General features: G+C 46.5%; 4 protein-coding genes and 1 long non-coding RNA gene across 8 annotated transcripts in view; 4 read left to right on the top strand and 1 right to left on the bottom strand.

The window, feature by feature from the left end:
* Tuba8 (tubulin alpha 8) overlaps positions 1-10,660 on the top strand; it is a 15,683-nt gene extending 5,023 nt beyond the window's left edge. Inside the window, exons 1-5 of one of the 2 annotated variants that reach the window (XM_027429341.2) lie at positions 2,852-4,251; positions 4,751-4,973; positions 5,959-6,107; positions 7,545-8,225; positions 10,343-10,660. In XM_027429341.2, the coding sequence (XP_027285142.1) occupies positions 4,946-4,973; positions 5,959-6,107; positions 7,545-8,225; positions 10,343-10,636 (1,152 nt within the window). In that variant the 5' untranslated portion in view covers positions 2,852-4,251; positions 4,751-4,945 and the 3' untranslated portion in view covers positions 10,637-10,660. Of the gene's footprint in view, positions 1-2,851; positions 4,252-4,750; positions 4,974-5,958; positions 6,108-7,544; positions 8,226-10,342 lie in introns of those variants that run through there. The other variant, XM_027429340.2, reaches the window with a different exon arrangement.
* An 11,397-nt stretch (positions 10,661-22,057) lies between these two features.
* Positions 22,058-27,691, bottom strand: LOC103162264. Its single transcript, XR_003487654.2, has 4 exons — positions 27,279-27,691; positions 27,103-27,183; positions 24,803-24,918; positions 22,058-23,765 (listed from the first exon to the last, which is right to left on the bottom strand). It is a non-coding gene; the product is annotated as an uncharacterized LOC103162264 (long non-coding RNA).
* Positions 27,692-27,788: 97 nt separating this feature from the next.
* On the top strand, positions 27,789-43,117 carry Usp18 (ubiquitin specific peptidase 18). Its single transcript, XM_027429342.2, has 11 exons — positions 27,789-27,941; positions 33,957-34,210; positions 34,973-35,069; positions 36,135-36,280; positions 37,336-37,415; positions 37,666-37,812; positions 38,837-38,932; positions 39,390-39,557; positions 40,869-41,000; positions 41,433-41,482; positions 42,676-43,117. The coding sequence occupies exons 2-11, from the start codon at positions 34,063-34,065 to the stop codon at positions 42,719-42,721; spliced, it is 1,110 nt and encodes a 369-aa protein (XP_027285143.1). The 5' UTR covers positions 27,789-27,941; positions 33,957-34,062; the 3' UTR covers positions 42,722-43,117.
* Positions 43,118-79,701: 36,584 nt separating this feature from the next.
* Slc6a13 (solute carrier family 6 member 13) lies at positions 79,702-113,539 on the top strand. Of its 2 annotated transcripts, XM_035448759.1 has the most exons (14): positions 79,702-79,903; positions 93,901-94,035; positions 97,204-97,344; positions 100,290-100,374; positions 100,996-101,128; positions 101,845-101,979; positions 107,928-108,031; positions 108,893-109,017; positions 109,974-110,086; positions 110,350-110,487; positions 111,120-111,222; positions 111,567-111,667; positions 112,777-112,947; positions 113,258-113,539. In XM_035448759.1, exons 1-14 carry the CDS (start codon positions 79,702-79,704, stop codon positions 113,378-113,380), a joined length of 1,809 nt encoding a protein of 602 aa, XP_035304650.1. In that variant the 3' UTR covers positions 113,381-113,539. The 2 variants fall into 2 exon arrangements, with proteins under 2 accessions (XP_035304650.1, XP_035304651.1); XM_035448760.1 differs by lacking the exons at positions 93,901-94,035; positions 97,204-97,344.
* Positions 113,540-119,156: 5,617 nt separating this feature from the next.
* Slc6a12 (solute carrier family 6 member 12) lies at positions 119,157-141,215 on the top strand. Of its 2 annotated transcripts, none has more exons than XM_035448781.1 (15): positions 119,157-119,182; positions 122,968-123,185; positions 127,358-127,492; positions 128,767-128,907; positions 129,676-129,763; positions 130,916-131,048; positions 132,900-133,034; positions 134,474-134,577; positions 134,901-135,025; positions 136,215-136,327; positions 136,817-136,954; positions 137,652-137,754; positions 139,322-139,422; positions 139,792-139,962; positions 141,072-141,215. In XM_035448781.1, the coding sequence occupies exons 1-15, from the start codon at positions 119,157-119,159 to the stop codon at positions 141,213-141,215; spliced, it is 1,875 nt and encodes a 624-aa protein (XP_035304672.1). The 2 variants fall into 2 exon arrangements, with proteins under 2 accessions (XP_035304672.1, XP_027285147.1); XM_027429346.2 differs by lacking the exon at positions 119,157-119,182 and adding an exon at positions 122,794-122,819.
* Positions 141,216-142,149: the final 934 nt, after the last annotated feature.

The following is a 142,149-nucleotide window of genomic DNA, read 5'->3' as shown; positions in this document are numbered from 1 at the left end:
GGCTCTGGCAGCATGCAGAGCCTTCCCTTACAGGGACCCAGGAGAACAGAGTTCCACAGGCCCAGATTCAAAATAGAATCAAGAGGGGGAGGGGACAGGAACTCTGGCTACCAAGGGGAACCTGAGATATGAGTTTGGAGCAGCATATGACTGAAATACCCTTGCTAACTCAGCTTACCTTTGCCCCGAATCCTTGGCTGCACAGCTTATCCTGAGGAACAGACTCTTGGTAGAGGCAGAGGAAGATGAGTCACTTTAAAAGGGACTGGCTCCCGATGCTCTCCCAGCATTTCTGTGCAGAGAGCATTTCCCATTAGGAGTGTTGCATGGTTAGGTTGGTATTGACGTCACTACCAGGCTAGCACTGAGGGACATGCAGCTGCACCCCAAGGCCCTAGAAATTCAGGGTAAGGGTGAGTTAGGAGGTTGTAGTGACAAAGGCCAGAGCTCAGGCTGGACTCGGGAAAGCCCTGGGTTTTAGGCCAGGCATTCTTGCTGCACTGCTGTGCATTTTCAGTCTAACCTTGGTTTTCTAAGCCTCTCTGTGCCTCAGTCTAACCTACCTGAGATGGAGAAGGAATCATTAGGTCATCCATGGGGCCAGTCCACCTATGTGCTGAGTGTTGGGAGCTTACATCTCATCCTCACCATGGCAGATGGATGACCTTTCCTGGGTGTGGGGACTGGCTTCCCAAGAGTGTCACACTGGTCTCCAGTGCTCAACCCTGTGGAACTTCAGGCAGAAGGAGGGATGGCTGAGCAGACAATGTAGAGAAGCTGCCCCTGTGCCAGCTTCTGCCAGGGCAACAAACCCTGAGGTTAGGTACTTATGAATTGAAGGGTTTATTTTGGCTCGGTTTTGGAGGTTTTGGTGTGTGCTTGGTTGTCCCTATTGGGACATGGTGGAAGCAAGTGACAAACTATGTACTTGATGGCTAAGGAGCAAAAGAAAAAAAGAGGGAGAGCCTGGGGTTCCACAGTCCCATGAGGGTATGCCCCTGAGAACCGAAACACATACTGCTGGACTCTACCTCTCGGCCTCCTCTACTTTCCAATAGTGCCAGAGGCTGAGGGTCAGGCCTTTAACACGTGACCCTTTGGAAGGCATTCCAGGTGCAAACTGTAGTACCCTACTATGAGCAAATCATCCCCTGGAATTCTGAGGATGTTCATAGACCACAGGATTCCCAGAAACTGTGTATAAGTTGTAATCTACTTGCATCTAAACTTTACCCTTTGCACCCCAACCTCTTGCCTCCCTCTTGGTCTGAACTTTTGGTGCCTTGGGGTAGATGGTGGCTGCATCTACCTGGTAGTGGACATCAATACCAAGCTAGCCATGAAAAATCCCAAACAGGAAACCGAGGTGAAGCCCAGGACCTGGATTGTGGAGGCAAGCTCTCCTTATGTAGCGTTGTAATTTTCACTTAGCCTCACAGGATGGGCCCTTAGCAAATGTCATTTGAGTAAGTGGCTGTGAGAGACGAGAAGAACCAGGCTAACATGATGGAGTCTCTAACTCCTACTTTTCATCTATTTCTTTTATTATTAGTTATAGTGTTTTATTATTATCTTCACTTTTACTACGAAAAAATTTAAACCTCCAGAAAAGTAGATGAGTATAATGCCACCCATCTGTTTATTGCTTAGGTGTAATAATTATCATTTAAGGCCATATCTACTTCTCTCGTGTTTATTAATGTGTTTTTAAAGGTAGGAGTAGCTCACTTGGCTAACATTTGAAGGCCCTGGGTTTCATCTCTGATACTGTTAAAAATTTAAAAAATAGTACTTTAAATACAGATATATTTTATTGCTAGGTGCTTCAGATACTAATTCTAGACAGTAAAAGCATTTTCATACCTAACCTTATTTTTATTATACTTAATTAAAATTAGTGCATTTTTCTATTTTGATTTGTTCAAGTTATAATTCAAAGTCTGCATAGTTTATGTAGCTGTTCTGCTTCTAACATGGTTTTGGTATGGTATAGAGTTCTTGCCACCACTCTCATTTCTGATGAATTGAGACAGAGAGTGTGTCTCAGTAGTGAATTGCTTGTCTAGTTTGCCAGAGAGAGAGAGAGAGTGAGAGAGAGAATATATAAGGAGGAAGAGGGGAGAAAGAGGAGGAAGAGGAGGAGGAGGAGGAGGAGGAGGAAGAGGAGGAGGAAGAGAGAGAATATGTAAGGAGGAAGTATGACAGGGCACTGTTACTCCATCATTTGGCTCATAGGTGTTTAGTGGGCATGAAAAGAACTCTCTGTGGAGTAGCTCAGTGATAGAATGAAAAGTACAGCTTGAGACGACAGCACAAATGTGTTTTTCTCAGGATGTTTTCCTTTTGTTGGGTTTTTACTCTAGAAGAGAGAGAAGAGGGAAGGGGCTAAAAGAGAGGCTCTTTGTAAAGATATTTATTTATTCATATAAGATTGAGGTGGTGGTGGGGGGATGCTGGAGATATAGCTCAGTGGTTAAGAGCACTAGCTGGTCTTCCAGAGGTCCTGAGTTCAATTCCCAGCAACCACATGGTGGCTCATGGCCATCTATAATGAGATCTAGTGCCCTCTTCTGGCCTTCATGCAGGCAGAACACTGTGTACATAAGAAATACATGGAGAGAGAGAGAGAGAGAGAGAGAGAGAGAGAGAGAGAGAGAGCCGGGTGCTGGTGGAACACACCTTTAATTCCAGGACTCAGGTGGCAGAGGCAGGTGGATCTTAGTGAGTTCAAGGCCAGCCTGGTCTACAAGCGAGTTCCAGGACAGCCAGGACTATTTATTACACAGAGAAAGCCTGTCTCGAGAAACCAAACCTTCACACCCGCCCCCGCCCCCATCCCCAGAAAAGGGAAGGGCATCAAAGAGATCAAAAAACTGGATCATGTGTTGCTGGCTGCAGGTCACTACTATCTTATGCTCTTCACCTCATGAACTTTTTTTTCTTTCTTCAATAACCCTTCATCTTCCCTGGAAAGGCCTAGAGTGTTCCAGAAGGAAGCCAGCAGACTGGAAACCATACAGCACCCTCAATAAGCCAGGGGTGGTTGGTATACGATGGTGACCTGAAGAGATAAATCTCAGAAAGCTGAAATTTGGGGCTACAGATGAGACTATAATTTGGAGGAGGAGATACAGGATCAGGTTCCATGCAGGCCGACACCCACAGTGTCAGGTGCCTTCCTGAGAAGCCATGGCTTCTTACTGAATGCGTGCTGTAGCTTTGTGTCATTAATAACATGCTTAGTGTGGGACCACCACTCGGTGTAGGGTGTGCTTTCCTTAGCCCTAAAATGGCAGTAGAAAACAGGCTCTCAACAAAGGGAGTAAGAATGGGAGCCTTTAAGCTCTGACTCCTCACCTGTGCTCCCCGAGAGTGGAGGAGGAGCTAGAAGATTGTGCCTTATGGTGACAATGGTAAAGCCAATGACAGACATGGCTAAAAGCTTATTTTCAGATGAGGAGAGGTTAAGTGACGCAGCCAAGGTCATACAGCTCAACAAATGTATGTCTTGAGATGTCTACCCGTGAACCCAGGTGTGGGCAAGCTGTGAGTGAAACCCTTCCCTGGGCATTGTGGGTAAGCTGTGAGTGAAACCCTTCACTGGGCACTGGGAAGCACTGCTGGGCTGTAGTCTGCAGCTCTGTGCTCCAGATGGATGGCTTCGAATGCCTGCACACTTTCCTTCTAGTGGCAAGGGCTAGCAGAGGGATGGGGAGAGTAGGGACTCAGCTGCAAAACCCAACCAGGGAGTGATGGGTCCTAAAAGCTCTGGTCCTTGGAGATGCTCAGGGCATCTGCTCCTCTCCTGTGCCTGGAGAGGCTTCTGAATTCCCAGGAGTCTGAACTTGGATGTGGACACTGCTGGACCAGCCATGCCCTCCAGCCATGCTCTCCGGAGGCTTTGCTCCTGGCTTGGGTTACCCAGAGCTGGAAAGTGCCACATCAGGTCATGGATAAGAATAGAAACCTCTAGACCAGGCACACGCTTCCCTGCTGGGCTCTGGCAGGTATCACAGTTCAGAGTCACCCTGTGTGGGCCACTGCTTCCCCACAGGCTGGAAAGGGGTGGAGGATGAGTCCATTTTTCCTGCACATCTGGTTTGGAAGGGTTCACAATACACACACACACACACACACACACACACACACACACACACACACACACACACACTTTATCCTCATGTGATGATTAATGCTGGGATCAACTGGACACTTGAAGCTTTTAATCAGCAATAGAAGGACACTCAAAAGGTGAGTTTTACTTAATACTTGGTCTGATCTAAGCAATGAGGTAGTTAAAGGTAGCTCCAAAAGTGTTTCTAATTTCTCACCATTCACTGGCCTTGATGGTATATAGTGCGTTTATTATTTCTACATTTGTAGCCATAACCCTGACTGTGTCAATGGTGGCTGCCTGTGATAGTCCCAGGCTCTGTATGCACCCCCGTGTGTGTGTGACGTTTCAGAAGATCAGTGTTTAGGAAGTAGTGTGAACACCGACACCATGTGTTGTAAAGCTAAGGTTAGTCTGTAGCTGTCTTTGACTTCTTTGGGCCCTTGTCTTGTGCCAGATGTAGTGGTGCCAGGCACCTGGAAACCTAGACACATCCCTGTTGTGGAATGGTGAGGCTGTAGGCTTGAGCACCCTGCTGGCGAAAGTGAGGGAGAGAGAGACAGTCTTTAGATGTGGTGCCTCAGCTCGTGTACAGCGACTTGGGTTCTCTGACTTGGATGCACCCTGTTTCCCCAGCGGGAATGCATATCAGTCCACGTGGGTCAAGCTGGAGTTCAGATTGGCAATGCCTGCTGGGAGCTCTTCTGTTTGGAACATGGCATCCAGGCAGATGGAACCTTCGGCACTCAGGCCAGCAAGGTCAACGACGATGACTCCTTCACCACCTTTTTCAGTGAGACTGGAAATGGAAAGCATGTGCCCCGGGCTGTCATGGTTGACTTGGAACCTACTGTAGTAGGTGAGTACTGGCCAAGGCGGCTCCACTGAAACAGCAAAGTGCAGGGGTGTTGACTTCTGAGTTGAAAGGTGTGAGTGAGCCAACTAGAACTCACCCTCCATGTGACTTCCCTCAGCTCCTTGGGGAGTTTGTTGTAGGGGTCAAAAGGCTCAGCTCTGCAGAACAAAATGCTTCTTCAACCTGCAGTGACAGATAGAAATGGCCGAACTTGTTACTGATAGTAGGGGGTTAAAAATCAAAAAGCTTTAGAAACTATTAGAAACCTCTCATCCAGGTAGTGGTGGCACACACCTTTAATTTCAGTATTTGGGAGGCAGAGAAAGGTGGATCTCTGTGAGTTCCAGACCAGCTTGGTCTACAGAGCAAGTTCCAGGACAGTCAGGGCTGTTACACAGAGAAACCCTGTCTCAAAAAACCTCTCAAACAGTCCATTTCCCAAAGAGTAGGTTTCTGACTACAGTTGCAGGCTGGCCTCAGGGGTCTGATTCTAACCTTGCAGTACTTCACAGTCAAGGTGGGGTGAGAGTAGCCACAAGTAGAGGTGCTGCATTTTCGGGACACTGCGACTCCTTATTTAGAAACACACAGGTGGATTCCGGCTTTCTCAGAACAGGGTTCCTTGGGCTTCTCGGAGAGTGTCCTGGAGGATCCAGATCCAGGTGGAGGGAAGGAAAGAAGGGGAGGAAATGGCTTTGGTGTTAGATGAGTGGAATCTGCTTCTCCTTGTATTTTTGGTTGTGAGCCTAGCCTTTAATGGCTGAGCCATCTCTCCAGCCCCGGAATCTGCTTCTTCAAGTTTTCTCCTCCACTCTAGCTTGGCTCAGGGGCCCCGGGTTTGGTTAGTGCCCTTGTCACTCAGTGTCTTCAGCCATTTAGACTTGTTCTAGGGTAGACTGGCTTCACTCCAGTGCAGTCTTATACTCAGATGATCTGGGTAGAGCATTTCTCCTGGAAACCAGCACCTGAGGCTCTTGTCTCTTGACAGATGAGGTCCGGGCAGGAACCTACCGCCAGCTCTTCCATCCTGAGCAGCTGATCACAGGGAAGGAGGATGCTGCTAACAATTACGCCCGTGGGCACTATACAGTGGGCAAGGAAAGTATTGACCTGGTGCTGGACCGAATCCGTAAGCTGGTAAGCACAACAGCGCAGGGCAGAGCCCGTCTGCTCAGGCTTGGTGTCCGGTGGGAAGAGGTTATGTGTCAGCTGGCTGCAGGTATAGGTCCTAGAGTTCTTGGGAATGTTTGTTTGTTTGTTGGTGCTGAGGATCAAATCCAGGGCCTTGTCATGTCATACACATGCTGTTCTACAGGCTGTACCACTAGGCCTCTGCTCATTTTCAGAAGGAACACTCCCAGGAATAAGATACCTCCGTCTGTCTGGGTACACTGGCCTACCCTACAGACCAAGGTTAAAGCTAGAAACATGGGTTAGTAAAGCATTTGTTTGGAAGAATCGAGGAAGAGATTTGTTTACACATTTGAGTACTGATATATACACTACAAGTTCTGATTACACACATTCTTTTGCTCTCTAATAAACAAACAAGAGAGGTATTTCCGTTGTAACAGGCAGATACAGGAGTTTTGGGCTGGGGTCACACTTGGGTCATGCGAGTTAAGTGTGCTAGAGGGTGCAGAGTTAGGGTGTGAATCAGGCTCTTGACTACAAAGCTGCATTGTGGGTTACATCACTTTTGTCTTTTTAAAGCTCTCTGTTTCCATGTGGTGGGGAAAAATTGACAGACTTGTGGTGCTCAAAAGCTCAGAAGCACTGGATGGAATGATCATAGCTCACATCCTCTGGGAAAATTCTAAGAGTCTATGAATTCTCTTAGTTCTGCCAGGAGTCCACATGGAGTGCTCCCTGCACATCAGGTGCTTGCTGAAAACATGATGCTAACTCACTGGCCATCCCAGAGCCTTCCAAGACGAGGGTGTAGCCAAGCGGGAGGGAGGCCTTTGGAAAGGTTAATAACAGGCTGAAGAGTTTACAAGTTGGGAATTCATTGACATGTTGCTTGTCTCGATGTGGTCATTCCACGATGCACACAAAAGCCACACAGCAGCACACTGTGCCCCCGTAAATATACACAGCTGTGATTTGTCAACCTAAAAACACCTTCTTAAATCTCAGAATTTCAAAATCTTACGAGAAAAAAAAAACATAGCTCCTTTTATCTCCCTCCCTGAGCCCTTTTCAAGTTTGAGATGTGCATGTCAGCCATGCCCATAAAATTATACGTCAAGGACAGGTGTAGCAGGCAAGGTTCGAGCTCTCAGAAGGCAAGGCCTACCACTCTGGCAACTCTGAGAGTTCCTACTCCTGCTTTGGCCAGCTCCAGGTCAGAGCTTTTTGTATCAAGGTATAGTTTGTCAGTTTAGACAGTAACCATACCTCCCAAGATCAAAACAACCTCTTTTGTGCCTTATCCCTTATAGGCCATTATGATTTTCCTGACGTAAATATATTGAGGATGGGGTATGGCAGACAGCGGAGTTTGTCTGCATTTGTCTCCATGTGGGGGTCTCAGGACTCTTGTGATTTCTCCTTGTTTCTGGCTCTCCCCAGACAGATGCCTGTTCCGGCTTGCAGGGCTTCCTCATCTTCCACAGCTTTGGAGGGGGCACAGGCTCTGGCTTCACTTCTCTGCTGATGGAACGTCTTTCCCTTGACTATGGCAAGAAGTCCAAGCTGGAATTTGCCATCTACCCAGCACCACAGGTGTCCACAGCGGTGGTGGAGCCCTACAACTCCATCCTGACCACGCACACGACGCTAGAACACTCAGACTGTGCTTTCATGGTGGACAACGAAGCCATCTATGACATCTGCCGCAGGAACCTAGACATCGAGCGCCCCACCTATACCAACCTCAACCGCCTCATCAGCCAGATTGTGTCCTCAATCACTGCCTCTCTCCGCTTTGATGGAGCCCTCAATGTGGATCTCACCGAGTTCCAAACCAACCTGGTACCCTATCCCAGAATTCACTTCCCGTTGGTCACTTACGCACCCATCATTTCTGCTGAGAAAGCCTACCATGAGCAGCTATCTGTGGCAGAGATCACCAGTTCCTGTTTTGAGCCCAACAGCCAGATGGTGAAGTGTGACCCACGTCATGGCAAATACATGGCTTGCTGCATGCTCTATCGAGGTGACGTGGTACCCAAGGATGTCAATGTCGCCATTGCTGCCATCAAGACTAAGAGAACCATCCAGTTCGTTGACTGGTGTCCCACAGGCTTCAAGGTGAGAACTGATGACTTGGGGTGGGCAGAGTACTGGGTGCAGAGGGGATTATGGGGGAGAACAAATCTTGGAGCTTCTGGTCTTTATGATAACGCTGAAGATGACTTAAACCAATGAAACACTGACTTCATTCAACTTTGATTGCGACATTCAGCTCTTGAAGGCTGGTCTCCTTAAGCCATTTTAGAAAAGTGCACGAGATTGCTGCTATTTAAGATTAGTTAACCATCTTTGACTTTTTCTTTTTTTAAACTGAGGGACCTGAATCACAATGCCTTGAGGACTTGCAATTCATTTCAATTTGCAGAAAAGAAAATTTAATTTAAGGGATATTTTACCCTTCTAGGTACATTTTAATTTTAGAGTCAACTAAACGATTCAAATTGCTAGGGAGGCATAATCCTTTTCTCCCCCCCCCAAAAAAAGAAGATGTGCTTTAGTTAACTGTTTACCCTATATGCCTTATTCAGCTTAGAGTAAGACTGAGGGAGGGCCCAGTCTTTGTGTGACTGAATCCATTTGTCATGAAGTCTCACTTTTGTCCCTCCCTCCTACAGAGCAAGGGCACATAGCCTTCCTGCTCACCCCGCCACTACTTGTGACACTCATCACCTTCCCTTCCTAGATACTACCTATTTTTATGTGTCAGTTTGGTCATTCTGGCCAAGGCAGTCAAGGTCATCCAAAAACTGGAGTTCTCTTTTTTGACTGAAATAATTACATGAGCTACAAAGGGAGTTAATGGGAAAGAAAGGAAAATGAAAGACATGTGGGGATAGTGGAGTGATGAACACAGAGGGGTTCCCCTGCCTCCGTTTTAAGCTTTCTCTGAAGTCCCATATGGAAAGATGAGTAAGGCAGTGTTAGCACTGACAGTTGTTTTTCAGAAAGGTTCCTGCCTGCAGAATGCATATTGCTAAGCCTCACCAGTTGACATTCTCCTCGGGAGAATGTCCCCAGTTTGACTCAGGTCTACAGTGTCACTGTTGAGAAGGGAAGAGAGGCCTGTGTTGGCTAGAGCCACACCAGCAAGATACAAGATGTGGCAAAATGTCTATCGCTTTCACATCTGTGGCTGGCTGCTTGTTTAGCGGCCATGTGCCTTGCGGCTTGTGCTATCTGAAGATGTATGCTTTAAAGCAATGGATCCCAGAGGTTGGCAGCTTAAGCACAATGGCCTGGTAATGTATGTTAGTTTGGGGCAGTGCCATGGTTCTCAGTGTCCTACAGATGACACCATGGTTTGCCATCTTCATGCCTTCCAGTTTCCTATAATTCTTGGTCTGCTTTGGTTTGGGGCCTTTGTGGGGAGATTTCTAGGGTACAAGCCCCACTGGGAGGCTGCCCCTCTCAGGGTACTAACAGCTCTTGGGAGGCTGGCTTGCTTGTATGTGACCTTTGACTTCTGGGGTTGCTCTTTATGCTTTTCTTCTAAGAATCCTGTTTACTAGAGACCAGGCCTTGTGAGTAGTAACACTGTCCCCAGGGACCTTTTTAATTTATTGCTCTGGATTCTCCCTGTGACCTCCTTAACAGCCCTTCACCCCTGACAGAGAAACTTCCTTAAATTTATTGCAAAAACAAAAAACAAAAACAAACCCCCCAAAAAATCTAAGAGGAGCATCAGATAAATGTCTAGAAAAATAATAAACTTTGACAGTAATGTCAGTTCTAGAAATTGATGTGCCTCTAACAGAGAGGGGATTTCCTGCACCTTGCTCTCTGGGTAAACAGTCCAGGTGCCGCCTTTTATGCCAAAATTTCATTTACTACACTCATCAACTTGGTCATTTCCTCTTTTACCAGCCTGTCTATTTCTCCTCCAGCCTTTAGTTTCTAAGCTCCTGTGATCCTCCTGCCTCAGACTTCATGGTACTGGAATTCTGGGCATGTGCCGCCATGACCCTTCCTTTTGCTTTTATTTTCTCCCCAGCACACACCCTCTGGACCTGCCCATGTTCCCAACTTCCTTGTTCCTTCGGCCCCGTCGTATAGTTCCACCCCACACCCATGCCTAGAGCTTGCCAGTGGAGCTTGTTACCAACAGATTGCCCATCGTTGTCTTTGGCCAACTTGCATGTCATTCTGTTGCCTGTCTTCTTTCTCTGTTCCCCCAGGTGGGCATCAACTATCAGCCCCCCACGGTTGTTCCAGGAGGGGACCTGGCTAAAGTCCAGCGAGCCGTTTGCATGCTGAGCAACACCACAGCAATTGCAGAGGCCTGGGCCCGCCTGGACCATAAATTTGATCTCATGTACGCAAAGCGGGCCTTTGTACATTGGTATGTCGGAGAGGGAATGGAGGAAGGAGAGTTTTCCGAGGCCAGGGAGGACCTGGCTGCCCTGGAGAAGGATTATGAAGAAGTGGGGACTGATTCATTTGAAGAGGAGAATGAGGGGGAGGAATTTTAAATATACACCTGCCCCATGACTGTGTCTCTTTGTCTGTGTCACTCCACTTTAAGCATGCTAGGGGTCACCTCCTAGCACTTTACACAGACAGACAGACAGACAGACAGACAGACAGACAGACAGACAGACCAGCAGCTGTGCCTGCTCACTCCCCGTTTCTCTTCTTAGTATGCTGTGCTTACTGTTCTATGGGAAGAGGAAACCACAGAAAGAGAAAGTGACAGGCTGGCCTCTCAGCCCCAGCCCAGTTCCTGTCCTACATTAGAAGGAGGGCTCCTGACCAGCCGCATGGGTAGTGAGCACACAGGGAATGAGAATAGCTTCATTCCTAAAGAATGAGAGTGATGCTGAACAGGTCACAAACACAGGGTGGGGTGAGGAGGCACACCGGGAATCTTTTTTCTAGGTAGGTTAGGCTGATGACCCCCCAAGTCAGGGTCGGCTGGCGGAGGAATGGTAAAATCTCTGAAGATGCCGTGGAGAGACAGCAAACAGGAGCTCAGGAAAACGGATCTGCAGCACAGCCCCAAGCTCGTCTGGATCAATCACACCCATTCCTCAAGTGTTTAAATAACTTCATCCCTTTTCCCATCAGGGGTGTATCCCAAGACCCCCATTAGGTATTGACAACCACCATGAGTCCTGGCCCTGTATGTGTGTGTGCATTTTCCATACTTACATGATGAAATATAATTTATTTATCAGCACAGTGAGAGATGAGCAGTCACCATCAATGACATATAACAACTACAACAAAACACTGTTAATAAAAATTACGAAAGGACTTGGGGTGTAGTTCCACAGTGAGCAGGCACTTAGCCTGTGTGAAACCCTGGGTTAATTTTCAACTGCTGTACTCAGACAGACAGATGACAGACACAGAGAAGCTGATACACCTGTTTGCTCCTGTTTTCTTATCTGAGGATGCTGTTACCCCCTCTTCTATGGGAAAAGGAAACCACAGGAAATGAAAGCGAAATAGTGATGCTTACGGTCTACGCTCTGACAAACGCGGCACTATCCCAAGAGCAAGAGAGTTAGAAATATGACTCTATACATTGTAAAAAAAAAAAAAAAACCGAGGTCATTTTAGATGGTGTTTAGAGATTTCAAACAGCAATGACAGTATCTGGAGTGTCGTTGTGGACTAGTGGGGGCCAGATAAGAAGAGTCAGAGACACTGGGCACACGAAACAGCAAGATGTAAATGGAAGGGAGAAAGTGTGGGTCTGACAGCAAGAGAGGAGCTTGCTAGGAGGGCGGGAAGTCAGGTAGGCGCTGGAGTTTGCCCATCCTCAGAGAGCGTCATGGATGCTGAGATGTCTCCTAAGTGAAACATAAGCACTTGAAGGCTTGAAGAAGGCTTCTACTGCATCTTATCTTTTATGTACACCTTCTCCAGTGCTCTCAACACTCAAGATGGAGTTTTGGTCATTCTGTTAGAGACCCTGAGGTATGGAGAATCAACGGCTAGAGATAGCAAGGTGGAGTTCAGCCAGGTCCCAACACCAGACCCCTCTCCACTGTTTCTGACTCTTGTGCTTCTGGGTTCCTCATGAAATAGTACACAACAGAAACACATCTCCATTTGCCAAGGAGACACAGTGCCTGCCTGCAGCGGGATTTCAGGAACGATCAGAAGGCTGTTATTGTTTACTTACCTCTAGGGTGGAGCCCCATTATGCTATGGGTCCTTGTGCATCAAATGCATAGCTCTTCAAGTCTGTGTTCCCAGAAGGTGTCGAATCTGTTCCTTGGAAGCCCTGAGAGAAGTAGAATGTCCTTGTCTGAGAAAAGATGTAATGCCAGGCGTCTTCAGGGAGTCTGCTCTCTTGCCCTTCTATGCAGGAGAGCATGGTACTGAAAGAACAGGTCCAGCTCTGCTGTCTGAGGTGGTGTCTGGCAAGAAGAACAGCACAGAGCATGCCCTTCACAGAGATGGGCTTTCCAGTTTCCACAGCTGTCTGTGGTAGGGAGCCTAGAGCCACTGTCAGGAAGGGTCGTTTTCTCTACTGACAGAAGTGAGAGATTGAGTCACTGATAGATTCATACCAACCCGACGTGTGCAGTCACAACAGCGATGCCTCAGAGGCGTGTGCAAAGGGAGTGGGGATTCAGGGGAGTCAGGAAGCACCCTTAGGGGCTTTTGAATGAAACTTTTTCCTCTCCCATCTTCCCTCAATTGTTTGGGCCCTTGTCCTACCATGAGCTTGGGTACCTCCAGGCCAGCTCCACTTTCATGGCTAGCTCAGGAGGTGGAAGGAGTGTTGTTTTAGAGCTGGAGATGAGTGTCCCCATGAGCGGATGGATAGGGGAATAGGTACCTGCCATTTCCCGGGGCAGGTAGCTTGTGAATCTTAGCCTATCACAGATCATCTTGCGTCTTCTTAGGAAGGTGAAGTAGGGCTGGAGAGATGGCTCAGTTAATACTTCCTGAGCTGGGATTGACATGTAAAACGAGCTTGTTTCTAATTTAAATAAAAAACATGGAAGAGAAAAAAAATAAAGAATACTTCCTGAGATGGCCAAGAATATTTCCTGCTCTTCTGGAGGACCTGGGTTTGGTTCACAGGACCCACGGTTGACAGCTCACAGCCTGTAACTACAGCTCCCGAGCAGCTGACATGCTCTTTTGGCACCTGTATACATGGTAGGTATGTCCATACGTGTGTGTGTGTGTGTGTGTGTGTGTGTGTGTGTGTGCATACATATACATATACACACACGCACCACATACCACACTCCATACCACCCCACTACACACCCACACACACCCTCAGAGAGAGTAAGGGGAGGGGCGGGTAAAACAAGTTCTGCACACACCAGCTAAGGCCCAGATTAGAAGGACAGTCATGCAGCAGCCTTTTGGGATGTTCCTTGTTTAGCTCCCTTGGTTCTTGTGAGCTCCACTGGAGATGCCTTAGGAATTGTTGTATTTTAGACTAGGATTTAAAAGAATCTATGGCTAACATAGTTTTCTTCCCTAGTTTATTGAATGGATTTCCAGGTTCCTTTGGGTGAAAGTGCAGCTATGTATGCTTTCCCTACCCCACATTTGCAGTGATGTCTTGAATTCACAACAAGAAATACAGGCTTCCAGCCTGAGGGCAGAAGTCGGCCTAGGTTCCAAAATGAATCTATGAGGGGAAGGTGGCATGTCCATTTTCTCTGAACTTGCTGATTCTGTAATCAATTTGATGAGTCCTTGTACTGGTCAGGGTTCTCTAGAGGAACAGAAACTTACATGATGAATATACTTGGGATTTATTAGAGTGGCTTACAGGCTGTGTGTGGTCCAGCTAGTCCAACAATGGCTGTCTACCAATGGAAAGTCCAAGAATCCAGTAGTTGTTCTGTCCACAAAGCTGGAGTCTCAGCTGGTCTTCGGTATATGCCAGAATTTCAAAGAAGGAGGTTCTAAAGCCAGTGAAGGAATGGACTTGCCAAGGAAAGTGACTAATTTAGGCAGGTGCCAAGACCTGCACAGGTTTGGATTTGACCTAATCGAGGCAATGAAGAAACAAGAGATACACGTGCAGAAAAGCTGGGATCCAGTGGACGGTGCACTCCAATGGAGATGTAGCAGTCTGCACACTCGAATGATATTATATACAGCGGGAAGGAAGGGCAGGTTAGCTGATCTTGGTAGTGGGTCTCTAGGGGAGGAGCCTCAGGCTGCTGGCACCCCAACCTGGGAGAGGAAGCCAGTCTATACAGGAAGCTGTGGTCTCTACTCTTACACACACTGTCAACACCTGTACTCAAAACTAGGGAAGATCTCGCCGTTCCCATGGGTCTGAGGCTTTGGCATCTTTGACCATGCATCTTTGGCCATGCTCATGTCAACGGCACACATTCACATAGGACTCTATTCCCTCTCAGGATCTGTTAATAGCTAATAGTTTAACTGTAAGAGGTGGGCCAGATGAGACACCCCATCATTTCATGATGGACTGTTGACAGGTCCAGTCCTGTCAGACAGTGCAGAGGACTGTGGTTGCTGTGAGTTCAGGTTTGTAAGTGTTGTGCCTAGTTGAGAGGAACTCATTTCACAGTCCTTCACCTTATATTCTCTTATATACTTTTTGTTCCTTTCTGCAGGGCTTCTTGTGCCTCAGTGGGGTCTTGTTGAGGGTTGAGCCCTCACTTTCCACTTGTTCCCAGAGTCCTGGGCAGCCTGGAGTCTCTGAATGCATGGACGTTCACTGCAAAGAAAGAGGTTTCTCTGGTTAAGATTGAGAGTAGCGTTTGTCTGTGGGAGAAACAGATTTAGAAGGCAGTTGCTGCTATGTCTTCTTAGTTAAACAACAATAGTAAGTGCTCTGTGGCACAAATTCTAATTGTTCTTAATAATAAAAACTCAGAGTCAGACATTGGGGTTAAGCTGAAGATCAGAGAAGCAAAGCAGCCAACCACTAGAGAGTTCTTACCTCCACCAAGGCTCAGACCAGAGGGGCGATCCTGACTTCAGACTGCTGCCTTAGACTACTTAGACTGCACTGCTCCTCAGACTGCAACTCTCTCGTCTCCTCCCACTTTATAATTCTCTCTCAGCCCAGCCATATCACTCCTATCTCCACCTCCTTAGTGTTGGGATTAAAGGTATGTCACTCCAAGTTCTGGGCTCACCTTTGTGTGAGCTCTATTTCTTTTTTAAACTGATCAATTTTGTGTATCCCAGGATGGCCTTGAACTAACAAAGATCCATCTGCCTGTCTCCTGAGTGCTGGGATTAAAGTATGTACCACCACTGTCTGGCTTCTATGGCTAACTAGTGTGGCTAGCTTTGCACTCTGATATTCAGGCAAGCTTTATTTGTTAGATAATAAACAAAATCACCACAGTGTCCTACTTGACCTATGATCTCCCGGGTGAGGGTTGTTAACTAGGCTTTCAGTACCAGCTTCTGCTCATGAACGCACCTCAGATACAATCAGAGGGTGGCTGGTTGCCTCTACAACAGTTGTGCCTGCTTTCTCTATATATATTGAAAGAAGATATTTGGTGTAATAGGGTCTTATCTTCTGGTCTTGGTGGATAACAAAAAGGACTGATGGTACCTGGGTGGTGGTGATGCATCCCTTTAATCCCAGCACTTGGGAGGTAGAGGCAGGTGGATCTCTGTGAGTTGGAGGCCAGCCTGGTCTACAGAGTGACTTCCAGGATGGCCAGGGCTATACAGAGAAACTCTGTCTCAAACAAAACAAAACAAATAAATGGAACCAAATTAATAGTGAAAAACAGAAAATGATTTATTCAAGGTGGACCCATTGAGAAGAGGGACACAGAGAGTCAGAGCTCCCCCAAGAACCCAAGTCCATCTTTTAGGTCTTAACATGAGAGATAGAGTTTAAATAGAAGTCAAGAGAACCACATACTTAAGTAGTCCTGGTCAATTGTGGCTCCATCACAGACCTGTGTCTCCTTTTGTCTCTCCCGTTGGTGATTGGACATGTTGCACTGTGTGAAGCCCCTCCCCTCCTCTTTTCTGGCTGGCACCAGGCTCCAGCCTTTTCCTTCTCTAGTGTGGGAGGCCTGGGGTGGGGGGAATTACAATTCTCTAGGGTCCTTTGTTTCAAGATGTCAGCCAACCAGAGAGAAAGTCTCCATAGGACATCCTCATTCCTTCAGGCATGCCAGTTTCGGTGTTTAATAGAAATGCAGAAGTCTGGGGCTTGACACTGACCCCCAGAGAAAAGACACAAAAGGGTTCAATTCTCTGTCTGTTAGAGGAATAGATCTGGGGACAATGAACTTCTGCCAGTTTTGAAATGGGTGGGAATTATCTGCTTCAAAAAGTCAGTTCTCTTTGCTTTCAAAATGGTGGATTTCAAAGACTCTATTTTCTTCTTCCTGGACTTATATAAAAAGCTGTCTTAAATCTGGGACCTAAGGTCCCATTCCTCAGAAGCAAGGAGCAATTCATCTTTGTGATAGTTGAGTGTTCATCCATTGTAGCCATTGTCTCACAGTTTTCTATAAATGGAGTGAAGATCACAGGCAAGCGCAGGAGAGAAAGAGATTTCTTCCACCACTTTGCCCTAACTATAAATAAGTGTGTGTTCATGTTTATGCAGGGGTATGTGTATGCATTTGGGGATCCTGTACCCTTGTCTTGGGTATATATGTTCTCTCTCCTCCATTCATCCTATTTCTTCCTCCCTCCCTCCCTCCCTCCCTTCCTCCCTCCCTCCCTTCCTCCCTTCCTCCCTCCCTCCCTTCCTCCCTCCCTCCCTCCCTCCTTCCCTCCCTTCCTCCCTTCCTCCCTCCCTCCTTCCCTCCCTCCGTCCCTCCCTTCTTCCCCCCTCTCTTCATTTCTTTGTCTTTCTTACATGTTGTGAGACAGGATCTCATGTAGCCCAGGCTAGCCTTGAAATTGCTTTGGTTTTTGAAGGGACTCTGGCCAGCTCGAGCATGGTGGACATGGCTTTGGCAGGCCTTGCCCTTCTCCCCAATTCCCTCTGCCTTGCTAAACTGTTACATTTCATTCCTAAAGCTAGCCACTAAGATCTATTCCCTTATTTGACTATTAAGGTCCAGCTATCAAAGTATTAAAGTCCAGCAATAAAAATCCCCCTTTGGCTCACCTAATTAACGAGCCCAGTTAAAAATTAAACACCTCATTCTAACACTGGGTTTCTCCTTGTACCTTTATAAACTGCCATTTTCTTATGTGCCACATCTGTCTCCTCTCTATTAGGAGGCAGTCCTTTGTCCCCTGGGACAAATACCTCTCTCCCTTCTCCCTTGCCCCCTTTTCCTCCTCTCCTTTGTTCCCTTCTTCTCCCTCATCCTCTACTTCCTGTCTTATCTCTGCCCACTGTCTCTCTGGGGCAAATAACTCTCCTTTGACTTGGTCTGAATACTTGGTCTTGGGGGTCCTGAGCCAATACTTTTCCTTTCAGTTTTGAGATAGGGTCTTATGTAGTTTAGGCTGGCCTTGAACTTGCTTTACAACTGAGGCTGATAAGGAATTCATGATCAGTTTACATCTTTATGCCTAATCTCTCCAGTGTTAGGATTAAGACATGCACTACCATGCCTAGCTATATGTTAATCCCAGAGATGGGAAGACAAAAACCACGGACCTAAATCATCACAGCCAAATTAATTAAAGCAAGATTTTTTAATTTGTGTACAGGGGCTGCCTCCCCCTAAGGCAGGGTTCTAGAGGTCAGCATTGGATGTGAGGAATACAAGGTTTTTATAAAGCTCAAGGGTAGTGGGTTTCCAAATGGGGGATTTGACAGGCAAAGTAGTCAGGGCTACAGGAGCAGAACACAAGCATAGCAAGTTAGGCCTAAAGACCTCTGAAACAAAGGCATGGTCGCCAAGTGGGTGTAACAGCATGTAGTCATAACAAGGCTGTCACAGGTGGTCGGATAACCTTTTGAAACAATGATACCATGCAAGATGGTTATGGATGTTTTGAAACAAAGATATGGTTGTCATTTCCTGGAACAGACAGTACAGAACCATTTGTAGTTAAGGTCACATAGCTTAATCCTTGAGAAACAGGTTTAATCACAAATAAAAATGAGCCTTCTTTGTCTTTGCTATAAGATGGCCTTTGGGCCCAAGATGGAGGCAGGCTGGCTCTGCCCTGTACTGTTCCTTTCTTAACAATCTTTCTAAATACTCATGCTTACTAGGATCACGTACTATCTCTTAATTCTGTTTGATAAATTCACCCATGGGGTGGTGGGAAGGGTCTGGGTAGGAAGGGGGAAGGAAAAAAAAAAAGCAAAGCAAAACAAAACAAAACAAGCAAAACCCCAACAAAAACAGATGGGGGTGGTGGTGAACACCTTTAATGCCAGCACTTGGGAGGTAGAGGCAGGTGGATCTCTGAGATCAAAGCCAGCCTGGTCTGCCGAGGGAGTTCCAGGACAGCCAGGACTACACGGAGAAAACCTGTCTTGAGAAACAAACACAAACAAACAACCCCCACCTCCCCCCAAAAAACCCCAACAAAATCCAAAACGTCACTGACCTTGCTCTCCTGTGACTTGTCCTGGAACTCGTTTCTGTACCTGGCTTTACCTGACAGAAGTCCCTAAGTGGTGACCACCTCAGGTTACTCGGAGAGAGGGGCACTTGGTGCTTCTTGCTGACCTGTAACTCCGATGGACTTTAAGCTCACCTCACATTGAAAATGAACCCTTGTAATTCACTTCTTGCGTCTTCTTACAATTTTCAGAAAACGAGGGTGGTTTCACAGTAATAGGCCAGGCTCTCTGATTCTCAGGCAGGAGGCAGGGCGGAGGTGAAGAGCAGGATGTGCCCACCAATTTCCATTTTGATGTGTACCCACTTTCCATGTGAGAAGTCCTAGACTTGGCAGTCGGTCAGCTGAGAATCACCGATGATGTCTGGGCAGGGAGTCTGTCCTGTCCGAGAGAGGGAGGGGCTGCTTCAGGTATGGTGGCCTGAGCAGCAGCCGAGATTGTAACACTACTTACTTACTTTCTTTTTTTTTTCTTTAATCAACCCCTTTTTTAACTTTTGAAAAATTTTTATTAAAAAAAGAGTGAAAGAAACACAAAACAGACTTTTTTTTTCAGTTAAGTATGTGGCCTGTTGCATTTTCCAGTCTGTTCAATGCTTCAAAGGTCAAGGATGCCTCTCTTTGAATTGTACACTGGCCTGAAGCATCCTGGCTTTTGGCAGGCAGATAGGAGACTCAACAGTAACAACAAAATAATCAAAATAGGAACAAAGCACTAAATGCAGGGTGCATCTATAAACATTATACATTTGAAAATTACAATATCAAAAAAGTGATACAGTTTACAGGTGAAATGAAACTCTCTGAAACTGGCCTGCCACAAGTTTCTGGACCTGGACTGATACAATAAGTTATTATATATATTCTTATACATATCCTGGTCCTGGGCCAGATGAACCAGAACATAGTTTGCCTGGGAAGACACCATCTTACCAGTGAATTCTAAGCCACTCGTTGCCGTAGAAACACTTACGGTGCTTCTGAGATAAATTAGCCCTGGGCTGGCACCCAGGGAGATAATGTCTTTAATGAGCACATTTTAGGTTCCAAAACACATTTAGCCGGCCAGTTCTTTGCTGGATAAGGTTCTTATCTTCTCTCTATAGAAACTGAGACTTTCCAGTTGATACCTCACCCCTTCCTGCTTCTGCAGGAACTGACTGACTGCCTTCTGTAACGTTTGCAATTGCATACACAAAGCACGTGGACGGCCACTCTCTGGAAGCCATCTTATGACAATGTGTCTGCAGCTTCCCCAAATTTCTAAAGAGGTACCTAAGGAAATTAAGTATCCAGGGTTTTCCTAGTTCTCCTTTTCCTTTTAGATACATAACTGAACACAAGATCCTCAACATAAAACTTAAGGAAACAAAGCAAGACCACAAGATTAGCCAAGTTGGCCCAAACACCGTGAATATCATGGTCTTTTAGCTCTGTGTTAGTCTGTGGTCTGTGTTCGTAACAAGTATTGGTTTCTCATGGTTGTTTATGTGCTATTCTGTCTGTTGGTTTAGCTGTCAACCTGTGCCAATGAGTTGGCATTCTTGTTTTGTGTGTGAGACTGTAATATGGAGGTTTTTCTCTCTTTCTTCTTTCCTCTCAGCCTAACTACTTGGTTCCCTGCCCTTCTGTGACTCTCTAAGAAAACTGGCTATTTGCTGGGTGTGGTGGTGCATGTCTTTAATCCCATCGCTAGCAGGTAGATTTCTGAGTTTGAGGCCAGGCTAGTCTACAGAGTGAGTTCCAGGACCGCTTCAGAGCTACACAGCCAGAGAAACCCTGTATTGAAAAAAAGAAAGGAAGGAAGAAAGAAAGAAAAGGAAAACTTGCTAGTCAATGTTGATCCAATCCTAGCTAAATCTGGACATACAAGGATTGGGACCAAGAATTTAGAAGGCAGAGGCAGGAGCATCACAAGGTAAAGGTCATCCTCAGTTACCTAGTGACTTTTGAGGTCACCCTGGGCTGTGTGAGACCGCGTGTCAAGCAGCAGTCACCTCAGCCACAGAATGAGACAGCCATAGCAAAAAGCTTTAGAGGAAAAATTAAGGTGACAGAGAAAGGCAGAGCAGTTCCTCGTACTGGGAGCCAGTTTGCATTTCTCTCTGGCTGAGTCAGAAATGCAACCAACACAACTAACACTGAGCTCAGAGATGATGCATGTTTTCTGCAAGAACTTTCAACCATGGCTGTTCACAAGAGAAAAGGAACTGCGCTCCCTCAGGGCCTTGACCATGGCTGCATCACCATTCCTTTCTTGTCTCTAACAATGTTTCTCTTATAGAATCACTTTAAAATTGCATTTATAGAGGAGATTCTTCAAGAAAAGTGAAGCAGCTGATGGTTAAACTTGAATTTCACCTTGCTTAGTCTTTAAATCTTGTGAGTTACAGCCTTTGAGCAGAGTAACCTGAGAAGATGTTATGATTCTATAACCATGCGCCAGCCATTGCTGAGACAACCGAGAGGGGTCGGCTCTCTCTTGAGAAGCTTGTACCCATCGTGTCTTATATGCAAATTTTCTCTTGGTTACCCTTTCCCTCCTTTCTTTCCCCCTCCTTCTCTTTCTCTTTCTCCATGTTTAAATCTAGAAATGTGCACTGTCCCCTATTAACTTTTTTTTTTAAATATTTATTTTTATTTTATGTGCATTGATTTACCTGAATGTCTGTGTGAGGGTGTTGGATCCCCTGGAACGGAAGGTACAGACAGTTGTGAGCCACCATGTGGGTGCTGGGAATTGAACCTGGGTCCTCTAGAAGAACAGCCCGTACTCTTAAACACTGAGCCATCTGTTCAACTCCCCTGCCCCACCATTAACTTCTTAATAAGCTAGCTAGCTTGTGTCACTTTGTCTTGTCCTGAAAGTAGTCAAGGACCTGGCTTTATCTGAATGGAGGTCCCTAACTCCTCAGGCTACTGGCAACAGTGCTGGGCTTCATCTGTCAACTACTGTGGACACTATCAGAATGGTTAAACTAAGAAACAGTGACATTGAAAAATCCTGGAAGGATGCTGGTGGACCAGACCGCATATCCATGGCTACTGGGAATGTAAAATGGTTTTGTCAAGTGTGGCAAAGAATTAGACACTTCTGGAAAAATTAGGCAGGTAGTCACATACCACATAGCAAATTGTACTCTAGGCATCTATCCTAGAGAAAAATAAATCCATGCAGAAAATGACATCATTTCCAATAGTAGTTTTATTTGTAATCAATAAAAAATTAAAATAACTCAAGAGATGGCTAAACAAATACATTAGTCCTATGGAATACTACTCAGCAATAAAAAGGAACAAACTATTGATTTTACTCAACAATCATAATAACCCTCTGGAGATTTATACTAGTGTTTGTGATGGAGCTAATATCCACTTACATAACACGTTGGCACACAAAAAAAACACAAATCTAGCAGCAAAGGGAATAAAAGTTTATTCTGGAGCCAAATTTGAGTGACCATGGCACAGGAAACACAGAGCTAAGTTACCCCAGGTCCCATGTTCCCACACAAAAACAGTTTCATAGTCGCAGAACCAACAAAGCCATAAGTCAAGGCAATTTTAAAATACTGTGTTGAGTACGTCAGAGAAGTGGTTAAAGCAAGATGGGGGAATCTCTCCTATAGGTCTCAGATTCTATCTGATGACAATCTCAGCTTTTGGGTTGGTGGAAGCTAGTGGTCTCTTAAGTTAATATGTTCCCAAAGTTTTATCTGTCAATGCCAGGACTTACAGTCCTACATAGAGGTAGGCAAGGAAATGATTATTGGGGGGGGGGCTAAAGTTAGCCCAAATAAGGTATAATTGGGCTCTGGACCTGCAGCATGTCTGCCTCTCCACATCACTGCAGTTCCAATCTGTTAGACGGTCCCTGCAGCATCTTTCTAGGAAATCTTGTTCACAGACATGTTTGAATGACAAAATTATAGATATGGAAATCAGATGGATGGGCGTCAAGACTTAGGGAAGGAGTGAAGGAGCAAGACCTATGGGGCATTCTTCTGTGAGGAGATGTGCTATGCTGGGACTGAAATTTGTACAATAGTTTTGTAAAAACGTTGTCCTGGGAACATAAGATGTTTCCAGCATCTTTATTTTTCTTATAACTGAACACATGAGTCTATAAAGGTCTCTAAATAATGATGAAAAATCTAAATTAATGAGATTATTCATTTTAGCCAAATCTAAATAGTGACTAGATTTTAGAAAGTTTCCAAATTTGATGATAATTTTATGTAATAACTTATCTTTGCTTCTAGGAAATACACAGTGAATTATTCAGAACTGAAGAATCCTGACTGCAATTCACCACTAAATAGTCCGCTAAAAAGAAAAAATATATATATATAGATTTATGTGTTGTGGTGTGTTTGGTATGTGTTATGTTCAAGGCTGATAAACAATTAGATAGTTGTACACAAAATAATGCTGAGTGAATATCACATTGGAATCATTTTAATATTTCTGTTTTCCCTTATGTGTAAAATCTGTTTTCTAAAATAAGACATTTAGTAATAAGTTTGAAGGGCCCTCCAGTGAGGCAATACATTGTCAGAGGACAGAGAATGACTGGGCAGGTAATAGACACTTTCCTTTCTTTGTAGTCTCTGTTACTTGGTCTTGTGAGCCTTCAGCTGGGAAAGTGAAACTTAACATTCTATGTGCCTGCTTCAAGCCAGCACCACCCTCCTTCTCAGGGGGATGACTCTGTTGCGGGAGATTCAATTCACAGCCTTAAAAAGGTTACTATCTATTCTTGACTAAATGCAGAATACAGAGAAATTTAGTTACAAAAACATCAAGATGCAGAGGAAACTAGTGAGCAGCTGTGGAGATTTAGTCACACCAGACAACATATATTGGGGTAGAAATGAGCATGGTAGGGAATTACTGAAACTTTATTAGCCATTGCTTTCTTTAAAACAATAAACTTTCTTACTCCAGGCTGCACAGTCTACCCTTCCTGTGAGCATTGCTGTCCTGGCCTCTGACATGACTTGTTCTTGAAGTAAGTAACTTTGCTCCATCAGGGAGGGCACTTCTTCAGACAACCACTTCTTCTGTGACCAAGTTTTTGAGTGAGGTGGTTAGTCACAGCCTCTTGTTTCATAATTCAACCTAAAAAACAAAAACAAAAACAAAAACAAACCAGCAAACAGTAAGATATTCTGCCAATGAGAATGCTTTAACACTGAAATTACCTCAAGTAGGAGAACTGGACAAGCCACAGGAAAAGCCCCTGGGGGCCCACACTCACTTTTGGAACAAGTATTACACAGTTTGAACTTAAATTCTTTCCTGCCTGGTATTGAAAAAGCATCTATAAAGCACAATTTTATTAGCAGTCTTCAGAAAAAGATATACTACCCCATAGTTTTGTTTTTTATTTAAAGATATGAAACAATATAAAGCCTATAGAAAACTGTAGTACAAAGACCACACAGACACACAGACACACACATACACACACAGACACACACACACACACACACAGACACACACATACACACAGACACACACACACAGACACACACAGACACACACACAGACACACACACACAGACACAGACACACACAGACACACACACACAGACACACACACACACACACACAGACACACACAGACACACACACAGACACACACACAGACACACACACAGACACACACACACACACACACACACACACAGACACACACACACACAGACACAGACACACACACACACATACACACACACACACACACACACACACACACATTTTGTACCACATAAGGGTAAATTATCTGTCTCCCTTTCCTTTCTTATTTTTCTTATCCTTTCTTTCTTTCTTTCTTTCTTTCTTTCTTTCTTTCTTTCTTTTTTTTTTTTTTGAGGCAAAGCCTGACTCTGTAGACCAGGCTGGCCTTTAACTCGAAGCAATCCTCCTGCCTCTGCTTCCCAGGTGTTGGGATTACAGATGTATGCCACCAACCCAGCAAGAGTATGCTTTCCATACAATGTTTCTTCCCCGTTAATGCCTTAGTGTGAAATTATTACCACTCTGATTTTATCAGTTGTCCCAGTAACATCCTTCAAAGTAGACAGACCCAGCTCAGGGTCTGTGGCTTCTCTTTGTTACTGTGGTCCCTGACAGTCTGGGACTGTTCCTCTCACCTTTGATTTCCATGGCCTCAATGAAGGTCATGTCTTTAATGAAGACAGCTGATTTGCAGAACATCTGTCACTCTGGATCACTCCAATGTTTCTTTGGGAGCAGTCAGGCCACAGGTCTGTGACAAGAGAATCACAGAGGGGAGCTGAGTTCCTTCTGTTTGTTACATCCTGCTACACTCCGTTACTTGGTGTGATTGCAATGGCACAGACTCCAGTCAAATCCCCTGCTGCTGGAAGGATACTTCTTTCTGACCACTTAGTGTTTCCATTCATTATATTATTCACAGTTACAAAGTAACATTACACGTAGAGTATTACCAGTAACTGGCATGTATTTTGAGGGAAAGCACTTTGACGTTGTGCAAATATCCAAGCCACATCTCACTTTCAGTTTACTCTGTTATTCACGTCTATTGGTACCAACCACAGTTTTCTGCTAATTTTAGCGGTTCCAATGTTATAACCATATCTATTTCCAAGTTGAGTTTGTTTCAGACCCGGCCAGTGGGAGGAGCCACTCCTCTTGTGCTTTTCTTTGCCCCAATTCTGGAAGCACCGTTTTTTCTAAGCATCTCCGCTTTCTGCTTGAGAAGAACAACTAACAAGAGGCCAGCATTGGTGTGCTAGATATTCCTCTGAAGTGTCACCAATCCTTGCCCTGGCAGTGGGCCAAGCTAGGGAATCTACACACACACACACACACACACACACACACACACACACACACACCTCCCTAACTGCTCATCAAAAAACAAGGGTCCATGCAGACTCGAAGCTGCAGGGCTTGGCCCCCATTCTTCGGGCATTTTCAAGCTTGTTGTCAGTTATAAACAGTTGTGGATTTGCTCATTGGATTCTGCTTCTGGGGATAACTAGTGTTTCACCTCTACCAGCATCTGCTTTTCTTCCCCCATTTTTTTTTTTTTTTTTTTTTTTTTTTTTTTTGGTTTTTCGAGACAGGATTTCTCTGTATTGCTTTGGCGGCTGTCCTGGAACTTGCTCTGTAGACCAGGCTGGCCTTGAACTCACAGAGATTGGCTTGCCTCTGCCTCCTGAGTGCTGGGATTAAAGGCGTGCGCCACCAACGCCTGACTCACAGGCGTCTTCTTACATGGACATATTCCTTACCCTGCCTGTGCCTTCTCATCACACAGAACTCTACTGTAGTCCTCTAGACTCCGAGGCCCAGGCACGCTGCACCCGTTCCTCAACTAGAGTAGATTCTGACACTGGTGGTGGGCAGCCCTCCTGTGTTGACACTCTCTGACACCCTGCCCTGGGCCACTGTGCAGTTCAGCTGCAGGGATGCTTACCTAGCTCAGTCTACTCCTTGTTCTAGCCCTGAACTGTGCTGGAAGGTAAGGAGAGAACAAGGAGGGGAGGGGAAGCGCCCCAATAGGAATCGTAGTGAGTTCTTACATTATCTCCTGCCCATGACCGACCCTAGGTCATTCCGTACTGGTTACACAGGGCGATCACTTGTTTCATTGAACAACAACAACAACAAAATCACTTGGCTATAAGGAGCTGTTTATTTATTTTTATTTTTATTTTTTTAAGATTTATTTATTATGTATACAGTCTTCTGCCTACATGCCAGCAGAGGGCACCAGATCTCATTCAAGGTGGTTGTGAGCCACCATGTGGTTGCCGGGAATTGAACTCAGGACCTCTGAAAGAGCAGTCAGTGCTCTTAACTGCTGAGTCATCTCTCCAGCCCCTAAGGAGCTGTTTATTAATCGCCACTGGGGAAAAATACAATTTGTTCCCTAGAACTCTTCAGGTATAATATATTGATCAAACTATCAAATTTTGCAACATCCTCTTTTCATTCCCCACCAGTTTTTGATGTTCCTGTTTTTGGACACAACTGAACAGATAAAAGAAGCTAGTTACATAACTGATTGGTTTGAAAATGTATTGGGGGCTTAATATATTAGTCCATGATGTGTGCAAATGCCATGTTGATTACCTCAACCACTGATCAAGAGACAAAGTGCTGCCCCGGGCACCATACTGTTTTCTATTTTCAAACATGAAAATCCTGTTTATTATTAACATCTGTGTATAGTTCCTCTCTCTCTCTCTCTCTCTCTCTCTCTCTCTCTCTCTCTCTCTCTCACACACACACACACACACACACACACACACTATAGACAGACATATTTGGGTATCCTTAGATTGTAACTACAACAACAAAACAGAATACAGACTCTACCAGAACTCATAAAATCCTTTGGGTTAGGGGTATCTCTCTGCCATCTTTGTCCTGTGCTTGGGGGTGGGAGGCTCACTCTCACCTGTGGAAACTTCCTTTTGATCTCGTGCACATCTCGTCCAGCCAGCCCAGCAGCTGACAGATCACCCTTTGCCGCCTCTGCCTGCATAATGAAATACATTTGTAGAGACCTAGTAAACATTTCATGCCTGTATCCCGGATCCTTCAAACCGGGCTGGGTTTAGGCTGTGCCTGTACCTTCTTGGCCTCCTGGTGTGCTAATAACAATGGTCTGTTATTTTCCACAGAGGGGTGAGATTGGTCAGAGGTCCGGTTAGTTGAAACTTAACATTTTATCCTATAAAATTGGGATTAAACATAGAGGCACAGAAGACCATTGTGTAGATTGCAGTAAATGTTAGCGCTAACTGGGTCTTATCCTCCTTGGGGCTAGACTCGGCGAGGGAGTCCTCTGCTGCCGGCTCCCAGAGCAGAAGTCACAGCAACTGTGGGCATTTCCATCTTAAAATTGCACATAAAAAAGACCGAGTATTCAGGAGTCACTGGGCCAGGTCGGACAAGGATGCTGAGATGCCTGTGCAGGAGACCGCGGGTTTCTGGGGCGCGGGCACACGCGCTCCTCGCGCCCGCCCGCCAGCCCCGCTGCCTGAGTTTCGCTTTCCTTTGGATCCAGAGGAAACCGAAAGCTTGGCTGTGAGGGGGGCGTGGCCGGGCGTGCAGAGGGCTTGGCCAGGGCGGGGTAGGAGGGTGGCTGTGCCTCAGGGACTTCAGATGTTCCTGAGCCTCCAGCGAGGCTAGCAGGCTGCTTGTTGCTGCTCCACTCCGCTGTGCCACGTCCGGAGCTCGCCGCCGATCCTGTCCTCTGTCTTCGAGTTGGAGGCTTGACGCGAGGTGCTAGAGGCAAGTTTGTGGCTAACTTTGGAAGTTTTCCTTCATCTACCAGAGCTTTGCTCAGAATTTACGTGGGCTCTGCGAGTAGAGGCAGAATGCATTTTTGGCATGCATCTACTGGGGCAATTGGTTTGCTTCCCAAACAGATAAATTTATTTGGACTTTAGCCATGATTTGTGCTTAATTTGAAAAAAAAATTACAAAAGTGGATTGTTAAAAATCCAGACGCAGACAGATGTGTAGAGATGTTTCGCTTAGTTATTAACGCAGTATCATTTTCCTGTACACTTTATCAGAAACATTTCTATGCCTATCTTTACCATCGTTCTGTAACTTGCTTCTTGTTCTTCTCGTTTCCATGCTAGCATTTTAACCGATATGTCATATGAGAAGTTCGTATTTATTTAACTAACTCATGGACATTTAGGTTATGCCATATTTTTACTGGTATAGGTGATTTTCATCAACAAATCTCATTTTTTTGTGTATGCCCTCGTGCAAATACACAAACACACTTGTGAAAAACTTCTAAAAATGGAGTCAGTGGACTGAGAACTGGAAAGATTTTTGTCCAATCTCATAAATCAGTGTTCTAACCTTGTTCCCTGGCTTGCTTTTCATCTTCGGTGAAGAAAGCTGGATATTTATCTTTAAATATAAAGGACCCCTGGAAGTCCAAGTTTACAGTGTTTCAAAATTACGACTTAATTTGATACCGAACATTGAGATAGTTTATACTTTGAAATTAGTTCAGAAACTGAGGTAAACATTTCAGAGCCTCTCCTGTGAAGTGTCTTTTGGGAGCTTTGATACCCGTTACCTCCTGTGTTCAGAAGAGTAAGCTGAGCAGAAAGTGGTCGGGGCGAGGTTTACTGCTCTCTCATGGTTCACCATGCACTGGCAGAGGACTTTTTAAAAAGGGGGGCTTTTTGCTTGTTTGTTTTCTCTTTTTTTTTCACTCTGGAAAACTATGCTTCGTGGTCCTGGCACTTTTGCGCAATGTTAGGTTTATAAGGTTTACAATGGAGCGTATCATGTGATTGGACTGTGGCCAGAGCTCCGGTTGGCACTGGAGGGTGCATCAGCATTTCCCGGCTGAGGACATGTCTAAGGCTATGCTAAGGGGAACATCAATTCTTATCATCCCACACGGGCTGGAGGAGCCCCAAGATGCTCTGTTAGTTTGGGTTTCCTTTGGAGAGACCTCATCTTGTCCATCATATTCTCATTGTTCACAAAATGGGAGCAGGCCATTAAGACTGAGGTCAAAGCCCAGAGTAGTGGTTCCAGCCTTTAGTAAACACTGCCGATCTCAGCCCTGGGCAGGCTGAGTGAGGAGGGAGTACCAAGAGTTTGGATGCAATGGCTCAACTCATACCTGGAATCACAGCACTGGAGAGGCCCAGGAAGGATTTTGTTGAGAATTTGAGGCCCGCCCGGGCTACATAGTGAGACTATATCTAATGCATTTATGCAGAAAAGTTTGAGGTCAGTGGACTACATTACTAGACTTTGTCTCAAAAGTTTTGAAGATGAAGCTACTTTGATATTGCTGATAATACTGATTTTGTTCCTTTCCGGGCATTTTTAGCTGCCTCCCACCCCTTGTGAGTGGACTGCCAAGGAGGGACTCACCACCCAGAATTCCCATATCATGTCCCTGGCTCTCTAGCTCTTTCCCTCAAGACCCTTACGGATTCTGCGGCCACGTCAGTGGGTTGCCGGTGGTGGTTAGTTCTGTCATTGCCCCTCATTCGAAGGGGACATGCTTCAGGAAGGGTGGAGAGAGGTTTCTGCTTGGAGCCAGTGCATTTTGAATCAGGGGTTGAGCATGGGGATGCAGCTTCCTCTGTTCTGGCAGATGTATGTCACCCTGCCTCAGTTGCATCCTCTCTGCCCTCTTGCCACCTCTTCGTTTCCCCTGTTTCCATTTCCTTCCCCGTGATGCTCTGCTACCAGACTAACAGTCCTGACTGTCCTGACTGTCCCAGAACTCACTCTAGACCAGGCTAGCCTCAAATTCACCTACCTCTGCCTTCTGAGTGCTAGGATTAAAGGTCAGCTTGAACTTTTAAAGATTCCCCGTATCAGTCAAACAAAGCTTTGTAGACTTGGCCTCCCTGTGAGCTCCGTCTCTGCCTCCCAAGCTTTGTTGTGCTTTGAGCAGCGAGAGGGCTTCCTTCCAGAGGTCCAAGCGAGACTGTGTCTGCTTCTGCCAGTCCATTAGCCTTAACTCCAGCTTACCGTTAATGAACTGATTAGTAATAAAATAAGCCTCACATCCTTGTTCTGCTGCCAAAGCTGATTGTCCCAAGTAACACTTGACCCCCCTCAAGCTTCATGCCCTTGCCTCCCGTCAAAACAATTGCCTAAACTTGATTTTCATTTTCTATTTAGAAATTTTTGTCACATGCATGTATTGATGCCCACATAATACAGTTCTCCATTGACTTCAAGTTTGAATCTATAGCAAGAAATTGTATAATGTTTCCTGAAGTTTTCTTGGTGGTGTGTGCGTGCGTGTCTGTCTGTCAGTCATTGTGGATGTATGCATGAAGGCCAGAGGTCACTCTCAATGTAGTTGCTCAGGAGTCATCTACCTTGTCTTTTGAGACAGGGTCTCTTATTCTGGAGACTACAGATGGGTACATCTGGCTTGTTTATACTAGTCCTCATGCTCGTTGAGCAAGCACTTTAAAGACTGAGCCATCCCTGCAGTCCTAAGATTGCTATTTTGAGTAACAGCAAAATAAACAAACAAAATGACGACAACAAAAAACCCAAAACAGTGAAAGAAGAAGACTGACTGCAACAAATTGTTCCCTGACTTCCTTTTGTGTGCTGTGGCAATTCATGTCCACATGATACACAATAAGATAAATTAACACAGTAAGAAACTTTAATCTTAAAAAAAATCAAAACATGTTTAGGTCTAACAAGATGGCTCAGAAGGTAGAGGTGTTTGTCGCACAAGTGGGGGGCCTGGGTTCAATTCCCAGACAGAACCGACTCAGCTGAGGTGTCTTCTGAGTTCTGCATGTGTGCTGTGGCGCGCGTGCACGCGCGCGCGCGCGCGCGCACACACACACACACACACACACACACACACACACACACACACACACACTCTGCTCATATTTGAAAAGAAGAAATCTAGCCACGAGGTGGTGGCAAACACCTTTAGTCCCAGCACTCTGGAGGAAGAGGCAGGCAGATCTCTGAGTTTGAGGCCAGCCTGGTCTACACAGTGAGTTTCAGAGTAGCCAGGGCTGCACAGAGAAACCCTGTCACCAAAGTTTTTTTGTTTTGTTTTGTTTTGTTTTGAATCTTATTTACCCACACCTCCTCCAATGCTTGGCTCAATAAAAATTTAAATATATGTTGTTTTTAATTGACACATAGGAATTATACAGATTTTACTGGGTGTGGTGGCATTGCTGCCTGTCATTTTGAAACTCAGGAGGCTGAGGCAAGGGGATTGAGTTTGAGACCAGTCTTGGCTATGAGTAAGCATCTTGTCTCAAAAAGCAACCAAATGGGGGCTGGAGAAATGACTCAGTGGTTAAGAGACTGGCTGGTCTTCAGAGAGCCTGAGTTCAATTCCCAGCACCCACTTGGTTCCTGACAGGCAGCTATAGTGGGATCTGATGCCCTCTTCTGGCCTGCAGGCATACATGCAGATAGAGTACTCAAACATAAAATAAATAAATAAATAAATCTTAAAAAACAAAACAAAGGCAAAGCCAAAACAACCAAACACCCCTCTTTCCCAGCTACACATTTATAATAGAAGCATCATGAATGGTTTTTCACTCCAGCACATTGGTGGTGTGCGATGATCAGATTCTGTCAGAATTGCTGACTCTTCCCAGATGGAAAGTGTAAAAGGATGTCTTATTATGGTCTTGATTTGGGTTTCCATGACTGTTAGCTTACCAGTTAGTAAATTTCTAGACTGTACTTCCTTCCGTTTTGAGTTTGAATTTCCTTATGCAAATCTTCTTAAAGTACTCTGCATAAACTTACCCACATCCCCTTTCTCCAAACACCAAACTTTTGCACACCGCCCATATTACCTTTCTTGCATCAAGATTCAGATTCTTGTTCTCTCAGTAGGGTCTCATTCTGTCGTCCAGGCTGGTCTCAAACTTGTTATTCCCTTTCCTGAGCCTCACCAGTGCTAGAATTACTGGTGTTTAGCAGCATATCTGGTTTAACAGCCTTAACACTCACACCCTTCTGCTCTTTTGTCTTTAATAACCACAGTTACAGACCGACTTCTTCCATGAAATATCCTCTTATACTCACAACCAGATTTAGGCCACTCCTTTAGCCACTGAGTTCTGACTGGCTCTCTCCATTGGCCAGACTATCAACTGGAACAAGACAAGGTGGCTTAGCCGTTGAGAGTGCACATTGCTCTTGCAGAGGATCCGAGTTTTGTTGCCAAACAGTTTGGGCAGCTCACAGCAGCCTATAGCTCAAGGGGGAATCTGACACCCTCTTCTGGTCTTCAAGGGCAACTGCACTCATGAGCGTAAATCTACACAGACTGGAAAATAGATAAATAATTAAAGAAATCTTACCTTTTGGCTGCGAAAATAACTCATTAGGTAAAATGTTGGCTGTGTGAATGTGAGGCCAGGGCTTGGGATCCCTATACCTGTGTAGATGCCAGCTGGGCATGGTGGTCTCCCTGCAATTCTAATGCTTGAGAGGTGGGGGCAGGGAATCCATGGAGTAAGCTGATAGCTAGATCGGACTATATTGGCCAGCCCTGGGTCACCTGAGAGACCCTGCCTCAATGAATTAGATGGAGGGCAATCGAGGAAGACTCCCAACACCAGCTTGTCTCGAAAAGACTGTAAGTGAGAGGGCCCTCACTGAACCCAGCTGATTCAGTGTTTCATAGCCAATGGGCTCTCAGGCCTCTCCACTTACTTGCCCATGGGGAAAGAGAAACACAGAGGAACTCTGGGGTTGTGCATCTGCCTTGGCTAGAGAGGAGGAGACACAGAGAACGAGGCGCTCCAGCTTAGGCTTGTGGACAGGATGAGGAGTAGAAGGAAGCTGCAGGCAGAAGTTGAAGCCTTTCAGAAGGAACTGGGGGATTCAAAGGGCACACGCCCCTGAGGATAGCTGGGTGGTTTCCACTTTCGCATCATTCCTAGTTGAAGATGCCAGAGTGCTCTTTAAGGCTGGCCTCTGTGCCTGGCAGTGCCTTGCAGGACCCAGGCTCAATGGAGAGACGCAGGTGAGGCCTGGCACAGCAGTTTCGACTTTTGTTCTGAATCACATGCGAGACCTCCCGGGGAATCCCAAAGAATTTTTGGGAGGAGGGTTTACAGGTGGATGAGGCCTGTGATGTCAGGAGGAAGTAAGAACGAGGATTGGCCGATCATAGTACATTTCCTCATCTATACTACAATCTTGTGCTTCTGAGTCTTTGGTTTGGGTGAAAGGAATACAGTTGTCCTATGGGTCTGGGAAGGGCTGACTGCTGAAGGGGGAGCCTGAGCTGCGAGTCACCAATTCCACACCACATAGAGACACATAGTCCTCACATCAGAATTTGAATAACTTTGTGCCCAAAGCACTTAAAGCATAGGCGGCCACAGAGCCTTCCCGAGGACCTAGGACAAGCTTCCCAGAGGAAGGATCTTGGATGTCTGAAGGCATGTCCCACGGGGTCAAGAATGTGCAGAGCAAGGGGTTTGCTTGTGGGCAGTCTCTAGCTAGTGGTATCGACACCTTTTTCATCTATAATGGATTGAGAGTCAGGGGCAAGGAGACCCTTGGTTTTTGTTCTAGACCATTTACTGAGAAGGGGAACCCAGGAAGAGGGCCAGCGTTAGGACAATGACAGTCCATGCTGAGGAATGGAAAGTTAGAAGAAGGGTTGGGGATGTCCAGCTTGTCATTAATTCCTGTTTCAGAGCTAAGCCAGGCTGCCTCTAGCAGTTGGAGCTGATGACATGGGTGTGTCCCCATCTCACTGTCATCTGCTGCTTTGTGTTCCCACAGAGGTTCCTTTGTGTCTGGCTTGTGTGGACCCTTCCAGGAAGTGAAGTCGTGGAATCCCGAGCCTTAGTCAGGCAGTCCCAGACTCGGGGTTTGGGCGTGATCACTAATGGGCAAAGGGTTTGGGCTCCTGAGGAAAACCTGCCAGTTAGAGGTGGCTGAGCCTCAGTGCCCCTCAGAACTGGAGAAAGAGAAGAGCATGACGAGGAAGAGGGGGCTGTCTAGAGAACACTGTGGTGCTTGGGACCGCCCTCATGGTGAGTAGAGCCTCCTCTCTCTCTTACCCACTCTGTTTTGGAAGTGGCACACCCCACATTAGTTTTGTGCTAGTGACTTTCGTCTGCTGACTTGTCAGCTGAAACCTGTTGCCCCTGGAGTTTTCATTTGCCTTGTCCTGTCTCAGAAGCTCTTTGTCCAGGACTCTGAGATGTGGGGTACTCTCTTGTTCTTCAACCTCTCTCCTTCCGGGGTCAGCTGAACCTGTGGTTGGGGTGGAACAGGAGATTGGTAGTTGGCGTGTCTAGAAATGCTCTTCTTGGTTTTCCCATGTTCTTGAACATTGCCTGGCTTTCCATCTTTTGAGATAAACTTAGGGCTGGTGGGTCTCCCCACAGCCTCCTTCAGTGTCCTCCATTTCTGTGGAGAGGACTGAAGCCAGTGTGGACCAGGTGGACCCTGTGATTCCTCCCGAGACACGCTGATGTCCGTTCTAACTCAGCTGTGTAGAAGCAGAGTGAGGGGTCCGAGTAGCTCTCCAGGCCCTTCTCAGTGGTTCTTTGCTTTTCCTCCTCTAACAACCACCGTGCTGCTCGTTGTCAACGCGTGATGTCTCTCTTCTCTAGTGTGTTATTACTGCTTGTTCTGTCATCTACTCTTTCAAAGCCTAATGCTTGATAGAGCCTTCCCAGATTGTTTGCAGGGTCCCTGGTGAGATCGCTGTGTCTGTGAGAGGTTTCTCAGGATTTCATGTCCTTGTTATGTCTTGCCTTCAGTATTTTTCTCCCCTCTTTATCTTTCAGGCCTGGTTGGTTTACACAACATCGGACAGACCTGTTGCCTTAATTCCTTGATTCAGGTGCTGATGATGAATGAGGACTTCCGGAAAATACTGAAGAGGTACAACTATGGTTCTGGCTGGGAACGAGCATACATTTACGTTTCAGGGTATCCATTTATTCACAGTGATTCCAGAGATGCCCGAGAAAAGACCTTTCTTGCACATTTTGTACTGCAGGTTAGCATCACTTTCAGAGTTTAAAAATACACACATGCTCACCCTGACTCCATTTGGTTTCAGGTGGTGTGGGCCATTAGTGCTTTCAAAATTGTTTATTGTTTTACATATGTGAGTATTTTGCCTGCATGCATCTCTGCGCACCACATGGGTCTCTGTGGAAGCTAGAGGAGGTCCACTGGAGCCCACGGAACTGGAGTTAACAAATAGTTGTGGGCTGCCATGTAGATGCTGGGAATTGAGCATGGGTCCGGTGGAAGAGAAGCCAGTGCTCCTAACGGCTGAGCCACCTCTCCAGCTCCCATTAGAGCTTTTTAAAAAATCTTCTTTCTTTCTTTCTTTCTTTCTTTCTTTCTTTCTTTCTTTCTTTCTTTCTTTCTTTCTAAAGACTCCTCAGATACTTCTGAAATACAACCAAGTGTGACAGTTACTGGTCTGGAGTTAGGAGCAGACCAACATTAGAAAAAGTCAGTGACCAGATGCAGATGTTTAATCAGTGATTCTCTCTGGCCCAGTGGTCTCTTCTTTTGCTCATCCACAAAGCAAGTGAAAATTGCCTATAGCTAAATGAACCAGTGTCAAAACACTGTCAATCGGTCATATCGCCCTTTATTCCCCGGACCTAACTCTGTATTTGCCTTTGCAGTACAAACTACCTCAGGCTGGACACTGACCTGCTCACTCAAGTGTGGGCTCAGAATGTGGTGCTGCTGTCCCTCCTTAATGTGATGGCAGAGTGTGGTTGGGGTGGGCCTGTGCAGATCCCCCTCTTAATAAGGTATCCTGTACACCCCAGTCCCTAAAGCACTTGAGTATATGCATAAATATACCCATTCCCATAACTCTAACCTAATCCGGAGAATGGCACAGACATGCGGGGTGATTTCAGCATGCCCCTGGCCTGCAGAACTGTGGGTATGAGTTGCCTGGCTGTTCTTATTTGACAGGATAACGGTGCCTCGGGGACCAGAAGAGCAGAAGAGGAGTGTCCCTTTTCAGTTGCTTTTATTGCTGGAAAAGATGCAGGACAGTCGGCAGAAAGCAGTGCTGCCCATGGAGCTGGCTTACTGCCTCCAGAAGTACAACGTGTCCTGTAAGAGCCCTCTCTGCTCTGGCTGCTGCCCACTGATACAGTGTCGGGTAGGGAGGGGGCCTGAGGGAAAGAGCAAGGGAGAGGGCTGATGGGCCGGGAAAGAACAGGGAGACTCTAGACCCCTTTTATCAGAGGTACTGGTGCAACTGGTAATACACATGTCTTTACTTCTGAAAGAAAAAGTTTCATGTATGAATGTTTTTTGTGACGATTATCGGAGTACTGCCTTGTGGCTTTAGAAAAAGTTAGCATGACATCTGCCTATTTTCAGGGTGTAGTGTGTCGATTTGATTCATTTATGCAATGTGTAATGACCAGATTAGGGCAATTAGCTTATCTTTCTCTTTAAACACTCATTCCTTTGTGTTGCCTATAGCCTAGTGTATCTTTGCCAAAACATACTGTTATTCTCCCTGTTGTCCTCCCAGAGGACAACAAATCTGGATGAAGGAGTCCCTGATTTGTTTGGGCTGTGCTGCAGAGAGCAGCAGAAGCAGTAGGCTGCTCACCCTCTCTCTTCCTCTTTCTGATATGGACTCAAACACCCTGAAAACACTGATTAACTTTTAACTGTCAACATAGTCACCTGATCAGTGAGTTTCTATTGAGGGACTGCCCAGATCAGACGGGTGTGTAGGTGTGTCTGTGGGCGATTGATTGTCTCTGCCAGGATCATCTAACACGGATGATCTAACATCTAACATCTAACTTTTCTCTTTCCTCCTTTGCTCTGGCAATCCTGGTTGGATTGGGCTCAGCTTTTAAGGAAGTGAATAAAATGACCACCAGGGGGCGGAGGAGACCAGGCATAGTAACTGTTCAGTAGAAAGATGGGAGGAACTAGTTAGCTTATAGAGGTAGACAGTGAGAGAAAGTGATGGGACTATGACCTTAGTTCTAAGAGAAACTCTTAAAAAAATCAACGCCAGGCTTACTTGAGGGAAGGCTAGGAAAGGATAAAGGAGTCAGTGTTTATGTGTTCCTGTGGGTGGGGTCCTGGTGCTTCTGCAGGGGCAGGAGATGTCTCCTTAAATATTGTGCTTTCCTCTGACCAGTGTATGTCCAGCATGACGCCGCTCATCTCTACCTTATAATTTGGAACCTGACTAAGGACCAGATCACTGACGTGGACTTGGTAAGAACCGGGATCTGGAGAAGTCGGAGATGTGAGATGTTGCTTTTGGGACTGGCGCCACTACTGTGTGCACTATTAGTGGCGAGAAATGAGTCCCTGCTTGGCGTGGCTCCCTGGTGTGGTTACCTCTATGTGCAGGAAAGCAAAACTCGGTGTCAGTCATTTCTAGAGCTTCTGTCTAAAAAAATCACTTGTCCCGACCTAACGAGACTTCTTGGTCATCTTACCTCCTTGCTTTCTCTACTTGCAGGCAGAGCGGCTGCAGGCTCTGTTCACAATCTGGACGAAGGAGTCCCTGATTTGTTTGGACTGTGCTGCAGAGAGCAGCAGAAGCAGTAGGCTGCTCACCCTCTCTCTTCCTCTTTTTGATATGGACTCAAAGCCCCTGAAAACACTGGTGAGAGACTTCTCGTCAGCGACTTTGTACACCCTGAGGTGGCCAGTTTCCTTTTGCTTCTGTCACTACCCTTGGGTTTTTAAAAGTAATCTGTGGGTTGGCCAGATGGCTTAGCATGTGAAGGTGCTTGTTGCCAAGCATCATGACCTGAGTTCGATCCCTGCTTCCTACACAGTGGAAGAAGAGAACCAGAAAACCGGTTCCTGCATTCCACACATGTGTCTTGGCATGTGTATGCCCCCCACCACGATAAACAAAAACAAAAATGTAATGTAATTTTCCCCTATTTTTTATTTGAATTAGAAACAAGATTGTTTTACATGTCAATCCCAGTTACCTCTCCCTCCCTTCCTCCCCTCCCATCTCCCCCAACTAAAACCCTACCTATCCCATACCCTTTCTGCTCCCCCTGGATGGTGAGGCCTTCCATAGGGTGTCTTTAGAGTCTGTCATATCCTTTGGGATAGGGCCTAAGCCCATGCCCGTGTGTCTAGGCTCAGGGAGTATTGAATGGGCTCCCAAAGTCCACACCTATGTTAGGAATAAGTACTGAACTACTACAGGAGGTCCTGTAGATTTCCGAGGTCTCCTCACGGACACCCACGTTCCTGAGTCTGGATCAGTTCCTTGCTGGTTTCCCAGCTATCAGTCTGGGGACCAAGAGCTCCCCATTGTTCAGGGCAGCTTTTTCTGTGATGCAATTTTTAAAAAGTGACTTTGTGTTTCACTTGTATACCCTGGGCCAGTCTCCTTTGACCTGGGGGAGGATGACCTGGGGGAGGATACTTCTTTCCCTCCTGCGTTCCTCACATTTTCCCCTGGGCAAGTCCTCTTCAGTTTTATTCCTCTTACCACTGGGCACTTTCTGAAATTGTGCCCTGCGTGTCACATGTGTCCACTTAGGGGGATGGGGACTAAAGGATAGTAAAGCTTGGGCTTCCACTAGCACGGGGAGAGGGCTGATTTTGAGATGTGGAACACAAATGCTGCCCTTTGCTTATGCTTGTTCTCCTGGGTGGGGCAGGAGGATGCCCTGCGCTGTTTCTTCCAGACCAAAGAGTTAGCGAGCCCAGACAAGTGCTTCTGTGACAACTGTGGGGAGAAGACACCCAGGAAACAGGTACTCTTTAAGCCCAAATTCTTCCCTGGAGTGGAGTTGCCCATGGGGTTTACTGACAGGTCTTTGCAGACCCCTTAAGGGCATCTCTAAATGGCTGACATTGGGAGCTGGGTAGAGCCAGTGCCTGGGATCCCAGGGCGTCTCATTTGCATAACTTCAGACTTGGCATCTCAGAACATATCACTGAGGGAGACAGGAAGTACCTTTTAGGGACAAAGAGGAGAAGGTTCAAGAGCAGTGGGTAGTATTTTCCCCTTAGGGTTTGGCTAGAGTCCTAGAGTAGATGCAGGAGCAGAGGCCTTCTGTGGAGATGTGTGGTGAGTGACGCTCAGTCATGGGAGTCGTGAAGGTGCCCTGTGAGCCCCTTGTGGGAAAGAGCACATCACCAGACACTGCTGTGAACCTGCCCATCTCAGGAGCCCAATACTTCATCGTCAGGCTGGTTTTGCTTTCTCAGGTTTTGAAGCTGACTCATCTGCCCCAAACCCTGACCATACACCTCATGAGATTCTCCACCAGGAACTCACGGACAGAAAAGATCTGCCACTCAGTGTATTTCCCTCAGTGCTTGGATTTCAGTCAGGTTCTGGCAACTGAGGAAGAACTCGGTGATACCAAGGAACAGGTGAGGCTTGCCATCCGTCCTTCAGTCATTTCAGCAGACTCTGTCCTTCTGGGGTAGCTGTCCAGCAGATCCTCTGTGTCCGTCTGAGGTAGCTGTCCAGCAGATCCTCTGTGTCCTTCTGAGGTAGCCCTCCAGCAGACTTTCTGTTTTTCTGAGGTAGCTGTCCATTCCCATTAACTTCTGAACACCACTCACTCATAAGCGCTCTTATTATAAGTACCAAGTCTATGACAGCAGACTGTGAGGGGACATGGACCAGCACCATGTGGGCCAAACACTTCCTGGGTCCAGCTCTCATCCAGGGACCCAGGCCCCTGTGGGCCACACTTGGCATATACATCAGTGAAGAACCAACTGCAGTTTGGTATGACTCACAAAAGCACATGTTTACTCAGGACTTCTTCTTTCTGTTTTCCTTCTTTTTTTAAAAAAATTAAAGATATTGGCACTTATTTGTTAGTGTCTGAGTATGGCGTGAGTGGAGTCAGGATAGCTTGTGGGAGTCAGTTCTCTCCCTGCTCTACCTGGGTCCTGAGGATTGAACTCAGGTCCTCAGTCCTGGAGGCAATCGCCTTTGCCTGCTGAGCTGTCGAGCCAGGCCATGACAAACTTCCTTTCTTAGGAAATACTTTAATGCTGAAGCCTTTGTAGTTCTAAGAAGGGGTGGTGGGTCATCACCCCACTGTCACGGCCAGCCTTTGCCTTTACTTTTAAAGATTCAGAAAGCTTCCTGTTTCTAAATATTGGGTTTTATGGAAATGCCTCAGGGAATTCAGAAAAGGGACCTGTAATTCAGTACTTCCCATTTGAAATGTGGAATACTTGCAGGCATGTAAGTAAACACAAAGTTTCAGGTTCTTAGAGCCAACTAAACTTTTGCATTCAAAAGTCAGAGCCTGCTTTGAGGATCATACCAAAGTAGCCAGTTGTGGGACCAGATTTAATCAGACGAAAATTTAATTCAGTTGTCCCAAGTTAATAACTTCTTGGGAGAATCTGAGGGGAAAAAATGAGTCTTTTCCTTGTAGGTTTGAAGTAGGGAATGATGCGTTTGCAGGTTTTAGATCTCACAAATATGGCTCCATTGTTGGGATGTTTGTTCGTTACATTGGCCTGCAATAGTGACTATAGTGACGATGTTGCTCTCCCAATGTCTGTTGAATTGGTTACTTTTCTATGTCTTGTGATAAAACACCACAACCAGGGAAACCTACAGAAGAAAGAGTTTATTTTGGGCTTATGGTTCCAGAGAAGTAGAGTCCATGGCGACAGAATGGAGGTTGAACCGTTACTCTGTCTGTCTCCCTCCAGCCTGAAGTACATTATGAACTCTTTGCTGTGATTGCCCATGTGGGGATGGCTGACTTTGGTCATTACTGTGCCTACATTCGGAATCCTGTGGATGGAAAGTGGTTCTGCTTCAACGACTCCCATGTTTGTTGGGTGAGAAAGATCATCCAAATTGCTACTTGCCCTAGATGAGCTACCTCTAATAAGCCCAGAGCCTGGGGCTATCTGGGCCCTCACCATGAAGACTGTATTCTGAATGGAGGTCTTCTAGGAGGTGCAAAGCCCCGTTTTTTTCCCCCTGGAAAATTGCTCCTGGTTTATTACCATATGTGCTCACTCAGCTCAGTGGCCAGGGTTCTGGTGTTCTAGTCTCAGTGCCCAGGTTTTTGGTGCTCTAGGGTCAGTGCCAAGATGCTTCAGACTCTGTGGCAAAGTTCTCTAAAGCCAGAGTTGAAACTCTTGGATGGCCATGACCAAGTTTAAAGAGAGGAATGGACTTGTCTAGGAGGGCAAACCACAGAACCACACATTCTAAGACCACCAAATACTGATTAGGGTGTTGCCTTCTCCCTCATGCGATTCTAGGTGACCTGGGAGGATGTCCAGTGCACCTATGGAAATCACAGATATCGCTGGTAAGAGAAGGGTCGGCTTGGTGAAACCTGCTGAACTCACTTTGAATTCTCAGCTGTGGGAAACTCTCATGGCTCCAGCTCTTCCTTACATTCTTGTGACTCCTCTGAGACTGCCAGCTTCATCTGTGACTACCTGTCCCGCTATACCTTGCTTTTCTCGATACTAAGGTTTCAGTAATGCCTATGCATTTGCAGCAGAGTCTGTGTCTGCCATTTTCTACCTCATTGCAAAGTCCCCTTCATGTTGTGTTCCTCGCAGCCTTTTCTCACAGTGCAAAGCCTTAACAGATTGACCCAGGCAGACGTGTGGGTGCTTCTCACATGCTATCATTGTATCTTGAGCATACCTCTCTATGACAAAGACTGTCTCTTAATTGCTTGCTTATGCAACTCTCTTTCACATGTCATATGCACTCTTCGAGGGGAAGAGATCATGCTTCTCATCTTTTTTTATGTCTAGCAGTAGCTTGCATTTAGTAAGAATCAACAAATACCTCTTAAAAACAATCATTAAGGAGGAGACCCTGGAGAAAAAAATAAAGCTGGATGAAGATAGATCAAAGAGTCTTTGTAAAGCTTTCCTGGCCTCCTTTCTGGTCTGGGGACAATGGCATACGCAAAGGGCGATCTGAGATGGCTTTCAGCTCAGAGGCAGGCTTGACCACTTGAGAAATAACAAAGTCGATGCAATTGTGTTTGAAATCCTCCTTCAGCCCATTTGCCAGCTTTCTCTATTAGATGCCCAGTCTTTGTTTCTGATTGTTGCTGATGCCCTTCTGACTTAGGGCAGGAACTGTGAGACTGTCTTGTAGAGAGTGAGGGAGGAAATTCTCAGCTCTGTGCAACACAGCTCCTGTTGCAGCTACGTGACTCTGCCCTTGTAGCGCTGAAGAGGCTATGGATAATACATGGACAACGGATTGAAATTGGCTCTATGGTTGAATCTATTTGCCCAACCGTTAGATTTCTTCTGTTGTCCCACAGTTTTTCACCATGCAATTTAGATGTCAACTAATAGGTACTCACTCAGGTCACAATTTTACCCCCTCCCCCTGCAAAGGAATGGGTAGGCAGATCATGGGTTAAATGAATGCTTGATGTAAGAGCCAAGAAGTTTACTGATGCATGTCATGCCATGGTTTCACTGTGGGTGCTTCATTTTTCTGTGCTGACATGTGTTCTTTGCTTTCTAGGCGGGAAACTGCTTATCTCTTGGTTTACATGAAGATTGGATCCTGATGGATATACTCACACCTTCTGGGAATGATGGACTCTTATTTTCCTTTCCCATACCTATGTTTGCTGCATAGTCAATGAGAATTATAATTTAAAAGAAATATCTAAACTTTATTTATAAGCAAAAGTTAATATTGCTATGGCTTGTCTCCTAAAAGCTCACACACAGGACGTGTGGTCCTTAGCATGGCAATGTTTAGATGGTAGACCTTAAAGACACAGGACACAGTAGGAGGTAATTGGTCCATGGGATCGCTCTCTTCTGCGCACTAATAGTTCTTTTTCTGTTTTTCTACCACACTGTGATGCAAACAGGGGTCCACAACATGATGCAGTGCCATGCTGGTTGGATACTCCAGCCATTAAAATTTTGAGTTAAATAAATGTTATCAGAAATGATTCTGCCTCAGGTATTTTGTTACAGCAACAGGAAATGTCTGACTGTAATTGTTAAAATACTTAGCAATTTTCCCTCGTAGGTCTAGATCAGTTGGAATGGATGATTTCACCAGTGGATTTGGCTAGATCATGGTCCTGATGTGGTCTTCAGTACAAGACATGACCACAGTTGGGAAACTGGGAATCCAGGCATTATCAGGGAGGAATCAGTGGTTGTAGGAGGAACTGGAGTGACAAGGGACAAAGGAAGGAAGTATTGTAGTGTTGTTAACAGCTATTGTGACTATACTGGTATCACTGGCTAAATATCACCCTAACTGAAAAACATTATTATTGTTGTTGTTGTTGTTGTTATTATTAGTGTGTATGTGTGAGTGTCTGTGTGTGCACCATGGTATGCATATGGGAATTACTTCTCTCATCCCACTTTGGGATCCAGGGATTGGACTCAGGTGGCAAGACTTGTATGTGAAGCCATTTTGCTCTCTGGGGCAATCTCACTGACCCTTGGCCTGCCTTTTTAATTTTATTTATTTATTTATTTATTTATTTAGGTTTTTCAAGACAGGGTTTCTCTGTGTAGCTTTGGAGCCTTTCCTGGCACTCGCTCTGGAGACCAGGCTGGCCTCGAACTCACAGAGATCCACTTGCCTCCGCCTCCGAGTGCTGGGATTAAAGGCGTGGGTCACCAATGCCCAGCTGACTTTTTTTTTTCTTTTATGTGTGTGGGTGTTTTGTCTGCATTGTGTATCTGTGCATCACATCCATGAAGTACCCGTGAAAACCACAAGAGGGCATCGGTTCCTCTGGAACTGGAATTAGATGGCTGTGAGCCTTCATGTTGGTGTTGGGATTCAAACCCTGGTGTTCTGCAAGGGTATCCAGTGTTCCTAACTGCTGCACCATCTCTCCAGCCCCCTCAGCCCTGTTCGTTTATTACACATTCACTTGGGAATATACTGTGATCATCCAGTCTCTATGAGGTTGCCAGATTACTTTTGCATAGCCATGACCAAAATATCTTCAAGAACAACCCAAAGGATTGGCAGTTTTCGAGGATAGTGGTGGCTTTAGCCCTTTACACGTCATGGCAGTGTAAGGGGAGTGGGGTAGATTCCTCACCCCACGGTGGACAGGAAGGAGAGAGAATCTGAGAGCAAGAAAGAGAGGGAGGGTGGGAGGAGGAGAGACAGGATCGGGGACCACTCATAACCATCGAAGCCACTCTTCCATCCACTTCTTCCAGCGAAGCCCCACCTCAAGTTTCACCCTCTTCCCGAAACAGTGCCAGCAGCTGGGAAGTTTGTGGTTTAATGAAGCACAGTTGAAGTACGGAGATGCAGAGAGCTTGTGGTACAGGAACTGAAAATGAAATCTTTCTGTGGTGGGACCGGAAGTAAGCCTTTGAGTGGGAGGGATTTAAAAGGGAAGGATAACTGTGTAGAGAAAGCGAATGCAGTTGTGTGGCTGTAAAAAGACAATATTCAAGGTTCCCATGCTGGGGAAGAAAGTGCCGAGGGGTGGAGACCAGGAGTGAAGGCAAAGGTCTCAAACCAGGCTGTGAGGTTTGGATTTAACCAGAGGGCTAGTGAAGGACTGAAGGGGTTAGAAAAGGGAAGACGTGCTTAGCTAAGTAAGTTACGATGAAACTAATTTTCAGGTGAAAAAGGTTAGAGAAAGAAACGATGGAGCAGAAGGACTTTGACAGCCACTGGGGCCATTTTGGATTAAGCCAATAGCAACCGGGGAGTTAGCAGGTGGGAATCAATACGCTACTTTTGCAGATGATACAATTCCTACATACACTCAGTATTTCACAGTTGTGCTAGGGTTCTCTAGAGGAACCAAACTGATAGGATGAATATGTATGGAAAGGGGAGTTATTAGATTCACTTACACAATGTGGCATGGGTAGAAACAACGGCCATCTTTACACTGAGAGACTGAGGACCGGGAGCTAGTGCTTAGCCACAAGGCTGCTGCTGAAGGATTCCTCAAGAGCTGCTTGTCATTAGGTCATGCTGGCAGGTTGAAGAAGCTGAGTTCTGGTGTCGGCAAAGAGGTAGCTGCAGAAAGAGGCAGCCTCAGTGGCTGCAGCCAAAGAGCAGGTGCACTTGCAGGCAAGAGGCTAAGGCAAGCAGTCAAAAAGCAGGAGCGATCGCCTGGGACCTCCTTAGCTCCTGCTACAGGAAGGTGCTGCCCACATAAAGGGAGGGTCTTTCCACTTTAATTAGCCAGGAAAACCCTTCATGAGCATATCAGGTGCAAACCTTTTGTATACACAGGTGTGACTAGAGTAGCTGTTCTCAACTTTCTGGTTAAAGCCCCCCACAGGGGTCATATATCAGGTATTTATATTATGATTTACAACAGTAGCAAAATTACAGTTATGTAATCCTATGGCTGGGGGTTACAGCATAAGGAACTTTGTTAAAGGGTCGAGTACCATTAGGGAGGTTGAGAATCACTGGCCTAAAGACTTGTAAAAGTCAACAAGTGCTTGCTTGCAAGGGTCAATTCTATAGTCCTTGTAAAATTAAAAAAAAATTCTAATATACAATGGTATACAGTAAACATCCCAAAAGGGAAGAATGGGGCATAGCAAGAAAAGATTGGGTCAAAGTAAGACTGAAACCTGTTAGGAAAAACACCAAACCCTACAGTCCCATGTCTAGTATCTGAGTCATGTAGTGTTGTGATGTGAACCCCAATGGATTTGGGTAACCCAGTTCCTACAGCTCAATCAATTTAAGCCCACCAAGGCCCCTCTAGTAGGTTGTCCCATTTATTGTCTACCAGTTTCCTTGGCAAATGTTCCAAGTTCCTGGTATCTCTATTGTCTTAGTTAGGGTTTCAATTGCTGTGAAGAGACACCATGACCACAGCAACTTTTATAAAGGAAACATTTAATTGGGGTTTTTACAATTTTAGAAGTTTAGTCTATTATCTTCATGGTGGGACATGGCAGCATGCAGGCAGACATAGTTCTGGAGAGGAAGTCGTTTGAGACACTGGGCATAGCTTGAGCATAGGAGACCTCAAAGCCCATCTCCACAATGACACACTTCCTCCAACCAATAGCTCAGGCAGGTTACTAACTAACTCTTACATTTAAATTAATCCTTATTTCTTATTTATGCTTTGGCACATTGCTTGGTCCCTTTTCTCAATATGGCATTCCCATCTTGCTTCTCTCTACATCTGCTCATGACTCCTGACTCTGCCCTTTTTCTTCCCAGCATTCTCAGTTTGGCTCTTCCACCTAACCTTATCCTGTCCAGCTATTGGCCAGTCAGCTTCTTTATTAACCAATCATAGCAGTGTATACATTCACACTGTAAAAGAATATTCCTCAACTCCCGATGAGCTTATGGGGCCAATTACATTCAAACTACCACATCTACCATTCTGAAGTCTCCATGACAGCTTATGCTTCACCTTCAAGTGTCTTGCCTGTCATACCCAGAGTCACCTTGCTATATATTTCCTGGACTCACAGAAGTTTCTCTGGAACCTAGTGCAAACCTTTAAGGCCCTATTACTCTTTCATTTTGTGCAAAACCAGAACCTACTGGGCTTGGAGACCTGGCTCGGAGTTTAAGAGCATGTACTGCTGTGACAGAGGACTGGAATTCAGTTCCCAGTACCTATGCTGGGTGGCTCACAACCACATGTAACTCCTGTCCCAAGAGGTCTGGTGTCTTCTTCTGGTCTCTGGGCAAAGCTAGTAAGCCAGGCAAGGACTCACATTTCCTGAATGTCCCTTCTACTTTCACTGATTAGCCAATTGTGAGGTTGAACTCCTACAAATAGAATGAGACGTAGACACTACCTATATTAGGCATAAAAAATAGACATCATCTTGGCAGGTCAATTTGCTAGCCCAGTTTGGGTTTTGGCGCACCTTTTTTTTTTTCCTCCCTAAAATAACTGCCCTTTTGAGCTAATTTTGCTGTTTGTGTGAGCACTGAGATTGTCCTTTGTTTCTAACAGCTGTAAGATGGAATAAACCCATTCATCTCCATGTTGATTTTTGTCACAGCAACCAAAAAGGAAAAAATATGGAAATTTGTGCCAAAGAGCGAGTGGGCTGTTGCTGCAAAGAACCTGATTGTGCTGGTTTTTGGAGGAATGTGAACCTTGGGGAACTTTGGGCTAGAAAAGCAATTGAACACTGTAGGTGGGTGGGACTTGCAGGCCATCACTTTTGAGGATGTGGAGGTTTTATCCAAACTACTCAAAACTATGATTCCCAGGCAGGAGGCAGGCAAGGGATGGGGAGCAGGATGTGTGGTCACGGATATCCTTGGATGCAAGCCTTACTTCGTCAGGTGAGGGATTCTGGTACCCGGATGTGTGTCAGCGAGAGACCCGCAGTCTGTGTGTCAGTAGGTTGCCTGTCAGGGCTGCTGTGGGTACTGTGGTCTGAGCAGCAGCTGGCCTCCAACAACGGCACTCTTACAAACACTGGCCTGCTAAGACATTTGGCCTGTCTATCTTGCCTTCCTTTTCTCAAACTCCAACAAAAATGGCTCGTGGGTTTCCTTCCAATTCCAGCTGCAAATTTTACAATCTACTGGACTAAGAACCCACAGCAGGAAGCTTTGTTTTCTCATGAATGTATTTAGGTATTAAGTCATCTAGTTCTATAGTATTATTTACAATAATGTATTTCTTAGCAGTTGTCCCAGTGACAAAATTAGCCCACTTTTAACATTGGCAAACCGTGTATCTTTCAAATAAAAGGCCCAGAAAACATGAGAAATTATCTCTTCATAAGTTTGCCTAGCAAAAAAATCAGTTTAGAGGTTAGGCATAGTACTGCATACTTTTAATCCAGTGCTCAGGAGGCAGGAGAATTGCAGTAAGTTCAAGAATATCCTGGTCTACAAAAACCAAACCAAAACAACAACGACAAAAATCAGTTTGGAGATTTTTTCAAACATTTAATAAAAGTATATTTTAATAATTCAATCAGCCTTTAAATTTGTTTATTTTCTTTGTACTAGTGTTTTTACCTTCATTTATATCTGTGTACCACATGTGTGCAGTGCCCTCAGGATGCAGAAGGGGACGTTAGATCCCCTGGAACTGGAGTTAGGATGTTGTGTCCTGCCATGTGGGTGCTGGGTATTGACCAGGGTCTTCTGCAAGAGCAGTGAGTGCTCTTAACCACCCAGACTGCTCTCCTGCCTGTAATCAGCCCTTACATTAACTTAGTAGTTTATCTCCTTCTGGTAGGCCTTGCAGAAATAGGTCTTTGAGAAAATTACCACATACAGAGCAAGCTGGAGAGATGGCCTCTGGCCTCTGTGAGCACCTGTACTCATGTATATGTCCACCACAATCGGACACATACACCTATACATACTTAAAAATAATGAAAGTAAATCTCTAAAATGTTGTTATCTGTAAAGATTATATGTCCTGTAATTTTCATTGAAAAAAGGAAATTTAATGTAAAGATGTTTGATATGTCAAGGGTATACAGTATACCCTTAAAGCTGTGTATTTATCACTCATGAATTAAAAGAATAAAATGATAAGCAATGATCAAAAAAAAAGATTTTTAATGTAAATTTAGAGGCTTTTTTTTAAAAAAATCAACTTAAAGCATTTGGTTGTTATTTGAATTTTATTCAGCTTCTGTAATTTCTGTAATAAGAATTCCTCTTTCCATCTCAGTTTCTTGAATTAACACTAAGAATCATCAGACTCAAGCATTCCACTAGCAAGGAATATCATAATTAACATTTCCATTAGTTAACATTTTACACAGGCCAGCTTGAAGTCCAGCTCTCCTTCTAGTTTCAAATTCCCTATTGCCTTCCGGCTGTCTTCTCTTTCAAAGGGAAACCCCTCCATTCAGACACTATGGGCTCTTACACAGAAACACTCCAGGGTTTGTTAAACACTCAAGGGTACAACTCCCGGTAGGGGGCACTGAGGTAGCATTTTTCATGGTTACAGAAATCATGGCACAAATCCCAAAATCCTTGCTTCCTTATCTCGATGGTTCTACAGAACCTAAGGGTCCATGAGCCCCAAATCCTTTCCTGTCAATCAAAAACACCTCTAGTAGTTCAACAGAACTACAGATTTGTTCAAGAGAGATTCCAAATTGAGAGAGTCCGTCACACCGATGACATGGTAGCTCAAATAGTTCAACAAGAGAACTGCCAGGGACAAAGCCAGACACCAAGTGGCAGCTGCCAATGATGGTTCAGATGAATCCCAAGTTGCTCAAAAACTACTCACATGTGCAGTACTGCCCCTGCAAGAAACCCAACAAAACCAACAAACAGGAAAAATCAGGAAAGCAAAGCCTAGGGTGCACAGGCCAGGGAGAAAATTTCTCCAAGGATCCGACTTTCCGGATAATCTGAAGCCAAGTCCAGATCCAAACACTCACTTTTCTTTCTCATCAATGTCTAGAAATAAGTTGGGACTCACAAAGAGGCTACTACTCCAACTGAAGTGGTAGCTTTATTGAATGGTGGTCCCTTAGCTAGGTGACCAACTTGCTCAACTGAATGTTAGGTCTCTACCTGGCCCAGAGATCCCCTTCTCTTGACTAGGAGGTAATAGCTTTTCTTTAAAGGGCCTTCAGAACAACTGTAACAACATTGACTGAAATAATATTTTAAAGCTATTTAAAAATGCCCAGATACCCAGATTATACAGAAAGGAAGGCAGTAGGCCATACCTCAGAATGACAGAATCCCCAAAAGACTTGTTACTAAGCAGATTGAATGGCCAGTGGAGAGCTGTCAACATGTTGGGTTAGTATCAGGCAGTTACTAAGCCTGCTGGTATTAAAAAGTAACAGATCAAATGCCCAAAAGTGAAATTTTATTTATTGGAATTCAATAATTCCAGGTTGTATCACACCAGTTAATAAACGTGAAGTCTCCAAAAAAAAAAAAAAATGCCTGTGTGCCTGCCACCACTGATGCTGCTTCTTAGCAGGTTAAAGTACTGACTGCTAACCCGACGACAGAGTTCTATCTCTGGGAGTCAGGGTGGAAGGAGAGAACTGACTCCCATAGTCTGTCCATTGGTGTCTACATGTATGCGTTGGTATGTGCACAGACCCTTCCCCAAATATAATAGAAAAACTAAAAATAAAAACGCTCAGGCTCTTTAATGGTCCAATGGTGGCAGGAGATGGCTGAGTGGACAGATACCTGGTCACTCTGCTTTCCCATTTAAGCTAGAGTAACTCTGATTTTCTTCAATTGGAGTTTTATGTAATGCTTAATATTTTTTAAAGATTTATTTATTATGGATACAGTGTTCTGTCTGCATCTGTAGGCCACAAGAGGGCACCAGAAAGAAATTAAAGAAGATACCAGAAAATGGAAGGATCTCCCATGTTCTGGGATAGGTAGGATCAACATAGTAAAAATGCCAATCTTGTCAAAAGCAATCTACAGATTCAATGCAATCCCCATCAAAATCCCAGCACAATTCTTCACAGACTTTGAAAAAACAATTCTCAACTTTATATGGAAAAACAAAAGACCCAGGATAGCTAAACAACCCTGTACAATAAAAGAACTTCCGGAGGCATCACCATCCCTGATTTCAAACTCTATTATAGAGCGATTGCCCTGAAAACAGCTTGGTATTGGCACAAAAATAGACAGGTAGACCAATGGAATAGAATTGAAAACCCTGATATTAACCCACACACCTATGAACACCTGATTTTTGACAAAGAAGCTAAAGCTGTACAATGGAATAAAGAAAGCATCTTCAACAAATGGTGCTGGCATAACTGGATGCTGGCATGTAGAAGATTGCAGATAGATCATGTCTATCGCCATACACAAAACTTAAATCCAGATGGATCAAAGACCTCAACATAAACCCAGTCACACTAAACTTATTAGAAGAGAAAGTAGGAAATACCCTTGAACGAATTGGTACAGGAGACCGATTCCTGAACATAACACCAGTAGCACAGACACTGAGATCAACAATTAATAAATGGGACCTCCTGAAACTTGAAGCTTCTGTAAGGCAAAGGGCACAATCAACAAGACAAAATGATAACACATGGATTGGGAAAAGATATTCACCAACCCCACATCTGACAGAGGGCTGATCTCCAAAATTTACAAAGAACTCAAGAAGCTAGTCTCCAAAACACCAAATAATCCAATTAAAAAGTGGGGTACAGAACTAAATAGACAATTCTCAATAGAGGAATCTAAAATGGCTGAAAGACACATAAGAAAATGTTCAACATCCTTAGCCACCAGGTAAATGCAAATCAAAACAACTCTGAGATACCATCTTACACCTGTCAGAATGACTAAAATCAAAAACACCAATGACAGTTTATGCTGGAGAGGACGCGGAGAAAGAGGAACACTCCTCCACTGCTGGTGGGTGGGCCAACTCATACAGCCACTTTGGAAATCTGTATGGTGATTCCTCAGGAAAATGGGAATCAGTCTACCACAAGATCCAGCAATTTCACTCTTAAGCATATACCCAAAAGATGCACATTCATACAAGGACATCTGTTCAATGATGTTCATTGCAGCATTATTTGTAATAGCCAGAACCTGGAAACAACCTAGATGCCCCTCAACCGAAGAATGGATAGAAAAAATGTGGTACACTGGAGTACTACTGAGAGGGAAAAAAAGCAATGGAATCTTGAAATTTGCAGGCAAAAGGATGGAACTAGAAGAAACCATTCTGAATGAGGTAACCCAATCACAAAAAGACAGGCATGGTATGTACTCACTCATATGTGGATTTTAGACATAGAGTAAAGGATTGCCAGCCTGCAGTCCAGGCTGCCGGAGAAGCTAGTAAACAAGGAGGACCCTAGGAGAGACATACGTGGTCCCCTGAAGAAGGGGAAAGGGACAAGATCTCCTGAGCAAATTGGGAGCATGGAGGGAGGGGGAAGGGAACTAGGAGAATGAGAAGGGGAGAAGAGGAGGGGTGAGGAGGACATGAGGGAGCAGAGAGGTTGAGTTGGGGGAAGAACAGAAGAGAGCAAGATAAGAGATAATATAATAGAGGGAGACATTATAGGTTTAAAGAGAAATCAGGCACTAGGGAAATGTCTGGAGAGCTAAGAGATGATACCAACTAACAATCTAAGCAACAGAGGAGAGGTTACCTTAAATGCCCTCTCCTGATAATGAGATTGATGACTAATTCATATACCATCGTATAGCCTTCATCCAGCAGCTGGTGGAAGTAGAAGCAGATACCCACAGCTAAACCTTGAACAGAACTGAAATCCAGTTGCAGAGAAGGAGGAGTGATGAGCAAAGGGGTCCATACCAGCTGGTGAAACCCACAGAAACAGCTGACCTGAACAAGGGAGAGCTCTTGGTCCCCAGACTGATAACTGGGAAACCAGTATGGGACTGATCCAGACCCCCTAAATGTGGGTGTCAGTGAGGAGACCTAGGAAAACTATGGGGCCTCTTGTAGTGGATCAGTACTTATCCCTAGCATAGGAATGGACTTTGGGAGCCCATCCCACATGGAGGGATACTTCCTGAGCCTAGACACAAGGGGGTTGGCCTAGGCCCTATCCCAAAGGATATGACAGACTCTGAAGACCCCCTACGGAAGGCCTCAACCTCCCTGGGGAGCAGAAAGGGTATGGGATAGGTAGGGTGTTAGTTGGGGGGGGGCAGGAGGAGCGGGAGAGGGACCTGGGTTTGACATGTAAAATAATTTTCTTTCTAATAAAAAAAACGAGGGCACCAGATCTCATTACAGATGGTTGTGAGCCACCATGTGGTTGCTGGGAATTGAACTCAGGACCTCTGGAAGAGCAGCCAGTGCTCTTAACTTCTGAGTCATCTCTCCAGCCCCATATTTTTATTTTTTAGTAACTGCAAAAATATTTTATTTTATGTGTACAAGTGTCTTGCCTACATGCATGTGTACCATATGTGTACCTGGTGTCCACAGAGGCCAGAAGAAGATATTGGATCCCCTAGAACTGGAGGTACAGATAGTTGTGAGCAGCCATGTAGGTGCTGGGAATTGAGTCTAGGTTCTTTGGAAGTGCATTCAGTGGTCTTGGCTGCTGAGCCATCTCTCCAACCCCAATATTTAATATTTTTAGAATAGAGGCCATTTCTACTAATAATGAAGGGGAAATTGGCTGGGCATGGTGGTGCAAGCCTTTAATACCAGAACTTGGGAGGCAGAGGCAGTCTGATCTCTGTAACTTTGCAGCCAGCTTGTCTACAAAGCAAGTTATAGGACAGCCAAGGTTACACACAGAGAAACCTATCTTGGAAAAAAAAAAAGAAGGGGAAACAAGTTTAGAAAACCTCCTTAACCCCGAAAAAAAGAAGTGTGTGTGTGTGTGTGTGTGTGTGTGTGTGTGTGTGTGTGTGTGTGTGTGTATGTGTGTGTGTACACCAAGATGGCAGATTAGAAGCAGCCTTTGTGTGATACCAGGATGAGAAAAAGCAGGGAAACTACAAAAGATATCATAGAACAACTGAAGAGATTGGAGAGAGAGAGAAAAGATAACGAGTTGCAACATGGAACTGTTCTGCCCTGCTCCCTGGTGAGGGTGGAAAGTCTAAGCTCTCCCTCAAGGCTCAGACAACTGAGGAGACTGACAGCAGCCTGGAGCAGAGGGAGAGGGTGCCTCAAATTCCACAGCTTCTTCTCTGCAATGCGATTTTCTATCTGCATAGTTCAGGACTATGGTTCATGTCTGGTGGATGCTCCTTGCAGCTCTTGCCTCCCACAGCGTTAAATGCCGGGCATGGTTAGAGCCTTAGATGGGTCCTTCATAGCTGGTCTCAGTGCTGCTGCACCTGTTCCAGCATACCACAGCACACAGGGAAATCATCGTGGCTCAGATGTTAGCGGCCCCAATGCTAAAATCAGAGTCTCTGAAGTGAGTGTTCAGGCGGGTCTCCTGGTGTGCCAGGAAGGGAAGCCCCTGAAGGGTCAGCACCTATCTACCCAGAATGAAGCAGAGGTCTCCATCCTCAGATGGCCACCTTATACCTGTCAGGCTCTAATATTAGAGAAGCCAGAAGGAAATTTTGTGTGTGAGCATGTGCCTGTGAGTGTTTTTATTATTTTGTCCTTTGTATTTTTCCTTTCATTATACTCTTACATTACTTTTGTCTTAAACATCAGCTTACACATTTACTTTTAATCTTATGTTTATTTAGTTGAACTTGTCTATTTTTCATTGTGCATTTTGTTTAATTATTTATGTGGGAAGTATTATTGGAGGAAGGGGTAGGGGAAGGGAAGGGAGAGAGAGAGAGAGACAGACAGAGAGAGAGAGAGAGAGAGAGAGAGAGAGAGAGAGAGAGAGAGAGAGAGAGAGAGTTATTTATTTTTGAGACAGGGTCTGCCTGGCCTGGAATTCAATATGTAGACCAGGCTGGCCTTGAACTCACAGAGATTCATCTGCCCCTGCCTCCCAAATGCTGGGATTAAAGATATTGTGAATTAAACCAAAGCAAACCAAAGCAAACCAAACCAGAAAACTCTTCTTCTTTTCTTGTCTTCTTCCTACAATTTTTATAATTCTCTTCTCCTTTCTCCTTTTAATTTAGGTTCTTGGTTTCTTTCCACCTTTTCCTGTCCTTTTATTTCACAGAATTAACATTTTTATTACATTAGACATTTTGTGTGTGTGTGTGTGTGTGTGTGTGTGTGTGTGTGTGTGTGTGTACATGTATGAATGACACAGCATGTGTGTGGCACTCAGAGGACAACTTGTGGGCATCTGTTCTCTCCTTCCATAGTGTGGGTTCTAGAGATTGAACTCAGGTCTTCAGGATTGGCAGCAAGCACCTTTACCCATCGAGTCATCCTGCCAGCCCTTTATTCCATCAGGTCTTTCTTTTATCTTACTGTTTTTAACACAAGCATTTTTGGTTGAGTCCCTCAATGGCTCCAATATTAAATTTCCTGCTGCTCCTTTTCTCTTTAAATTGCATATTTTGTATTTCTTTTTGCCCCACTTGCTCTTTTCCACTGTAGACATCAGTGGGATTACTAATAACCATGAAAAATAGTCAATATTAGGCTGTCTTGAAATCTCCTTCACCAAGGAAATTAGTCCATTACCTTTAAATTTAGCCTCAGATAAGTTCTTAGCACAAAGATAGAAAGCAGCCATATTCTTTGCCAAAATATCACAGGAATAGTCTCTAGCCCAGTTGCTAGTGTTGTTACCTCTGAAACCTCTTGAGCAGGGCCTCCATAACTCACATTGCTTTAAGTGTTCAAATCTTCCAAGATTCTACTAGGATGGCCCATTAAGTCCTGCTTACAGCATTCAACTGCTTTTGTAATCCAAACCCTCAGTCTTCCACATTCCTTTAAAAAACCAGCATGATCAGGCTAGCACGGAAACATCTCCCTCCTTTGTATCAACTTCACAACCATATGGCTGGGGGGGGGGCAGGCATCAGGATAGCACTGGGAATTAAATGAGCATTTTGAAAACTCTAAGCTGCCTCCAGTGAAACACCTCCTCAAACAAGGTCACGCCTCCTAATCCTTCCCAAATGGTTCCACCAACTGGGGACCAAGTATAGGGGACATTCTCATTCAAACCACCACAGCTAGCCAGTAGGAATGAGGCTTCCAGGTCAGTAAGAACTTGATTTCACCATTTCCTATAATTCAGCTATGTGGTGTCTTCAGCAATAGGGTCTTACCATCAAGTTCTGGAGCAATGGCAATAACATGTAATATTTGGAAGGTCTATGGAACCCTCTGACCAACAACTTGAAAAGAGGTAACACATACCTGGCAGTGTGCTTTTTTATCTGATAGCCTATGGTATCTGGGAGGCATTGCCCTCCTTACAGGGTAACTCCATTTAAACACACACACACACACACACACACACACACACACACACACACACACACACACACGTATACATACATACATGTTTACAGAGTCTAGGCTTCCACACGGTGTTTCAAAAGTCTTTAGTGTTAGTTGTCCTGCCTCATACTCCTTTCTCTACATTCCTATTCCTCCACCTCATTTAACTCTTTCTGTTCTGTTATTCCCCTTTCCTCCTCCACACAACGCGCATCTTATCCCCCATCCATTGAAATTGCCCACACTAGTTTCTTGCCTTTTTTGGGTACTCATATGTATCTAACAGTTCAAAGCTAGCATCCATGTCTGAGAAAGAAAGTATGTCATTTGTCTTTCTGGGCTTAAGTTACCTCTGTCAGATTGATTATTTCTAGATCCATTTATTTACCTAGAAATTTATTTTTTTTCTTACAGAAGAATAATACTCCATTCATACACACAATGTGAAACCACATTTTCATTGTCTAGTTACCCATTGATAGATATTTAGGTTGTTTCAATTTCCTGGCCGTTGTAGATAGAGCAGTAATGAACATGAATGACCAATTGTCTCTGTAGGAGGATGAAGGGTACATTCCTTTGGGAATATGTTAAGGAGTGGTATAGTTAGGTCATATGGTATCTTTATTTCTAATTTCCACAGTGCTTGCACCAGTTTGCACTTTCACCATCAGTGGATAAATGTTTCCCTTCACCTACATCCATGCTATTTTTTTTTTTAAATCTTAGTCATTCTGACTATGGTAAAATGAAATCTCAAAGTAGTTTTAATGTGCATTTTCCTGATGGCTAAGAAGGCTGAACATCAAATATCTCTTGACCATCTATATTTCTTCTTTTGAGAACTCTCTGCTTAGTACCATGGCCCATTTTTAATTGGGCTGTTTGTTTTCTTGGTGTTCAGTTATTTTTTGAATTCTATGTATATTCTTAGACACTAACCCTCTGTCAGATGCACAGATGGTAACATTGTTTTACCCATTCTATGGGCAGCCTACTCACTTGAATGGCAGTGTCCACTGCCCGACGGAAGCCCTTGTCAGTTGTCAGTCTTCATGCCTCTCTGAGCCTGTGACTTGAAGTGTATTCTCTGCTTTCTTCTCTTATCGGATTTAGGGGGCCAGGGCTTATATTGAGATCCTTCATCCATTTAAAGTTGAGTTCATGCCAAATAAGAGATGAAGATCTGGTTAAATTCTTCTAGATGTAGTTAAATGATTTGACCAGCACTGTTGAAGATGCTTTCTTTTTTCCAATATCTATTTTTGATCTTTTGGCCAAAACTCAGGTGACCATAGAAACATGTGATCATATCTATTTTCATTTCCATTCAACTCCAAGAATTTTAAATTTCCTTCTTGTTTTCTTTCTTGTCCCAAGTATCATTCAGTCATGTATTGTTTGGTCTAATGGGCTTCAGTACTTTCTGTGGTGCTAATAGGGCATACAGGATGTGGCTTTATGGTGATTTGAGATGAGTTAGAGGCTTGCAACCTACGGGTATCTGGAGGTTCTGCCTGCCTGCATTGCCTTAGTTGGGCTAATTGGGGTCAGAGTACAACTTGCCTTCCTTGATGGCTGTTATTTGATGCCCTACTGGTCCTGCTAAAAGGGGCAAGCCAGTTGTGTCCCTGTTGGAAGTCTGTAGACCTCTCCTGTTGTGCTTCTCAAAGGAGAAGTTCATCTTTATGGACAGATCACCTTGCCTTCCTCAGCAGGATGCCATTGGGTTAAAAAAAAATCTGACTAGGTCAGATTCTGGAAAGTATATGTATACCAAGGCAAACAGCTTTTAACATGTGAAGTCTGGATGTTTTGGGTCTCTGTTTTAGAGATGAGAAGGCTCAGGGATCCAGGCTTCTGGAGGGAGCAGGGGATGATGACTAGTGAGACTGTCTTACTGAACCCAAGTCATGCAAACTTTTGGAGGAAAGCTTCATTCATAAATCTTCTAAACTCCACCGTGCTTCAGGCACAGCCATGTGCAAGACCAGCAAGTAACAGCTTTCTTGCAGTCCTCCTCTTGACATATGTGTTTCCAACATGGCAGCCTCTAAGCATGTCTCCAGTGGGTGCTGTTGGCTAACACTGAGACTTCATTAGAGCATGCGGGGCTGCAGGTTCTTTGGGTGAGACGCTGTTCTAGTAAATCTGTTTCTAAAACGAAATGAAAAAATTGCTTTTAACCTTTTCTAAAGATGCATCTAACTACTACTGACACGTATATGGTGGGGTGGGGAGAATGGGAGAGGGACTAGGAGAGGATGGCAGGGGTGGGGGGAAGGCTGTGGCCAGGATGTAAAAATAAAAGAGTTAAAAAAAAACTGAATGAAATTCAACCCTTTTAAAAATCATTTAATTTTGAGATTATACTGTAATTATATCATCTCCCAGTTCCCTTCCCTTTTCTTCAAACCCTCCCATATATGCCTTCTTATTCTTTTCCAAATTCATGGCATCTTTTTTTTTATTAATTGTTGTTACATACATATATGTCTAGAAAAACAATCCACAGAACATTTGGTAGTCGATACATCTTTAGAAAAAAGTAAAACCAAATATTTCCTTCATTTCTCTTTAAAAATAGGTTTACTAAGACAGCTTCACACCCAGAGCGTCTACAAACACACATTCTCTGATGAGTCCATGTTGCTGGGAACATGTTTAGAAGTTGCCATTTTGGAAACCACACACATCAAAGAGAAGGCTCCAAGGCAAAAGCTGAAAAGAAAATATTTATCTCTAAGTACATAGTTACAACCTGCTCAGTCTGTATGGGTGTTACTCATATGTATGTTTTCAGGGCTGATCATTTGGTATCGGATGACCAGTTAGTGTGCTCTTTCCCGGGGAAGACAATTTCTCCCACTTTCAGCATTCCATAGTTGCCTGTAGTTCTTGGTGTATGGTGAAGCCTTGAAGGGCCCCGCCCCTCCCCCATCCACATTAGCTTGTGTGCACTGTTGTGCAAGTTCAGCTCGTGTTTAGGCTGGGTGTGCTTCCAACATTCCTAGGAGACACAATGCCATAGCAAGCTCCCTGTTTCTTTGGCTCTTACAATCTTCCCGCCTTCTTTTCTGCACCGGCCCCTGAACCTCAGGTGCAGGAGTTGTTTGTTGTGTAGACGTATCCTCTGGGACTGGACTCCACAACCCTGCATTTTGATTGCTTGTGGTTTTCTCTAATGGGCTCCATCTGCTGCACAAAAGAGTTTCCTTGATGAAGGGTGAGAACTACACTTATCTGTGGGAATAAGGACAAATATTTAGGATGTAGTTAGGGATTATGCTGGTTTAGTAAAATAGTGGTTGTAGGTTCTCTTCTAAGATCCATGATGTCACTAGCCCTGGGTAGTTGGCTAGGTTTCCAGTACCAGGCAGGATTGCCCCCTTGTTGAGAGGTTCAACCTTTTAAAATTAAAAAATGTAAGCAATAGATGCCCAGACTCTATTCCAAAATTGTCATTCCTTCCCATCCCTCATCTAGACGCCATTTCCCGAAAGGTAGAGAGTTAGGGAGAGCTGAGAAGGGCAGCTTTTCCAGTGTGTGGCTTTTGGATCTGGGTGGCTACTGGAAGGATTATTTGTGCTCTTTGTACAGCATTTGTTGGAGACCTGGGAACCACAAGGCAGTCTGTACCTATGAATCGCTGCATGGCATCTTCTGACATTTTGAAATTTGAATATGTCTGTTTTAAATTTAAATAGAATTACACAACTTTTTTCTCCATCTTCTCCCTCCAGCCTCTCTTGGCTACCCTCTGTTAAACTCTCTCCATTCTCCCCCATTCTCAAGTTGATAGTCTCTTTTTCTTTGATTGTTATCTTTACATATGTGTGTTTGCACAAATAGATAAAAATACAACACATTGAGTCTGAAAAAAAAAGAAATTTGAATATGTCATTTCAATGATTCAGTTGACTTTTTCTATATGTATTTGGAGAATCTGACTGGCCTTAACCACAGATTTAGACCATATCTGATAAGAATATGAGAGAAATTAGTATTCTCTTCCCACATTTAAAAGTATGCAAACTGAAAAGTTCTCATTAAAACTTGATTTAGGTTTCTATGCTATTTCTGTCTTCTCAGAGTTGTAGTTCTTCTCCATTAGAGCTTAACTTGTGTGTTTAATGCTTTCAAAGCCGTTTCTCACTGTCTTCATCACAGATACTCTGATAAAGGTAATAGAAGGAAGAAAGAAGTTTAATCGGCCAGGTGTGGTGGTGAACGCATTTAATCCCAGCACTGGGGAGGCAGAGGCAGGTGGATCTCTGTGAGTTCAAGGCCAGCTTAGTCTACACAGAAAGTTCCAGAAGTTCCAGGCCAGCCAGGGTTATACAGTGAATCTCAAAAAAAAAAAAAAAATCAGAAATACAAGGTAGCAATAGATACTAGTCCCTAGTTAGGGAGAAATTTTGTCGTCTTTCTCTCACAAATGTTATTTCACTTTTGGCATGACTCCAGAAGCCACCTGGAATGTGGAGATGGAGAGGTGTGGCTCCCTCGTGAAGCTGCTGCAAATCAGTGTGGCCTGTCTGACTCTTGACTTGTCCTAAGTAAGATATGAATTTTACTGCATGCCACACTTCAAAGAACTGGAAGGTAAACATTAAATCTGTGATTGCCCATGATAACAATTTGCCAGACAAAGCTAGACCCTTAAGTTAGCGTGATTTCACTAGTGCTTCCCTTCCGTCTCTGCTTTTGTCCTCAACAAGAGTCCAAGAAATGTCAGTTTTCTTAGTTTGCTGGATGCAGTTCATGTAAAGAAACTGCTTGTTGGAGTTTTAATTCCGTAGTACATTTGTGTGCCAGCCAGTAAAGTAGGAGGAAGAGGAAAAATTAAGAAAGCCTGCCTTTCAAAAGGTGTGACAGTCTACTTCTTAAAGGAGAAAGTAATAGGTCAGAGTGGATTTTGAAAATTATAAATTGGGGGGCTGGAGAGATGGCTCAGAGGTGAAGAGCACTGACTGCTCTTCCAGAGGTCCTGAGTTCAATTCCCAGCAACCACATGGTGGCTCACAGTCATCTGTAATGAGACCTGGTGTCCTCTTCTGGCATGCAAGCATAAATGCAGGCAGAATACTGTATACATAATAAATAAATAAATCTTAAAAAAAGAAAATAAAATTATAAATTGTGTAACATTTGAAGCCCCATATAACCCTAAAATCAGGTCCAATAAAGTTTCTCCTGTGAATTAGCTTCATGTATGTAAAAAGATACCTTGCTTATTTTTAAATTTATTTAAATATTCTAATTGCATATACACATATGTGTTTGTGTGCAGGTATGTGCATGTGATTGTGATGTTATAGTCCAGGAAAGGGAGTTACAGATCACCATGTATACAAGGCAAATTGGAGCACTTTATTTAAGCCGGAGAGCAAGAACGGGTTCTTGCCCCAATGAAACTCTTAGCACCGAAGCTCAGGGGTACAGTGTTTATAAAGGTAAAAAGCACAATGACATTATGTCAGGTGTAGATCGGGGACCCACTAACATTTGTTTTAGCTATACTTTCAGCAAATATTTTGGTTATGCATCTGGACCATAGTCAGGGTCATGGAAAGTCCTGAATGTGCTGCCAAGATGGGCATGGCTGCCCAGGGGGCTGGGGGTTGAAAATGACCTGAGCAGATACAAAGTGGAGTTAGGGAAAGGCCAGGACAGGATGGCATCATCTGAGTCCTTTCAGCACAGGTGTCCATGGTGTCTGATCTCCTGGAGCTGGGCTTGTTGGCCGGTGTGAAATACCCAGTGGAAGTGTGGGGAACTGAACTTGAGTCCTCTAGAAGAGCAGCAAAGGTTCCCAACTGTTGAGCCACCTCTCCAGCCCTGAAAGTGTTGTTCTAGTGGTCCTTACGTACAATTCATTTCAAACCTCTTGCTCCTTTAAATCAAACCACATCATTACTTTGAATATGGATTTGCCAAGTGGTATTTATAGCATAAGAGGGAAAGAATGGACATGGGTGTCTTTGAAATTGGAGTATTCTCTTGGCCTGGGTCCACCACTACTGTGTGGCACAGGATGTGCACTGGGAAAAGAGATGGTAGTTTGTAAGGGATGTGTGCTGGCTAGTTTTATGTCAACCTGACACAAGCTCAATTGAGAAAATACCCCCCACTGGGGAGAGCAGTTCCGCTGTTTTGTTTACTCTCTCACTGTAATGAGATGTGATGAGCCCATTACATTTTCTGATAATAGTGGTTTTGGGAAATGTGAAGTGGAGGAAGCAAGATTTCTTTCCCTCTTTTGGTCCTTTCTCGTTTAACTAATCCAATGCTGTGCAGTATTAAAACAAAGAGGGAGAGGGGCAGGGGTGGAGGGTGCCAGGAGGAGTAAGGGGACAAATGGCTGGGTGGGGTGTAATTTATGTTCTGTAAACCTCTCTCCTTTATACAAAGGATCCAATCATCCTTTCGGAGAGTTGCAGAACTGTGCAAGCATCACCACACACACAAACCACACGGTGTTTCTAGCACCCGTTTGCGGTTGCTGTCCCATCTACTCCCAGCCTCAAGCAGCCACTAAACAATAGATTTGCTTTTTCTAGTATTGAGCATTAAGATTTCTTTTTTTGTTATTTGAAGATTAATTTTTTAAATATGCATTGCTGTTTTGCCTGCATGTAGATTTGTGCGAGGGTACAGATTTGCTGGAACTGGAGTTACAGACAGTTATGAACTGCCATGTGGGTGCTGGGAAGTGAACCCAGATCTTTTGGGAGAACGGCCAGGGCTCTTAGCCACTGAGCCATCAATCCAGTCCCAGGGTTTTTTTTTAAGCCCTGTCTTACTTTAATGGACAGCTAAGGTGGAGGATCACAGCTTTAAATTCGTTATGAGTGACCCTAGTGAATTCTGAGAACTGTGCGTAGTAAGATATTGCACAATTTTTACATTCGTGATCCCACCCATCACTAGTACGACTGAGATCATTAATTTGATAGTGGAGCTGAATAGGCAGTTCTAGTTCACCTTTACACATCATACTATCATATTTAAAATCATCTCTCATCCTCTTCAAGTGCTTTAAAAAAGATCTCAAGAATGCTTTCCGGGGTGCTGGAGAGGTGGATGACCCGGCAGTTAAAAGTTGGGTTCCCAGCACTCATCAGGTGGCTTACAACTGCCTGCCGCTCTAGCCTCATGGATCCAATGCTCTCTTCTGGACCCTTAGGAAACACACACACACACACACACACACACACACACACACACACACACACACACACACACACACACGCGCGTGCGCGCGCGCGCGCGAATCCTTTTTAGAAAGAATGCTTTTCTCCCTTTAAGACAAGTTAACAGTGCTGGAAGGTACAGGAGGAACATTGCTGGCAAAATCTCTGCAATAAGTGTGATGTCGGTGTTTGCTTGGTTTGCCCACCTCCACTCCCAAACTTGTGTGTCTGCCTGTGGTGTGTATGTCCTTGTGGAAGCTGGAGGGTGGACACAGGTGTTTTCCTCAGTTGCTCTCCACCCTATTTTTTGAGACAATCTCATACTATGCCCAGAGTACTTCAATTCAGCTATGCTCACTGGCCAGCGTGTGCCAGGAATCCTCCTGTTTCACCTCCTCTGCTGGGATTGCAGGTGTGTGTGCGTGTGTGCGTGTGTGCGTGTGTGCGTGTGTGCGTGTGTGCGTGTGTGCGTGTGTGCGTGTGTGTGTGTGTGTGTGTGTGTGTGTGGTGTGCTGCCAAGCTCAGCTTCTAATGTGGGTCCTGGGGGACTGAACTTGGGTCTCCAGGCTCGTGTGGCACCTTTTATAGATTGAGCCATCTCCCCAGCTTCCTCGGTGCTTCCTTAAAGTTACATTTCTTTGAGTCTCTTTTACTTTGGAGCGTCTTCACTGGGTGTTTTGCTAATTAACTTCTTTGCTGAATGATAAATTTTTGTTTTATAGATGCATTAATACTTCTGAAACTTTCTTTAAAGTATGTTTCCTACTTTTGAAAAAGGTGCAAGAACATCTACTTCCAAAATTATGTGGATAAAAGCAGCATTTAATTCTTTGTGGGTCATTTGCTTTTTAAAAATGTTAGAGTAGCCGGGCGTTGGTGGCGCATGCCTTTAATCCCAGCACTCGGGAGGCAGAGGCAGGTGGATCTCTGTGAGTTCTAGGCCAGCTTGGTCTCCAGAGTGAGTGCCAGGAAAGGCTCCAAAGCTACACAGAGAAACCCTGTCTGGAAAAACCAAAAAAAAAAAAAAATAGTTAAAAGTCATCTCCCACATAAAACAATCGCTGCTAAGATTTAACTGGATTTATTTTGAGACAACTTTCTGGACTGGACATATTTTTAATGTGTACAAAAATGCACATATTTATTTATTATGTAAATGAGATCACTATGTACTATTTTGAAACTTGCTTGTTTTGCTTTAAGAATATTTGTACATAAGTACTTATGTATATGGAGTCTTGATTTTGAGAGATATCTAATGATGGGCACTGTTGTGGAATATTATTTTAAGGTGTGTTACATTTGTTTACACTGTGGAACATTTGTTTTAATGATGCAAAGATGTGTTACATTTGTCTAACTCTGTGAAGCTGTGCTAATTTGCCTTTCTAAAACACCTGATGGGTCTAATAAAGAGCTCAATGGCTGATAGCTGGGCAGAGAAAGGATAGGTGGGGCTGGCAGGCAGAGGGAATAAATAGGAGGAGAAATCTGGGAAGAAAAAGAAGAAAAGGAGGAGAGAGGGCACCAGGGGACAGCCACCCAGCTACATAGCCAACCATGGAGTAAGAACTAAAGAAAGGTATAAAATAAAGATAAAAGTCCAGAGGCAAAAGGCAGATGGGCTAATTTAAGAAAAGCTAGCTAGGAATAAGCCTTGCTAAGGCTGGGCATTTTCTCCATTATTTGGGAGCTGGGTGACAGTCTCCCAAAAGAATTAAAAGTAAAACAAATAACAACAACAACAACAACAAAAACAGGACAGTTTGTTTTTCTTGTGGCAAATTGGTGCACCTTGTTAGGAGTCTTTTCAACCTTGAGATTTAAAATAGACGTTACTGAGCTTTGTGATGTAAGCTTGTAAAATATTATAATTCCTCACCTTACTGACATGTGTAGGATGACTTTCCCCACTAGAAAGTAAAACAAGGACCTCCCTGATGGCTTAATATTTTGAAAATTTTCTTCTTTATTTACATCCCTGCTCTGTCTTGAGGCAATTGGCGTGAGGAACGCCATCTTTCTTGAGATTATTCTCCTCCTGACTGCATTTCTTTTTCTTTCTTTCTTTTTTTTTTCTTGACAGGGTTTCTCTGTGTAGCTTTGGAGCCTATCCTGGCACTCGCTCTGGAGACCAGGCTGGCCTCGAACTCACAGAGATCCACCTGCCTCTGCCTCCCGAGTGCTGGGCCTGACTGCATTTCTTAAGTTGCTTATGGCATATTGCTCTATGCATATTGTTTGTTCTACATACTAGCCATGTGCTTCATTTCTTTAAAATTTTAAATTACACTAATTTAGTGTGTGTGTGTGTGTGTGTGTGTGTGCGCGCGCGCATATGTAGAGTTCAGAGGACAATTTTTGGGAGTCAGTTTTCTCCTGGGTATTGAACTCAGGCCATTACCCACTGAGCCATCTCACTGGCCTGTGCTTTACATTGCTATACTTGTGTATATATAGCCATCCCCAAACCTAGATTGTAAATATAACTTGTCCTATGTATATGTGCTCAGCATGTTTGTGGTATTAATTTCTATTGCTAACAATATCACCAGAGAACTAACAGCTTCTACCTGAGATGTAGAAGCAAGAGAATAAGTTTAAGTTTACACAGTAAGTTTGAAGTCAGCCTGGAGTACATGGGATCCTTTCTCAGGAATTAAAACTGCAAACAAACAAGACAACTTACTATCTTAAAAGAAGTGGGCATAGTAGGAATTCCCTATCAGGGTCAGAAATTAGGACACAGCGTTTCTAGGGACTCTGCTTCAGGGTTTTGCAGGGTGGTGATTAAGGTGATGTTTGAGCCTCTGGCCACATCTGAAGTTGAACTGGGGAAGAACCTGTTTCCAGGCTTCTGTTTTTGATGGCTGCATCTACTTCCTATGGGTTGTTGGGCTTCGGTGTCAGTTTTCAGCTGGGAAACGCCAGAGGGCACCTCCGGTTTCTTGACATCTAAGCTACCTACAGAATCCTCAAGCCATTAAAAGGGAACCAGTGTCTTAAAACCAATGTTCCACTCTTATGTGGCATAGTCACACTTATGTAGTCACATGTACGGGTCCTCTTTGTCTTATTCTTCATTTGGTTCACATCTGCTCACACCAAGAGGAGGTCAGAAAAGGCAGGGAGTAGCTGGAGTCCTGGATCATGAGAAGTCACTTCATGCTCACATAGCCAGTGTGAGAAATCCACTGCTGTGTGAAGCCAAGAGAAGCAGCTAATTTCCTTAGGCTTCAAATCCATTCATACTTCCCTATTCAAGATTGAGAAGGTAGAGGCTTCATCTTTGTTTCTCTTAGCATCCCTAAGAGCAAAACCAGCCAATTTTAAGTTGGGCCAAAATTTTATAAGCTAGCTTCAATTTGGCTTATAACTCCCCTTTGGTCTAACTCTTGCATTTAAGGAAGCTAGTATTTTCCACCTAGAAAAATAAAAATTTCCACATTTCATCAAATCTGCTTGGGTGAGTTCTAAATCCCATGATGCTTCTACATGCCCTTCTGTCTACACCCAATGGTTTGCACCATTTGTTCGTTTGTTTGGTTTTTCAGACATGGTTTCTCTGTGTGTCCCTGACTGTCCTAGAACTCACTCTGTAGACCAGGTTGGCCTCAAACTCACAGAATCTACCTGCCTCTGCCTCCTGAGTGCTGGGGCTAAAGGCTTGAGCTACCATTTGTAAAGCATAATTATAGCACCAGACAAAGGAGTCACGTCTTGGCCTTTTAATCCCTCCCTCCCTCTCTCTCCCCCACTCCCCCTCCTTTTCTTTCTGTGTATGGCAAAGTTCTTATTCCATTTCTGGGTGACTTGGAACTCACCATGTAGCCCAGGCTGGAACTGTACTTGCAAACATCTTAACCTTTATCCTCAGAATCACTGGGATTACAGGTTTGTCACCATGATTGGTGACATCTCGGATTTTAAAATTCATAATGTCCTCAGTGTGCATGGTTAAGAATCTGCCCTTGAAAGACGGTGGTGGCACACAACTTTAATCTGCACTCGGGAGGCAGAGACTGGCAGATTTCTGTGCGTTTGAGGCCAGCCTGGTCTACAGAACAGTTTGTTTCAGGACAGACTCCAAAGCTACACAGAGAAACCCTGTCTCAAAAACAAACAAACAAGCAAACAAACAAACAAAACCCCCCAATCCAAAAACCAAAACAAAATAAAAACAAAAACAAAACAAAACTGCCTGCTTGTTTCCTCTCAGTTTTTTTTGTTTTTGTTTTAGTTGGTTTGTTGGTTTGTTTGTTTTCTTCTCCAGCTTTCTGCTTTGGAAGCTGTGAACAGAAGTTGCTGTATTTTCCATTCCCAGTTGCCATTCCCAAAGGCAGAAATATGAGGATTCCCTCATAGTTGAAATATTCTTCTTGTGTATCACAAGTTTCCATTTTGCCCTAGGGATGTGTCATTTGGGGTTTAGTAAATCATTTTCTTGGTGTATAGTGTGAATATACAGGAGGCAGAGAAGAAAGTGAAAGCAGAATTCACAGTTTTCAAATACTTTGCTCCAAGTTTGTGAAGTAGTAAATAGTAACATCTGTCCAACCCAAGATGGTCAGATCTAGGTACTGATAGGCAGTTCTTGTCACAGCCGCTTACCTACAGACCCATTTACATTTAGTCAGTGCTCCCTCCCTCCCTCCCCACCCCTCCCTTCCTCTCTTCTTCTCTATGTTGTTCTGTTGTCCAGATCATATTTAATACCGCACCTTCTCTAAATTTGTGGAATTAACATATATCTCCTAAATCATCTCTTAGATCTTACTCCTAAGACTTTAGGCATCCCAACGCATCAATCTTTCTGTGCTTCTGCTACCAATAGGAAAGCATCCATGCCATCCATAGGAAGATGCCCAATGCCTGGATGAAAAGTGTGTCTGGGAAATTGTATATATAAGTCACCCACTTTCATTCTGTGAGTTTCCAATATGACCAATTGAGCCACCATTGCATGGCAAATATTTGTTTGCTGAGCAATATGTTTCTCATTTGGGAGCTGGCTGCAGCTATGTGGGAGGTATTGAGGCCATGGGAGACACAAATGGATGGCCCAGAAAGGGGGAGGGGTTGAGTTCACCAAAACTCTAAATTCAAGATATTTATTTCTTTGCCGTGTCTTCCAGTGTTGCACCTGCATCCTATAAGAGGGGAACACTGATGTTTAGGGAGGGAATTTTACACATTCAAAACATAAAAATGTGAGGTGATAGGTACATTATTCTCCATTTTCGTAACCATCTTCCATATCCACACACATACCCCCATAGCATTGTGCTGTAAACTTCAAACCAACACACTTGAATTTATTTTTAAAAATATCAAGTTAAGAAGCAAAATTCCATTTACTAAGGTCAAGATGAAGGGAAAGAACCAGAGACAAAAGATAATGTTAGGAAATGTTTATGGCTGATAATGGAAGGTTGTAGAAAAGCTTGAATGAAACAAGTGTCTGTATCCCCAGCTCCTTCTTCCTTTTTTCTTTTCCAGTCATGCCTTCCCTGTGGAGCAACAGCATTGCCTTGTTATCTGCAGAATGGAGCTGGACCCAGTGCCAGAACCGGGAGAAATAGCAGGAGCAGAAGGGTGTGAACTGAGGACCAGAAGGGAAGGACATGCTACAGGACAAAACAGAACCCCAGCAGGCTTGTCATGAGGGAGAGGGAAAGCCCACAGCTACAGCACAAAGGAACTGGGTGGTGGGGGTGGAGGCTGGGGTTGAGGGGAGCAGACAGTGAGGAACCCATGTTCTAAGGGCTCCAGTAGGAATCAAATCCTGATGTGTCTATGAAGAATCAGCAAGGTGTCCCACAGCAGAAAGCTACGGGAGACTTCTTGAGTTCATGTTTGAAGCAAATCAGACTGGATTTCTAAACAAGATAGTAGCGTGCATGTAAACCTTGAGAAGGTGAGTTCAGTGATGCAATGAGATTTGGTAGGCCCAGAAGTCGGGTAGTTGAAGGACGCCTCTTTATGGAAAAGAGCACAAACCTAAGACTTAAAAGCCAGGCACGGGCCTGAAAAGTATTCATGCAAGTGAAGGGCCCTGAAGCTTAACCTTTGTTAGCCCCAGAGTAGCTCTGCCTCAGCTACCTGAGCAGAAGAATCTACTCAGTCTTGATGGGTTCTCAGGCAGCTCCCTGGTCCTTTCCAGGGCTCAGGTTCTCACTGTAAAATAGGGATTCTCCCCCTCCCCCAGGTTGTTACTGAAGACTAAATAAAAGAAAGCATCATCAACAAATGGTGCTGGCATGACTGGCTGTCAACATGTAGAAGAATGCAAACAGATCCCTATCTATTGTCATGCAGAAACTCAAATCCAAATGGATCAAAGTCCTCAACAAAAATCCATCCACAGTGAACCCCATAGAAGAGAAAGTGGGAAGTACCCTTGAACGCATAGACACCGGAGACCACTTTCTAAATAGAACACCAGTAGCACAGACTCTGAGAGCAACAATTAATAAATGGGACCTCCTGAAACTGAGAAGCTTCTGTGAAGCAAAGAACACGGTCAACAAGACAAAACGGCTACCTACAGAATGGGAAAAGATTTTCACCAACCCCCATCTGACAGAGAGCTGATGTCCAAAATATGCAAAGAAACTAGACATCAAACTATCAAATAATCCAATTGAAAAATGGGGTACAGATCTAAACAGGGAATCCTCAACAGAACAATCTCAAATGGCAGAAAGACACTTAAGGAAATGCTCAACATCCTTAGTCACCAGGGAAATGCAAATCAAAACAAATCTGAGATACCTTCCTCCTCCTCCTCCTCCTCTTTTTCCTCTTCCTCCAAGACAGGTTGTAGGTGAATATCCCAGGCTGGCCAGGAACTCATGATCCCTCCTTCCTGTCTTAGCCTCCTCAAGGCTGGGATCACAGGCATGTGCCACTACATCCATCTTTGTGTGATAAATTTCTTGATTGATAGAAACCATGAATTCAGTTGCCTCTAACCTGGCAATGAGCAAGGAAGTTTAAATGCCAGAAGTAGACAGGAATGTCAGGATCCTGGAGAGCATCCAGAGACAAGCAGTGGAAATTGGGTGATGGTAGGAAGTGTTCAGGAGAAAGCAGAAAGGACTGGGGACATTTATCTTGGAGAAGCCATGGCTGAGGTGGCTTTGAAAAAGAAGCCAGCAGCAGAAAGTCCTGCTGTAGGGGAGAGAGTGAGAAACCAGGTAACAGCAGCAAGATTTGGGCAGCAGAGGTTTTCAAACTTAGTGCCCATTAGAGATATCAGTTTTTTAATCTGTTTATCAAACTGCAAACATAATTATATCAGAATCTTTGGGAGTGACAATCTCAATAACATCTTCAACACATCCCGGGAGATAAGAGTGTAAACTGATGGACAACAGGTGACAGTTAAATTTTTCTTAAATTTATGAGAATTGTGTTTTTGTTTTGCGAAGTGGTCAGTTAGCTTTCTAGTACTGTAATGAAATACCTGAGACAAACAATTTAAAAAGCAGAAAGGTTTACTTTGACTCACAGTTCCAGGGATTCCAGTGCGTGGTCCTTGAGCAGTGGTGAGGCGGCTCATCTTTGGGAGGACTCATACTGTGGTGCAACTTGCTCTCCTGTGTCAACCAGGAAGCAAGGAGGAAGAACAGGGGCCCTTACCATCCCCTTCACTGGCATGTCTCCAGTGACCTAACTCTGTCTAGCTGGGCCCCATCTGCTAAGGTTCCACCGTCTCTCAATACTGCCAGCATAGGAACCAAGCTGTTAACACACAGGCTCTAGAGGACATTCCAGATCCAAGCTATAGTGAGTGGCCTGTGATCTATCGAGAGGTGCCGACATTCTTTGGGGGGAAGTGGTTATCAGCCTTGGTTGTGCATTAGGATTACTGTTGTGGAATACTGTCTTAACAATGTGAAGATGTGTTATATTTGTTTATGCTGTATTTGTTTAACTATGTAAAGATGTGTTGCATTTGTTTCTCCTTGCCTGCTTAAGGCACCTGATTGGTCTAATAAAAAGCTGAATGGCCAATAGCTAGGCAGGAGAGGGGTAGGTGGGGCTGGTGGGCAGAGAGAATATAGGAAAGAAAAGAATGAGGAAGAAGAAGAGAACGAAGGAGAAAGAGAGGGGCACACCTGGGGCAAGAAGCCAGGCAGCTGCCAGACAGTCAGACATGAGAAGCGTGAAAGTAAGGAAAGAAAAGCAAAAAGCCCAAATCAAAAGATAGAAAAAGGGAAACAGGTTAAGTTAAAAGGGGTAGCCAGAAATGAGCCTAAGCTAGGGTGAGCATTCAAAACTAACAATAAGTCTCAGGGCCATGATTTGGGAGCTGGTTGGTGACTCAAAAGAAAAAAAGCCTGGTATAGATTACTTTCAGGGCCTTAAGATATCTCCCTGGGTCTTACCTTAGGGATGCTGAATAGAATCTCTGAGCTGTGGTCCAAAGTCTAAAGTCATATATTGATTACAAATAACGCATAGAGATAGATACATTTCCCCAAGAGCTTTCTAGGTGAGTCTGTTGTGCCATCATGCAGCATCACACTCCAAGGAAAGGCCAGAGCCTGCTGCTTTCCTGGGTGACCTGTGTCTCCCTGGTGCCCTGTGCACTGCAGGGGACCAACTCTAATACCTTGGGAGAGGTAGGTATGCTTGTGAGGAAATGCATGCTCACCTCATCCCTTCCTTTCCCAGAATGCACATCAACATGCTAGCTAACTCAAGGTTAGCCAGCCAGTAGGCGTATACTGAGCACCTACTGTGTGCTTAGTTCTATTGTATCCTTCAGGGACAGAGACACTGAGATTTTTCTTTTTAAAGTGTTCACAAGCCAAGCCCATTACAGGCAACTAACTGCTGGAGGAGGGAGAATCAGTCTTCCCCAGGGATGAGCTTCCTGATAGGTTAGCCAATCCCAAGTGGTCCTCCCTAAACACAGATACATAGGAGTGACACCAAATGGGCTTAGCAGGTTTACGAACATACACATATGTATATATATACCATTGATAATTGAAGGAGAAGTAAATACTTCCAGAGAAAGTAGGAGGAAATGGAAGGAGTTGAAGTGGGGGGGGAGGGGTGGAAGTGGTATAAATACCATATTCAGGCGTGAAATTCTAAAAAAACCCAAACTATCTTAATTAAGAAATAGAAAAGGCTCCCACACTGCTGATAATGGGATAACAAGATGGTAAAGACGGTCAGAAGCCAAGAGGTTCAGATTGCTACAGTTCGGGCGACATCAAGGTCCGCACGGCTGAATGGATGGCCCAGCACTTCTCAGAAGTGGGGCTCCAGCTGGCTCTTGGGAACCAGGCAGGATCTGAAAAGATAGTGAATGAAGGAGGGCAGGGAGGGGACTTGGGAACAAGGTAGCCATATTTTGAAAAAGAGAAAAAAAGACAATGTGGGGAGTAGAGGGAAGTGACGACTGGGCCGATTCCTGCGCCTGGCCAGTGGCCAGAACCTAAAATTGGCAATAAGGCAAACAAAGTACAGGGACAGGCAAGACTGTGCGAAAAGTTGAGCAACTGTAGAAAGGCCAAGCTCCTAGAGTCCAGTGGGGCCTTCTTGATAATGGAAGCAGAGCTTCTTCCGGACTCCAGTGAGCACTTATGACGTGATTCTGAAAATTAAAAACACTTAGCTTTATGGAAGAATTAAGAGGAAATGGCCCAATAATGTCAGTCTGGCCGAGAACGTTGTTGTTTTAATTAAGGAGTGAGGGCAAAACAACAAAAGTGAGAGAGCCGAGGGCTAGCTTAGGCTGAGCAGAGAAGAGTGGGGTAAGATCCTAGCATGAGGGGCAAGAGCTGAGCTGAGGAGCAAGAGCTTAGTATCTCATCAATGGCCTCTAGAGTCAGGTTCTTTCCCCCAGAGGCCGACTGAAGGGCTTTTCTCAGTGTGTGGTTACTGTGTGTGAGGGAGAAAGAAAGCCTGTGCCAGCTGGGAGCTAGACTAATGCTGTTAAGGCCTCGGTGGTGCTGGGAGCTGGCTGGACATAGCTGGGCCTGGTGTTCTAGTGAACACAAACCATTTTATATTTTGTGGTCAGGCTGGATCAAGATACAAACAAGGCCATTCTATGACCATGAGTGAACAGCGACAAAATGTGAACATTGTCTGAAACACAGAAATACACAGACACACACAGACATACAGACACACAAACACACACAGACATACAGACACACAGAGAAATACACAGACACATAGACACATGAACAGACATACACACAGACATAGACACACACAGACACAGACACACAAACAGACATACACACAGACATAGACACACACACACACACACACACACACACACACACACTCAGACATACACACAGAGGCAGACACACACACACACACACACACACACAAACAAACAACATAAGAGACTGCCATTCTTCCTAATCACATCAGTTTCCCTTCATTCCTCCCTCTCAGAAGATCCATTGAGAAACCCAAGAACACAGCTACCCATGCTTTCCAGAGCACAGTCCTGCTTCTTGGCCCCTCCTCAGAATCACCCCACATAAGCCCATCCTGAGATCAATCCCCTCCCCACTCTTCGGACCATTCCAGAGGAAAGGGAACCAGAGAGGAACATGACTATATTGCTGTCACCTGTCCTGCTCCTCAGACAAGAGTAAAAGACAAAATGTGTTCAGATGGTGTGGGGTTTACATTCTCCTACCAGAGACCAGCACTGACACCCATAGGTGAACACCTCAGGCTCTCGGCAACAATGCTGGATTAGTCTAACGTGACATCAGCGTATATTTTCTCACTACGAATGGGCTCCTGTGCTGGTTGGTGTCTTAAAGTGCTTAGGGTAAAAGGATGTCCAATGGTTGGAGATGCTTTTTAAATATCGTCTGTCACTCTACTATAATCCATTCCCATAACTCATTAGATAGTCAGGGTATAGGGGCTGTGCAATGGCTTGGCTAACTAGATCGGCCAGGAGTTTCCCATGGATGCTGTTGTGAAACTTTGTTAAGTTCTCTCTGTGCTCTGAGAATTGCTTAAGAAATCAGGAGCCAGGGAATAGAAGACCCAGGTGTAACTGAAAAGTACAGTTACTCTTCTGGTGCTAAGAGACGCATGGTTTTCCTCTTTCCCTAGAGAAGTAAGAGTGCTGGGGTATGGGGATTGTAGACTACATTGGACATCGAAGGCACTTCTAATGAGATTTATATTTTTAAAATTACCTTCATTTGTTTGGTGTGTGTGTGTGTGTGTGTGTGTGTACCAGGACAAGAGTGTGGAGGCCCAAGAAGAGCTCTGAGAGTCATTTCTCTCCTTCCACCATGTGGGATTGATCCAGGATAGTCAAGCTTTCCAGCCCTCTAATGAGGTTTTTAAACTGTTCTTCAAGTCTGAGTGAATTTTCCAGCAAAAGAAACATTTTTATTTCTTCTTTTTAAAAACTTACTTTCATTTACATACATGTACATGTCTCCATGGCAGTCCTGAGAAGGCCAGAAGAAGGTGTTAGATACCACTCCCACCCCCGGCCGGCCTCCCCCACCCCCCACGAACTGGAGTTACAGGCAGTTGAGAGATGTGGATGCTGGGAACTGAACCTCAGACTTCTGGAAGAGAAATGAGTGCTTTTAACAACTAAGCTGTCTCTCCAGCCTACGAACATTTCCTTGGCATTTTATCTATTCCCCTCTTTCCCAAAGTGAACACCAGGATTGAATTTTAGCCCCCCACAGCCCCCAGTATCTTAGTGTGGCATGGTAGATATAAATAATAGTCATTAGATCTGAAAACCTGAGTTCAAATCCTGTCTATCTATCATCATTCACTAGTTGATATCTGTTGGTGAAAGTTTTCTTGTCCCATCAGGTCCCAATGCTGCTTCAGCCCCAAATAAGCACACAGAGGCTTATATTAATTATTAAACTGTTGGTCAATGGCTAGGACTTCTTATTGGATAGCTCTGTCTTAATTATTAACCCATAACTACTAATCTATGTATTTCTACATGGCCTTATCTTACCAGAGAACACCTGGCGTGTCCTGTCTTCCCAGACTCGACAGGATGTCCCCTCTTTGCCTACCTGTCCCAGAATTCTCCTCGTCTCCTAGCCCCGCCTATCTTCCTGCCTCTATAGGCCAAACAGTGTTTTATTCATCAACCAATAAGAGAAACATATATACAGAAGGACATCCCTCATCAGAGACCTTGAGTGAGTCACTCAATCCCAAGACCTACTAAGCCATCATCAACCACACCTAGCTTGTTCCTAACAGTAATTTCTGTGTAAAGGGATAAAGGGGGATGTTCATGTCACGTAACACAGTGCCCTGCTTACTGGAAGTATTCTGTAAAGAGCAGTGATGACAATTCATGATATTAATATTTTTTTCATAAATTTTGATTCTTTGAGATCTCATGTTTATAGAATTTTGGTTAGTACTATTTGGAATCAAACCCAACACATAGAAAAATCACCAAAATTTCCAGCTGAAGGCTATGTGGTATCCAGACTTCTTAGGGGACTGATTGGAGTACAAATTTCAGTGTCCATAGCACTTAATAGGTCAGTTAGTAGGCTGCTAGTAAACACCATTTGCCATAAGTCTAGGAAGTCAATCACATTGTGTTCAGCTTTTAGCATGAATTTGCAGCCTATCTTGAGAATCTTTCTCATCTCTTTCTTTAAACCATAAGATGAGGTAGATGGATGGTTAGGAAGGAAGAAGAAAAGGGGCTACTGAAACACAAGAGTAATCTCCAATGACTGGGGAGATGGCTCAGTGGACAAGAACATTAGCTGCTCTTCCGGAGGACCAGAGTTTGATTCCTAGCACACACATAGTGGGCCCACATCTGCTTCTAAGTCTGGCTCCAGGAGATCTGACACCCTTTCCTGGCTGCTGAGGGCACTCACATGCATGTACACAAACATACACAGAATATACACATAAATAAAAATAGAAAAATATAATCTTTTTAAAAAAAAGAATACTCTCCATGAAGCTCACTGTGAATATTCCGTTAAGGATAAATAGCAACACCAGTTATTGTTGGTGGGCTTGCTACATTATCGGATCCATTCTCTCCTGAAATCTCACACAATTGTCCAAGGTAGGCAACACCTTCTCCATCTTATAGATGTGAGACTGAGAGTCTCGGGAATAGAATACTTTGCTCAAAAGTGACAGATGCAGTGCTCAGTCCCTGTGCTGCCTGGCATCAGACCTTATGCAGTTCCTGCTGCACTTCCCTGGAGCAGGTGGTGGGCCCGAGACTGCATTCTAGCCTTGCGACCCGCAGCTGAATGAACAGAACAGCTGGCTAACTCCTTGGGTCATTCCTGCCTGGAAAGAAAGTCCCTCTGACTAGCTGTCTGCCTCACACTGCCAACTCTTGCCTGACAAGTTTGTTTTAAACCTTGACACTTCATTAATTGCATTAAAAAAAAAAAAAAAAGCTCTAGCACTTTGTCCAAGAATTCAAACAATACTAGAGCGCCAAGAAGAAGAGAAAATCTCCTTTACTACTGTTTCCTAAGCCAACTCTGAGTACAACCATTATTAACTCATGACTCCCTTTCAAACTTTTAAACATTGTGTGTGCACATACATGTGTGCTTGTGTGTGTGTGTGTGTGTGTGTGTGTGTAGGCACATTGGAAGTTTTACGACTTCTCACAGTTCAGTGATCTCGATGTCACCCCCACCCACCCCCAAATTATTGTCCCTTCCAGAATGCCATTTGGAACCAGATAAGATCCATATACCTTTAAATTAATCTACATAACACCTCATCAAATAAACATCTAATACTGATTGATTCCCAGGAGCCCTTGAGTTGTGGAAAGATATGGTAACTGGTTGATTCCTTTAGAGAGGTCCAGAGTGCCAGAAAGGAAGGGCATTCAAGCTATGTGAAGAGAGTATGCTGTGGTAAAGTCACAAGCAACTAGCTGAACTGTCAGGGTGCACACACAGTCCCCTGGCCACCAGGGAGTCACTCATGTGCAGATTGTTTGGTGGCTGAGGGGAGGGGAGAAGACGGGAGGGGGAAGGCGGGAGGCGGAATGTGGGCCGGTCAGGGTTAGGATTACAGCCGCCACAGGGCGGTCTCCAGTCATGCTTTAAATAGCCAGCACCTTCCCTTGGCCCCCTCGAGAATTCTCCGACGGGACCTCAGGCAAAAAAAAAAAAACGTCACCAAGGTTCGGAATATTTTCTCTCTCTCTCTCTCTCTCTCTCTCTCTCTCTCTCTCTCTCTCTCTCTCTCCTGTTTCTGGGTCTCAGAATGTGGTTGGTGGGATTTACAGCCAAAGAGCTTTTGATGTCTCCTGACAGTGCTGTTGGCTCTTAAGTGTACAGGTGCAAGCACCTCATGCTATTCTCTTGGGGTTCTGAAAGGGGCGGGTCCTGACTTAAGGGGCAACAGGAGTGGGAGACATCGACTCCTAACTGCAAGGGAAAATCATTGAGTTTAAGTTGTGAAGATACAGCACACCTCCCTACTCAAGCCTCCCAGAAGAGCCGATGCCATCATTCCCACTTTCACAGATGAACAAATTAAGGCTGCGTTATCCATTAACCTCTTTGGAGTGCTGGAAATGGTTAAGGTCTGAACCTGGTTCGTTGGAATCCACAGCCTATGCTCTTTCAGCTGCCCCAGAGGGTGGAGGGAGGAGGAGTGCTGCTTGGTTGCTGGGAGAGTGAGGAGGTCTAGTGGGCTTTGCCTCCCTGGAAGACATCCCTGAGATGATTAGTTGGTAAGAGGAGGCCAGATCAGCCTGAGTCAGAGAAGACAAGTTCAATCAGTAGAGAAACTTCTCGACCCCATTGCTGGAGTTTTGCTTTCTTGGCCACAGCTAAGTTTGGAGCCTACTCCCCAGCTTGTCATATAATCAGAGGTGCCTTCCACTCTCTGCCTTGTGGGCTGACTTTTCCAGTCCATAGGGCTGAAGGCAGAAGCTAAGAAAGCCTGAAGCGTGGAAGGGTTCCTCATGAGAATGGTCCATTAACTTGAACTTGTTTGGGGGTTTGGAGAAAGCCCACCAGCTTACTTCTCTAGAAAGGGGCTACTCTAAACTAGTCATGGTGCCTCATGCCTGTAATCAGAGCACTCAGGAATCTGAGGCAGGGGGATCCCCTCAAGTTTATGTTTACAGTGAGTTCTAAGAAAAACTGGGCTATAGACCTTGTCTCAAAACAACAACAACAACAACAAAAACAAAAACCAGAACAAAAGGAGCCACTGTATAAAAAGAGGAGGGAATCACTTAAAGCACTAACATTGAAAATGTCGATAAACCAAGGCAGCTAACGTAAGTGAATTAATGTAACTGGGAGAGCAGGAAGTGCAGAGTGGCTTCAAGTCCCATACAGTTTAGCATCTATGTGGCTATAGTGACTTGATTTAATCTAGCAACAGCTTCAGGCGCTTTACATGCACTCATTTTCTCAACAACAATAGGACTGGTGCAAGAATTAAATGAATATGTGTAAAATGCTTAGTCCATGATAGCTGCTCATTAAATTTAAATCGAACCTGAATTTATCCTCAATCTCAGTATCAGTCTAGAATAGGGTGATTTGGGAAGTCATGTCATCATCTCTAGTGCAACAAATTGCTATGATGTTATTATCAAAGAGAGGAAGGGAGGAAGGGAGAAAGGGAGCGGGAGGGGACAGAAGGAGGATGTGAGGGAGAGATTTTTTCCATGTATGTTGATTCCGGGAAGAAATGGGGCAGTGAGGAGTGAATTCCTAGACAGCTCAGTTCACCTCGTTCAGTCACTGGTCCCATTCAGAATTCCCCAGAGGACATTTCTCTGATCAGAATGGTGAGGACATAGATAAGGAATACATTCCTAAGATGCAGCCACTAAGAAAGAAACAGCATGGTGCATGCCCCAATCTTTCAATGCATGTAAATACTCGGTAAAGCATCTGGCAAACATGACCATTTTATACATACTGATCTCACTTCCTATAGCACACACACACCCTTTTGTTTCAATATGTTGTTTCCCGAAACATAGTTAATATACCTTCCATTTTTAGCATGGATATTCTTTTAATTTTTTTGTTGCTGTTATGAACAATGGATATCTTCAATATCAGATCTTTCCTTCACGGTCACAGTTACTTCTTTAGGGTAATTCCTGCAAGGGACATCAGTGGGCTTGACAATTTGTCAACTGTCATCCTCTTGTTGGTCACAGCCTATAAAGAGACTGAATTGCTTTTTAATGTGTCACAGCTGGTTGTGTTGGGCAAGGGGAAGTGCAGATGACCACAGACTGTGAAGTCAGAGAACATGCATCATGGAAGTAAAGTCTGTTCTTCATGGTCAGTGCTTTTCCCCTCAATGTGAAGGCAACAGGAAGTCTCAGGAGCTGTTCCCCAGCTCTGCCAGTGAGGGGCACTAAGAATGAACGGGTTGGAGGCTAGAGAAGGAAGGCACCCTTTTCTAGGGAATTTCCTGAAGGGGGAGGCTTTCCCTGTGGGGTTCCCAGCAGTGACAGAGCACTCCACTTGTTTTCCAGGTGGAATGGATAACAGGGTCTCGGGAACAACCAGTAATGGAGAGACAAAGCCAGTGTGTCCAGTCATGGAGAAGGTGGAGGAAGATGGCACCTTGGAACGCGAGCACTGGAACAACAAGATGGAGTTTGTGCTGTCAGTGGCGGGAGAGATCATTGGCTTAGGCAACGTCTGGAGGTTTCCCTATCTCTGCTACAAGAACGGGGGAGGTGAGAGCCACTGTGCCACCCCAGTTACCCCAGGAAGGAGAATGCTTCTGTCTGCCACACTTACTGTCCCTCTGGGAAGTTGTATAAGAGCATAGAATGCTGGCGTTGAAGGACCCTGACAGGTCACTGAGGACACTGAGACCTAAATAAGTCATGTGAGTGTCCTAGGGCTTTCTCTCTTAGTTGTGTGAGTACAGGCTTGGATCCAGTTGGATCAGGGAATGCTCTTACTCTGTGTGGTCTTGGTCAAGTTCCTGAAGCCCCCAGGGTCTCGATGGCTGCCCCAGTAAATCAAGATAGCAGTCCTTGTTTCTCAAGGTTGTTGTAAGGACCATGAAGTGCTTGATAAGCAGGAGCTACACTGCTGCCTCTGCTGCTCTAAAGCTCCGCTGGGATCTTGACATTCTTTGGCTTTAGCCTTGTGTCACCCCCCACTACTCAGCTGGTACCATGACATTCCCAATACCTTCTGTTTCCCAACTCTCACTAGTATAATCTTTGACCCTCATGGCCTTTCCCTTTTCCCCTTAACTCTCTCTCTCTCTCTCTCTCTCTCTCTCTCTCTCTCTCTCTCTTCCTCCCTCCCTCCCTCTGTCTCTGTCTCTGTCTCTGTCTCTGTCTCTGTCTCTGTATGTGTATGTGCACACACTCCTGTACTGGCTTCTTATTTTCCTTCCCAGCCCTCTGAGGTAATTGCACTAATCCACATTTAGGGAATTTCCACACCTCTGTGTGAAGCCTTGGACAGAGTCCCCAGATACTAAAGGGCTTGGAGTTGACCCATGGGTTAGGAAACCATCCTGTTCTGTTGATGGATAAAGCTTCCAGGGATTGCAGGTCATGGGTCTGTTTTCCTAGGGAGGCTACATCCTGAGCCGGAGGAATGCAGAACACAGAGGTAGGTCACTGGGGACAGAGGAACACACCTACCCACTTGCAGAGCAGCAGAGGCCTCCTAACTCATCAACCTCAAGTCTCTCTCCTAAATGGTTTTGGAGAGATGAGGCCCACAGTTTCAGTTTTGGAGAGAGGATCCTCAGTGGAGGTTGGGGGGATTGGGTGAGAAAGATGCTCTTCACTCATGCTGTCTTGTTCCTGGCTTTGTGGACATTGGAGTCAAACTGTGGGGTTGGAAGTTAGCTTGTATTTTTCCCCAGAGGAATGGGAATGAGGTAATATGTCCTTTCTCCCTAGGAACTCTGGCCAGTGTCCTGAAATCACAGGACTTTGCTCGGTCTGCATTGTGAGTGAAGCAGGGAGGTCTTCCCGTTCCCCATCTAGCGACTTCTGTGTTAGCTGAGGACTTAGGGCCTGAACACCTTCCCTCAGAATATTAGGTGGAGGGATGTGGCTGGCCCAGGACACAGACAGAAGCGAGAGACTAAAGCTGCATCTGGGACTCGGAACCTAGTAACCAGCTTAGTTTCTCATGTGGCAGAAAGATTACGGGGTGAGAAGATTTCCCCAAGCCTCTCTGGAATTGGGTAAGGGTTGAGGCCGTGATTTCCAAGCTTAGTGCAAAGCTGCTGGGGGTGAGAACGGCAGTGAAGGGGACAGAGGCAGAACAGCTGGGGATGCTGGACTCAACACTGCTTCATTTGTCCAGGACTGCGTGGCGATTCGTCCAGTCTCTGTCTTAGAGAGACACACACAGTTTCTGGGTCCTCAGTTTCTCATGTGGGTGCCTGCTGGGTATGGCTGCTGGGACTTCTGTCTCTTGGACAGAGTCTCTGACTCCATGTGACAGTTGTGACACTTTTCGGAGTCCTGAGATTTAGTCTTGTGTCACCACCCACAGTTTCAGCCCTTGATGTAGCCGAGGACTTCGTGTGCCATTTCCTTATTTTCTAATGAATGACAGCAGCCCGGGGGGGGGGAGTGTTCTGATGGACTTTGGAGCTAGAGGCTAATGCCCAGGTTTGCTCTGCAGGACACTAGTCGCCCAAGGTTACTGGGTGAGTTAATGAAAAGACTCCTTTGCCAAAGACCGAGGATACCTTTTGGAGGAGCCCAGAGCCTTTGCCTTGTGTTCATGACCCAGAAAACAAGCTTCCACAGAGCCTTAGGCTGGGGCATTTCCGTTTTTTTACATCTCCTTTTAGCCGATGGACAGACTGATGCCAAGGGGACTCTTGCTGCTGATTTGGGGAGGAAGGGTGAAGAAAACAGAGACAGAGCATGTGTGCTGATTTGACCCCTTTCTGTTGCCCTGGTGATTTTATTTAAGCCCATTGCTCTCTGTCGGAGACTTGGGCTCCTAGGGATGCCACGTGTGTTCTGATTAGGTTCTGAGAAGGATGCTGGGTGTCCCAGGGAGGTACTGTGCTTAGTGATGTGTTCTGTCAACTTGCTTCTGGCCCACAGCATCTCTAAGTCCACAGCATCACACAGTCACTATTGTGCTTAGAGTTGGGGAGGGTAAGGTAAGAACTTCTACTAGTGATGTATTTGTGTGGTGACAATGTCAAGCACGAGGAGTCTCCTCAAAGCTTAGTGAGGTCTTCCTGGGTTTCAGCTTTAATTCCTGGCAGATCTAATTCAGAGGGAGTTCCGCAGCAGGAGAGGAGATAGATAGATAGAGGAATGCCTCAGGGAAGCAGAGTGAGTGATGTAATAAAGTCCACCAGGACCCAGAAGCTAAAATGGTGTCCTCAGGGACGTCACCTAGACAAAACTCTTGATGTTATCTAGGACCTAGGGCTCAATGCCAGCATCACCATGAAGGGTTCCTAGTTTTTCCAGAATGTCACTTGTGCTGGCACACAGACAAGGAAGCCTAGACTCTATGTCATTCAACAACAAATACCGGACACCCTACAAATTGTTCTAAGTGCTTGGAATACATTTGCAAATACACCAGACACAACAAAGCAAAGCTTAGCAAATTAAGAAAGTTATATAGAATATCAGAAGTTATCAAGCCCTACAGAAGAATAAAAGGGGATTAGGAGTGTGGGTCTGGGCTTGTAGCTGTTTTAAAGAAGAGGTGGGGGGTGTCATGGTGAGCCACACTGAGAACAATTGAGTGAAGGCTTGCCAGGAGTGAGAAGGGTGGTCATATGGTCATTGAGGCAAGCATGCTGTCGGGGGAGGAAACAGAGGTCAAATGTTCCAAAGCAAGAGCCCCCCTGGCTTTATGGAAGAGCATAAAGGAGGCCTACAAGCCCGGAGCAAGATAGCAGCTAGAAGGTGGGGTCAGAGAAGTAAGTGGAAAAGTTGCTGTCGCATGCCTTTTGTTACTGAACTCAGGACCGCTGGAAGAGCAGCTAGTGTTCTTAACCCCTGAGCCATCTCTCCAGCCCCCTTTATGCCTTTTGTTGATGAGACCCAAACCAACATCTGCTCACCATAGACAGGACACTAACAACAGTCCCAAGAGGGGCTCTCCACCTGAGTCTCGCTTGGTTATTTATAGTAGTAGGGGTGACTCAGGCAGATGCGTCACTGAAACACCCTCTCCAGCAGGGCAAAGCTGCATGGTGGAGCTCCCTGTCCAGCTGGCAGACAGCCCTGGCAGAGACCCCTTTTCTCGGCATTCATTTGCTGTTTTACTGGCTCAGAGAGGCACCTCATGATCCTTGTACATTTCTTGAACTTTCCAAGTCTTGTGATCTTTTCTTCTCCCCGGAGGAGGGCGTGTTTAGATTTGGAGCTACACAACATGGATGCAGACCAGGTAGGGCCTTGATGGCTACTGTAAAATGGTAGCTTTTCCTCTAGTGTCATGGAGAGTCAGGGCAGGGTTTTGAGCAGGAGTAGCAAAGGTCTTATACTTAAGACTCGCTCACTGGCTGTTGTGTTGAGAACTGACTACAGGGGATAGACCAGTTATAAAGTTTTGGATTAATCTCTGATTCCTATAATGGTTAGGGCTGATGGTCAGTTTTGCAGGCTCTGGACACATGTTTGGGATAACATAGATCAGATTTGGGACTGTTGAAATAGCAGCATCAAGTAAAGGCAACTGCTGCCAAGCCTGATGACCTGAATTCAATTCCTCTAACCTCTCCATGTGCACTGTGGCATCAATGCACCCCCACACAGACACATACACACTAATAAATAGGTATAATAAAATCTTTAGGTTAGATCAGGTTTGGAGCACGCCCATGAGAGATTGCCTTGACTAGTTGAGGTGGTACGATCCATTGTAAAGGAGGGGGCAGCATCACTCCCTGGGGTTGCACCCTGGGCTGCATAAAAAGGAGAAAGTGTTCCAAATAAGGGCATCCATTGCTTTCTTCTTCCTGACAGTGGATGCAGTATTACCAGCTGCTTTAAGCTCCTGCTGGCTTGATGACTCCCCACCACGATGGACTGTACCTTGGACTAGGTGCCAGAATAAACCCTTACTTAATTTACTTTTCTCAGGTATTTTTGTCGCCACCACAGAAAAGTAACTAAGACTAGCGCCTTCTCTCATAACTATTGACTCTACCCAAATATGTGAGCCAAAGTATTTCAGGACCCAGGCCTTCAGATAAAGCCTCAAACTCTCTGGACCCTGGCTGCCAGCAGAGTGAATTTCTCAACACCCAGCATACCTGTGTGTGTGTACGCATGTGTGCGTGTGTGCATGTGTGAGATATTTGGAATCTGAGCCCTTGACATATTGCCTGTTGCTCACCCCGTCTAAGCAACCCAAGACTTCTAACCCGAAAAGGGCTGCTCTTCCTAAGACATGAAAGGCTGCAGATTTTCAGAGAAAAATAAGTGGTTGACTTGAGACACCTTTGACTCATTCAAGTGGATTTGTCATCACGGCAGTACAATATGGGAGTTTAGAGTTTCTGTGAAAGATCTGGCTGGAAATACACATTGTCATTAGCAATTTATTTTACTTTTTAAAGATATTAAAAAAAAAAACAAAAGTAAAGAAAGCCTAGCTGGGTTGTGGCGGCGCACAACTTAAATCCTAGCATTCAGAAGGTAGGGGCATGCAGATCTCTGTGAGTTTGAAGGCAGCCTGGCCTACACAGAGAGTTCTAGGAGAGCCAGGGCTATTATACAGAGAAACTATGTTTTGAAAAAAATGAGAGAGAGAGACAGAGAGAGAGAGAGAGAGAGAGAGAGAGAGAGAGAGAGAGAGAGAGAATCTCTAGCCTATAGAGTATGTGAGGAAAGAAAAAGAGCCTACAAAGAGACAAGAAGCGAGTAGCAACACAGGCAGAAAGCTGAGAAAAAGGTTCCTTGGGAAGGAGAAGAGAGCAAACAGAGCAGCTGCTGCACAGGGACTGAGAGGGTGGTGGGTGGGCACGATCACCGTCAGCCGAGAAGTCATGGGTGATTACAGTGGAACTGCTAAGCCAACACCTGATGGGAGAGGGGTTTTTATGGTTTTTAAGGGTTAACTTTTTTTCTCCTTTTTTTTTGTTAAATTTATTTTGTACATTCCAATCCCAGCTCCCCCTCCCTCCTCTCTTCCTGTTCCCCCCACCTCCCATCTGCTCTTCCGGAGAGGGTAAGGCCTCCCTTAGGAAGTCAGTATACTAAGTCTGCCCCATCATCTCGTTGAGGCAGGATCAAGGCTCCTTCCCACCCCCCCCACCTCCCTGTCTAGGCTGAGCAAGGTATCGGGGAGAGGGTTTAAGAAAAGGATGGAGGGAGATGGAGAGAGACGTGGAAAGCATAAGTACAGACACTGCCGGAAGACTCCGATGAGGAAGCTCATCCCTTCTTCCTGCGATCTTCTTCCTGGAGGGAAGGAAGCCGGCCTAGCGCCTGGAGGAGGAGCATGCCCACACGTCCAGTCGCTGTGGCATGGGCCCCCGAGATGGGAGAAGTTGCTGAAGTTGTAAACATATTTTTCCAGCCCTTCACCCTCAGCTCCCAGGAGAGAGAGTAAATATGACTTTCCCCCAAGGCCTGTCCAGCACAGACCTCAGCCAAGGGGATAAAGAGACTCTGGTCATCCCAAGAGGCATGGTGGTGGTGTGGGGTGGGCAGAAGTGATATACCATTCAGTTTGGCTAGGAGAATTTCAGTGACTTGCCTGTTAATCACAGCTTGGATAAGACCTGACTGTGAACCACTCCCCTTTGATTTCTAAGTCTTAGATTTCTGGGAATCTGGAGTTTTGGGTCCACACAGCTGAGGACCATCCAATACAGGGTAGGAGCTGTCCCCCCCTCCCCAGTTCTCCAAGTTTGTTCTCATCCTCAGTTCCCACACACCAAATCCTGGATGCCTGAGCTCTTGGATGGGATCTCTCTGGCAGAATACCCAAGGCTGGAGTCTTTATGTGAGGCCATAGTATGGCATACCGCAGTTAGACCCCTTGGGAAGGGCGTGCTGGAGGTAAAGGCTGAAGCAGAGGGTCATTTTCTCTGTGTACTTTACTGTGTCTACATGCTTTTATTTGTTTGTTTTTGTTGTTTGTTTGTTTTGTTTCAATGATTTTTTTCCAAGCAGGGTTTCTCTGTATAGTTTTAGCTGTCCCGGAACTCACTCTGTAGACCAGGCTGGCATCGAACTCTCTGAGATCCTCCTGCCTCTGCCTCCCGAGAACTAGGATTAAAGGTGTTCACTACCAAGGACTGCCCATTGCCCCAGGGTAATTTTGATTTGTATTTCTTTGATGGCTAGTGGACATTTTTTGTTTATTGTTCATTTGTGTTTCCTCTTCTGAGAACTGTTTACTTCATTATCACTTACTGATTGGGTTGTTTGCTTTCTTGTTTAGTTCTTTGTATTTTCTAAATATTAATCCTCCATCAGATATAGCAAATACTTTTCTCCCGTTCTGTTTCTTCACCCAGTTAACTGTTTCCTTTGCTGTACAGTCGCTTTTCAATTCCATGAAGGTCTGTTGTCAATTGTTGACCTCATTTCCTTGGTTCTTGCCTAAGTCTCCATCTTTAATTGTATTCCTTACTTTTTTCTCTAGCAGTTTCCCAGTTTTAGTTTTTACATTAAGACCTGTGATCCATTTGGAGTTTCGTAAAGGACAAGAGACAGGGACCTAGTTTTATTCTTCAGCCTGCGGATACGCAGCACCAGATGTTGAAGAAAACTGTCTCTTCTACAGTGTATATTTTTGGAGTATTTCTCAAAAACCAGGTGGCTGTAGTTACTTGGGTTTATGAATCAGTTTTGTATTCTAATTCATTTTGTAACAGTTTCATACTGTTTTTGTTACTGGGGCTCTGTAATATAGCTTGAAATAAGATACGCCAATACCTCTAGCATTATTTCTTTTCTCAGAATGGCATTGTCTATCCCAGGTTTTTGTGAGAAGCAGTTATTTTGGTAGCACAATGACAATCTTGTCACTGGGTCACTCCATGCCCACTTTGGTCAGGCTGGCATTCATTATAGCGTACACCTTTTCATGTACACGCTGACTTCTGTTACTAATGTAGAAGATAGCTCTCTGTATCTTTAAAAACTAGTTGGAACATTACAGGTAACATCATAGAGTGTGTTCCTTCTGAGAGGGGTGGCCCCTACATGACTCTTGGTACTGTCCCTCCAAACTCATGGGAAGTTGGCAGCACATTTTAGGATGTTGTGGGAGACTTACATGGGTGAAAAGAGGGTGTGGCTAACTTGCTTCTCTCGTGGCTCTCCTGTTTCTATAGGGTCTCACTTTGTAGCTCAGGTTGGTCTCATGCTTATAACCTTTCTTCCTCAGCCTCCCAGGCACTGGCATTAAAGGCATGTGTCTCTATGCTGGTCCCTGACTCCTTCCTTTAATGGTGGTGATGGGAGGACTGAAGAGCCGATGCCCCTCAGGACCACCTGATCAGGTCACTCTGATCAGCATCTGGTCATTGGTCCCTTCCACCCTTCTAAGCTTCTAGAGTGGAAGCTTCTGCTGGTGAGTGTGGACTTTGTTCATGTGCTCAGGGACAGATCTGACCACGGGCTTGTGGTTAAACATTGGCTTGTCAGTTGGGAAAGAGCAGGTCGAATAGATAGCCGGCTTGAACTGGACTGTCAACTTTCTGGAGCAATTAATTAGGGCTTTCCACAGAGACCACTCACGACAGCTACTGAGTTCTATCTTCCCCGAATTTTCTCATCAAGCCTTGGACCTCTTAGACAGTTCACCGTCTTTTTTCCTTGACTTCCAGGGCAATTGGGTACTCCTTTCATGCCTAAGTGGTGTGTAACTACAAACCGAAGATCTGTTCCCATTAATTGCCAATTGATTGCCATATTTAAGATGTACACAGTGAAGCCTCTTGACGTACATGTATCCACAGAACTGCCACTGTCAAGCTAATGAACACATCAATCACCCTCAAAAACTTCCTTGTGGCCCTTGATAATCTCTTCTTACTCCCATGGCCCCTGGGGCTGTGTCTCTGTGTAAACAGGAAGCTCTTCTCTGACACTCTGTCATTGTGAATTTATCTGCTTTTTTTTTTTTTTTTTTTTTTTTTTTTTTTTTTTTTTTTGGCTTCTTTCACTCAGAATAATTGTTTTGAGACTCAGCCATAGTTTTCTTTTCGGTAGCTGGTTCCTTGTTCTGAAGGGCTTCTTTACGGACCCAAAGAGATAGCTCAGGTGAGAGAGTGCTTGTTTTGCAAGTGTGAAGACCTGAATTGGAGCCAACATGGAGGTGGATGCTTGTGACCCCAGTGCCAGGGAGGCAGGAGCAGGTGAAGCCCTGGGGCTGGAATAACCTATTTGGTGAGTTCCAGCTCAGTGAGAGACTCCATGCCAAAAATAAAAATAAAAGTGGATGTCTGAGGAATGACACCTGAGGCTGTCCTCTGGCTTCCACAAACATGTTGGAATACACTCGTGTGCACATGTATACACATGCACCCACAAATATACATGCAGACACACACAGATTAAAAACAACTTAAAAAGACCTTGAATGTTGTTTTCCTTTAGCAAGTTTTACAGAATGAATTCAGCAGTTTCCTTCTTTCTCAATGTTGTGTAAGAAGTTTATGTAGAACCGGTGTGATTTCTTCCTTAGGTGCTCAGAGCGTTTATCAGTGATGTCATTAGGCCACTTCATGGAAGTATTTTTAATCAAAAAAGATCAATGTATTTAATAGCTAAGGGCAGCTTTGTCTTTCTTCTTGAGTAAGCTGCAGGGGTTTGTGCTTTTTGAGGAATTTGCTCATTTTTTTTTCTATCTTGCTGTAGTTATCATTATACAGCTGTTCATGAATTTTCTTACCATCTTTTTATTATTTGTAGAATTTGTGCTAAAGACATGCCTCTTATTTGTCGTATTGGTAATTAAAAAGAACCTCTACTATTGATGTGTGTGTGTGTGTGTGTGTGTGTGTGTGTGTGTGTGTGTGTTATATGTGCATGCATCCATGCAGGTTTATGCAAGCCCAGGAATACCTTTGTGGGTGGGAGCTTGTTTTCTACCGTGCTGAGGCAGAGCCACACGTTTCTGCTGTGGCACTGTGTATTCCAGGCTGGGAAAGCTTCTATTCCCACCTCTAAACACACTGAAGAAGTGCTGAGGTTGCAAATGTACGCAGCTGCACCCAGTGCTCTTTAAAATGTGGGTTCTAGGTAGTGAACTTGGGTTCACAGGTTTGGGCAATTAGCCCTTTTACCCACTGAGCCAGTGGCCCAGTTTTTGTATTGGTAATTTATGTCATCTGGAAGTCTTAAGAAGCCAGCTTTTGGTTTGTTGATTTTTCTCTCATGCTTTCTTGTTTTCTACTTTGACTTCGTTTGGGCTTCACCAACTTTTATTTCTTATTTATAAGGGGGGAGCTGGGGTTATTGATTTGAATTCTATTTCCTTTCATGATAATAGACATTTAGTACTAGAAAACCCTAACTACTGCTTTAACAATCCATGGATTTGAATATGTTGTAGTTTATTTCATTCTACTTAAGAAACTTTCTAATTTTTCTTTTGATTACTTATTTGATCTATAAATTATTTAGAAGAATGTTATCTAATTAAAAGCCAAATATGTAGGGGATTTACAATGTCTTTCTTTTATTGGTTTCTAATTTAGTCAGGGACTACATCTGTCTGAATGACTTTCTTGCTTGTTAAGATTTGCTTTGTAGACTAGTGCATGGCTTGTCTTGGTAAACATTCTATAGATGCCAGAAAACAATGCACACTCTACTGTTGGTGTTGGGATGCTTTATAAATGTCATGTGAGTGGAACTAACCTATATGGTTTTTAAATATTTTACATTCTTATTGTTTTCTCCTGAGCATTGTACTTCTGCTACATATTTTATTTTTACATTTGTTAGAAACTCTTTACATTGTAATTTTTAAATAAATCAATTGCATGTTTTGAATTCTATTATTACTCTTTGACAATTTCATGTGCGTATAAACCTTGGTCCTTTTTCAACTCCCTCACTGTACTCTCCCATTTCCTTTCTCCCATGAAACCCTTCCTCTTCCCAACAAGGCCCCTCCTACTCTGACGTCTTCTGTTCTGTGTTTAACTCACAGGGTTCTGCTATGGTGGTCCTTATGAGTATGGGCAGGGAATTATCTATTGGAACATGGCTAACTTATCAGTGGCTCCAGCATTGAAGAAAGTGACACTCTCCCCACAACCCCCACAACCAATAACTACCCATAGACTTTCAGGGAGGGGTGGAGCTTCAGGAACTCCTTTCCTGTGCATGATGGGATATTCACAGTACCAGTCTTGTACTGGTCTGGTGGAGTTAATCCCAGCTGCAGTGAGTTTGTGAATACATTGATTGTGTCATGTCCAGAAGACATTGTTCTCCAGTAGCCCTCCTCATTCCCAAGCTCTGACATTCTTTCTACTCCTCTTCCATGATGTTTCCTGAACCTTAGGTGACATGTCCCATTCAGGGATGAGCACTTGACAGACACTTATTTTCATCACTTTGACCAACCTGAATCTGCATTAGCCACCTCCATTTCACAGACACCTCTCTGATAAAGAATGAGAAAAGTACTAGTCTATGTAGTTAGAAACGGAAATGTCTGGAAGACAGTTAAGTCAATTGTGTCTTTTTAACCTTTTTTTGGTGGGGGTGAGTTGGAGGACAGTGTCTCAGTAATATCCCTTGTTGGCCTGGAACTTACTATGTAGACCAGGCTGACCTTGAATTCAAAGATCACCTGTCTCTGCCTCCTGAGTGTTGGGATTAAAGGTGTGTGCCACAATGGCCAGCCTAGTTGTATTTTTAACAATGTAGTTACTCTTTCTAGAATTCTGTATTCCTTTGTGCATATATATTGCTATGTGGCATAGTCATGTCCCTCTGGCTGAAGGACTTCCTTAACTTTTCCTTGTCATGTGTGTCTTGCTGTTGATGGATTCATTCTTTTCGTGACTCAAGAAGTTTTTATTTCATTTTCATTTTTGAGCAATCTTTTTCTGAATTCCAGATTGACAGCCTTTTCTCCTTATTACTATAGCACATTTGCTCCCCTTTGGCTTGCTTGCATTGCTTCCAAGGATTAATTTGATGTTATCCTTTTCTTTGTTTTTCTATACTTCTGTGTCATTTCTCCCTCTGGTCACTGTTAAGATTTTCCTCCTGAAAAAACTCTTAGGAGAGTTTAAGTAACGGGATTGTGATGTGCCTTGGTTAGGTTTCTTTGCATTTCTTTTGTTGGGTGGGACTGCAGTTGTCCCTGGTGTAGGGCTGACTATTCCCCATGACAAGGAACACATATACTATCCAGTATCATGAGAGTCTCAACACCTTTGCTATGGCGAGTGGAGCAGGCACTGTATGAACATTTTTATTTTTTCTTTTATTTATTTGTTTTTATTTTCTGCCATTTTAAAATTGAGCTATACATTTTTACCCCACTCTCCTTCCCTCCTCCCCTCTCCCCTACCCCCTCCCCTCTGCGCCCCTCCCAATTTACTCAGGAGATCTTGTCTATTTCCCCTTCCTAGGAGGATCTATTTATGCCTCTCTTAGGGTCCTCTTTGTTACCTAGGTTCCCTGGGGTTGTGGACTGTATGCTGGTTGTCCTTTGCTTTATGTCTAACATCCACTTATGAATGAGTACATATTATATTTGTTTTTTGATGGGTCTGGGTTACCTCACTCAAGATAGCTTTTTCTAGGTCTGTCCATTTGCCTACAAATTTCAAGATGTCATTGTTTTTATCCCTGAGTAGTACTCCATTGTGTAAATGTACATTTTCCTTATCCATTCTTCAGTTGAGAGATATCTAGGTTGATTCCAGGTTCTGGCTATTATGAATAATGCTGCTATGAACATAGCTGAGCAAATGTCCTTGTGGGGTGAGTGTATATCCTTTGGGTATATGCCCAAAAGTGGTATTGCTGGGTCTTGAGGTAGATTGATTCCCAATTTTCTGAGAAACTGCCATACTGATTTCCAAAGTGTCTGTACAAGTTGGCACTCCCACCACCAGTAGAGGAGTGTTCCTCTTTCTCCACATCCTCTCCAGCATAAACTGTCATCAGTGTTTTTGATTTTGACCATTCTGATAGGTGTAAGAGGGAATCTCAGAGTTATTTTGATTTGCATTTCTCTGATGACTAAGGATGTTGAGTATGCCCTTAAGTGTCTTTTGGCCATTTGAGATTCCTGTGTTGACAGTTCTCTGTTAGATCTGTACCTCATTTTTTTATTGGATTATTTGGTCTTTTGGTGTTTAGTTTCTTGAGTTCTTTGTTTATTTTGGAGATCAGCCTTCTGTCAGATGTGGGGTTAGTGAAGATCTTTTCCCATTCTGTAGGGAGCCGTTTTGTCTTGTTGACTGTGTTCTTGGCTTTACAGAAGCTTCTCAGATTCAGGAGATTGATCATTGTTAGTTTTAATACTTTGAAATGGTTCCTTCCAGTGTAGGGCCATACCACCCCAGTGTGCCTGTCTCAACTGAGGAGTTTTCTCTCACCTCAGCTCATTTTTCTCTCCCCTGGTTCAAGTGCAAGGTTCTAGTGCTTCTGTAAACTCGGGCCCCCTTTTCTGGTTGCTCTTCAATGAGAATCTTCCTGCCAACTTTGGCAGTGGGTGGAGGTCCATGTAGAGAAATCTCAGCATGTCCAAGAGCTATGGTCTTTGCTTAGCCAATTATTATTGGCAAAGAGTCAGAATGATTACCAAAGGAAAAATTGGATTTTAGTCTGATAAAAACTCTGGCCTGTAATCCCAGTACTTGGAAAGCTCTAGCCATGGGATTATGATTTGAGAGCAGCCTGAACTACACAGCAAGATCTTGTCTCAAGTCTTTAATAACAAGTCTTAATTAGTATAATAATTTCTTTGAGAATAATTAAGAATTATAGTCTGTGTTGAGGTTTCTGGGTATTTATCATTTAGTGGTCTCCCTGCTATTTCCACAAGCGATGTATTACTTAGGCAGTCATTGATGCTCAGTGGGCAGTAAACCCAGCAGGCACTGATTCAAACTGTACAGTGCAGACAAAGCATGGGATTACACAACTGTACAGTGCAGACAAAGCATGGGACCACACAACTGTACAGTGCAGACAAAGCATGGGATTACACAACTGTACAGTGCAGACAAAGCATGGGACCACACAACTGTACAGTGCAGACAAAGCATGGGACCACACAACTGTACAGTGCAGACAAAGCATGGGACCACACAACTGTACAGGGCAGACAAAGCATGGGACCACACAACTGTACAGTGCAGACAAAGCATGGGACCACACAACTGTACAGTGCAGACAAAGCATGGGACCACACAACTGTACAGGGCAGACAAAGCATGGGACCACACAACTGTACAGTGCAGACAAAGCATGGGACCACACAACTGTACAGTGCAGACAAAGCATGGGACCACACAACTGTACAGGGCAGACAAAGCATGGGACCACACAACTGTACAGGGCAGACAAAACATGGGACCACACAGCTTCCAGATAATTTGGTGCCTCTTGAGCCCCTGTGGTAACAGATAACTGCATAGTATGAGCTTCAGTTTGCATGTTCCCTGCCTCTGAGATTCTGACCAGCAGTGTGGTGTGGTCCTGAGAGGATATGAGTGTGGACCGTGAAGAGGAGATTGCCAAGTAACAGACATCCAATTGTCTACCCACAGGTGCTTTCTTTATCCCCTACCTCATCTTCCTTTTTACCTGTGGCATTCCCGTCTTCTTCCTGGAGACAGCCCTTGGCCAGTACACCAACCAGGGAGGCATCACAGCATGGAGGAAGATCTGTCCCATCTTTGAGGGTGAGTAATTCTGTGTCCAATTTCAGGATCATAAACTAGTTGCTTATAACCTATAACCCTTATTTAGGATGACTGAGTGATGAACAGCACTTCAGAGATTAAAACAGGACCCCAAGTCTCCATATACTCCATTTCATCTGTGAGCCACAGACTGAGGTAGTTGTGTTGCCCATCAAATAGAATGAGGAGAAATGGTTGAGCGAGGCAAAGTCTTTGGATTAAATGGGTGGAATGCAATGTTATTTTATTACATGTGTTTTAAATATATAATGATGATTTATTTATATGGGTTTTTGGAGACAGGGTTTCTCTGTGGCTTTGGAGGCTGTCCCGGAACTAACTAGCTCTTGTAGACCAGGCTGGTCTTGAACTCACAGAGATCTGCCTGCCTCTGCCTTCTGAGTGCTGGGAGTAAAGGCGTGGGCCACCGCCAGGTGCATAATGATGATTTATTTTTAACAAGACATATTTAGTCAATTAGAAAACATTTTAAAAGAGAATTTTATTTTTAAAGATTTATTTATTTATTTATTTATTTATTTATTTATTTATTTTATTGGTGTTTTGCCTGCCTGCATATGTGTCTGTGTGAAGGTTCTGGATCCCCTGGAATTGGAGTTACAGACAGTTGTGAGCTGCTATGTGGGAGCTGGGAATTGAACCCAGGTCCTTTGGAAGAGCAGTCAGTGCTCTTAATGCTGAGCCATCTCTCTAGCCTCTTACTTAAAGGAGAATTTTAAATGAGAAGACTATTTCAACAATTATTCTACCACCTTGATGTTATGACTTAAAATTTTAGACCTCTTCATTTCATATTTTCTCTCTTTATAGATAAATTTTAATTTATGTTTTTATTCTGAAATAGTTATAGATTCACAGAGAGGTATAAAGATAGTGCAGGGAATTCCCATGTACCTTCATCCAGTTTTCCCCAATGATGACTTTGTACAGAACCACAGGATGTTAGTGAAACCTGGAAATTGACATTGGCGTCATCCACAGAATTTATTCACATCTCTGTGACTTTTCGCCGCCACCCCCATTCTGCGTGTGTTATTCTAATTTTACCGCATGGTGATCATCACTACCACCACCAAGAGTCCCATAGTGGCTTCGCCATACCCATCTCCATCCTGGGGCCACCCCCTCGTTCCCCTGCCTCCATTCCGGCAGACCCTATTCTCCTTTCTATTTCTGCCACTCTGAGAATGTCATTTAATGTCAGTATGAAGTGTTTTTGTGATTGGATTTTGCACTCAGCATGCTCTCCTTTGCATCCAGCAGCCTAGCCAGGCTGTTTTGCATGTTAATAACTCATGTCTTCTCCTTGGTTGGGTAGTATTCCACGACAGTGATGTACATCTGTTCAGCCCTTTAGTCATCAAGGGCTTCACTATTTCTTTTCCTCTCTGTGGTGCTTACAATGCATTGCTATGTAATATACATGATTTAGGGTCTGGTATTCAGTATTTTTGTTTTGTTTTGTTTTTCATTTGTAACACTGATCATTTGATGGTTTGTATAGGTCCATCAATTGAACATATCATAATTTAGAAGTTCTTTGCATGAGGCATTGTGCTAATTTTCCATTGCTTGTAAAACTTTCATATTCTACTGTCATCTCTGTTTATTTAGATAGCTCCCTTCTGCTTTGAAATGATTTGTTTAGAGACAAACTCCTGGAGTAGGATCACTAGATTAAACAGATATCAAGCTGGTGATTCTCGACCTGGTTCATTAGATTGTCCTGTGGCATTAACTGACTGACAATGTCAAAGACATGAGCAAGACTTTCCCCCATTGTCTGTGGTGCTCAGACTTGAACCCAGAACCTTATATGTGTTCTACCACTGAACTACACCCATAGCCCTGTAGAACACTCTAGTGTCTACACAAGTATGGAGACCACTGAGTTACAACATTTGTAAAAACAAACAAAACTCCACCAAGAAGCCTGGCATGGATCAAACTTCTATAGTGCTAGCACTCAGGAAGCTGAGGCAGGAGATAGAGCGTATAAGACCATCCTGGGCCCCACTGACTATATGAAGCCCTATCTTTAAAAACATCGCCAAGGTTGTAGCTACAGAATGGTACCTAATTGTCATATTTTACACCCCTGTAACTATTAGAGATGATGAATATTTTAAAGGTGTTCATCCAGTGTTTATATTTTCTCCTGTGTGAAATGCCTGTCTCTGCTCTCCTGGCTTTGTGATTGTGTGTCTGTGTGCATGGTGTGTGCACCTGTGTGCATGGTATGTTCCTCTGTGTGTGTATGTGTGCACACGCGTATGTGTGTGTGAACCTGTGTGCGTGGATGTGTACGTGTGTGTGTGTGTGTGCACACGGATGTGTGTGTGTGTGTGTGTGTGTGTGTGTGAACCTGTGTGCGTGCATGTGTGCATGTGTGTGTGTGTGTGTGTGTGCGCGCGCGCGTGTGTGTATGCAACCCAGAGGTCATCCTCAGGTGTTCTTCCTCAGACACTGTCCACTATGTTTTTGAGACAGAGTCTCTCCCTGCCCTAGAACTTCCCAAATAGGCCAGGCCAGTCTAGCTGGCCAGGGAGTCCTAAAAATCTGCCTATCTGTGCCTCCCCAGATCTGGCATCAGAAGCACATGCTACCACATCTGGCTTTTTTCTTTTTAAACACAGCTTCTGGGGATCAAATTCAGGTCCTCGTGCTGGCAAGGCTAACATTTTACCAACTGGGTCATATCTTCAGCCCTGCTCTTGCATTTTTACTTCAGAAATATGTCAGATTAATTCTAGGGGAATGAACTAAAGTCATGGTAGAGTTAGTTTTATTTATTTTGAGATAGGGCCTCACTAGTAGACCAGGCTGTCTTTGAACTTGTGGTAATCCAACTGCCTCTGTCTCTTGAGTGCTGAGCATACAGGTATGTGCCACTATGCCTGGCTCCAGCGTTATGTATTTAAACGGTAGCTCAGAGTCTGATAAATATCAAAATTCAGGCTTAACAGCAGAAGACAAGACAAAAGACCAACCTGGGAGACCACTGGAACCACTCCTTGGCCTGGGCTAGGTCTAGCACTTTTTGCTATGGGCCCTGATAGTGGCATGCAAGTCCCTTCCCTCACAGGAGTGGGTGGTATGTGAGACTCTTTGCACTGTCCTGGCCCAAAGCTTCAGTCCCCTCCCCAGGCATCGGCTATGCCTCACAGATAATCGTCAGTCTCCTCAATGTCTACTACATCGTTGTCCTGGCCTGGGCTCTCTTCTACCTCTTCAGCAGCTTCACCACCGACCTCCCCTGGGGAAGTTGCAGCCATGAATGGAATACAGGTAAGATCATTGCGAATAGCCCTCTCCCTTCTCCTGCTTGGCCACCTTCACCAGGAGTGAGGTTGTCATTGTATCCCAGACATCCAATCTCTAGTTCACATTTTGGACTCATAATCTGACAAATAGATTATGATGAACTTCTACGAAGAAGAGTGAGAGGCTGGGACGGAGCTCAGTGACAGACACAGGTCTGGTGTGTGAGTAAGGCCCCAGCTTCCTCCTCCAACACTCCCCTCCAAAGTGAGACTTCGCCAGCCCCACAGCAAAATGTCACGGACTTAAAAAAAAAAAAAAAAAAAAAAACAACTTGATGTATTCTATTTGTGTGCTGTGCAAATAGAACTGGCTTCTTTTACTGTGTTCAGTCACTTATTTGTTTCTATCTGAAATGTGGCCTGTTTGATACGTCAGCGTATTTATTTGTGTTTCATATCTGATATGATTTTAAGTTTTTCCAAACTTGTAATTTATCTGTGCTCAACTCATCCAAGAGTTGTTTTGTCCATTATCAATAAAATTCGCAATGACAACAGTGAAGCTATCCAGGTGGCACTTCTAAACAGCCCTGCCTGTGAGGATGGACATGCTCTCTGTGCAGTCCCCGTGGCTACTGGGCACGTGACATGTGTCCAGGGTGTCTGAGGAGCAGAACTGTGGAATTTTCACTCTAAGTGCCGGAAGGGCTAGTGGCTCGATAGCACAGACAAAGAACTCACTGGCCAGTGTTCTGCTTGGCTTCTCATTGCTCCACGTCATGATCAATGTCCAGGTATCTTTTAGTGCTTGTCCATGAGACAGTGTGAAGGAGTAATGGCAACGATGAATGCATTCTTGTACAGAGAAGCCGTTGGTTCTGAATGGGAGTTTGAATCCTTGACTTGCCAGGTTCAGATTGGCTTTCGTTACACCTTCAGAATCTGGCTTCTGCCTGTTCCTCTTAGCTCACCATGACCACCAGTGGCCTAGTGCTTCCTCCACACAGCCCTTTCAGGCAAGTCCTTGCCCGTCTCTGGTACCACCCGAGTTCCACCATCTTTGTCAAATGAAAAGCCAAATCTTAGAGGTGTGCTTCCCAACACCCAATGATTGCAATAGGCTCCTCCCAAATGACCTTTGGCCGCACACTGACCTTCGGCCCTTCCTGGGCATGCTTCTTCTTGCTGCTTCCTGATGTCATTGTCCTATTAGCTGGAAAGGCTATGAGGCAGGGAATGTGTTTTATCCTAGCATAAGCTGGGTACCTACCTTATAAGCTATCAAGAAATGCTGAAGGCCTGGGACTATGGATCTGACCTAAACCCTGTGACTGGCCATGCATGAAAGCAAAGAGCCCCACTCACCGGGAGCTGTCACTGAGTGGCAAGAGACACCCTGTCTTAGTTCGGGTCACTATTGCTGTGATGAAACACCATGACCAAAAGCAACTTGGGGAGGGAAGGGTTTGTTTGAGCCGCACTTCTGCATCACTGCTCATCACTGAAGGAAGTTAGGACAGGAACAGATACAGGGAGGAAACCTGGAGGCAGGAGCCGACGCAGAAGTCATTAAATAGTACTGCCCACTGACTTGCCCCTCATGACTTTCTCAGCCCGCTTTATTATAGAACCCAGGACCACTAGTCCAGGGATGGAACCACCCACAGTAGGCTGGGCCCTCCCCCATTAGTCACTAATTAAGAAAATGCTCCTTAGCAACGGTTCTCAACCTGTAGGTCATGACTCCATTGGGAGGGGAGGTCACATTTCGGATATCCTGTATATCAGATATTTATATTACAATTCGTAACAATGGTAAAATTATAGTTATGAAGTAACAATGGAATAATTTTATGGTTGGGGGTCACCACAACATGAGAAACTGGATTAGAGGGTTGCAGCATTTGGAAGAATAAGAACCTCTGCTCTATGGGCTAGCCTATAATCCAATTTTTTTTTTTTGAGACAGGGTTTCTCTGTGGCTTTGGAGGCTGTCCTGGAACTAGCTCTTGTAGACCAGCCTAGCTTTGAACTCACAGAAATCCCCCTGCCTCTGCCTCCCGAGTGCTGGGATTGAAGGAGTGCACTACCATCGCCCGGCCTACAACCCAATCTTATGGAGGCATTTTCTCATTTGAGGCTCCTTCCTCTCTAAGGACTCTAGATTGTGTCAGATTGACACAAAACCAGCCAGCACACACACTGGGAGCAAAGCAGAAAGGAATAGAGAGAAGTGGTACATTGTGTCAGGCTTGGCAGCAAACACCCTTGCTCACTGGGCTATTTATGGCCCCCCAAATATCTCTCTTTATATTCCCCAAGATTATATTGATGATAAAACATTAAAAAGAGTGTCAGCATTATATAAAACTCCAAAGTGATGTTCAGGTCATAAAGAGCCACCATTCATTGCCTCACATTTATGTTTTCATTTACTGCTCCACCAGTCCCTTCTATTAATATCTTTGTTCTAGAGATCAGGGAAGTGATGCTTGTGGTGTCAAACTGCCACTCACCCAAGGCCACACAGCCAATACCCTGAGAGTCAGCATTCAAGCCAATGCTCTCTGACCTTGTCCCTTTCAAGCCAGTGCTCTCTGACCTTGTCCCTACATCTGTGTTCTTGGGCACTTTGCTATGTGACTTGCTTAGAAGGTGTTCTTACCATTCCTCCAAAGCTGTGGCTCCACCTGGGACCATTCCCCAGGGAGAGCTTATATTTCAAATCACCTGTCACACAAAGCCTCTTCCCAAGTGCTGTTGGTGCACAAAGACAAACAGTGGAAAGTCCACAGTGGGGGTGTGTGAGAGGTGAGGTCGTCTCGTGGAAGGCTGCTGTGTGGGAGAATGTGTGGCTTGCAGGATTCGAGCCCAGAGCCTTCTGGCCACCTTACTTCGATCCTGTTTTCTTTGGTCATGCCCAATGTCGGCTGATGAACTCTCTCCTTCCTCCCTGGGGTTCATGGGCAGAAAACTGTGTGGAGTTCCAGAAGACCAATGACTCCCTGAATGTGACTTCTGAGAACGCCACCTCCCCTGTCATCGAGTTCTGGGAGTAAGTGAGGCCCCTCTTCCTTTTGGATGTGGCTGTGCATTCCAAAGAGGGGCCTGGGCTGGGGATTTCCCTGGGCAGCACCTATCTCACTTAGTTCTATATTACCTTTACTATGGTTAAAGCAGGACGGTTCTCAGATGAGCTTTATAATTCTCATGTCAGAGGGTATTCATCTATGTGTACCTATACTAACCACCTTCACCTCTGGCTGAAGGTGCTGCATCTCATCCAGACCCTATCCCTAAATGTCATTCACCCACGGCTTGATCCCTGACATCAAGCATCCTCAGATGGATGAGAAAGTTTATGTCCACACCCCTCCCCCATGCTCAGTGAATACTCCAAGCAAACTGAACTGGGCACAGTGTATGTTGATCACACTCTAGGTCTGTTGCCATCTCTGTGCAAAGGAGAGCATCCCGGGTCTTTAGACAAGAGCTTGGAGGTGTCACTCCAGTGCCGACACATGTACCCTCAGGGTTGGGATGGTTGTCTAGCATGTTTATGGCTCTGGGTTCTATCCCCTACACAGAAAAAAAAAAAAAAAAACCAAAACATAAAATAAATAAAAACCAACAACGGGGAGGGAGAGGAAGGAAGCAATGAAACCTTCTCTCTTAGGAGGCGAGTCCTGAAGCTCTCAGATGGCATCCAGCACCTGGGGATGCTGCGCTGGGAGCTGGTCCTGTGTCTCCTGCTCGCCTGGATCATCTGCTATTTCTGCATCTGGAAGGGGGTCAAGTCCACAGGCAAGGTCTGTGCTGGCAAGCGCCCACCCCCGCCCACCCCAGTGCAGCCTGCTTTCCCTGGGGGCTGTCACCCTTGCTTTAGCCTACTCAAGCCAGGGGGGAATGACAACAGCAGCTTATGTGGCTTCCTGCCTTGATTCTGTGCCTCTCACGCACTCCTGGGAAGGAGAGGGGGGGAGGGGCAGCACCAGAGGAACTCCAATTTTGCAATCAACCGTGGGCGTGAGCACCTTGCAAATTTAACAGAGCAACAGGTCCCCATTTCATAAGAGAGTTCAGTGGATAGAGAATGCTGTTTGACCATGCACCTCACATGATTCTCAGCCAGTTCAAGAATTTAGAATTTGGAGGCCTCTCATAAGTCTTCTTTCCTAAGTTGTGCCCTCCCAAGGGATCACACGGCACAGACATTTGCATACCACACACCATCGCTCTAGTTCTAAGCACTTGTGTGGGCAAACGCTTGTGTTCACCCAGCCACTCCACAAATACTGATTAGCATGGAGGGTGGGGCTGGAGGGAAGGAGAGGTGAGTTGTGGTCTAAGACTTGGAGAGACGGAGATGAACAGCTGCGAGGCTGAGGGAAGAGCAGGAGGGGAATCCCTTGGTCTTTTCTGTGGGCTGGGAGCTCCTGTGTCAGACCCCTTCCCGCTGCTGGGGAGTTCCAGCAAGCTCCTTACTTCCTTACTTCTGTCTCTGTTTCTCCTCTGTCTTGACCAGGTGGTGTACTTCACAGCCACGTTCCCTTACCTCATGCTGGCAGTCCTGTTGATTCGAGGAGTGACGCTGCCTGGGGCAGCCCAAGGAATTCAGTTTTATTTGTACCCTGACATCACACGTCTGTGGGACCCCCAGGTGAGAACCTCTACAGGGCCACCACATGGTTCTGGGGTACTTGACCTATATGGAGTATCTCCTGCATGGTCCCCAAAATTTCTGTGGTGGTGGTGGTTAGTGTGGTGGGGGTAGGAGAGTACCCCCTCCTGCAGATGTGTGCCAGCAAGTGCTTGTGATCATACAGGGCCTGACACTGTTTTTTCTTGGTCAACAGCTGCCCAGGGAACCCAGGGGACTTGGGACCCTGGCAATAATTCTTGGGGACTGCAAATACCACTAAGTACTTTTACTACCCGCAGGCTGTGCCCCTTTCCCCTCCTCATTCTCAAATCACACATTTCCTTCTGAGCTTCCTCTCTTATCCCCCCCCAGACCCCCCCCCCGCCAGCCTGCCACCCCCTTTGCCCTGTGGTGCCTTCTCTCTGGCCAAGTGACCCCACCCTCCAGCCTTTGCTTCCTGTTCCCCCCACAGCTGCTGGAGCTGGTGTCAAATTTCCTGTCAGTTGTCTCTTTTCCTTCAGGCCTCCCTTGGTTGTCCATGCTCCCTCACTCACTGCCTATAGTGTCACCGTGTCCACTGGAGAGTTGTGCTGCCTCACAGTGAGGGAGTATGAAGTGGCCTGATTGTGAAGCCCCTGCTTCTGACAGGTGTCTTCTTGGCAGCCATTTTGAAGGCTGGTCAAGCAGCAGGGACATGGAGGCTACGACCCATGTTGCCTGTGCTGCCTTGGCTCAGAGGGGGAAATGTGTCTAGGTTGTCGATGCCCCTCTTGGTTTTGGGGGACTCTCTGTATCAGCACGAGGACCCCCAGGGGACACGAGGACAAGTGGCTCCCAGCACCTAGAAGACTGCTGAATTGCTTCCCTCCAAATAGTTAAAAGTAGCAGGGCACGAGCCCTATCTGTGAAGTTACAGGAAGACAGCAAGGCAAGGGATGGGTGCAGGGTTCCAAGTCCCCGCTGGCCTGAGGCGACACACTTTTCCTTTGGGCAGAACTGGGGTCGATCCAGAACTGACCATTCCCAAGTCTGCAGACTCATCTGGGGGAATTTCAAGTCTTCTCAGGGCAGCCGTGGCTCCCAGCAGCCGGTCCACCCCAGCAAGAATCTCCTCACAAACTCCAGCAGCCTCGGTCCTGAGTCTTCCTGTAGGATATGAGTGTTTTCTTCTCTTCCCTGGTTTCTCACAAACCACAGAGATGCAGGCTATGGTCAAACAGCTGCATGGGGCATTGGGAGCCAACCTATAGGACCAGAGCTATTGAAGCTTCTGGGACTCTGGAGACTGGCCAGCCAAGCTGCTTCACTGTGCAGATAGGCAGACCACAGGCCCAGGCATTTGGAGTATTAAAGTGGTGTTTCTGTTCCATGATTTGGAAGACTTTTGTCATTACCTGGACCCAAAGGGTTATGATGGGTAGTGGACAGGAAGCAGGCTGCTCTCGGGCAGTAGTGTAGGCAGACTAGGTAAAGTCAGGCTTGGAACCACCTTGCAGAAAGGACCCCTTGATGTTCTAAAACAGCAGGTAGGCTGAAAGACCAGAGGAGCCCAATCAATATGTGTAGCTTTGCCCTAACCAGCTGTTTGGAGCTAACAACTGTTACGTCCCTGGCACTATTTTAAGAAGTTTTCATGTCTTATTTCAGCTAATCCTCACGGCATATTAACAAGATACTCCTATGTTATAGATAGAGAAACAGGCCTAGAGGCTCTTAAGATTTTATGGTATTGGAGGGTATCATGTGTGCCAGGCCAGCTCTCTCAACCCCTGGGTTTTAAGACTGTTTATCTTCACATCTGCAGCTGGAAGCAGGTCTGGATGTTGACAAACCCTACAGACTTTTTGATCTCTTCTGGAAGGCTGCTTGTGCAAACTCCTTCACCAAAAACTGTATTAAGCTGCATTCTGTACCAGGCCCATTCTAGGTCAGTGTTTGGCATATAAGTTTCCAGAAGTCATGCATGAGTGTGAGCTAGGAAACCCTCAACTCTGGGGATTAATGAAGCTGTGTCTGGATTGCCTCAGAGAGAAAGGCTTACTGAATGCTGAGCTCCTGTTGCCATCCTTCCAATCCCCAGGCAGCTCTAGGCTGCACAGTGAACTTGCTTGTTCCATAGGCTTTGTGGCTGTGGGCAGGGAGCAGTTTCAAGGGCAGCCAGGTTGTTGTCCCATGTTGTCATCTGTGAGCTGAGTAGTGCCTGCAGGGTGGGACATCCTGCTAGGCCCTAATTGAATGTAGTTGGCACTCCTTGGGGAGTGTGATAATTCCAACTGGTGTTTGCCTGGCACTTGAGAAAGGTACAGAATCCCTACTAGGTAACACAAAGACTAAAGGCATCCCTCCCGCCAAGAGCAGAGGAGGAGAGCCAGGGGAGACTGCTGGGTTCCTCTCTCATTTCCGTCTCTCTGCCAGGCTTGCTGTGTGCTGGCCAGGTTCCTGCCTTTCCCAGGCTCCAGGGCTCATGCTGAGAGCTGGCTCTTAGGAACGCAGCACCTGCTTTGCTCGCACCATGTGTCTCTCCCTCATTGCAACCTCTTGTTCTGCTGAACTTCGGCTGATGAGTAAGAGCAGGCAGTGGGGGTAGATTGTCTGAAGAGCCCTGTGGAAACTTTTAACCCCCACATGTTGCAACTCTCATGAAGTGGGTGTTGTAACCATGGATCAAAACGAATTCTTTTTTTTTTTTTTGAGACAGTTTCTCTGTGTAGCCCTGGCTGTCCTGGAACTTGCTCTGTAGACCAGACTGGCCTCAAATTCACAGATATCCCCCTGCCTCTGCCTCCTGAGTGCTGGAATTAAAAGTGTACACTGCTGCCGTCACCACCACCCAGCAAAACTGGTTCTTTATTTTGGTGTTATCTATGGAGAGCTGAAGCAAGGCTGCTCATTCGTGCTTATCTTCTGCCAGTCACAAGGCTCAGTGCCTGTCATGGTCGAATTGTTTTAATCACTAAATGCATCCTGAGTCAGGTATTGGCCTCATTTTATAGATGGAGACGTGAAAGCTTAGGAAATTGAAGAGAGTTGCTGAGAAGCAGAAGCTGGTACCTGAGAGGGGTAGGTTTGGTCTTGAGTCCCATTTAGAGTGTGCTACCTTACCCTTCATCCTTGATCTCTCTCTCTGTCTCTCTCTGTCTCTCTGTCTCTGTCTGTCTCTCTGTCTCTGTCTGTCTCTCTCTCTCCTCTCTCTCTCTCTCTGTGTCTCTGTGTCTCTCTCTGTCTCTCTCTCTGTGTCTCTGTGTCTCTCTCTGTCTCTCTCTGTCTCTCTCTCTCTGTCTCTCTCTCTGTCTCTCTCTCTCTCTGTCTCTCTCTCTCTCTCTCTCCTCAGGTAGCCTGGGCTGGCCTGGAACTTGCTTTGTAGTTAAGGATGACCTTGAACCCCTGGGTCTTCTATCTCTACTTCCCACGTGCTGGGATTACAAAGTGTGCACCATCATGGCCATCTGAAAACCTATAGATTATATGAGTTCTAAGTACTACTTTTTTTTAAAAAAATTACTCTAGGGTAGGGAATTAATATTTATTTGTGCATTAGGATTTGCATACATTATTTTATTTGTTATTGGACTGATTTTTTTCTGATGAGAACAGATGGTTCAGTGAGGTTAAATCAAGCGTCAGTAAAGAATAGAGGTGAGGCTGGGGCCTAAGTCTGTTTGACCATGGCGGTTCCATTGTAAGCCATTGCCCTTCTGAGAACAGCAGGCATATAGCTACAAATATGGAGGTTGAAGACATTATTCCTGGATCTGCTCTATTCCTCTCTCCCCCAAAGACCTCTTTTTGCCCACACTCCACCAAGTGTTTTTCATACTTTTTTTTTTTTTTTCTGGGTCAATCTTCTGGCCCAGTGGGAGACACATCAGAGTTTTGTTCTGAAACCCAGGGTGCCTGGAATGATGAGGGGATGGGTTGCCTGTGGTGGGGAACAGAGCTGCTTGCTCTGTGTGTTCCCGAAGCCTCCCCACCACTCCATCCTGTTCCATTCCCTACCCCAGCAGGCTTGATGAGCTGCAGCTGCACAGAACTGGGTCTGCCAAGTTCACAGCCAGAGGGCTTTCGTCAAAGGCCACATCTAACCCTTGAGCTCTGAACTCTCGCCCTCCTGTGTGGCAGCTTCTCTGTTCTCATTAACCTCTCTCCTGACATGGCCCATTCTGCTCCCCTGTCCCCAACCCCTGCTAGGTGAGGCAAGCGGCCAAGTCATGGTTTCTCTTAAGTCTTCTTCCCAAATCCAAGTTTCACAAATATGCACGGTGATAGGATGGAGCCACACAGGGTGCCCTTGTAACTCAGGGCCACTGCACTGTGAGGCATGGGGCAAAAGGCCAAGGCTAGGCTTTCGGGTTGTGCAGCTATGGCCTGAATGGCCTAATTGGGAGAAAGCAGCTGACATCACGACAGCTATCCCATTAACTCAGCCCTCTCACCTCCAGCCCAGGAAATCCTCTCTGTGCAGACTCAGTGTCTCTTGCTTCAATGTCCTGATTGTTAAGTGGCCTATAGAGTCAGAAAAGAAAAGGACAGAACGACATGAGAGGCCACTATGTTTCCCTGAGATGATTAGGACACTTTTAGGACAGCCGAGGACCTGGAACATCTCGAAGGAACAGCAGCATAGGTGACATCACTCTCATGTGTCCTTGTGGTCTCCTTAACCCCGCCCTCTGCTTGTCCAGCTGCTCTGGAAGGCTCAGTCCCATCACTCTTCCCCATTGCCGTTTCCGCTCATGGTTATCTGGTACCTTCTACTGTCATCTGGTGAGCTCTAGCCCTTCCCCCACCCTGGACTGTGCTTTCTACTGCTGCTGGCTTTCCCCTGGAGGGGGTCCTCAGGGAGCAGAGAGCTCAGACAGCTCACCCCCTTTCTCTGCCATATCTCTATTTGGTCCCTCTGCCTGTAGAGACAGAACTGTAATAAGAGGAGGGATAACTTGTCTGCATCCAATGCCATTTCTCAGTGATCCCATAGCTGACTGTTGGTATCGCCAGGGAGCTTTGGAAAAACTCCTGGTTCTCCTCCAGCCTGTGGGACTCCATGTCTCAGCTGTGGATGTTGGCTGAGGAGCAGGAGTGATTCTATGTCGTCAACTGCCCTTGGGTCCCCTAGACCCCATCCTGTGGAGGAAGATGGACACTTGAGTAAGACCGATGATCAGAGAGTGGAGGGTGGGATGAGGGTAGAGCAGGGAGAGTGGGGTGGGGGTTATGGTTAGGAAACTAGGGAGGGGCAGGAAGGAACTGGGGAGCTGTGGGGTGAGAGGGGCACTGGAGGTTGTGATCTGTGGAAGGAAATGATGGGAGGTAAGAGGGCCGTGGCCTCCAGAGCCCACCTCCTGCAACCCTGCTTAACCCTGAGCCTTGATGTTCTTTCTCGTTGGGATATTATTCTAGCTGTTAGATCTAAACCACAACATGTGAGGCTGGGTCAGCCAGCTGAGATAACAGTGACAGCCACACTGAGGTTTAATGGGAGAAATTTTGGCTTTCCACTTCATCTTCTGGACACCTGTGAGTGGAGGGCTATTCTCTTCCCTTTTAAGACACAAAGGATTGTGGGGCAAAGATACGGGCTTGAAATGGCTTTGATACTATGGACCCTCATCCCTGGAGATGCCTTCCCTGCTGCTCACAATGCCCTGAAACCTGAGATAGGAGGACGCGGGGCAGAGCCGCGGGCTTTATATCCATGACTGAATACCTGATACCAATTTATAGATCTAGAGCTTCCGCCAGTCCTCCCCACCATGCCTCTGCTAGTCCTCTTTGAATGCCCAACATCTGTTTCATCCTGTGGCATCCCCAAGAAATCCATTTAGGAGCCCAAGACGGAGAGCCACTAGGTGAACAGTGGGAAAAGATCTGCCACCATGCCTAGCCAGAGCCTGGGGCATGCCTGTGTTCTCCCATGGAGACTCACATGGGCTTTCGTACTGTTCAGCTCCCTCCTTTCCCTTGTGTAGGTGTGGATGGATGCGGGCACCCAGATCTTCTTCTCCTTTGCCATCTGTCTGGGGTGCCTCACGGCCCTGGGCAGCTACAACAAGTACCACAACAACTGCTACAGGTGACTCTCTCGCCTCCCGCCAACCTAGATCAGGGTGGACTTCGTTAGCTCATGCACCTGGTCCATTTGCATCCTATCTTGGTACCCCACGGCTATGGAAAGGTCATAGAAGTCAGCTGTAGGCTGGGCAAAGGATTGCTTTTCAAAGGGTAGGACAGATGTGATTGGCTGGAAGACCCCATGAGGTATACAACCTTCCCTGGCTTATTAAGAGGCTCGTAGGTGCTAACAAGCTATGCCAGCAAGGCTGGAAAGTTATCACTAATGTTGTGCAATGGTGACCCTGTCTTGGTGACTCTACCTGGCAAACAATGCGTCCTTATACAGTCTCATTTCACTGCCTAGGCCTACCTCCCAGACACCCCTCTTCCCTTTATCATCGCTGTCTTGTGCCTACCTGGTTCACACTCAAGAGTTTCAGCCAGGTTTAACCAAGAATTCTATTGTGCATTTCAAGATCAAATTGAAATGTCTAAGAGTTATTTATTATTTGTGATTATCTATATCCAAACCACATGGGCTCACATCAGAGTGGCCGTGTCCCTAGGCGTATGGTAGTAGTGTGTCAGGGTGGAGGCGCCGGAGTGGCTGGAACTTTCAGTGTTTTCCTTCCACATGGCATCACTCTTTCAGGACCACCACGGTTTATTCCACATGTGAGCTAGTTGGGGGTTAAAGGGGCTGGAGGAGGGGTGCAGTTGAACAGTCTGAATTCTTCCAGGGAGCCCCACCCTTGGTCTTTGCAACTGTGGGAGAGGCTGTTTTCCCTGGGGTTTCTGTAGCTCCTGGACAGGAAGCCCAGGCCTTTGGCGTTCTCTTGGGACCTAGCCCGATGCTCCTTCTCCCACCTGCACCCCACAGGGACTGCATCGCCCTTTGCGTCCTCAACAGCGGCACCAGCTTTGTGGCCGGCTTTGCCATCTTCTCCATCCTGGGCTTCATGTCTCAGGAGCAGGGCGTGCCCATATCTGAGGTTGCTGAGTCAGGTGAGTGTTCTGGGGAGGTTGAGGACAGGCACACCTTTGGCAACCAGGAGCCAGAGTTAATGCTGAGAAAATTTCCAATTTTGGAGCATTTCAAGTTTTTAGAGTAGGGAAACCTAACTGTATGGGTCCATATAAATATCCCCAAACAACAACAACAAAAACCCCAAGCAATTTTGATAAATGACACTGATGCAGTATATGGCACATGCTATGTCGAGCGTCTGGCTTGTATCAAGAGATGTAAACCATGTGAAACTGAGCCCAACACTACACTGGCTGTTCTAGTGTGGGAACTGGGTCCAAGGTCACAGGGTATCCTTGGCGTTTGGGAGGAAGCTTCCTGTGGCTTAACCAGGCTTTGGCAGGGGAATTTGTTTCTGCCATTAGAATCAGCTTAGAGAATGTGTCAGTGGGTTCTCTTGATTCTGGTTCACTCATGATGGGGACAGAAAAGACTTCAGGGTAGCCAGTGAGTTGCAGGCCCAGACCAAATCCAGCCCTGGGTAGTTCCTTTACTACAGCTGTCAACACAGTAAGACCACTACCCTTCCCTGCCCTAGGTTTCAGCAGGTCCCTCCCATTTTCTCACACTTTTCTTCAGGTCAGCTTCATGGATTTGTTTGGCCTGCTGGCTTCTGGACCGCATTCTTAGCTTGAGACCCTTGGTCTGAGGCAGTAGATCTGAGTGTCTATAGAGCCCTTGTTAGACCCAAGTTTCTCCATGGCTAGGGTCTCTAGGTTCTCTTCTTGCTGTAATGTGATGGGGGTGGTGCCGTGGACTCTGGGAACCAAGTAGAGGCTTGGGTGGCTTGTGTCAGTATGTGCTAGTGATGACAAATTTGGGGGCAGTTTCTTCCAGCTCTGTTATTCCATGGCCCCATCCTGGGAGGCCCTGGGGTTGCAGAGGCCTGGGGCTGGCTCAGGTTCTGGCCTGTGTTCCTCTGCTCCTGCTGTAGGCCCCGGCCTGGCTTTCATCGCTTACCCTCGAGCTGTGGTGATGTTGCCCTTCTCACCTTTGTGGGCCTGCTGTTTCTTCTTCATGGTTGTTCTCCTGGGACTAGATAGCCAGGTATCTGAGGGATGAGTGGGTGTGGAGGGTAGTGGTTGAGTTTATACCCCCATGAGACCTTGAATAGTTGGGGACTGGGTGGCTGTCAGAGGTGGATGCCTCTCTGGGGACCTGGAGGAGCTTTCAAGCTCACACCCACATACAGGGGTAACTGCTCTGGAGGCTTGATGTGGAGGCTGCTGGCTGGGAGGAAGCTGGAGCTGGCTGACAGGGCTGGCTCTGGGAGCTCTCATTCCCCCACTTTCTCTTACCCTCTCATTCAGTTTGTGTGCGTAGAAAGCCTGGTGACAGCGCTGGTGGACATGTACCCCAGGGTGTTCCGTAAGAAGAACCGGAGGGAGATCCTCATCCTTATCGTGTCTGTCATCTCCTTCCTCATTGGGCTGATCATGCTCACAGAGGTGAGAGTCTGGGAGGCCAGACGGGGACCTGATGAGGAGCCAAACAGACAATGACACCTTCTGGGAAGGACCGCAGGATAGCCTGCAGACTTGGGGCACTAGACCTCCATCTTTAGCCCCCTCAGAAAGAATGGTTGAGGGGTAATATGGCTCTAGGTAACAGAGAACAAACATATGGAGAGAATGGATGGGAAATTTTAGAACGGGAAAGCTAGCTCTCTGGTGGGATCCCATGCTTTCCCAGGAACGACCTCAAAGGGAAAGGGGTACCTTGGGGATGGGTGGCCTTCTGTCAGTGTCACATTGGAGAAGACAGGCGACAGAACCCGTCAGCTACAGAACCTGGCTATCCTTCCTCAAAAGGCTGGATACACTGTGTGGAGCTTTGGGGTCTAGCCCTAAACAGTCTTGGGGACAACAGTAACAGCTCTCTGATGTTCTCTATATTCCATCCAAAAACAATGAAAGGAAACAGCGATTGCCTTTGGCTGCTGGGACTTCAGAGCTAAAGCTCTCTTGTCTTACACTATCGTCTGTGAGCCTCGCCACCTCTGTCCTGCTGGGAGGCTGCGGGACATGGGGGTCATAGAGGCTGGCCCTTCTGCATACTCCCCCAATCATCTCCCACACAGGGCGGCATGTACGTGTTTCAGCTCTTCGACTACTATGCGGCCAGTGGCATGTGCCTTCTCTTTGTGGCCATCTTTGAGTCCTTCTGTGTGGCTTGGGTTTACGGTGAGTGTCATCAGCCCTGGGCCCAGAGCCTAGCATGCTCTTCCAGGCCAGCACTCTCAGACAAAAGGGAGATGTCTGCTGCTCACACTCACTTTTCCTGTCACAGCTGTACCCGGAGCACCCGAGGAGTCTCCATCTTGTCCTGTTGAGTCCTTTATCAGCCTCAGTGGTTCCTCTCCCTCCTGCTGTGTGTGCCCATGAACCCCAGCCAACTGCTTTCTCCCGGCCACAGTTCCAAGAGGCAGCGATGTCACTCTGTCCATGCCCATTCTAGTCTGTCTGACCCCATCCCAGTCTCTCACAGTCTGAAATGTGTCTTCTGCCCTTCTTCTTTCCCCTGACAGGAGCCAGCCGCTTCTATGACAACATTGAGGATATGATTGGGTACAAGCCATGGCCTCTTATCAAATATTGTTGGCTCTTTTTCACCCCAGCTGTGTGCATGGTAACAGAACTCTCAAGGGGTAAAGGCAGGGGGCAGGGTGGAGGGGGATTGTGGTTGCAGCAGAGTGGAGGCCCATAGTTCCGTAGGCCTTGGGTGCCATCTTAGATTTTCATTCACTCTCTCACTAGGTAAGATAGGAAGAGAAATTCCTTCTTTCCCCGGCACAGAGGATTTCTTCTAATCACAGAGGGATTAATCGAGGTTCGAGACTGTCAGATGAGCTGACCAATAGCACGGCTCGAGGCTGATGTCAGATTCAAGGTTGACCAATAGCACAGCATGAGGCTGCTGTCCCAGGCAGGGCTGAAATGCAATGCTAGGTTGCTCAGAATCATGCTTGTGAGCACAGTGGCTGGTCCACAGAGTGCTACACACACACACACACTCACTCACACACACACACACACACACACACACACACACACACACACACACACAGTCTCGGTGACTCACTCACAGGACAAGTGTCAGCTCTACACACACACACACACACACACACATACACACACACACACCACACACAGTCTCACAGGACAAGTGTCAGCTCTACACACACACACACACACACACACACACACACACAGTCTCACAGGACAAGTGTCAGCTCTACACACACACACACACACACACACACACACACACACACACACACACACAGTCTCACAGGACAAGTGTCAGCTCTACACTTTATAGACAAAACAAGCTCAACAGGCGAAGCACTCACACCATCTAGGATATTTCAGAGAGTTCGGCAGTTCCGGAGCTCCTACTGGGTGCCTGATATGAACTAGTTGGGTAGCATAACAGGAGACTGGTGTCCTAATGGCTGACTCTTGGTGCAGGAGATGGCACACAGTTATGTCCTAAAGTAGAGCCGACTGAGGAGAGGAACCCAAGGGCCTTGCAGGGACAGGGGATGTACTCTGCAAATAGCTATCCAGGAGTGGACTTTGAGCAGAATGTGGGTGGTGCTTGGTGACTGACTGACCTAGATAGGCAGCACAGCCTGCTGGGAGAACAAGCCCTACCAGACAGCCGTGAGGGTGGGATGGGGGTCCTGATAGCCCAGGGCCCCAGCACCAACCTCTTTCTCTTCCGTTTCACTCTAGGCAACCTTCCTGTTCTCCCTGATCAAATACACACCACTGACCTACAACAAGAAGTACACATACCCGTGGTGGGGGGATGCCCTGGGGTGGCTCCTGGCTCTGTCCTCTATGATCTGCATTCCTGCCTGGAGCATCTACAAGATTAGGACTCTCAAGGGCCCGCTCAGAGAGGTAGGAAGGAAGCAGTGAGGGGTGGGAACCTCACTGGATGAGTAGGGTTTGGATGGCAAGAGGGTTGCCTCCCACGGGAGTTGGTGTAGAGGAACCACCCCCATAAGACTTGGCGTGGGTACCAGGGATCCAGAGAAAGAGTACTTGGGAGTCTTAACAAGGGTTATGGCAGACCTGCAAGGCCCAAGCTGTGACTGTGGGCTTGGCAACCGGAAGCAGGTTTACAGCAGGGAAGGCAGACAGACATTAGTCATGAGGGACACTGGCAGGCATACCTCTACCACGACAATGATCTCTACTGTTCTTTCAGAGGCTCCGCCAGCTCGTGTGCCCAGCTGAAGATCTTCCCCAGAAGAACCGACCAGAACCTACTGCTCCTGCTACACCTATGACATCCCTTCTCAGGCTCACAGAACTGGAGTCTAACTGCTAGGGCCTTTGACGTGCCTGTGAGCCTGGCTATGGGGACAGCCATGGGAGCAGAGGGCAGAAGCATCCCCCTGTTCTGGGGCAGATAAGACAAGAGGGGGTATTTGGAACCCACCTTCTGATCTGGGTACCTCCTATATAAACTCTCCTGTTCCAGGGTGGTCCAAATATTATGTCATGCCCACATCAGTAACACCCCTTTGAGGCAGCTTAGGAAGCCCAGCAAGGGCTGGGGAGGTGAAAGCCTGGCTGGTCGCTGGGCCCTCTTTCCTACATGCCATTAAATCTAACTTCCTTCCACAAATGCTTGCCGATATGCCTGGTTTCTGCCCTCTCTTTGTGCCTTGCCCCCCTCCTCATCATGAATTTGTGGCTCGAGGGTCCTGCCTGCTCCTGACTCTCCTTCCTCACTGAGTTTTTACTGGATCGCATGGCAGGTATGACTGCTCTGGTTGGGCAGAGGGACAAATGATGGGTCCAGGTCAATGCCCTCTATCACACATTTGAACTGAAGAAAGCTGCCCTCTCCTCCGTGCTTTCCTAAAGGGTCATGTGTGGCCCTGCACTATCCTCACCCCAACTTCTCACCACGGTTCCACCCTCCTCTCTCCTACCTTCATCATAGGTTTAAAAAAGGGAGATGGAGGGAAGGACAAACGGGACCAGGTCCTGGTTACAAGATGGAAGAAGACAGACTGGTTACAGTTTCCTCCTGTCCACATGACCCTTGTATCCCTGGCCTGCTTGTCAACAGGGCTGATGCAGGCTGAGAGAAGGTTGCCAGCTGGGCTTTTGCAGACTCATATGAATGCAGAGGTGTAGAGGAAGCCCTGCCCAGACTCCGCCAGCAGAGGGATCCACTTCCTTCAGATGGCCTTATTCTGAGCTAGCAAGAGGTTCCAACACAGGGTACTGTCACTTCCGGATGTGACCACAAGGGGGCGGCATTGTTATGTGCTCAGCCCGGAACGTCAGTGATGAACCCTGAAGGCTAGGTTTCAAGAGTGTATCAGACAGAAGGCAGTCGAAGCTCCAGGATGTTGCCTGGAGGTCAAAGCAAGGTCCCAGGCGTGCCTTAGTAACAGACCTCTAAGGGGATGAGGAGGAGTGTCAGTTGCTGTTGTGTGATGTCAACGTGGATGGAACGTGCATTTCTCTCCATCTAGTGCAAGGTCTACCTGGGTCCTCCGGGGCTCCTTGACTTGACTAAGTGACCTGTGACACTCTGAGATGCTCAGGCATCCAAGGTGGCTTCTCAGTGTTTGACATACATGTCAGTTCCAAGGGAAATGTATTGAAATCCTTGCCAGTGTTTAGGTTTCTATTTTGTATCTGAAGGGTCTGTAGAAACCAGTGACAGAGACCCTCCTGTGTGAGGACATTGATTCTTCCTCCTAGGTGCCTTGGATGCAGGTTTGGTCACAGTCCTGCAGCTGTAATGTGCCCAAACGCAGGATTCCACTGTCTCACACCTCCACCCGCCTGACCATGTTTCTAGAAGACCCATGGCTACAGCACCGCGTTTTATTGACCACCCATACAGGCAGACCCAGAATCCAAGCCATGTCTTCTCTTTTTTGAGACAGGGTTTCACTATGTAGCCTTGGCTGGCCTGGAGTTTTCTTTGTAGAGCAGGTTGGCCACTTGCCTCTGCCTCTGAGTGCTGAGATTAAAGGTGTGCACCACCGTGCCTGGCCTAGAAGCAGTTTCCTTCACAAACGAACAAAGTGTTCTGAGAGGGAGTCATGGAGGGTGACTGGGAAGGCCATTCTGAGTGTACGCTATCTGTCTCTCTGGTCCCTTGTTTGACGAAAGTTTTCTAAATATGCTGAGGACGTTTTCTAAATCTCTTCAGTGACAGTGAGGTGAGTCCCTCTCACAAGACTCACAAATGATGGAATAAATAGTGTGCAAACATTGTGTTATAGCCTAACAGCCAGGGAACTGGCTCTGTCCCTGACTTGTGTCTCCCTCATGACATGTCTTGGTAGAAACTCCTTGTCATTCATGCTCATTTTTCAGGTGTGGGTAACCTGAAAAATGTACCCCACCCACACAGGCCTATTACAGGGTTCAAATGGAGTCAGGAGCCCAAGTGTTCTTTTAGTAAAGTATTGGGACAGGCGTGGGAGAAAAACCAGGCTATCCATGTAGGGCTGACAGGTGGGAATGTGAGAAATGAGGCTGGTGTGGTCAGGTTTGGTCAACACGGTTTCATTTTGGCTTTTGTTTTGTTTTTAGACAGGATCTCAGCCTTAGCTCAGGGTGACCTTGAACTCACAGAGATCCTCCTGCCTCAACTTTCCCAAATGCTGAGATTATAGGTATGAGTGACCTATAGTCTAGGTGTGAGCCTAGAGCCTAGAGCCTAGGTGTCGTCAGGGTTGGGAGCTTCTTCCATGGTACTTGGCACTTCTATGGTACTTGACTTTGGCTGGGGTTGGGGCAGAGAGGAGGTGAAGAATGGAGGAGAACTATGAACTGTGTCTCTACCTGGAAGGGCAGAGACTGGATCCTGCAGTACCCCGAAGAAGAAAGCAGGGTAGGAAGGGGAGGCCACACAGTTAGAGAAGGCTGGTGGGCAGGCGGGTGGGCAGGCAGGCAGGAGAGCCTTATGGGAAGTGATCTCTTAAGGAGAAGGCAAAGGGCTTGGAACTACTGACGTCAGAGAAGATGCTCAGGGCATCAGGGAGGCATTTACTAGACACTGAGCCTACTAGGCTGCCTGGAGACTTCAGCTGCCCAAGGTTCACACTCAGGCATATGCACACAGCCCCTGGTGAGCCCTAGACAATGTGTGCCTATGCAAAGCCTACCCAGGAGATCTTCACAGCCTTCCAGCCTTCTTTGACCCTTGACTCTCATACTCAATAACTTAGGCAAACGAAGCCCTCAGATGCTCAATTTTTTCCTCTAAATATGCTAATGTTACCAGTCACCCAACAGCATCACCAGCCTCCAGCAGAGGCAGCTCCCCTGGAAACACTTTGGCAAACCCTCCCATGTACTATGTCTGCACCTCAACAGTGGCTCTCCTCATAGCAGGAAAGCCCAGGCGGTGTTCAGGACAGCTACTACCTCTCACTCTCAGGAAGAAGGATGTATATTTACTGAGCTAAGTGAGGTGAGGAAGACGTTCCCCCAAACAGCCTGTGGTCCAATGTCCCTGCTCAGTATGGGGAATTGTCCAGGAAAAAGTGGTACTGGAGCCCTTCATGTCCTGTTCTGCCCCTGGTTCTGAGAGACCAGCATGTGCTGTCCCAGCAAAGGAATGAGTACGATCAATTTCTCCTGCAGTTGCATCTATCTCCTTCCCTCTTTCCCTTCCTCGCTCCCTCTCCCCATCCACCAATCCATCCATCCATCCATCCATCCATCCATCCATCCATCCATCCATCCAATACAGGCCAAGGGTCTGCTCTGAGGCAGCATGTATTAAATGCTAAAACAGCAGTGGAGACTCATGCAATCAGACTCCTGCCCATTAGCTGTTCATGATCTGAGAAAGGAGCATGCGATAATGGAATCCAGAGACACAGGTTCAGATCCCAGGCTCTCCAATTACTGTGTATGGGCATGGGTTGAATTGTTTCACTTCTATTCACCCCAGCAGTCTCCTCAAGAAGAGAGTCCTTAATATCCATATCTCAAGGCTCCTAAGGGAGGCGATACATGGTGTATCCAGCCCAAGTTAGGAGCTCAGAAAATGGGCTCCATGCCCCTTCCCTGTGAGCATGCACGGGGTCAGAAAGTGATAAATGCCAATGGTTCTTCCTGCAGCAAGATTGTATATCCATTTCAACTCAGCACAGCACTTTGCAGGTGTTTGCAAAGACATGGTCTCTGGTTTCTTGAGTTGGGATGAGCTTGGTTAAGGAGGGCAGACATTAAAATAGGGAGACAAAGGTCTGAGGTAGCCAGGTAAACATGGGGAAGGATTAGGTAAAATCAGATTCTACTCACTGGGAAGAATGGGGAGAGAGTCAGACTGGCAAAGTTGGGTCCTTTGTTTTTCATACACTCTGGTGTCTCTGGTGCATGAAGCACTAGGGAGGGGGCATGATGGCGGGCCCAACCTGCAAAGATAGAGCAGACCCAGCAGGGCAGGCTGCACCCTGCCAGTTGAGCATGGGAGTGAGAGGTGTGTGGATTCTGGCAGGCCATGACTCTTTCTTCCAGAGCTAGTCCCCAGCCCCACTTCTGGTTTCATAGAGGTAAAGGGGTTGAGAGCCAGCCTCATTCTGGTTTTCCTTGATGGGAAACAGAGGCCAAAGGGGGCCTGAGGGATGGTGAGGGGGTGCCAGTGGAAAATTACAGACTGCCAGTCTCACTTCACACCCTCCACTGCTAGGAAGTTGTAGCAGACAAAGGGGAAGTCCACGTAAAGGGAAATTTCCCTTTCTCCCCACAACTTCCCCTGTTGCCATACCACCCGGCCCTGAAGAAGCATCTCGGTTTTCCCAGAGGCCACGGGCCTTTTCATTTCCACGCTGTGAAGACACACATACACACACAGAGCCCTGGTTTGGAAAATCCCCCCACCATGGCCTAGGGGACACACATTCTGCACGTGGATTCACATTTGACAGCTGCTAGGCTGTTTTTGGATGAGCCTTTGGTGTGTGGCTCCATGTCACCCAGAATCACAGCGCCTGGATCCCAGAACCCTACCAGAGCCCACAGCAAACACTGACAGCTCTCCTTAAGTACCTGTGATTGACTTCAACCCTCACAGCAACCCTGCAAATCACACACCATCCACTTGTCCAAAGTGGGAAACTGAGGCTCAGAATCTACCTTGGGCCGTGGTGAGGGAGGACAGGAACGTCAGGGTGGGAGGACTGTGCCCTGGATCCTATTTGCATTTCCCTTCCTGAGATATGCAGACTCTGGAGCTTTCTCTAGGAAAATCCCAAGGAGAAGGCAGTGGCTGCAAGGTCTAGGGCTTTACTGGGGAGCCACAGAGGCCAGGTACTTGGTGGAAAACTCCAGTGTGTGATTCACCCTCCTCCCATGCCCTCGTCATTGAGGCCAGCTCCCCTCCCAAGGTCCTCAGTGTCCAGCCTGGAAGTTGGTGGCTACCATCCCACTGCTCTGGTAAGAGGGGCTGTACCTTGCCTGAGAAGGAGCCAGTTTTAAGGGTGGAGGCGAGAGGAAGGTAAGGGGCTGGGAGCAGGAGGAGAGAGGTCAGGGAGGTAGGGATGCCCACGGCAGCAGTTCAGCAAGGCTCTGGGGGGCTTTTCCTAGACAGTGCCCACTGGGAAGACACTAGATAGGAGGGAGGGGACTGGAGGGGAGAGAGAGACAGGGTTAGAGAGCTTCACTTCCAGAGGGGAGATGTTGTAATCCTGGTTTATAGACTTTTTCAGCCTCTCTTGCTGCTTGTGGTATTTCTCTGTCCACCCCCGTCTCTCTGTCTGTCTGTCTGTCTGTCTGTCTGTCTGTCTGTCTGTCTGTCTGTCTCTTTATCTTTGTCCCGGGACCACTGGGTGGGGCTGTGACAGGGAGGAGCAGGAGAGCTGAAGGTGAGAATTCCTCTTCCAGGTCTGGAGGCACTTACTCATTTGGGAGCAGGAGCTCTAGCTGAGCCGAGAGACCAGGTGAGTGGCAAGCCTGCGGAGGAGCAGAGCTTTCAGTTGGAGTCCCATAGCGTCTGTACCCCTAGGTCTGGAGGGCTGTGTCTGGGCACGAAGCAGGGAACTGGTTGCCTGAGGGCACAGGGAGTCTGACCTTTGGGCATGCTCTAATGCAATGCTACCGGTCCCCTCACTATCCACACCATGGAATTGCTCAGGGACAAGCCTGAGTAGTAGGAGAATCCACCATGGGGAGCTGGCCCTAAGCAGTGGGTGAAAGAGGCGGGTCATCGGCTGGCCAGGGGAGGGCGGTCGGTTCCCAGAGGCAGGAAGGGTGAGTGGATGGATCTGGAACTAACGGTCACAGGTTGGGGGTGCCAGCCAGGGCCAGCACAGAAAGCCTGAGCTCCTCTCAAGACGGGGAAGCCACCTAGGCTGGGATTGGAGCTGAGGAGGGGCTGTGGAAGATGTGGGTTACCACTGTGGAGCCCAGCTGCCTACCAGGTGTGAAGGGCTACGAGGAGCCAGGCTTTGGGGCCATGCACACAGGTATGTGTGTGCAAAGGGACGTGACGGAATGGCACCAGGGTGTGCAGGGGTGGGTGCTGGTATGTGGGCATAGGCTGGAGCGGGGCTGGGTCTGTCTCTCTTGCGCTGGAATGGGGGTGAAGGTGCCTGAGTAGAATCTAGCAGTATGGGGGGGGGCAAAATTTCTGGAGTGCCTCCTAGAACCGAGTGGGCTTCTCTCTAACCTGCCTGGCTTTGAGAAGAGTTAAGACTGTACTTTCTTGTCCTTTGAAGACAGAGCCCAGGATATGCTCAAGGGCACCCAAGTATGGTGAAGTCCCTTCCCTGCCCCCAGCCTGCCCCAGCTTGCCCCAGCCTGGACAGCCTGTAGAAGAGACCTACGGAGCTTGCGTGTGTGTGTGTGTGTGTGTGTGTGTGTGTGTGTGTGTGTGTGTGTGTGTGTGTAACAAGTCGTCTTTGCTGTCACTGAATCATTCCTAGCAAACAGACTAGAGGTGGAAGGGCACCTTGGGGGTGGAGCTGTCCTTTTGGATTTGTTGTTGTTTTTGTTTTTGTGAGACAGGCTCTGACTATGTAGCTGGTCTGGCCTGGAACTGAACCATCCTGCCTCTACCCTGAGTTCTGGAAATCTCAGGCATGTGCTACCATACTGGCCCTTGTGCTTTTACAAGTAATAAGAATGAAAAAGTAAAGAAGGCTCTGTGAAACTTGTTTTTATGGCTATTGTTCTCCTGGACATTTTTCCCCTGAGTGTAACTTAAATGTCCAGTGCTGTGTTTCTCCCCCCCCCCCACACCCCACCAGTCTAACTTAAGTATCCATTGCTGTGGTTTAGCCCTCTTTCCCTCCAGTCACTGTGGCTTTAGGTTCCGTCTCTTTTTTCGTGCCTTCGAGTTCATTCTGCCTCAGTTTTCCATTCTTGCCTATGATAAAAGCTCCTCTCAAAAATCTCTTGAAGAATTTTATTTGATTATTTTTATGTGCCTGGATGTTTTGTCTGCATGCATGTCTGAACATTACATGCATGTCTGGTGCCTGAGAAGACAAGAAGAGGGATCTCCTAGGACTGAGGTTATAGGCAGTTATAAGCCACCATGTGGGCTCTGGGAATTAAACCCTGGTCCTCTGGAAGAGCAGCCAATGCTCTTAACAGCTGCACCATCTCTCCAGCCCCAATTTTTGATTTATAGAAAATTCATGTCCATGTCCATTCATCATCTCAGGTTTTCTTTTTCCTTCTCATCCTTGGTAAAGCTCAACCTCAAGCCTGCACTGGGCTCTGGGTTTGCTTCCCTGACCCCACTCTCCTCTATCCCTTCATTCACTCCTTCATTTGCCTCTTTTCCCTCCAGGTCTTCCCTCTAACTCTTGAGACCATCTTCATCTTGCAGTGGCTGCAAGGAGCTGCAAGAGCATGGAGGGTTGTCTTCTGCCAGCTCCCTTGGGATTCCTTGCGTGTGGGGTTCACTCCGAGCCCAGCTAGCCCATGGCTTGGCAAGCAACAACAGCCTGTTAATGGTCTTTTACACATCTCTTCACCTGTCATTCTCTCTTCTAGATTTCAGGCTCAGGGACGAGGAGTTGTTTGTCTAAGTCACAAAGCAAGAGTCAGTCCTCCCACTTGTTGGTAAATTGAGTTCCATTTTAAGTGGGCATGTGCTGTGTGTCAGCTGTCTTCCTCACCTGTAATGCAGATCCAGTAGTAGTAGTGACTCAGAGACTGTCAGGATGCCATCTGATAGTGGGTATAAGAACGTCTTTAGTCCCACGTTGATCAAATGTTAACCTTTCGTTGTTGTAATTAGCAAATCTGGGTGAACTTGGTTTCCTGCCTGGTGCTTCTGTGGCGGTGTTTCCAGCTCATTCATTAGCCCTTGGTTTGTTTGTCATTTAGAAATGATTCAGGGGCCATTCCGCAGGGTGCCAGAGATTCAGTTCTGTCTGGGTTCAGGCCTCACTGACTGAGCACCCATGGACTCTGGCTCTGCAGCCTGGAGCCCTTCCCCCCTTCTCCCTTGCGTTTGAGGCTGGCACCCTGAGTTTATACCAGCTACCCTCCTTATCCTTTTCCTGCATGGAACTTGTAGTTAGAAACTCTGAGTATATCCCAATTCCAGAACCTCGCCCTGCCATGCCTTCTCATTCCTGGGGTAGCCTGCACCCTCCAAGTCACCTTCAAAATTTTCCACAACCCTAGCTGGCTTCTGCCCACGCCTTTCTAACGGACTCGGGCTTGGGCTGTTGCCTGGGTTAAAAGGACCAACAAGTAAACACAGAGTTTTCCTTCATAAAAAGACTCCCTTGTGCCTCCTCAGAGCCCTGGAGGAGTATGGAGTGCGTGGTGGTGGACCTGGTCATTTGATTCCCTGAGTGTTCCTTGGAGGGGAGGGCCAATGGACAGTGCTTCCCTGACAGTCCAGGCACCTCCTCCTTGGCATTTCCCTGGGAGGAGGGCCAGTAGTGGCCTCAGCATGATCAGCTGTGTGGAGGGAGGGATGAGAAAGCAAACATAGATTCCAAATGCAATTTGCCTCCTGGCCATTGACAAATAGACAAGAGGGACAGAAAACAGACAGTGGCCTATGGAAGCTTGGGGAGTGCTGGACTTTTCAGAGGTCAGGGGGAAGGTAATGGCAGCAGCCACAATGGGCAGGCAGTTCCTGCCAGACTGTCCTTGTGAGAGCCAGGCATTCAGCACTTTGAGGTCATCTTGAAATGACCACCATCCAAGTGACCACCTCCCAGCCCCTGGGTCCCCAACCTTTCTCAGGACAGACATACAAAGAAATGGCTTCCCTTGAAGGCCTAAAGCTGGCACTAATGCCAACCCCGTCCTCAGCTGGTCTTTACTTAGAGGCGCCACCTTCTCCCTCCCTCCCAATCAGAGCCTATAATGAACCAGCTCCCATGTTTACCAGGCCTCCATTGATCCCAGCTGCTCAGGAAAGCCCCATGAGCCACCTCAGCCAAACCTGCCCTTTAACCCCGGCACCCCTGGCAGCCAGCCTTTTAGCCCTTCTGGTCTGGAGGCCAGAGGCCAGGTTGCTGTTATTCACAGTATATTGAAGATCTGGACAGAAGGGCCAGCAGGGATGGTGTCAGGTTATAAAGACCAAAAGGGATTTGAGCTATAAGGTCCTCAGGGATGGGGTTTTAGTCACAGCTCTACCCCTGGGTGGTGCTGGGCAAGTCTCTGACCCCTGAAAACCTGCTTCGTCCATCGCCTTGTCTGCCGAAGACTTGGCAAGCTAGAGTCTGCTTCCTGTTGACTCAGCCTCATAACTCTGAGAGCAGTGTCACCTTTTAGGTAGAAATGGCATCAAGAGCTTGGGAAGAAAGGTAATATGCCAATAGGCGGTGAGACTGGTCTGGAAAGATCAGGGTGAAGGGAGATTGGTGTGCAGGGTGTGTGTGGGGGGAGGTGTATGCAGTCCCCTTTCTCCCCTTGCCAGGTTTCCGCCTCTCACAATCCTGCCTTCCCTTACAGGGTCTCCCTATCCAGTATGGACAGAAAAGTCACAGTCCATGAAGATGGGTATCCTGTGGTCTCTTGGGTCCCTGAGGAGGGAGAGAAAGGCAAGGACCAGGTGGAGGATCGAGGCCAATGGACCAACAAGATGGAGTTCGTGCTGTCAGTGGCTGGGGAGATCATTGGACTAGGCAATGTCTGGAGGTTTCCCTATCTCTGCTACAAAAATGGAGGTGGTGAGTTTGTGTTCAGTGGTGTGGTGGGGAGTGTTGTATCCTGCCATGAATCTGGAAGGCTCTTGTTGGGGCCCAGTTCCATCTCTAGCCTCAGTGGTCCCTCCTGAACTGGGGTGACATATTACCCAGGACTGTGTGAGATGTAAGAGAGACAATGAGCAGAAGCATGGGGCTTGGGTTCTTAACTTCTGTATTACCTCTGACAGATGATAGTGGCTAATAGGATTCATTCATTCATTCATTGATTAACTAACTCATTCAGCTCCCATGACTGCAGACCTCTCATGAGCCAAGGCTCTGTTCTAGACGCAAGCCAGAACTTGGCCTGTGTGCATTCTGATGAAGGCTGCAGATCACAGGCAAGACACACATGTGACATGTCATGGTGACAGTTGAGTGACAATGAGGAAAGTAGGGGAAAGGGAGAGGGACTCTGGACAACATCTGAGGAGAGGTAAAGAATGTGGAGGAGGGGTTGTCTGTGACCAAGGGGATCATTCTTGGGTCTGGACGGTAGTTCTTCTTGCAGAAGTGACATATTCTCATTGTAGTGTCAGAACTGTTCCAGGAAGAGGAAACATGTTAGAGATAATCATTGTTTGAAGCACGTTCTAAACCCTATTTGTATTTAAGCTGATAAATATCTAACAGGTATGTCCAACCCTTTGACACAGGTTAGGCATTGATGGGTCAAAAATAGGCTTTTGAAAATTGCATCTGTACTAAGAACACACAGACTTTTCGTAGCATCCCTTGACAGTACAGTCTAACATCTTAAAGAGAGTTGGAAGCTGTGGCTGGGTCTTGTATCTAGACTGTGCTGTTTTACATAAGAGGCTTGAGCTTGGTGGGGTCTGGCATCCAAATGGTTCTGGAAAAATTCTTCCAAGGTTATCAGAGGCTGACTATGCCTGGGCTGACTGGCTTCCACCTCAACTTTCTTTCCCTCATCTTTAACACGAGGGACTAAATGAGGCCTTGGCTTCCACCTCAGAGTCACCAGCTTTTGGAGGTTCTAGAAAAATAATAAGAAGGACTAGGATTTAGTTCTTTCTTTATTCTAGACAATCTGGGAATAGATTTAAATGGGAACATGGTGTCACAGATTAACCCAAATGTCATTGTCTTGCTTTAGGCTAGAGTTGTTCTAACTCCTTGCGACAAAAGGGCTTAAGTCCCCCTGACCACAGGCCCTACTGGGTGGAAATTCACCTTTTATTAAGATATGTTGAGAGATTAATTGATTATTGGGTAATAAACACAGCCCTGCAGAGAAGGAGCTTCTGGGAGAGGAAGCCACTAAACTTAGCCATCCTTAAGAAATGTCTCATCCCAGACAGAACATTCTCTAAGTCTTTTTTGTGATTCTGTGCTTCAGGGAAGAGTCAGTGACCAGACCATTGCCTGAGGTAGATCTGAGCAGATGGAGGGAACGTCTAAAAAACCTGCAGCTGAATCCCTGGGCTGGCTATGGTCCCCATGGACATTGTCAGCCTGCTTATGGACACAGCTGGGAACACACCATGAGGCTGTCTCCAGGCAGTGTCCCCAGGCTGGGGTTAGATCAGCCCATTTGGGGAGAGGACATTTGCAGTGCCAATGTGCTGGAAGCTCAGGAGAGAGCCATATGCAAGGGTTCCCTGCACTATACCCAGAGCCAGCCTCCACCCAGCCCCAAGAAGGCCTGAGGAAAGCCTGTCTCTGGAACTCCACATCTTCTGTGGGGTGAAAGCCCACATTCCAGGGACACAGGAAAGGTGTTCCCACAGCTGGTAGGAAGGGACCATATGTGCCTCTGTGGACTTCCTGTGAAGATCCCTTCTTCAAAGTATGGTATCTACACAGGAGGGGCATTAGCTAGCCTTTATTTATTTAAATTTTTTCTTTTAAATTTATGTTATTTTACATGTGTGGCTATTTGCCTGCATGCACGCATGTGCACCTGTGTGCCTCTGCGTACACACAGAGGTCAGAAGAGTGTTGGGTCCCTGGAACTGGATTTATGGATGCTGAGAACTGAACCCAGGTCCTCTGGAAGACATCTCTTAATAGCTGAGCTGTCTTTCTAGTCCCATTAGCTAGTCTTTAAAGGGGAATTATGGTGCATACTACAACATGGATGAATTTGAAGACATGATTAATGAAACAAATATATCAGGACAAACACTAGGGTCCCATTCATGTGTTAATTGTGAGGTGCCTGGAGTAGGGAAATTCATAGAGGCAGAAAGTAGAATATCATTGACAGCCTGAAGAGGCCGAGTTCATGTTTTTTTTTTTTTTTTTTTTTTTTTTTTTTTTTTTGGTTTTTCGAGACAGGGTTTCTCTGTGTAGCTTTGGAGCCTATCCTGGCACTCACTCTGGAGACCAGGCTGGCCTCGAACTCACAGAGGATCCGCCTGCCTCTGCCTCCCGAGTGTTGGGATTAAAGGCGTGTGCCACCAATGCCCGGCTAAGAATTCATCTTTAAAAACTTCCTTCTGGCTCATCTTGCTTCTATTATAATTTTCTTTTTACTTGAAAAAATTGTTTTGCATTTGTTAGCAACAATTTCTTATGGTTTCAGTTTATGTCAAAATACTTTCATCCACTTTCTGGAAGACTGTTATCATTACCACTTGGCATAGATTTCCAGGTTGACTTTTTGTTGTTGTTTAAACTTGGATGGCTTCAGAGTTTCAGCTTGGGAAGATGAAGAAGTTCTGGAGATGGATGTACAACACTGAGAACACTTTAATGCTATGAGATTGTACATTGAATAAAAAATGTGCACACTCACATTGTATATACTTTAACATGTCCATACACACTAAGAAAAGAGGAAGTCTAAGCAAATGTGCGTAAGGAGCAAACCCAACAAGGATCTGGGTGGTTTTCACTCTGATAAAAAAACTAAGCACGATACTAAAAGTCCAGTGATAAAATACTAAAAAACTACCATTCCCACACCAGAACATTCTATGGGCACTGAAATGGTGTCAAGTATTTATTGACATGAAGATGTGTGTGATGTGAATTTTAAAATGGTGTCCAAATCACATAAAGTACATTGCTTTTGTGCAGAAGAAATGTATACAAGAAATCTGGAGGGAGGGTCTGGAGGGATTGCCGAGGCAGGAGCATCATGGGATCAAGGTCAGATGGGTGACCTTGTCTAGCAAAAGAGGACCAAGCAGATTCTAAAAGAATTGCCGGAGTATGAGGCCCTGGGTTGTTGTTCTAGCATGGTACCCACCAACAAAAGATGGGAAAGGAGGGAGGGAGAAGGAGGGAGAGAGGGAGGAAGGGAGGGAGTTTGGGAGGAGACTTCTGGAGGAGCTGTACAATGCTCTGCTTCCTTTCCTTTTGTGCTCCCCCCACCCCCCCCCGCTTTCCTCCTCAGCAGGAGGGTGGCTTGACTTCAGAGGCCTTATGGCACAGCCACATCATAGTGGTCAGGAGTCAGGCATCAGGATGCCTCAGGGTCAGGATGCCTGGTGTGGTGTGTTTCTTTTCTCATCTATACCTTAGTTCTTGTGTTTTCAACCTGGGCTGGCTTTCTTATCTGTAAAGGATGACAGCAGCATCTCCCTGGTGGGAGGTTGATTTGTGAGGGTTTAGGAGAGGGTCGGGCACAGGAAGTACCAAGGATGTGCTGCTAAGCTGCAGAACAAGAGCCCTCTCCCCTGAGGGACCTCTGGGCTGAGAGAGGACCTCAGCACAGCTCCACGGGTCCCTGTAGGGCTTGCTGCAGGACCGGCAGACCAAACAGACCCCAAGGAAGGAGAAAAGCCCTCTGAAAACTATCGGTGAGAAAAGAATGCTTCCAAGCTGGCTTTGTCTGTTTGTTTCTAAAATGCAGCATCTGTATCGTTTTTAAGAAGCGTGTCAAATTATACAGGACACATGTTTCTCTTTCAAAACTAATATGGGATTTGATTTGTAAAACACAGCAAATAGTTCATTTATTGGAGCTTCCATCTCAAGATTCATTTCTTTCCCTCCAAAGACTTTGCCTGCCTTACTTGGGCCTCACGTCATCTGCTGGGTGTCCACGACAGCATGAAGCCAGGCAGAGGGAGACACTGTGGGTCTTGGGTGTGTGAGGAAGGAGGCTGAGGGTTGAGATGCTGGAGGGGAGCTCAAGGTCTCGAAGCAGCAAGTGACTCAGACTCTGCCTTTCTTTCCATCAGGAGCTTTCTTCATCCCCTACTTCATCTTCTTCTTCAGCTGTGGCATCCCAGTGTTCTTCCTGGAGGTGGCACTGGGCCAGTACAGCAGCCAGGGAAGTGTTACTGCTTGGAGGAAGATCTGTCCCCTCCTCCAAGGTGAGTGTCACCCTTCCCCTTTTCTGCCTTTAGAGCCACCATCCTGCCTGCTTCTGTTGCTGTCACTGTTCTTGCCGTCCTGTTCCCAGCCCTACTCTCCATGGCATCCTCTTCTGTGACTTGTGAAATCAGTCTCTTGAGGACCAAAGCTTAGATGCCCAGGGGAGAAGGACATGTCCAGAGAAACAGTACAGAATTATAGGTACCAAATTACGTGTGGATATTGGAAGATGCAGCCAGGAACCTGAACTTTAACCTTCATGTGCCCCAGGGGAAAGTATGTCTCTGACTCTATGTCATGACCCAAGCAGACTTCAAAGGACACAAGCACAGTAATGCTGCTGATGGTGATACCGTGTCAGTGTTCGTGTGAGCGCTTTACGTGCGTGCCATTACCAGGCCTCTCATCACTCCATTGACCTCATTCTATAGAGAAAGAAAGGGGGGCATTGTCTGGGAGTTTGAACCAGGGCTCTCTGCACCCCTCTCTTCTTGCCTCTGTTACGGGAAGCGTGCTCTTCTCTGTAGATCTGTGGGGTGGACACAAGCCCCTGGGGTGGTTTTCACCAGCCTCCGTTAGTGGCTTGGCCAGACCCTGAGATGCAGTGGAGGGCCCAAGAGCCTCCTTGTCTGAGATATCCCTTACACCTCAGATGCAGAGAGGGTTCTTTCTTCATGCTAGCACCTGAAGGACCATAAGGGACCAGGCTACTGGGTTATTTGGTCCAGGAAGGGACTAGATTGAGTGTCTGATGAGCACTGGGTACCCTGGCTCCTGAGAAGGCTGCCTGACCAAACACTGGGGAAAGGTGAGGATAGTTGGGAGCTGCACCTCTTGGGGTATTAGCTGGTCTCTTATAGCATCCAGGAAACCCTTAGTGGGGCTCCATCTCAGCCAAGCACTGCAGCCAAGGGCGCTGTGAGAATTCCCCAAGCTAGATTCTACTGAGGAGACCAAGTTCTTCCAGCGTCACTCTTCCTCACTGGCTTCCAAGCTCGCCCTTCTCCTTCCCACTTCTCCAGTTTTCATTTTGCAAGTGATATATGATGGTAATAGAAAAGTAGAAAACACAGGCAGGGAGAAATAGAGGTAGAGACGGGATAACGACCGAGATGGGGGAGGGGGAGGAATGTTATCACTACAATGGGAGGATATGTAAGAAAATGAATGATATGAAGCTCGGTGGAGGGGCACACGTGACTGGCAGAACCCATGTGACTTTCCTTTCCTTTTTTGCTCATGTTGGTCTCTTTGACTCTCTTTGCCCCTGAAGGCATTGGCATGGCGTCTGTGGTCATTGAGTCTTACTTGAATATCTACTACATCATCATCCTTGCCTGGGCTCTCTTCTACCTGTTCAGCTCCTTCACCTGGGAGCTGCCCTGGACAACCTGCAGCAACTCCTGGAACACAGGTATCCGTGTGTCAGCCCTGAAGTGGGGCCTTGCCCGTGAGGTTGGTCCTTGGTGGCTCATGACACAGTGTGTCACAGACCTTGCCTTATAGCTGAGCTATGTGGGCCTTGCTGTCAATTCTACTGGCTGGGCCTTCTGTGTGTGAGCCCTGGGGGAATCAATGGTGCTGTTACACAACCACAGCAGGCCTCGATTTAGCAAATGTTCTTGGGCATGTCTCATGCATCGAACACTGCCAAAAATGAGTAAGGGCTGATAGGACCCCACATTGTCTGACCTGGCTATGGTAGAGGTAGATGAGTCAACAAAGCAGACTTTACCTTGATGGGTGGGAAAAACAGTATCACAATTACAGAACAACGGAAGAGGAAAGAGCCCATCTTGAGACCAGTATTGGGGGATTCCAGGGACTGGGTTTTCTGTTTTTTGTCTGTAGGATGAAAAATCAGAGCAGCACAATGGGCAGGCCAATGGTGGGCTATTGAGGGGAGCTGCCCATGTGGGTGGTGCACGTCTGTGCTCTGTATTGTCCTGGAGGGTGTCAGTCAGGGCATTCATGGGAGTAGCCAGACTCGCTGGGAACACGTGCAGTGGACACAATTTATACAGGGAAGAGGAGCCAGTCCCAGCGACACGCTGGCTCCTGAGGAAACCCTTGGGCCTAGAAACCATGGGAAGCTCTGGTTGCAAGGTCAGAGGGTAAGCGCGAGGGCATCTTTCCTCATCTGGTCCCCAACTTATATGCATCCCAACCTTGTCCCCAACAGAGCATTGCGTGGACTTTCTGAACCACTCAGCGGCCACCGCAGTGAACCACTCTGAGAACTTCACCTCACCTGTCATGGAATTCTGGGAGTAGGTCCCGGGCCTGGTTGCGATATTCCAGGGGCCCTAAGCACAGGGAGCCTGGATTGTGCAGGCTTGAACGTTGGTGGTGCGTGTGTAAGAGTGTGCATGCGTTCCAGCACCACACATCCTCTGCCCCGAGACAGACCTACATGATCTAGAGATAAGGGGGCCTTCGTATTCAGCCTTGACTGCCTGTCTATACCTTCATACTTACCACGAGATTTTTGGATGTTGATGCATGCCTAAGACTCTGTGTGTGCTTTCTAGCGTGACTTATTTTTTTGCTTCCAAGGTCCACATCACTGAGGGGTAGGGGGCCTTCACATTCAGCCTTGGCTTCCTATCTATACCTTCACTCTCACCCTAGGCCTTCACATGTCTGTACAAACTTGCATTTTCCCATCTGCCTCCACTCACTCTCATGGCTGTCCTCCTATGCCATCCCCACACTCCAGCTGCACCCTCACATCCGCGGACAGCTGTTCACAGGGTGACAGGAGCCATCTTTATTGTCTCCTGGCAGCCAGCTGTGTGCATCTCTTCCAAACTGGGTGTGCTGGTATCAGGTTGGTAGCTTGACACTGACTGGTATTTGCACCACAGAAATGTGCCCGCCGTTCTCCCTCCTGCGTGCCCGCGCACACCTCTGCAGACCGTGTTCACTTCCGGCCTTTCCTCATGGTCTACCCGTGCCCTCACACCGATTGGCCCTGCACGCGTTCAGCGCTCACCTGGCTACCCATGCCCTCTCACCTGCCCTTTCGGGGTTACCTGAGCGCTCTCCTCTGCACACACACCTCCACCCTCATCTTTAGATGGCAGCATCCCCTCCCTTGTGCGTCTATTCGCCATCACTCACTCCCCGTTTCAATGCTTTCACTTCCTTCGTTTCCTTCATCTCTCTGTGCAACAGAGCAACCCGGGTGAGTTAGAAAGGCACAGATACCTGTGGGATTACAGTGATTTGGTCCTCTAACAGCCAGGGGCTCTCAGACCACAGGTGGGAACACGGCACGGCCATGGAGAGGTTGGGGACATCATGGGTGTGGAAGCCCTGGGGAATGTTATCTGTTGGGTCAGTTCTGAATCAGGGACTTGGTGACACAGGCAGGTTGTCCCCTTTGGTCTTCCAACTGGTTATTTTTCCCGATCCCATAGGAGACGGGTTCTGGGTATTACATCTGGCATCCATGACCTGGGGTCCCTGCGCTGGGAGCTGGCCTTGTGTCTCCTGCTTGCCTGGGTCATCTGCTACTTCTGCATCTGGAAGGGGGTCAAGACCACGGGCAAGGTAAGGTATCCTGGCTCCTGATGAGCACTTAGTCACAGAGTGCCCAGGGACACTTGAAAGGGCCCCTCAGGACAGCAGAAAGAAAGAGCACAGTTTGAGAGAGATACATACAAGAATAGGTGAAGTTGCAGGAACATGGGGTTTAGCTCAATACAAGGGGAGACCCCCCCCAAACAGGGTTCAAAAGACCCGTTTAAGCAACATTTAGAGCAAAATAAACCATAAGAGTCTCACTTTTGGAGCTCATTGGTTTCCAAGCTTCCAAGCTGTCAGCAATATGGGGGGTGGGGGTGGGGGCGGAGTGTCTCCTACACTTCTTTGCATGTGTGCATCCGTGTATCTGTCTCCATTGTATATGACAGGACCACACATTCTTGGTTTTTGTTTTGTTTTGTTTTGTTTTCAAGACAGGTTTCTCTGTATTGCTTTGGAGCCTGTCCTGGAACTTGCTCTGTAGACCAGGCTGGCTTTGAACTCACAGAGATCCACCTGTCTCTGCCTCCCGAGTGCTGGGATTAAAGGTGTGCGCCACCAACGCCCGGCAAGGGCCACACATTCTCATGACTTGCCTGTTGTATTTAAATGACACACGAAGAAGAGTTTCCATACACATTAGCAAACAGAGCCATCTTGGGGGTAAGTGCCGATCAGTGAAGGGGCTTAAACCTAGAATGGGCACCAGCCGGTTTGTTCTATAGTGAGATTTCAGATCTGGGCATCGTTTCCAGTCTAGAGAACAGGGACCGATGTCACATACTTTTCACAATCAAGAGTGGCAGGTTGTGGGTGTTCTGATTGCTCTTGTGCCTGAACTGATGAATGCCTTTAGGAAGGATGGGTTGACTTCAGCGTGGAGTTTGACAGAGTGCGGTCATGGTGGACAGTGTGGCTCATGACTGCCGTGGCAGGAACCAGAGGCTGCTGGTCATTACACGATGCTGACCAGGAAGCCGAGGGTTTGGGTGGAAAGCAGAGCTGGGTTGTAACAATGCCCATCCCACTGCCAAGGCCCTTGTCCAAAAGTTCCAGAACTTCTCAGTATAGCACCCTTAGTTGGGAATCAAGTATTCAAACACCTGGGCCCGCCTAGGACATTTCACAACTAAGTGGTGATACTCAAAAAAGTGGGCTGCGCTCAAAAAAGGCCACGACAGTAAAGGTCATGATGGTGGTGGTAGTGATGCCCAGACAGACACAAGATGGTCAGGGCAGCATGGGGTCCCTTTGGAGTCCCTAGGACTCTCAGGTCACTGCTGCTGCCCTGGCCATGACTGGAAAAGTACAGTCCTGATTGCCAGACAAACCTGGCCACCTTCCTCCTGGAGAGGCACCCATGCTCAGGGGTTTGGGGGAGGGTACCCAGGACGGTGGATGGAGGCAGCCAGGTTCTGGGCTGGGAGCTTCTTTCTCTCCACTCTTCCCACTTGTGTTGTCCCCTCCTCCTGTCCCCGCTGATGTGTATCACACCCTGCTGGGGAGTAAGAGCCACTGGAATGTGTAAAGGGAGGTGCAGAAAGTTTCATGTGCTCGCCAGCAGCTGTCTGTATGAAGTCTGAGGTCTGAGCTCCTGTGAGGAATGTGATGGTGTGATCTGCTCTGCCTGGGGACAGGTGGAGGCAGGGCAGGGTGACCCCTGGAGACTGGTGCCTCCCCCTGCTTGCCCCTGCCTCCCCTGCTTCCTCCTGCCTCCTCTGCCTCTCCCCTGCCTTCCCCATTCCTCTCCCTGCCTCCCCTCTGCCTTCCCCTCCACCACCCCTTAGCCTTTCCCTGCCTCCCCCCCACCTCCTCCCAACCTCTCCCCTGCCTCTGGGTACCCATGCCAGAACTGACTTTGGCCTGCTTTTCCTCCAGGTTGTTTATTTCACAGCTACTTTTCCCTACCTGATGTTGGTTATTCTCCTGATCCGGGGTGTCACCCTTCCTGGAGCCTACCAGGGTATCATTTTCTACCTGAAGCCGGACTTGCTGCGCCTCAAGGACCCCCAGGTGGGAACCACGAGGGGACTGTTAGCTGAAATGTGTTTTTGCTAGACTCTACTGTACTTTCAAAGTCTTCTATGGATTTTCATTGGTTTAAAGAACCAGATGCACACTGGAGTACAGCTAGTCGTCTTAGAAGAGAACTGTGAAGAAGGAACGGAGGCTCCTGAACCCACCAGCACCGTTTACCTCTCAGTCCACTTCCTCTCACCCCTCCAGGTGGTGCGCATGTGTGAACACACCTGAGATAATTTCACTTGGAGACATAGATCCTTTCCATGCCATTAAATTCACCTTTAAATGTTACCTCAGCATCTGTATAATATTCCCTCCAAACATAATTCATTCAACAAAAATATCCCCAGGGCCTCTTACAGCTAGTAGAACAGTGGAGAAAACAGACCATATCCCTGCCCTGCTGAACACTGAACCCTGGCCTCAGATACTGAGGTGATGGCAACTTTTAAATAGACACAGTTTATCAGTATCTGAGGGTGATTGCCCATGACACTTTACCCACAGATCTCTTGTTAGAAATGGTGCAGTATTTGTGTCTGACCCAAGCTCATCCTACCACACACATTAAATTGTCTCTAGATTTCTTATAACACCATAATATCAGCTTTATATAAATAGTTGTTCTATTGCATCCATACAGGAGCAGTGCTAAGAAAAAAGTTGGTCCTTGTTAGGACAGGTACAACTTTTTTTTTCTGAATATTTTTGCATCTGAAGATTGGTTGCTCCCCACCCACTCTGGTGTGTTTGTCACAGGTCTGGGATGTAGGCTGCCTGGCCAGGGAGCTCCTGGGTTCTGCACTGGGCTTACAAGTGCACACCCCACTGCTGACTTTTTAGCCTGGTTGTAGGGATGGAATTCAGCATCTCAGGCCAGTACTACACCCCAGCCCTAGTTACAATGTGTTTACTCATTGGTAACTTTGTAGTCACTTATCACTTCATAGCATGATGGGGCTGGGCTTTTTCTCATGAATGCATTGGCATTTCCTCCTCTAGGACCTGCCCAAGCACATTTTTTTTTCTTCCACCAAGAAGTCTTGGTGGATTTTATATTTTTATGAGGTAGCCTGTGTGCCAGGTCACAGTTCCAAAGGTGTCATGTAGACACACTGGCTGAAGGAATGCCAGGGATGCTTTGCCTTACCAGGTCCGGTTACACCTGGGTCTGTAGCTGCTGCCTGGGAATAAAGTAGCTCCTGGAGCTGTTGGTGCTTCCTGGGTGCTCACAGAGCCAAACTGGAAATGGGTCCTGCCTGTGAGAAGGTGCCTGTGGAGAAAGGCAAGGACAAGTTAGCGGGGAGCGGGAGGCAGGCATGATGCTGTGAGGGATGTTAGGAGTGGGATTGCTGTGGTGAGGGGCTGCATTCTGCTAGCCACAGCTCTAGGCCCTAGTTGCCTCTACCACTTTCTTGGGCCTCACGTAGGTGTGGATGGATGCGGGCACCCAGATCTTCTTCTCCTTTGCAATCTGCCAGGGGTGCCTGACAGCCCTCGGCAGCTACAACAAGTACCACAACAACTGCTACAGGTGAGAGCTGCTGGGTTGGGCAGGCAAGGGCAACCCTGCCTCTTGGGGGCCAAGAAACGCCTGTGTCGACACCTTTTCTGGTCCCCTCGTCCCCTGACATCTGGTGTGTGTGTGTGTGTGTGTGTGTGTGTGTGTGTGTGTGTGTGTGTGTGTGTGTCTGTGTGAGTGTTTGCCATATTACATTCCTTGTTTTCCCATTTTTCTTCTAGGTTTCTCCATCTTTCTCCCTCTTGTTTCTGTTTAATCTTCTGCCTTTTGATCTCTCCTTTTTGGATTGCCTTTTCTCTTCCTCCTTCGCTATCTGATCTCCTTTATCCCCACAGGGACTCCATAGCCCTCTGCTTCCTGAACAGTGCCACAAGCTTCGTGGCTGGCTTTGTCGTCTTCTCCATCCTGGGCTTCATGTCTCAAGAGCAGGGAATACCCATTTCTGAAGTGGCTGAGTCAGGTAGGGGGCTCTGGGGTGGAGAGTCAGAAAACACAGACTCCTCCTGCAGAGAGGGAGGTGTCCCAGTAACTTGGGCTAGAAGCCTTTTTAGCTTGGGGTAGGAGGATTGTGTGGCATTAACAAATTTTCTAGAACTGTGGAATAGAAGAGAGGAAAGGAGCAGAGGGAGAGAGGGGGAGGGAGTGAGAGAGAGAGAAAGAGAAAGAGGAAGAGAGAGAGAGAAAGAGGAAGAGGGAGAGAGAGAGAGAGAGAGAGAGAGAGAGAGAGAGAGAGAGAATATAAGCATACAGGGAAGAGATCAATGACATAGAATGAGCTTCTTTCTTGAAACAGCCCTACTCAGATGCACACAGAGATCACAGATGCTCTAGATGCCCACAAGTGCTCCTAGGCACACATAGGTGCTCACGGCATATCCTCATGTGGACACTCAAAAATGCTCAAGACTCATACAGATGTTCACAGATACTCACGGACACACAGAGACACACGCAGATCACAGAAGTATACACTCACAGACACTCAGAGGCACACAGAGGTCACAGACGTGCACAATCACAGATGCTCACAGAAGGACACAGATGTATTTAGTCATTCACAAAGAATCAAGTGTATAAATTCACACACACACACATGCATGCACACTCAGGCATTGGTAAATGAACACAGAAGCACATAAAAATCATAGAAGTCCACACTCATAGATGCTCACAGAGACACATAGATCCTCACATAAAATCAAGGCATACACAGACATTAATAGATGCACACAGATGCTAAGAGACAGGCATAGTTTCTCATCGACCCTATGGATGTTCATAGACACAGACATTTGTAGCAGACATTCACGGCTGCCCACAAAGCTTTACAGAGGCCCACAAAGGCTTGCAGGTAATTCTTACACACACACACACACACACACACACACACACACACACACACACACACACAAACACACACACACACGTTTCCAGACACCGATGCACACACAGAAGTTCACAGACACACACAGACACTAACACACAGACACTAACAGTACACAGACACCCATTGACACTCGCAGGCAGGCATGCCAAGATGCATGCAGATGTCCCCAGGAACTCCTGGGTGCACACAGTGCTAAGGAGAGGGCTACTCTCTAGGTAGCGAGTGGTCTGAAGTCCATCCAACTGTACTGTGTGCCTGGCAGGTCCTGGTCTGGCCTTCATTGCCTTCCCCAAAGCCGTGACGATGATGCCTTTGTCTCAGCTGTGGTCCTGCCTTTTCTTCATCATGCTCCTGTTTCTAGGGCTGGATAGCCAGGTATGGAGCTCTCATCCCGGTTCCCCTTTTTAGCTTCTGCTCCTCTTGGTAGCACTTTTCCTCGTATACCTTCTCCCTGACTGTGGATCAGAGGCCTCACTCTGGTTCAAGTCTTTTGCCTGGGATGCTGATAGATGGTCCCAGGGCTCCAGAGCTCCTGCTGTGAAAGAAATTGCTCCTTTGCTCTCAAGGTTGGCCCCCCTGTACATGGGCACCCTCTCAGATGCTCTACAGAAGCTCATCCCCAAACTCATGGTCCAGCCCCATCCTTTGCAGCTTCGGGGTACAGAATCTCACCTCGATTCCAACCTTCCCTACTGGGGTTCCTTGATATGAAGTGGTAGCTGAGGGAATGGCTGGCTTGCCCCTGCCCCCACATCAGTGTGGGCAGATAGAGTGACACCTGGCAGGGCCATGTGGGGGCAGCGCTGGGCAAGACCTGTACCCTGGCTGCACACTGTCTCATCCCACCACTCTCTTGGCCTACAGTTTGTCTGTATGGAGTGCCTGGTGACTGCCTCCATGGACATGTTCCCCCAGCAGCTCCGGAAGAGCGGGAGACGTGAGCTGCTGATCCTGGCTGTTGCCATTGTGTGCTACTTGATGGGGCTCCTTCTTGTCACTGAGGTGAGAGGGCATCTTGGGACTGCTGACTCTTCACAACCATCCCTTCCCTCTGTCCAGGGACTTATACTCCATTTGCCCCCTCACAGTGAGGTTGAAGCTCCCACTCTCTAGACTAAGTGCTGGTGATGGGAGCCATACAGAAAGTGCCCTAAGACAAGGAATGGGGTCAGGTGACAGCAAAGTCTGGAGCTATTTTGGCTTCCATCAAATGCATGAATCTACCTGCAACACTATCCGCCATGTTCCTTCTTGTGTCCCATCTCCCTTTTCTCAGGCCACTTGACCCCCAAGCAGATTTCCCTTGGTGATAACAAAGAAGGCTGTTTCTGATCTTGGTACCTTTTCCCATTCAGCCAAATCAGGCTTTCTCTTGAGTTTGACAGGTGTTCAGGCTAGGACCCTTCCTTAGGCTTGCAGCATGAGAGAGGCCTGGCACAACCCAAGAGGAACAGACCGAGGGGTACCAGTTCCACCAAGAGGGGACGCTGGGTAGATAATATACCACATGTCCCCCACTCCCAGCACCTTGTGGTATCAGAAATTATTGTCCCAAGGCTGATGGTAGTTCCTGACCTCAGCACCGGGCAGAACAGACTGTAGCTGTCAAACGTTTCTCCTGAGCAGGGCAGACCAGCACACCTCACTGTGGGAGCAGGTGCTGGTCCTGCGCAGGCCTCAGCTCGCTCCTCCTCCACAGGGCGGGATGTACATCTTCCAGCTCTTTGACTACTACGCCTCCAGCGGCATCTGCCTGCTCTTCCTCTCCTTGTTTGAGGTGATCTGCATCGGCTGGGTGTATGGTGAGTGGGGCAGGTGGCTAAGGAGCAGGAGCAAGCTCCAGGGCTGATGAGGGCATGCTCTGTCCGGGGCATGCTCTGTCTAGTCTTGGTCTGGCTGCTCTGATTCTTTTTTCTAGGAATGTCAGACATGGCCTGGAGGCCCCATGTCTCTCTTAGAGTTAAGGCAAGGACAAAACAGACTTTCTTCATCAGCCGAATCCCAGTTAGAGGGCACATTTAGGGCTGTTTGGCCTGACACCTCCCCCCTCCCCTGAAACCCGCCCTTAAATTCCTTCATTCCCTTTCCAACATCCAAGCCACTTTTCCAGGGTTTGTTGAATGCTGCATGGACAGTCCTCATATTTTAAAAGCCATTTTTCCCATTGTTTCTATTAACCATTGCTTTCTTACAGTGAGGTGAATTCTGTTGTGTCCTGACTTCCAGGGAAGGCCTGGGCCCCACAACGCTGAGATCACTCAGTAGCAATCTCAATGACTCAGTGTTTAAGCCACTGTCATGCTTGGCAACAGCTGGGGTTCCAGGCACTGTGCTGAGCAGGTCACATGCTATTGCAAGATCTGCAAATCAGCCTTGTGCAGTAAGAAGACTCGGGCAGATGCTGTTCTGCCTGAGCTCACACAGCTATATGGAGGAGCCATCTCGTATGCTGGTCTGCAGGCTCTGCCACAGATCAGGGACACAGTGCTAACAATGTCCCAAGGCTCAGAACAGAGAGAATAAGTAGCCACCTCATATTAGGGTCTCAGAGGAAGCCTGAATAAGAAGGTTCTTACTTCACAACCCTGGCCTTCCTGTGGTGTCCTTTGCTGGCCTTGGAGCCATTGCCACCTTCCCACCCTAAGCGTTAGATACCTGCCTGATTGTCCTGCAGCTCTTGCACTCAAAGGTTATAATAAGCTTAATCAAGGAGGTGGAGGAAGCTGATATGTCACACCTACTGGCATTATTGGGCTTGGAACTTTGGCCTTTAGAAGTCAAAGTGGTGACCCTTTAAGGGTTGGCATTCATGAATCAGTATCAGCGGGAAGGCAGTGAGCTGGGGTTAGAGGAGTCCTCCAGACGTGGCCACCGGTGAATGGCTCTTCACATCTGAGGAGACTAGTTCTGCCTGAAAGGAGGGCCAGGGTGAAAGTTGACATAAGCAAAGCCAGTCAGTGTCTTCGCTAAGCACACACCAACCTGGCAGTGCCGAGCGTGAGGAATTCACAGGGCTGGAATCAGGCCCATAGTTCTATTCCTAGTACTTTTCTGGCTTTTCTCGTCTCTGCGGTGTGGGTCAGTGAGGATTTGCTGCGGCTGGCTCTTTCAGGCTTGTATACTTCTGTGTGAATAGGACTGACGCTATTCACCCTTAGACAGGACAGCAGAGGTTGTTCCAACAGCTGTGGGTGGCAGCTTCTGCCACCGCCACTGCTCTGTGGCTAGGAGGCTGGGTCCGCATCTCTTTCCCCACTGTGCCCCATCTCTATCACAGGCAGGGCTGGAGGGCAGTGGGGGTTCTTCCCAAAGGCCAAGAAGTTGTCTTCACCTCTGGTTCTCACCCTTTCTTCCACTCTGCCCGCTCAGGGGCGGACCGTTTCTATGACAACGTTGAGGACATGATTGGCTACCGGCCATGGCCCCTGGTGAAGATCTCCTGGCTCTTCCTGACTCCTGGCCTTTGCCTGGTAAGTACCTACCCACTGCCCCTTCTCCCTCTTGTCTGTGGAAGACTTGGGAACTGGGGGCTCTTTCCTGCCTGAGCAGAGGGACTGGTACCCTGCCCTCCCCTCTCTACTGGGCCTCTTATCCATCCACCTTTATCTAGTCTCCCTCTGCTTCAGCCCTCCCTCACAGCTGTACTGCTTCCTGATAGGCTCTCTCTGTCTGCCTTGAGCTCTTTAATGCCCATGCTCACCTGTGATTGATGCTCAGTTGACACTGTCCTACCTCAGATGCCTCTCAGTGTGGTGGGATGGGCCTCTGTTCTTGGCTGTTGGTGTAGCCAGGGAGGGACTCTTGGTGGCCCCCGTCTCATCATGCCCCTCCCCTTTTAGGCTACCTTCATCTTCTCCTTGAGCAAGTACACACCTCTCAAATACAACAATGTCTACATGTACCCTTCTTGGGGATACTCCATTGGATGGCTTTTGGCTTTCTCCTCCATGGCCTGTGTCCCACTCTTCATCATCATCACCCTCCTGAAGACCCAGGGTTCCTTCAAGAAGGTAGGTGGTTGTGGAGGGGGTCATGTGAAGAAGACCTTCGAGGGAGGCTTAGTCCAAGAACACATACCAGCTCCCTACATAGGAAAGCCCAGGGGCTACATGGAGACCTTAAAGGCCTTTGAAGAGCAGGCCCCTGGAATTCTAGGTTCATAGCCATCAGGCTGATCTCAAAGGCCAGCTAGTCAAAGGCCAGCTTAATGGTTAAGGGAAAAACAAGAACCAGACCAAAAGGGGCCAGTTGTAGAAGTGTTAAATAGTACACACACATCCTGGATCTAGGGAAACTGCCAAGCACACCCCGGTTCCTGGCTTCTTTGCTTATCATAGCCCTAACTGGGGCATAGCCGATGGCCCTGTGTAGTTTGGGTTATGCCTTCCTTGAAGAAGCCATTGCCAGTGACCCATAAAGACATCAATTAGGTCTGTCAAAGTCTGACTGTCTGAAAGCAATAAAGAGCTGATCTACAGTAGTTTAAGCAAATGGGCTTCTTGAATTCTTACATATCAGGAAGGTCAGCGCTTGGGGATGCTGGCGTTTGGTTTGGCTGTGGAGAGGCCACTGGGGTCCAGACTCTTCCTCATACCTGCATCCTGAGCATATCACTTCATTGTCGTGTTTACTATTTCCTGGACATAGTGAGGTTGTCAAGATTCCCAATTCCCATCATCACAGCTACATTCAGGGCCAGAAAGGGGGTGCGGTTGACACACCAAAACCAACATAACGATGTAGTAGTACTACAGATAACTGGAAAAATCTCATCCGAGCACAAAACAATAGTAATTAGAAAAATAGTAGTGACAATTGTGACACTTATTTATTACTTGCCCTGTGCCAAGAACTGTACCATAAGGTGTTGTTATCCCCATTTTACAGATGAGGAAAGTGAGGGGACTGAAGGGATGGAAGAGTAAGGTGAATTACCTGAGATTGCCTAGATAGTCTGGTCAGAGCTGGAACCCAGGAGTTCACACTCTTCATCACCTTTTCATCTCAGAACCATACTGCAGTTAGACCCAAGTGCCCGGCTTAGTGCCTGGGGACACACCCACAGAGCATCCTCCACACACCCCAGCGCTCATTCACTGCCTGCTTCTCTTCTCCACAGCGCCTTCAAAGGCTCATTACACCGGATCCCAGTCTGCCCCAGCCAGGGCGGCGTCCACCTCAGGATGGTGCCTCTGCTCACAACTGTTCGCCCGCACCAGCCAAGCAAGAACTCATTGCCTGGGAGAAGGAAACACACTTGTAGGATGTGACAAAGGCCAGGTGACTCCAGAGACAGGGACCTGGTCAAGGCTACCTCCTCCCAGGGATAACCTCTGAGACCTTGGAGGTCTCTGGACACCCCTGCCGGGAGCCACTCTTCTGTTCAGTTGGAAGAGCTTGTCACTTTCTCAGTCCTTCAAGCCACCTGGGCTCCAGGAAGCTGTGTTTGCCATGTGCTTTGAACTCAAGACCCTGACTTTTTGGATTAAAAAAACAACTAAGAACTGGACAAAGTGATGTTTTCAAGTTCACGTAGCTTGTCAGAGCCTGAGACCCTCTGCTGCTCTTGTGCTGGGTCTTCTGAGCCTCCAGCCTCACCCCTGCCTCAGCTAAACAAGCCTGTATGGATCACCTGCCACTACACATGTGCCTTTTCCTTGTCTGACTCCACTTAGGCTGTTTTGTGGGAGGGAGGTCACCTCCACGCAGGTCACTGGAGTGGGGACATAGCTTGCTAAGTCCCTTTTTAGCTTCTACCTACCAGACTCCTCCCAGCTGTCTACATTCTCTTCCTGGGTGGTAGGTCTGCAGCAAGGAGCAGCCCCCCTCCTCTCTTCTCTCTTACACACACACACACACACACACACAAACACACACACACACACACTCACACACACACACACACACACACACACACACACACACACACACACACTTCCCTCTTTTCCCAACCCACTTTTCCTCTGGTCTCTTCCCAACCATTCCTTCCTACTTGCTAAATCCTACAGCACACAGCCTCTGGCTTCTGAGGCATCCAGGAAGGCAGGGTGTGGATGAATTCATGGAGGGCCTTCAGAAGGGAAGGGAAAAGAGGGAATGGGGCACCCAGGACACTGGGCACAGGACCTCATCACAAGAAAGGCTGCATAGATAAACATCACCCAAAGACTGCCCCGTGGCCAGAGTCACAATCCATG

This window comes from Cricetulus griseus, chromosome 8 (assembly GCF_003668045.3).
Source record: "Cricetulus griseus strain 17A/GY chromosome 8, alternate assembly CriGri-PICRH-1.0, whole genome shotgun sequence".
NCBI lineage: Eukaryota > Metazoa > Chordata > Mammalia > Rodentia > Cricetidae > Cricetulus > Cricetulus griseus.
Note: the sequence above shows the minus strand (reverse complement) of the source record. Positions and strands in the feature narration are given on the sequence as shown.

Excerpts from the sequence above, each read along its gene's own strand:
- Slc6a12 (XM_035448781.1), top strand. The coding sequence starts at position 119,157 with ATGGAATTGCTCAGGGACAAGCCTGA. Across the intron at positions 123,186-127,357 it reads CTGCTACAAAAATGGAGGTG|GAGCTTTCTTCATCCCCTAC; the intron begins GTGAGTTTGTGT and ends TCTTTCCATCAG. Across the intron at positions 133,035-134,473 it reads TGCGCCTCAAGGACCCCCAG|GTGTGGATGGATGCGGGCAC; the intron begins GTGGGAACCACG and ends GGCCTCACGTAG.
- Usp18 (XM_027429342.2), top strand. The coding sequence starts at position 34,063 with ATGGGCAAAGGGTTTGGGCTCCTGAGGAAAACCTGCCAGTTAGAGGTG. Across the intron at positions 35,070-36,134 it reads TTCCGGAAAATACTGAAGAG|GATAACGGTGCCTCGGGGAC; the intron begins GTACAACTATGG and ends CTTATTTGACAG. Across the intron at positions 38,933-39,389 it reads AGAAGACACCCAGGAAACAG|GTTTTGAAGCTGACTCATCT; the intron begins GTACTCTTTAAG and ends TTGCTTTCTCAG.
- Slc6a13 (XM_035448759.1), top strand. The coding sequence starts at position 79,702 with ATGGATAACAGGGTCTCGGGAACAACCAGTAATGGAGAGACAAAGCCA. Across the intron at positions 108,032-108,892 it reads TACCACAACAACTGCTACAG|GGACTGCATCGCCCTTTGCG; the intron begins GTGACTCTCTCG and ends TGCACCCCACAG. Across the intron at positions 109,018-109,973 it reads ATCTGAGGTTGCTGAGTCAG|GCCCCGGCCTGGCTTTCATC; the intron begins GTGAGTGTTCTG and ends CTCCTGCTGTAG.